The sequence below is a fragment of the Tauraco erythrolophus genome, chromosome 16, assembly GCF_009769465.1.
Source record: "Tauraco erythrolophus isolate bTauEry1 chromosome 16, bTauEry1.pri, whole genome shotgun sequence".
Classification (NCBI taxonomy): Eukaryota; Metazoa; Chordata; class Aves; order Musophagiformes; family Musophagidae; genus Tauraco; species Tauraco erythrolophus.
Window position 1 is genome coordinate 4,206,091 of NC_141480.1, and position 144,179 is coordinate 4,350,269.

The 144,179-nt window shown below is 42.0% G+C and overlaps 1 protein-coding gene across 2 annotated transcripts; it reads right to left on the reverse strand.

Moving 5' to 3' along the window:
- Positions 1-42,912: 42,912 nt before the first annotated feature.
- TRPC7 (transient receptor potential cation channel subfamily C member 7) lies at positions 42,913-114,044 on the reverse strand. 2 transcript variants are annotated; one of them, XM_086621379.1, is made up of 12 exons: positions 113,274-114,044; positions 90,535-90,717; positions 74,540-74,704; positions 68,902-69,118; positions 63,209-63,442; positions 61,030-61,294; positions 54,425-54,620; positions 51,421-51,642; positions 48,331-48,411; positions 45,153-45,206; positions 43,801-43,876; positions 42,913-43,055 (listed from the first exon to the last, which is right to left on the reverse strand). In XM_086621379.1, the coding sequence occupies exons 1-12, from the start codon at positions 114,024-114,026 to the stop codon at positions 42,913-42,915; spliced, it is 2,589 nt and encodes an 862-aa protein (XP_086477505.1). In that variant the 5' UTR covers positions 114,027-114,044. The 2 variants fall into 2 exon arrangements, with proteins under 2 accessions (XP_086477505.1, XP_086477506.1); XM_086621380.1 differs by lacking the exon at positions 45,153-45,206.
- Positions 114,045-144,179: the final 30,135 nt, after the last annotated feature.

Genomic DNA, 144,179 nt, shown 5'->3' on the forward strand with positions numbered 1-144,179 from the left:
TGTGCTGGTCTAACTGCTCCCATTGGAGTCAGGGGAAAATTTCTGATGCGTGTCAGAAGACAGAAGGGTAAGCTGTGGACTTTCAAAAATCCTCCCACTCTCAATGTGTGGTATTTCATGTCCAAATGAAGCAGGCGCTTATGCTTCCAGAGGGGTGAAGTCATCAAAGCAGAGCAAACCTACAGCAAGGAGATCTGTAAAGTTACTTACAGAATAGTGTTTTAGTAATGAAAAATTAGGACATTCTGTCCTACCAAGAATGGATGTTGAGTTGGACTACTACAATACAGTAAATGGAATGGGACAAATCTGCTGAAGACCCAACATGTAGTTGTCTCCATTGTCAAAATTTTGGTCAGAGTTTCTTTTCAAAAAACCACATACTCACATGCACATTCAAATTCTTGTCTTAGTTAAGCATCAAAACACTCACATGTGAAGACTTGAGTTTGCCCATCAGATTGTGCATTTGCAACTCACGGTGAAAGGTACTGATCATGGCATGTAGACATTATCACTCCCTGGGACAATGCTCAGGCTTATTTGGTGCGGATGATTAGATTTCAATGCCACAAAGGATCTTTGTAGTCAGAGCTACAGAAATGTTTTGTAAGCTGGAAAAATGTCTCAGAGCTGGATCTGGTTCATTTAGCAAAAAGAAGTTTGGGAGGTGATTTCGTACAACCTATATACACCTTCATGGGAGAGGAAGGGCCATCTGAAAGGCTTCTCCATCTAACAGAAAAACAACCAATGGATAAGTTGTCCATGTTGCTAGCTTCATGCAAAGCTTTAAACGCTGGGGAATTAACAACTGGAAGAAACTACTAAGAAAACAGTTGATTCCTTAGGTCTTGCTTTCTTTTAGTTAGAAGTGGGTGCCTTTCAGGATGATACACTTGCATCGAACATGTCTTGTGTTGTATGTAAGGCTGGATGTAGTCGCTTGCAATACTCAGAAGATTGGATCACAAATAGTTCCCTTTATATTTCTATAGGGAAAATCTGTGATGAATTCCCATCTCATCTCGTGCCTAGCATTTGCTATTATCGTGTAATTGGGTATTTACTCTATCCACTTCATGTGTCTGACTGAATTCATTATCTATGCTGTCTCTCTCATTCACAAGGAAAGTGGGTCCCCTCAAGAGCACATCTCATCCGAGCTGTGAGGAACCTCTTCCCTGGTTAGATGAGGAGTCTCAGCACCCGCTTCAATGACAGGGGAAATGCCTGAACCTGGTGTAAAGACTATCCCCTCCTACAGGGAGCTGTTTTCCCTGAATGACTTGACGATGTTGAACCTAGTAATGCATTGGAAAACCAGCCGTGTTTAACAATACAGCCCTAAAGATCAGTCCTGGAGTATTCTGTTACAGTAAGGTATAGCCTTCCATGTTTTAGATGATCAGAAGTAACCCTTTGCAATAATTGTCAGACTCTTCACTTAGGAATTCATTTTGTGTTATGCTTTGCCTGCTTATGCTATCGCTTGACTTGGATTTACAGAACTCATCCTTGTATACAGAAAGAAGCTGTCTGCACTCTATCTTCTAGGAACAAAAGGCTCTAATCTGCTCTACTTGAGTTAATAAATATTTTATTATTCACGGTTTCAAATATTCTCCTGGTGAATCTCAGCAGCTGTACTTTCTGAAAATAACACTTGATTCAAGACTGAAAATTGTGTTCCGAGTTATGAGAAAGAAACACAACCCAGCACTGCCCTTCCTCAAGAAACCCCCAAACAATATCCAAAGTGCCAGGTGTTGCTGCATTTCTCCTCTCCCTGCAGTGCACTTCTACCCATTGCCACGTTGCATTGAGAGAACTTTATTTATGAGTGACACGTAATAAATAACTCTTCTCTGAGCTTGAAGGAGCCTCAGCATCTTCCATGGCAGCAGACCCAAATGGTGATGCCCTGTGCTCTTCTCACCAAGGAGTAACATGGAGCTCCTCTGCCAGAAGGTAAGACTGCAGCACTGTGATGGAGGGACCATAACCAGTTTCCTCCTGGTCTGGCTGCTCTGGGCTTCCCAGGGTCGGCTGTAAGGGATGAGAGTGGGTGGAAGAGGAGGAAGGTATAGGGTAGGTGAGGAACTTCTTCCTAGCACCATCCTGGGCCATCCTGCCCTCAAGAAAAGTAGTTGATCCAGCACCCAGTTGGCTGGGTTTAAAGTCTGGTGTGATACGCAAAAGAAAAAAAAAAGGGAGGAGGGCACTGGGTTATAGCTCAAACTACAGTCTGTCACTGGAGTTCGTTTATCAGTAGCTGGTCAGACACTGCTTGCCTTCTTCATTTCGAGTTGTTCATTGATTTCATCAGGGCTACTCATGCTCTCAAGTACAAACTCTTGTAAGGGTGAGAGAACCGTATCCTAATCCCCAAACTGTGTTTCAGACCTCTTTGTCCATCCCCTAAAATTTTGATGCCCTCTAATCTGAGTGAAAAAGTGAATTTTGTCAAACATCTTGGGCTTAGCTAAAAGACTTGAGGTGTTTTTTTTTAAAAAATAAATTTAAAACTACCATTCAAAATGCTGCAAATTCACTTTTCGGATATGCAATTTTCATTTTATTGAATTTTTTGACATATGGTTATGTAAAGCATCTAATAGCAAACTCTATCCATTTACACCTTCCAGAAGGCAGTAACTTCAGGAGTTAATGCAGAGTTATTTTTAGTATATATTCAAGTTTATTCATGCTGAAAGGTGGTACTTATCTTTTGTAATTTTAGAGTAGTTATTTGAATAAAAACATGAGTATAGTTCCATTTTAACTGCCATGTGACATTTGGGAGCTGGTTAAAACCTCTCCCAAGATGTGAAAATCTCAGTATTTTTTCTCTGCAACATCTCGGCGGTACACACAATACCTGTGTATGTGTTTGGACCTATGTCTGTAAACACATAAACCATGAGTAATCTGCTATACTCTGGGAGAATATTATACCATAAACAATGAAAGTATCCATCGGGCAGAAGAAAATGCAATTTTCAGTGTTCTTTGTAGGAAAAGCTTGTTGAAGTTCAATTACCCTTTCGAGTCCAAATTCCGTATTAAACTGTCACCAGAGAAGTTGTTAGATAAAAATCTGTGGCTGAGTATTTTCCCTGGAGCTTGGTAAATATTTCTGTTAGCCAAGTAACTGAGCCCTTTCTCAGTTCATAGACTATCTGGGCAGAGGTTGCAAGTTTCTCATGTTTTGGGCTCGCTGTTTAGATAAGCCTTATGCTGTTGTTTCTACTCTCTAATGGAACAGTGAAAAACAAGGGATCTGCAAAATTAGCGTGTAATTTTGGTGGAAGGAGTTCAGCTGCTTGTCGAAGAGGACACGCAGGGATCTGGCTGGGACAGACTAACACAAAGGCGTCAGCAAAATGTATTTTGAGAAAATCTCTTTGTTCTGAGTTTGATTTACAAGAAGGGGGATGTAAACCTCTTATTTAGAGATAACTGTGGGTCTGACACTGGAAAAAGCTACGCAGTGAAAATAATGAGTGAGTCATGATGATAATGAGGCTATAGTTATGCAATACCAAGTTATCCTTATTTCCTTTGCAGGCAATGCACAATTGTACGTTCTGATATTCACGATAATCTGGGTTGCTCCTACTTTGGGGCCTGTATTGATACCTTTGCGCAGTACCATCTTGCAGAAGAAAATATGCCAATATTCACAGATTAACAACTTTCACAAGCAATGAAAGTTTCACACACCATAAAGGTGTTTGTACTACCGGGTTCGTTGACAGTAATGTTCAAAGAGGCGTTTTACGATTTATTTCTTCTTCTAATCTATATTTCTATTCAGTGGGTTTTGAAAGCATTTCCCAGCTCTTGAGTCCTGATGAACCAGCCCTGTATGTGCCTGTTCCCTCGACGACAAACTCTTCCCAACTCCCAGGCAGCGTTGGGCAGTTGATATCGTGTAGCTGCTGTAGAGCAGCGGGAAGCAGCTTCACAGCAACTCCTCGTGACGTGACCCGTTCACAGGAACAGCAAAGTGTATCCGACTTTCCCCTCCCAGCAGCTGAGAGGTACAACAGACCCATCACTGTGAGCAAATACTATTTTCTTAGACCCTTAACAGTGTGTGGGTCAGGGCAGGCATGGCACAACTGGCCGCTCCGGTGGAGGAGGTCGGACCTCAGGTCTGCCCAGCTCCTTGCCAAGGGCTGTACCCGCCTCTCCGGTGGTATCCCAGCCCCTACGCCTGCCTTCGGGTCTTCCCTACAGCTGGTCTGGCTCCCAGCAGATGATGGGCAAAGGGAATGTCGCCTGAAAGATGAAGCAGCCCAGGCAGCTGAGCTGCTGAATGCAGCCTTTGGTGTCAGGGTGGAGGGAGGGGACCTCATAAATCCGTTTGGATGTGCTACTATTCTCCACGTCAAGACTGTGTGTTTTTTCCTAATTCTTTGCCTGAATGGAATATTTCCATGGCTTGTTAATGGTGCTAATTCCAGCAGACTGTGAAGAGGTCCCATATGGAGTGAGCTACCATAATTCACTCAGATGAGACTCAGTGACATACATGGATGCAAAGAAAACTGATTTAAATCCTCTTTCTCTCAGTTACAGGTATTTTCTGTTGAGTTTGGAATTTTCTTACCAAGAAGAAGCTGCAAAAGATGCTTCCTCCCTCTTAGCATTGCTGCTGAGTAAGAAATAAACTCTGGTGAAACTGTTATTTAAATGAAGGAACCATTTTATGCATGGAGCTCCCAGAGGTCGTGTGGGAGCTGTCGTGCTCTTCTTACCTTCATTTCAGTGTTGTTATTTGGATTGTAGCTAATGAATTTAACTCCATGCAGGTTACTGAGTTCTGTTTACTGTATGTTCTTGCTAATTCCTTATCTTCAACTTCTTTTTGAGAAACTGAGGGCTTCCTCACTGAAAAGCTGTTCTCAAAGACACTCCTGAGGAGTTGGTTCAAGTAGCACACTCTTTATTTGCTTTGGTTTGGTGTTTTTACAGGCAAATACTTTCCCCTGCACTTCTACTGGCACAAGAGCCCATGTGAGCTCTCTCTGACTGGCATCAAAGGTGGACCCTCCAGGATCTCCCATCATTCCTGTCCCCTCCCAGCTCCTGCTTCAGGTAAACTATGTGCAGTGTTGAACAGAGCCTCTGTCTTACCCCTTTTAGAAACATTTATCCTAAGGCTCATGAGATGCCAGCCTGGATCCCACCAGCTTTGCTACCCTCTCTAGCATCGCCCTGACCTCAGGTTGGTTTGGAGCGTGGCCGCTTGGGCAGGTTGTAGCTGGAGGTGCCATCGTGCAGCCCTTCAGCTATGGCAGAGATGTCATTTATCAAGGACACTTGGACAAACAGAAAAATCAACTCCATTCACGTCTGTTTCATCCCTGCTGCGAAGTCAGGACAAGTAATCCCCTGGCTACAGAGTGAAATTGGGCCAGATTTATTCAGCTCCTTTGGAAATACCCACAGGTACGATAGGGTTCTGGAGTTTGATAATCCTCTGCCTCTCTGTATGTGATAAAACAGTTGCTGTATTGTGCTTTTCTTCCTTGGGAAGGCATTGGTGCCATCCCTCCTGTCCCTTTGCTGTTCAAAGATGCCTTTTTATCTTCAGGCAGAAAACTTGTTAAATATAAAAGTCCATACGCTGCAGTCTCTATCACTGGTCCACCCTCACCACACCAGCTGGTGTACACCAAGAGCCAGAGAAACATCCCTGTTATCCGAATAGCTGCACTTTGGATTCCTCCTCCAGGGCATCTCTTCTCCTCTTCAGCCACCTCGTCCTACGTACCCACCTGTGCCCCTTGCTGAACATCCTGCTGTGCCTGCAGCTTGGCTCCTCCAGCACAAACAGCAGAGCTAAGCATCAGCCAAAGCATTATTTATTTACGCCTAAGCCCCGGCGTTTTGCTAATTTGTTCATTGAATTAGTAATTGATAAATTGAGGCCATCTCCTTCCTTCCCTTTCCACCTGCATCCTTCCTTTCCCTCAGGGGCTGCGTGGCTGTTCCTGCATCAGTAGTCGCAGGAATTGCTCTGCTCCTGCTGCTGGGCTCTGCCTTCAGTTCTTCTGCATTTCTGAAGCGGAGTTTTGAGAGGAATTACCTAAATCTGGAGAAACACCACCATGAGTCAGACCCATTAGCTCCCTGACGTTTTAGTCTTTTGTTCAGCTTCTCTTTAAATATATTTGGTGGGAAGCCACATGGTGAGACAAATCCAAAAAGCCAATGTTGAAACTTCCCCAGCTAAAGCCCTGGTGCCGCACGTGAATTACACACACCCCAGGAAACAGGCTCCCACCTGCCCCACTGCTCCTTACTGCTGGCAATTTTAAGCCTGCCAGGAGTGAAAGCAAGGCAGGAGCTTGTCCCTGGCCCCGTTACAAAAGTCTCAATACCAAAATCCAAGATTTTGTCCTGGGTGGGCTCCAAGCACACGGCAATTAGCAGGAGCTGCTGGCAGCAGGTGGATGGCAGCTCCTGGGCTTTGGAGAGCTACATTACACAGTGCTTTGCTTTTGAGCTTCAAGAAAGCAAAAGAACAGCCCAACTTCTGCTTTTGCAGTGAAAATGATAGGAAGCTCCTGGCAGCAGTGCCAGGATGTTTCTAAATTGACTCTTCCTCCCTTTACCTTTTAAGTCTCGTGAGAAATAAATTGATATAATTTGCCTGCGAATTAATGTCAGATGGCTATAGAGCTATGAAAGGTCTTTGCTGGGCTTAGTCCATTTACAACTTTTGAGCAAATAATTTAATTAGTGGGAAACATTTATACTAAGTGCGTGTGAAGACTGTTAGCTGGGATCTTATTCCAGGCTTGATGGCAGCCCCAGGGAGGTGATATGGGATGAAGGGCCATGGTGGGCAATGGGTCAGATCCTTCCTTGGATATGTTCCCTCCTGCTCCCTAGTCTGGTATGTCTGACCTCGCGCCAGATTTCAAAGGTCAAGGTGAAAAGTGATTTTTATCAGTCTTTATGGAAGCGTCTGCACTGCTCTACAGGAATGTCCTGCAAGGCTGGGCTGGTGGCCAAATTGCATGTTTTGACTCGTCCAAGGATGGCCACTCTCGGTCGTGGGGTGACCCTGGCTGGAGGGGAGGAGAGGTCTGTGGTTTGGGCTGGTCTTCTTGGCCCCATCCAGCCCGCCTGGTTTCGCAAGAGCCACTTGTGCGTGACTCATCCAGGTGCCCCAGGAGCTTGGGTGATGTTGGAGCTGCCAGGGAGCCATGGGCTCTTGGGGCCCTGGGACCCCCCCCAGCTCCCAGCCTCATTCAAGGCAGGATGCAGAGGGGATGTCACAGGAAGGACCTGAAATCAGCAAAGCTACTCTTCTGTAATCCCTTTCAGGCAGTAATTTTTCTTTACTCTATAAAAGATCCAAACGTCTTAGACGTTTTAGGGAAAATAGTGCTGATTGCATTATTCGAATGCTTCTCTGATAAATTCAGAAAAAGGAGAAAAAACCTTCAGCTCTTGTTTTCTGTTTGTTTGTTTGTTTTTTAATCTCTGTATCTGGTTTTATTCAGACAATCCATCAAGAGGTATCTCACCAGCAACATTATTTAAGCTGAAACAAGAGACTCACTATTAGTCTTGAAAATTCATAAGATAAACAGATTTTGACATTTAATTTGTTGTAGCCAGTGGAAGAATAAATTACTGAGCAAACATTGTGCAGAGAATATTTAAGCAAATGAGAAATCAGTTTTCTTTGTATAGGATCTTATACCAGGACCATATATTTTGCATGTTCTGCCTATTTTTGCATTGGGTAAGATGAAGTGTGAGATTTGTATTGTTTGCTTAGGGGATAATTTAAACATAGCTGAAGATGGAGCATCTGTCGAGCAGCTCTTCAGTCAGTAAACAGTATAAGATATATTTTTATTAAACATACCCCACCTCTCTCCCTTTGCATCCCCGCTGCTGAGAACAGTAGGCACATGAATTATCTCCAGCAGAAGGCACCAGGCTGAGCCGTGCAGGGAGAGATGGCTGCTTCGTTTCAGAGCTACACATCTAAATGATTTGTGCTGCGAAGGAAGGAAATGAGAGGGAGAGCTAAAGCAGGTGGGCTCCAGAAAAAATAGGGAATGTCCAATAAGTGAATACCTGAGGTACCATCCTCCAAAAGAAAGCAGGAGTGGAGTTTGGCTGGTGGTTTTCCATTAGTGTCCCCAGGCCCATGGTTTCACTGAGCTGATGTTGGCAGACCAGTGGTGTTGGTACAAAAAGGGCTTCAAACTGAAAGAGGTGAGATTTTGATTAGGTATAAGGAAGAAATTCTTCCCTCTGAGGATGCTGAGGCACTGGAACAGGTTGCCCAGAGAAGTTGTGGCTCCTGCATCCCTGGAAGTGTTCAAGGACAGGTTGGATGAGGCTTTGAGCAACCTGGTGTAGTGGAAGGTGTTCCTGCCCATGGCAGGGGGGTCAGAACTGGATGATCTTTAAGGTCCCTTCCAACTCAAGCCATTCTATGATTCTATGATTCACATATCTCCTGCTGAAATCTATGAATGGCAAATGCAAGCAGACACCATGCAGGACAAGGTATTCCCCAAGGAGGGACACATGGAGGAAACTCAGGAAACACAGCTGGCTCTGGTATAAAAGGGCAGGTTTGGGCTGTTGGGGCTTCACCCCCTGTATGTGACAGGGCTCAGAGCTGCCTGGCTCTGCTGTCACCTGCCTTGACCTCCAGCACTGGTTGGTATTGTGCCAGAAAACACCCTGGCCCCAGCATCTATGATTAAAACAGACATTGTGGTTATGATTTTAAAAATCTCTTCTTTGAAGTCTACTACCATTTGAGACATTCTGTTGGAAAAAAAAACAGTAAGCCTAGTGGAGCTGAAGATACTGTTTGTGATTTATTTTTTTTAATTTTAATAGCTTCTGCTAGAAAACCACACCCATGAGGAGTTTTATTGAAATGAACCATGGTGTAGATGATGAAGAAGTTTTACTTATCTTTCCCTGTTTTGCTCTCCCTTCCCTCCATTTCTGCAGCTCTCACCTACTTCTGACCCTAGCAATGAGATCCTTGGGTGAGCTGGGGCTTCTAGCTACTGCTACCGTGCAAATAATAAATGCAAGGAGAAGACATAGCAGAAAGATGTTTACACATACAGCAGAGCTATTTTGATGATTTCTAATGATGCATATGGAACTCTCAAGTTTGGGTACCAATTAATTAATTACACTCTTCATTTGGTCTAATGGGACGTGTGGTACAAACAAGGGAGATGAGGCTGGGACTGAGCAGCCCTTGCTGGGAACCAGATATGGAACAGCAGATGCCAGAGATTCTGCTGAGAGATTGGATTCAATTAACTCCTCTGCTACGAATTTGGGAGCTGGGTGGGCCAGACTGAAAAAGAAGAGGTGGCAGATGGGACGAGAGGAAGATGATTAATAGAAATATAAGCAAGCAGCCTCGTATTAGCTCCTGCTGCTTGTTTTGAAATGTGCGCACTGAAGATGGAAGTAGCAGGAGGTGCTGCAGATGGGAAGAGGATTGAAAGGGATGGAAGCTGAAATTGAGATGGCAGTCTCGGGATGTGAAAGTCCTCAGCCCCTTCGCTGTCGGGTCTGGTGGGAGGCAGGTCTGTGCCGGAGGCATTAGCTGGAGGGTGCAGGTCAGAGCAAAGCTGCCTTTTCTCATTTCGTGTGTTTTGTCTTGAAGGTGTGTTGCACATGGAGCCTCAGCAGATGCTAATGAGACTCGAGGAAGAGTTGGCAGCGATGTGCCCTGAAAAGTGTTCGGTTTTAGTTTCTTGAACAGTGGAGGAAGCAGAAGGGGTGTTGCGAGGATGGTCTCTGGTTTTGGGGCCAATCTGCCTCTCTGTGGTTGCGTATCGTGTTGGCCTTCAGCAGCACTTGGCTGTCTGCAGTGCTTACAAAGCTGGGAAGTGAAGCAGTAAAGGAAATTAAAAAAAAACAGGACAAAAAATAAAAAAGAAGATAAACAGGAATGTATTTCCCAACTGGAGCAGACAGAAAGAGGGACAGGAAAAGAGGAGCTGCAGCAGTTTTCTGCATTAAACAGCCACCCAAACAGGGATAATGACAGAGACAAGCTTTTAGATCAGTAAGAAACTGTGAAGACAAGCCTGTTCAATAAAATACTGATGGTAGAGAACCACAGGGATAGTGTGCACTAAATGACATCATTTACCACTCTGCTTGTTATCACTCATCATACTGCTTTATGCTGTAGATCCTATTATATGCTTCTTAATGTAAATCTAGCCCCTGCTGCGTGAGGCACAACACACAAAAAGAGAAAAAAATTATTCCTTGCCCCAAAGAGTTCATGATGGAGAGTAAGGAGTATTTCTAGACAAAAATGTATTATCAGTTTTGTGTCAGGGACTGCAGAAGATAGTGACAGGTGGACAGCGTGTTTCTCAGAGTTCACAGTTTTGTAACAAAAGCAAATTATATATATAAAGTAGAAATGAGCGTTGGCTGAGTGGATTACAAAAAGAACCTTGGGATGTATAGTGGTTTCAGTTTGTCGAGGGGGAACGATTCATTTTACTTGTATGGAGAGGCTGGAGATTTGATTTGATCTTAGATTGGCGTAGGCTACAAATCTTGACCTAACTCAGAGGCAAATCCTACGTGGCTTGGTGTTATTCATGGCTTTCATTTGAAATTTGACAAGCCTTGACAACTACTTTCTTTGGTATGGCAGCTTCTTCCAGTGAAGGTCTGAAAAATTCAGAAGGTCATAAACGAAGAGAAGGATTCAGGCAAAGGCTCGTGATCCAAAATAATCTCTTTTTATACAGCTCTGGGAAGTCTGTATAACACAATGACAACATGAGATTAAGGGAGGAGCAGAAGTCAGCAAGAAGTGATGGCCAGGAGGAGGCTGCAGTCAGCCCGTCCCATCCCAGGATACCTGCCAGTGCCTCTTGTGGGTTTCTCTAAATAGAGAACCAAGAAGGATCCATTTAATATAAGAGGGTCAGCAGCCAGTGTTCCTGGTCTCAACAAAGAATTTTAGCAAAGAATGGAGAATGTGCAAGCAACTAGCCACAGAGGGGTTACCTGAATTTAGGATAAATAAGAGGCTTTTATTTGCAGCCTTTGGTAGGAGGAAGCTTGAAGCCATGTAGTTGGGTTTTAAGCAAAAGGTGTTCAGTTTGGCTGGCAGGGAGCACCAGTCACTAGTTGTTAACAGGCATGTATTTGATCATAGCAGGAAAGTGAATTCTTCATGAAGGAGTGATTGCTACCAGGAGCTGGCTTGTAGCTACAGAAGGATGCATCCCAAGCCTGAGGTGCCCTCAACTACTCCAAACAACTCTGTAAAGCACAAAATTATCCTGAGACCCAACAGAGAGGAAGTTTATTCTAAATTCATCTGCTGTGGTAAGTGGGGTTTGGGTACTCTATGCAAGAATGGCAGGGTAAGAGATGAAACTCAACAAGTTTCAGGGTAGAAATTAAACAGCACAAAGCCTTGTCACACTTCTCCGTACATAAATGTATATTTAATTCATGCATTTAAGTTAGCAAATTCAGGAATGCACAGCAGTGCAGGACTGTGCTGCCTTGGCCTCTGCAGGAACTCCCTGATACAGCCTCCTGGAAGAACATCGAAGCCTTAGGCTCTGCCATTTCTATGCTACAACATTTGTTGGAGTCAACCACCGAATCGGTGTGAAAACCATGTAAACATTTTAGAGTAAAGAACTTTGATAGGAAATTCATGCCAGCCCTGTAGGGCCTGGTGCCAAGAAAATACCCACTCAGGAGACAGGCTGAGGCCAGCCTAAAACTCAGCACTTGATTCAGTCACGAGGAAGTTGCTCTGACTCAGTTTCCTCAACTTAGTTGGGGTTAATTGGTTTTATTGTGAAGAATGGGCCTTATTCTATAGAACTTTAGAACTTATTTTATAGGCTGCCCAGGGAGGTGGTTGAGTCCCCATCCCTGGATGTGTTTAAGAATAGGGTGGATGATCTACTTGAGGATATGTTTTAATGGGGATTAGGGATGGTTGGGCTCGATGATCTCTAAGGTCTTTTCCAACCTAGAAATCTATGAATCTATGAACTTGCCATATTCCATTTATTTCCACAAAGTTCTCATCAACTGGAGAAGTTTCCTCCTTTGTTTCATTGAATTTGACAATGGAGCAGAATTTTCCTCTCTCAACTGGCAGATTAACCATTATAGTTAGTGAAAAATACCGTCCAGCCGGGTTAAGTCATTCCACTCAGGTGGCTTTGACTTTGCTATGCCAGTTATTAATTTTCATGTATTTCAAAATATGTTTTGTGCTGATAAAGCTTCTTAAAGCATTTCCTCTAAAGCTGTATTAAAGAAAGCGGCGCTTCCGTAAGTCCTTTGGAATACCTAATATGCCACGGCTTTTGCTATAAATATTCACCAGTTCAGTGTTTTCACTAAATTCACAAGTGGGTAGGTATTGATGATTTTACCAGTTACAAGAAAAAAGTCTTGGATACTCACATATGATCTGAATAAGCTCTCAAAGCAATCTGCTGCTTTCACTCTGGCCGAATGGGCAATTATTTTCCTAGATTTCCTACCTTCTGTTTCCTCTTGAGTTTTCCTATTTTTCTGCTTTTATGTCGGAAATTAATTTGCTGCCTGTAAAAGGCCTTTGACCGAAAGGATTGACCCAGAAAACTCTCTCCCCCCAAGCCCAGAAAGGTTTTCCACACTAAGGAAGAAATTTAAAAAAAAAGTGAGATTTGAGGGGGTAACGTGGCTGGGTGAGGGTCAAGCTGCCCCACAACGAACCCCTCCTCTGCGGGATAGACCAGATTTAATGGTTCCAAACACTACTGAGCGACTTCTTGCAAAATTTGCCCAAATCATCCTTGTTTATCCTTGTCTGCTCCCTTAAAATGCCTGGAGCCTCGGGGTGACAGAACCCTGGTGGAGCATCTACAGCGGGCTGAGGGTCGCTTTGGGGTGTTTGTCCACACAATTACACACAACTTCAATATTCTGACTGCTAATTGATTCCTTGCTACTGTCTCTAACAGGTCCAATAAAGCAACCCAAGAGCTGTCAGTCTGGTGTGTTTTAGGCACCTTGGAGCAAATGTAGGGTGTTGGGCTGCTAATGACACTGTTGTCAGCTGAAGGGCATCGTGCCCGCTGTGCTGGTGACGTGTCATCAGCTCTGGGGCAGTTTTGTTTGCTGCTTTGCTTTTTCCCTGTCGTTTTTCACACAGAAATAATTTCCAGTGTCTCATCTAGAAGTATATAAAATCATCTTTCTCTGACAGAGAAAAAAAAAAAAAAAAAAGACCCAAGGCAATGCATGGTCTTCTCACTTCCTTTGTGGTTCAGGAGGTTCACAGACATCCTGGATGTGACCTCCAGTTAATCTTGAAATTTCGGAGTCAAAATTTCCCTTATTTCTGAATATCAGAAGCGAGTTTGCTAATTAGGAAAAATCAGAGGTCTCTCACTGTGGGGAATATTTTAAGAAATCAGAAAAGTGTCATTCTTCTATGGCAAATGACACTTTGCAATGATAAAATAATGTTTGATAACAGCAGAGGTTATTTGCTGCTGGTGTTGCAGAAGTCTGGGAATTTGAAGGGCTAGAAAAGCTTGATCTGCATTTTCAGCTTCATAAAGGAAAAAGTAAAACATGTGATTCGTTACTTAAAATAAGATGGTGGGTAGGAAGTGAGGGAAGATGACTCTCCTACCTTCAAATGTAAATATGTCCAAAGACCCATCTGGAATGTCTGCAAGAGCAAGCAGAGCCAATACTGCTGAATTGCAGCTTTTTGCACTATTTACCACCCCAACACCTTCACTCCTCCCTGAAATTACCTTCGTGTCGCTGAGCTCGGTTCATTTTGGGAACTGGGTTAGGCTGAACTGGGAGAGGTTCATTTTAGTGGGGAGCAGGAGGACTTCATGCGAACGCTTGTGGCACTGACAACTCACATCCTGGATGTTCTGCACTGATTTCTCAGTGGAGACAAGCCCTGGGGAGCTGAGGTTGATGATGGGAAGCAGGCAGCTCCAGAGAACCTTAACGTTGTGCTGACTGCGTCTGGGCCGCTGGCGCGGGCGTGATGCATTAACGGCGCAGCCGAGCGTGGCCGCGGGCAGCCGAGATCGGATCAGCTCCAGGTGCTCGGTGAAATCCTGGGAAATTGCCTGGTCTGGTACGAGGCTGCACCAGGGGAGACTGGAACAGCAGCGTTTGCTCGTGATGGATGAGCCCTGATTTGTTGCCGCTGTAAGAGGTTTTGGAGCCAAGGTTACGCTATAAATAATGTTTGACGTGTAATTTTGTTAAATACCATTCTCCTGTAGGAAAAAAACAAATTGCTGCCTTCTTTCATTATTCCAGGTAATCAGCAACACATCCTCAGGTCCAATACTGACATTTATTTTATACGATCTAACTGTATTTTTGTATAATGTGTGTACGTATATATGTGTATGTGTTAGTGTGTGTGTGCATGTGTTTATCAGGAGAAAGACAATTCATGGAGCAATGCCTGATCCAGCTAAGACCTTCACAGGTCCATCAGAGTCAAGGCCAACCATCACAGCTGTAGTCACTACAAGGTGACACATAGCACCAAGGTGATGCTGCGGGACAGTGCACGGCATCTTTGGGAATGTGTCATCACGGCATTTGCTTCTAAGGAGGTTTCCCTCTGGCTGGTAAGAAGTGAAGAGATGCTCTCTTCCTGATAAAAGGTGGCTGAAATCAGACATCAGAGGCACCAGGGTGGAGAGGGAAGGGGACAGCCCTGTGTGTGTGTCCCTGGTTCCACGGCGAGGCGGCAGCTCAGCCAGCGTGGTGCCAGTGTGGTGTGAGCAGCGTGCCAGGCTGCGCGCTCCGTGTCGGATGGGGCACACGAAGCAAGTGAATTCCAGTCTGAAGCCCTTCCTAGAGAGTCTGAAATATGGGTTTGGTCTGATATTCAGCAGAAGAAAAGTGGGCAGATGACTTGCCATCCTGACTCTCTGATTTATTCTGATTCTCTTCACAGGGGGCACAGGGCAAATTAAAAATAGGGGCCGTTGCTGACAGATATTGTGGCATGTGCAGCGCAGGGGCTGCTATTTCCCAGAACTGCCTGTCATTTGTATTCCCTTTGTGCCAGTGATGTATATGGCTTCATTACTAACTGGCTGACCTTTACCAGGCGGCTTGGCAGGAGCAGAGGTTCCAGCATGATGTTGGCTCCCAGAAGGTACCTGGTGAGCGGCTGGAGACAGGTGAGCTGCAAACGCAGCCCTTGGACATCCCCCTCCTTTTTCTGGGGGGGTGTAGCAGAGTGGCTACAAACTTTAATCTGTTGATGCTTCAGAGTGACAAACGGTGGCTGTTTCTTTTGGATGTGCAGTTATTGATGCACTGACTGGCTCTTAGGTTTCCCCAGCAAATGACTGGGACACTATTGGGTTTGTTTTAAAGGTTTCATTTTTAATAGAAATTTGGCATCGATGCCATAATACTGACTTTGAGAACAGCCCGTTGTGACAAACTTGCTTATGTTTTAAATTAATTATTCTACCAAAGACCCTTGCTCTCCTTCTGTAGCCTCATTACTCAGCCATAACTCATGAACAACAAACAAAACAATATCTGCTGTTGTGTGGCAGCAGGACTTTAGCAAGTGATCCTGTCTCAGTTCGCAGAGATGTGTCAGCCAGCAAAAGGTTGACATGTCTCAAATCCAGGCTGCTTCTCTTCAACGAGAAGAAATATTAACCTTGAACCTGTTTGTTTAAGTCTGCCTTCAACAATTTAGCGGACAGGTTAGAAACTTTCCTGCCCTTGAGCAGATCTGCTGGAGCGCGACGCGAGCCTGCAGCAGTTCCACCAAAGCAGCATCTCCTGGTTTACCAGTGGGTGTATCGCAAACACAGTCTGGAAGAGCTGTTCTGGGAGGTCTCCTCTGGAGGCATCTCAGCCAGGATGACAACCCGGGGCAACGCGGTGCGGGTTTAGCGATGGGCTGCAAAGCAACCCAGCTCGTTTGCTGGGTTTGTCGCAGAGGTGGCTGCAAGGAACAGATGAGCCCCACTGCCCGAGGTGGGTTGGCCCTTTACCAGCGCTCACTCCAGCACCTCCTCAGGTCTGGGCTGTGCCAGGCTTTAAGGTAAGTCTCCAGGGGTCATCTTCCCTGCAGCACATGGTGCCTTGCAGCGAAGCAAGTCTGTCTGCTTTCCCAGGCTCAGGGCTGTGTCTCCTCTTGGATCAGATGCAGTCAATAAATACTGTTTCCACCATCCCCTCAGAGATAGAGACATTGAAGGGCTGGATGGGTGTCTCCTGAGGAACAACAGGGACATGCTCAGCACCTCTCCTGGAAGCCTGCCCACTGCTAGGAGGACACAAAGGCACAGGTAACGTGACATGGCGAAGGTCAATAATGGGTGTGCTGTGTGGCGATGGTAAAAATCCCCTCTCACACAATCTGAAAACCTTCCTGGGAAACCAAGGAATTACTGGTACTAGGAGAAGATGATTGCAAAGACGAAACTCCCCTGCCCTAAGGAGTCAGAGAAACTTCAGGTTGGGTTGTATTTGATTTTTTCCGTTGAGGAAGTCTGAGATGGACCCTGCCATACAGATTGGGGCAGGACTTCCATAAGTCCCAGCAACATGCCAGCACACAGGGCTAGGGGGTGAAGCTTCCTGCTTCACTGCGGTTTTCTGATGGGAAGATTAACATGATGAGGAGGAAGTTACCTTAATTGCCTGTTCATTTGGCTCAAAAGTGCGTTCCTGCCTCTCTGGAGTGCTGCTTCGGATGAGAGAGACTCACTGAGGAGCAAAGTGCAGAAGTTTTGGTTCAGCAGGTCCTGTTATTGCCAGGTTAGAAGCCTGGAAAATGATGGGTTGCAGAATCAGACTGGCATAACCTTCACTACAGGTGTGCTGCCATCATTCCGGGTGCTGTTCATGCGCAGATCCAAGTCTGCCTTGTGACTTTTTTTCTCGGCTGGAATTAATGAAGGAATCCAGCGGCCCCCTTGACTGAGCAGATCAGCAGTCAGTTAAGTGCATCCTGTCAGCAGAAGGTGATTTTAATACCAGGCCAGTGGTCTCTTACTAATGAAAATAAACATACATTATTTGGTTTTGGGATTCTTTCCAAGCAGGAAAATACAGTTCAGAAAGGCTTTCAGAGTCGATTGCCTTCCACAGCCTGCTGGGCTGTGCTGGAGACCGACAAGAGGGGGATCTGGGAGGGGGAAAGGGAGAGAAGGATGAGGAAGAACAAAAGGTGTTGAAAAGCTGAGCTGAGTCTCAAAGCTGGAGGAGAAGCAAATCAATGTCAGGAATTAGAGAAAGAACAAGCAGCGAGAGAACAGAAAAAAGAGCTGAACAAAACTGAAGAAGCCAGACAAAACGTGATTGATTGGGAGGGAGGGTGGCAGAGACAGCTGAGTGACTGGTGGGGGTAACGGCATAGATATGAGCCTGGGGAAGGGGGTCTAGAGACTCTGTCACTGAGATCTCTAAGGGTGGGCTGGAGAAGCGTTTGCCAGGACTGACATTGCTGTGGTTGTTGCCTTTTGGGGTTGAGGTGGGGGACATGACCCCTGGAGGTCTCCTCCAGCTCTTGATTGTGGTCAAGTGTCCCACGGCCCCCATTCTCTGCCTGTGTCCCACTGCGACGTTCACTCCAGAAGGACCACAGGTAGAGATTTTACAGGTAAGATCTCCTCCTGGGTCTCTTGCCAGTCAACACAGGAGGTAGCCAGCTGAGGTACAGACTTGGAGACTTCTGCCTGGCCAGCAAACTGGCCGATAGCACATGCATACCAAGCACACACAGAGAGCCCAGGGCCAGCCGCAGCATGTCCTGCCGTGGTCGTCTGGCAAAGGTAAACACATCTTTCCTCTGGGAACTGGGAGGAACTCCTCAATCCCTCCACAGTGAGTACAGTGCACAGTAAAAGAGCTCTCCGTAAAACATCTGTGTGCGGGGGACACCAAGGGAGTGGTCTGACCCCAAACCCACAGACCTTCCCTTGCCAAGCAGATGAGCTTTTGCGGTGGCTGTTTGTCCTTCAGTGACATTCTGTCTTCTCCCATGGCTGCAGGAGAGAGAAGTTTGCATTTAGCCGTTGTTTCTGCTCCCTGTTTAATTCCCAGCAGGATAAAGAATGGCTGCTCTTTTATGGGAGGTGTCAGGCAGATTTGAGAGCAGAGGGAGGAAAATGTAATAGCTCTTCACACCATTTCTATAGAGAGAGGAAAAAAAAAACCCAACTCAGTAAAATTACAGTTTTTCTTATTGCTTGATGCTTTACCTGTAGAAATCAGAGGAGAATCTACCATTCGAACCAAAGTAAATGCTGATATCATCATTTTGGAGTTTATATTGTCCAATAACTTGTCAAGTGTCATCAAGACTAGACCACATTCAGGCAGTGCTAGGTCTGTAGACAGAGATAAAGTAATTTTTTTCAGATGATCTGGTATTACTGGAAAATTAGGAGAGCTTTTCAGCATCAAGTGCTTGTGAATAGAAACAGCTGCCTTCAAAACTAAATGGGAATCGAGGACAGCTGATAAGAGCTTAGCTGGATGTGTGCCCCTCAGACCATGAGAGGAGGAAAAGTGGCTAGTACTTGTGAGCAGTTAGAGAGACAACCTCTCTTTGTTGAAGGCTCCCTGTCTCACATGTTTTTCTGGATGTGTCTCAGGTTCCTGCAACCTGTGTGCCTGCTGTGGGTTGGGAGGGCCAGGCAAGGAGTGGGGCACGAGCCTTGATTTCCCCTGAACTTCAGCTGCCTCCGGACAGCTGGGCTAGTCCAGAGCAGGATATGGCCATTCATCGGACAGGCAGGGTTCGTGTATTGCATGACCCGGTGGGTGCGGGCTGTAGCTGGAGGTGGGCAGAAGATGTGCTGGGAAAGCGTGGGGCTTGGCACACTCAGGTGGTTGGATGGCTGGAGGTCCTGTAACCGGGTGCAGATTTGGGTTTGGGTCCCACAGTCCCAAAATGGCAGGATGTTTCGTGCCTTCCGACTTCCACCTGCTCATTCTTGTTCCTGGGACCCCTGGGACCTTTGGGTCCCAGAAATCCCATGTTGTGACTGCATCCGTGTCACAACGGAATGAGTTTCCATAATTTTCCACTGCTGCAGAAAAGCCTTCAGGGAACCCTGGGGATTCCCAGGTGAGTACGGATGCAGAGAGAGCCTGAGCTGTGTGCCCCATGTGCTATTTGATAAATATTTAGATAAATTCCATAATATTATTTAACTCCCATGGGGTTTCTACTCTTTGATGTTGACGCTGATGGCCAACAGCAGCAAAGAGTCACCATGATAGATTCAAATGTGAGATTAAAGGTGTGACGCTGCTCGTGTGCTGCAAACTTGTGACTATTTGCATATTAGAGCATTTGCTCAAATGTCCTGTTGATGAGGGAATGTTTTCCTCCCTCCTGTAACTATTTCATGCTATAGGGAAATCAAAATCCACTTTTGAAACAGCTACAGACACTGCCTATTTTGTATAGTTCATTTATGGAAAGATGCTCAGCACCTCCTACGTGGTTCTCTGCTCCCATTGAGCAGTCAGCACCGTGCAGGATGAGACCCTGTGTTGGCATCAGTTACTGAGGAAACTGCCTCTATAGAAATGGAGCATCTGTTTCTATTAGCAACAGCAGCTTCTGCATTTAAGTGTGTGTTAGTGCATTTAAGCTCCTCATTACTGAATTGTGTTTGTTTGTGGGCTTTTGCAAGTTTGGGGGCTGCGCAGTAAGAAGGGGGTTGCTGCAGGAGAGCAGGTTCCTATCCAAGGGACAGGCAGTGGAAAAGGCAGGAGAGGGGAGACTATGATTCCTGCGTTCACCCCATGTAAGAGCTGGGCGTCCCCTCTGAACTCGCATGCACACCTCCTACAAAACACGGTGGTTTGAAAGCCAGAGATGAGCCTGGTCATCTGTGAGGAGCAAAAGTAGAATCATAGAATGGTTTGGGTTAGAAGGGACCTTAAAGATCATCCAGTTCCAACCCCCCTGCCATGGGCAGGGACACCCTCCACTACACCAGGTTGCTCAAAGCCTCATCCAACCTGGCCTTGAACACTTCCAGGGATGGGGCAGCCACAACTTCTCAGGGCAACCTGTTCCAGTGCCTCAGCACTCTCAGAGGGAAGAATTTCTTCCTAATATCTAATCTAAATCTCCCTTCTTTCAGTTCAAAGGCATTGCCACTTGTCCTATCACTCCATGCCCTAGTCAAAAGTCTCTCTCCAGCTTTCTTGTAGCCCCTTCAGGTACTGGAGGTAAGTGTGCCTGAGCACTGTGCCCCGCTGCCTCCAGGGAAGCCCAGAGCTCCTCTCCATGTCCTGAAAGCTTCTGTCACCCAGCAAGGACAGACGGATGCTTTGGATAGCAAACAAGTGAGGTAGCATGGGAAAGCTCTTGCGGGGCAGTTCTCTTTCAGAAACAACAGGATGCTGCCAGCATGTTCCTGTAGCTATTCCCGGTAGGTACACGGAGACGGAAATGATTTCTGCCGGGATGACTAAGGCAGTGCGTGAAGAGCCGCTGTCTTTACCTTTTGCTGTCAAAAGCACTGGGCTCAAAGTCTGCAGGCGAGTTGGAGTGGAATTGGAGCCCAGCGGCTCGCTGGGCTGGGCTGGGGGATGAAGCTCAGCATCTGCTCTGCCATCCCAGCTATCCACCTGGCTGTTTTGTCCGCAATGCAAAGAGAGCAGCAGGAAGGACAGGCACAGTCACTGGAGAGCAGTCACAGAGCCACTATGAAAGTCTTTTCTTATTTACCTGGAGGGATTTTGTTGCCTGTCTCAAGGAGGCTTTTACATTTCCTTTGGAAAACAGGCTGCAGTCACCCGGAGAGATTGTGTGGGAAAAGATTAGGATGGTATTCATCAGCGAGATGAACATCCGAAGTGAGCCACAGAGTATATAAGCGTGTTTAATTAAAGATATGAACGTCTTGTTCTGCTGTGATAAAGCTTGTATCTATAACGTATCAGTGCTTTCTCATTAAAGAAAACAAACCCATGGAGCTCAGAGGGTGCATGAGGCAAAAACACACTGAGGTTCATCTCAGGTCCTGACCTTTCCTTGCTTACAAGCCTTGCTCCTGCAAAGCGGAACTATCATTTTCTGCAATAGAAAAACTACATTATTCCAATTCAAAAAGTTGTGCTGGAATGAGTAAAACTAATCAGGCAGGGTTGTTTGGTAGCTAATAACCAGTCTTAAAAGCTGAGCCAAGCTTATAGCAATTTAGCTAAGTAGCTTAACATGTATGAGTATTCCAAGCTGTCAATCCCTTGCAGAGAATTTGTATTGGGCACTTTCGGGTGTTGCTGGCGAGTCCTTCCCAGCTGATATTGTTTGCTCACCACCGGATCCGCTGAGCGTGCAAACTTTTTTTTCCTTGTGGTTTGGTATTTCGGTTTGTTTCCCTGAGAAGGGGGAAAGGAAGCACATTTGCGTATTGCCATGGTTACCAAAGCTGGCATTCAAAGGGCAAATCGGTTCCCTTTGTGTGTTATTGGGGCAGCTGAGATGAAACGAGGGGCAAAGAATGTGTCTGAGCCCTTCAGCTTTGGGATGTTCAATGAGACAAACATTTAAAGGGCAGAGCCAGGAGGTCTCCTGTGATCTTGCTGGAACAGCTGCAGAAATCATCTCCACTTGGTGCTTGCTACAACTCCGCAGCTGATAATAACCGCTGTCGTAGCCAAAGTCGACAAAAAATACATAAGGGCTCCTATTTCTGCACAAAATCAGCCAGCTTATTTTAACAGCTTTCATTGGTACAATTAGTGACTGATGGCTGGTGAGCTGAGCTAGCCCTGTCTGCAGCTCCAGGTGACTGCCAACAGCCCTAGGGCTGGGGTGGAAGGAGAAAATGCAAGTAAGTTCTTGAATTCCTCCAGGCAAGACTCCTGTGGAGACGGCTGATGAAATGTGGGCGATTTTAGGGTGTTTGAGCCATTCCTGCAATTGTAACTCCTGAAGAGAGTGGTACATGATGGTGTTTGGGAAGCAGCTACTTCCTGGGGGTATCCTGGTGCTGGTGAGGACCTCACCTGTGCTCAGCAGGCAGCTTCTGGTCGGGTTACTGAGATCTTACTTTTGCGCGATGTTACAAAACATTTGAGAAAAAATAGGAAGCACTGCTGAGACTGCTCATTGCACTTTTCACACTTTTCAAACCCTCTTGCCTTGCTGTTACTGTTCAAAATGGAATATTTGCTGGTTTTCTCTTCCAGTGCTAATACTACACCTTAGTGCTGCCATGTACATGATTTTTATCAACAGCCTCTCCAATGGATGCCGTTGATGTTCTGTCCAGTACAGCAGATGGTAGGAAGGAAAATACACTCCTGTGGGGCCCTGCTCCAGAAAATACATCAGGAGATTGTAAAGTCCCCATGGTCAGTAGTGAAGGGGCTGCCCTCTGTGCTGGCTGTCTTCAGTGTTCAACAAGGTTGGACAAAAATGAGCCAGGCTGGGAGTACAGCTGGGATCACTTGTCCCAGGTGTCCATCTCTAATCACCCTCATCTTCTGCACTGAGAAGGCACTATTGTTGAAACCTACCTGCCTGGAAACAAGCTTTTCCTGAGAGGCTTAGTGCTCTGCATCCTAGGTGAATTGCGATAAATGTGTTTATAATTGTTTAGCTAATTGCAAATGCCTTCACAAACGATTTTGGTAGCACTTAATGGGAATAAAGGAACATCTGAATCTATAGTAATGGATATATAATGCAACATGACAGCATGATATCAATGCCAACGAAACTGATCTGAGTGGGATTAGTGTCTCAAGATCCCAGGTGGAGGTGGGTAGTTAGGACAGACAAGGAGCTTACAGTGCAGGGAGCAGGGAACCACTCTAAAGAGTGGGAACAGGGAAAAGGAAGATCGTAGGGATACTGAAGAATGCAGGGCACCTGGAGATAAGGACCCTTTTTAGAAGTATGGTCAGTCTAGGGGCACTGTCAGAAAGAAACCACGAGTGGGTATTTTTATTGGACAATTACTTTTTGGTTTTTTGTTGTGGGTTTTTCTTTTTGTGGTTTTTTTTTTGTCTTTTTTTTTTTTTTTACAGTGACAGGTGCTCTGAATAAGACATCCTGGTTTTCTTTGTCTCTTTCTTCTGCGATGACGTGAGAATTGCAGAGTAGTTATTTCTGAATAAAGACAGTTTCAGTCTAGAATATTGAGTCCTTAGAGGGGAGTTATATGGTGAGGGTATAGAAGGAATAGCTCTTCAGCATCACTACTGCAAAGCAGAGCCCTTTGCAGATCCCATCCACAGCAGGTGAGGAAGGAGGCTTATCATCTGCGGGATGAATTCAGAGGGACGGTGGAAGGTGCAGAGGTGATGTTAAGCAGGCAATGAGGACTCCCGGCCTCTGGCTGAGAGTACTTTTGTTTATAAACTCAACATCCACTTCCCAGGAAAATATTTTTGATGTTGACTTCAGACATCCTCTCGTGGAGAACGGCCCAGCCTCCCGGCTTGCCCAAGAGACAATAGAAGGAAAACAAGCACAATAGGTGCATGTGCTAAACGCTTTAATGAGCACTTCCACACCATTCTCCTGTATTTCCCCACAGCCCCGGGAGTCAATAAGCACCTCATGCAGCTTTCTAGATAGCGTGTAATGAACTGATGCAGCTGCTGACCAGCCCAAACAGTAGCTCCCATTCACTGAATAACTGATAGAAATGCCAGCATGTTCTTTTCCATGTGTATTGTCTCGATATAATATTCCTAGTAATTTCTTTGCCTGTATAAGCTTTCTACAATGAGATCATCTTTGAAATATTTTAGGTACAGTTATAAAAGTTTGTGTGATAGGAGCTGTGACAAATTTTGCACATGCACAAACACACGGTTGATTTGTTTGCACCTGCAAACAGAAAAAGGCCCTTGGATTTGTTGCCCTGTGGCTCTGGAGGATGTGTATCTCTCGGTTGTCTCTTGTTCGTTTTGAACAGCAAGTTGATGACAGTACACAGAATCGCCAGTGATTATGTTTCGGTTTCCATTGTCACCCAACACAATGTCCTCCTCCAGTCGCACTTTGTGATGTTGCTCTGTGATGCACGGAGCATTCGATAAGAAGTGCTGTAAGTTCTGTATCAGAAATTCAGCATTTATAGTAGTTACTTGGGACAATTTTATCTCCTGGAGACAGAGCTTTTAAATTATGACTAATACTTTGCATTGTATCTCAGAGTCTTTCATCTCCAGCTTACTCTCAGATATTTAGTCCAGATAGACTTACATTACTTCCAAGTCACTCAGTCTTTCTCTTCCAATTCACACAAGAGAAATTTGTATGATTTATGTAAATGGAAAGTTATCAGGCTGCAGAAAACATATTTATTTTTTAATATTGTTTACACACAGTGAGTAAAAGCATCTGGAGCAAAGCATGTAGATCACAAAGCCTTGCAAAGAGAAAAGGGATGTGAGTAGAGAGGAGTTAAGTCTAATTCTTTCAGCCATTAATAAATAAGAAATGCGCTGTTTTGGGGTGAAATTCTGCCTCCATTTCCAATGATGTAAATTGATGGCAGCCAGCTAGTTCAATAAAAGTGGTCTGACACTGAGCTGTGTGTTAGTTGCACCAGCTCAGGAACTGTCCTGATCATTTCTGGCCCTCTCCTGACTCTCTCTGACAGTTTATCAACAGCTTTGCAATTATCCGAGCCTGGGAAAAGCTCATATAGGAATTGCATTGCACTTAGTGTTTTCCGTCATGCTTGAGGTTACGCTAAATGCTCATTATCTTTGCACATTCTGAAAGTGTGTGACTTCAAATATAATTTAGTGTGAGAATTCAGAATTAGGGATTGTTAGGAATTTTTAAACGGAATAGCTTTGCAGAAGAAAAATGCCAACATTTCTACTGGGAAAGGTGATCGCTCAGGGTGTGGGAGAACTGGATACCTTTTTCACGCTGCCTTTTCCTCCCTCCAGTGAACACCCTGACACCCCTTTTGCTAATCTGGGGTTAGTTTCTCATTCAGCTGGACCTGTTGGAACAATTTTCTTATTGGAATAGGGACTTGATCCTGAAAATCTCAGTCTACGTCCGTGCTAATAAAATCAGCAATGCTTCCTGGCTCTGGGCACCCACCTCAGCAATATCCCCGCTCTCCCCTCTGAGTATTGGTTTTCTTGCAAAGGCAACCCAAGACCGGGAGGCAAGAGCTGTGACAGCATTTTTCTGATCTCAGGGTGTGCTGTGATGTATCTGGCGTGCTTCCGAGCCATGTCCCACAGCCTGCTGGCCTGGCCCTCCTGCTCATAATGCAAGAGCCTTCCTTCTGTTTCTGTTTGGGAAAAAGGAAAAACAGTTTTAGCAAATTCTTCACTTCATCCCTCTGCCAAATTGGACTTTTCTGAGTGTTTTTGACAGCCGGAAGGCTTTGGCAGAATGGGACTGTTCCCCATTGCCATTTATAGCTTAAATCATAGTTTTCCCTGTTGTTTGTGTGATGAACTCCAAACTGTAGCTTGTTTGGCAGCTCAATATCTCTTTAAATCACTACTGGTTTCTCCTATGTCATTAATATTTTATTTATGTTGTATTACATTTTGCATCAGTCTCCATGCCAACAGTTCATGCCAGGAGCAATGTCTGATAGAATAATTTAAATCCTCAGAGATACGAGCACTTTCTGTTTGGATAGTGTCATTAAGTCAGATTTGTTTTGTCCTTTGTTTTGCAGTGTCAGAGAGCCAAGGCTGGACGTGTTCCTCCTCTGCCCCGTGCCTGCAGCTATGTCTAATGAGGACACCTCTTCATGTGGTAAGAGTTGAGGATTAACACTCACTTAAACCAGCATCAAGTGTCGTCCGTGATTGACACCAAATCCATAGGGAAAGATAGAGTCCTTCGCTAGAGCAGATGATAATTCTAGGAAAACACAAGGTTTTAAGCAGAAAGTCCCTTCCTCGGGACACTTACAAACTCTTGCTTGTGGAGTTTCACCGTCCTGATTACACTGCTGTTTCTACTCTTGTTCCCCTGTAAGTGCAATCATAGAATCAGGGAATCGTTTAGGTTGGAAAGGACCTTTAACATCATCAAGTTCAGCTGTTAACCTAACACTGCTAAGTCCACCACTAAACTACATCCTTAAGCACCACAGTCGCACGTCTTTTAAATACCTCCAGGGATGGTGGCTCCTCTACCTCCCTGGGCAGCCTGTTCCAATGCTGACAACCCTTTCGGTGAAGAAATTTTTCCAAATATCCAATCTAAACCTCCCCTGGAGCAACCTGAGGCCATTTCTTCTCATCCTCTCGCTTATTAAGTGGGAGAAGAGACTGACTCCCACCTTGCCACAACCTCCTTTCAGGTAGCTGTAGAGAGCTATCAGGTCTCCCCTCAGTCTCCTTTTCTCCAGGCTAAACAACCCAGTTCCCTCAGCTGCTCCTGTTAAGACTTGTGCTCCAGACCCTTCACCAGCTTTGTTGCCCTTCTTTAGACACACTCCAACACCTCAATGTTTATCTTGTGAGGGACCCAAAACTGAACACAGTATTCGAGGTGTGGCCTCACCAGTGCCGAGTAAAAGGGGACAATCACCTCCCTAGTCCTGCTGGCCATGCTATTTCTGATACAAGCCAGGATGCTATTGGCCACCTTGGCCACCTGGGCACACTACACTCCAATCTATGTAATGATTTTGTCGTTTCCCTATATTGTCTATCTGAACTGTAGGTTCCTATCTCCTTTTGCTACTGTCAAGAAAATCCCTCTGACGCTCAACTGGAGAAAAAGCCACTGGGAGGGAAGACAGAGGTCAGCTTATCTCCCTCTTAACCACATACAGGATGGTCACAATTCTGGTTTATGCTGCAGATTTGCTGAGATCCATGTAAAGTGCCTTCTAGGAGATTTATTTTATTCCAGAGAAAGGCGTGATACTGGCTGCTGTAGAGCACATGGCTGGGACAGGGTGAGTTGGTGGGTGTCTGGCCCTTGGTTGAGCTGAGCTGGAACTTGCTGACTTGGCTTTTCTCTGCCCACATCTACCAGCCTTACTCCTCCAGGTATTTTTTGAATGTGTGTGTTAAACAATAGGATATTTGAGGGTCACGTTTGTTATTTCAGCCTTAGCAGATGTCCAACAAAGAGCAAGGAATGGTATTCTACCCCTCAGGTTGAATCCCTCAGGTCTTGCAAGAGGAGACCACTCGGCTGGGACTGCATGACTTCTGTCCTGCCCTCTTGAGGATGCTCTCACTAGCACCAGAGAATTGCAAAGATCAGAAAGAAATGAGTGGAAAAGTGAGTAAAAACCAAAAAGAAAAGTCAACTGTTCATGTTTAAATAAGAGAAGAATAACCAGCAGGGTACAACCAAAAAAGGATGGAGTGTCAAGGGAAAGAGCAGCAAAAAGGTGTGAGTGTGTTTATCCATGTTTAACAAAAAATAGATACAAGGGACACCTAGAGGATTGTTATTTGAAATGCAAAGTCTGGATAAAATTATGTGTCAATGAGGATAATCTAATGCCACACAGGAAAGATGTGGGACTGAATGGACTTTAGACTCCTGGGGCCTGACAAATTCAGTTTTCTCTCACGATGTTCTTAAAATCCTGAGTCTGTAAGACTTGGAGAATGGTATTAATCACAGGTGTAGCCAAAGGCAGAGATCCAGGAATCACAACTGCCTTCATAAGCCTCTCCACCAGAGGGGATTAAAGAAAAACGAGTTTACAGGAGGGACTGTGGAGTTAGCACGTGTTGTCCCGAGCAGCAATTTGTCAGTATCCAACACCTCTGTGCAAGAGAAGGGGAAGGAAAAGAAAGACCCAGGCAACGACCTCGGCTTATACACATGGCTGCGTTGATTTTCCATGCCAATTAATGCCAGCTAAGAATGCATCCCTGGAGACCACACAGCGAGAACTATAGGCAAAAATGCCTCTCTTGACATTACAGATGCCTTTGCAGACTCATGGTACCAGCCCTCCTCGTTTCCTTCTGTTTCTTTTATTAAAAATCCACAGTGGGAAACAAACTGATGTGTCTTCCTGATGCTCGCAGTGTAGTTGAGGGAATATCCATCAGTTTCAGCAAGCCAAATCTAGCCTCTGTCTTGTTATTTTTTGGTTTTGTTTTGTTCTTGGTGAAATATAACTGGTGGCCTTGCTTGTTATTCCCAACTAGCAATTCCTTTACAGATCAAATTGCAAGCAGCCCTATAACTTTCTGACATGGCAAGATTATGAAAGACCTGCAGAAGTGTCGCGCAGCTTCCGCTGTGAAATCTGACAATTTAAGAGGTTCCATCCTGGTCCTGACAGTGATGGCTTCTGATACCCTTTTAAAATGCACTTCTTTTTTCTGCTCTGATGGGTATTGGAGAAATAAATGAAATCTGCAGTCCTTTGTGCAGATGGGAGGGCATTAGGTGATTCACTGGCTTTGAGGGTGCTAACAGCCATCCTTTGCACGTCTTGTGTTGGTTTAATGGGTAGTTTGCAGCTGTGGGATCATTGCTATATTTTGCAGTTTTGTTCTATTATTAGCTATTAAAAGAATATGAGACCACAGACAGGGTTGTATTAAACTACCAGTTCCTGTATTTATTGGCACCGCCTGGGGATTAAAACAGATGCTGTCACTCTGCAGAGTTATCTTCAAAGCAGGGGAGATGTAATGACTGCGTGGTGGAGGCACCCTCGCTTCGTCCCATTGTGCAGTAATTACAGATGGAAGCGGTTTCTAAACAGGCAGCGTTGGCTCGGGGGAAACGAGGAGCACGGAGGCTTTGCCCCATGCTATAGGAGCCAACGTGGGAAAGCAAAGTCAGTCCCTGAAGCCTTCAGTGGTTCAGAGATGGGAAACGCTCCGCAGTCACGATGGCCACAGCTGCTTGCTCGCAGTGAGCAGAACCTGTCTATAATTAAAACTCTTTCAGTGACCTTTTGTGATCGTTTCAGCTCATTCTACCACGGCTGCTGGGCATGTTCCTGCCTCTCCAGAGGTTGATTGGGACCTTTTCACCCAAGGGGACCTCTTCACCTGAAGGACAACATATTTGCCTTGAAAGTAGCATCTGTCCTTTGGAGGAAAATTGGAAGAAACCGTTGGATCTAGGATAAGGTAGGAGATCTGTGGCAGAGCCACTAGCTCATGTTCCTTGCATGTGTAGGCAAAAGGGATGCAATAAATAATGCAGCAAATGCACAACAAATAATTTAGGTACTGTGGAACTTGGCTGAGATACATAAGAACCTCTTCTAATTTGGCAGTGCCTCTCTCTTTTTGCATTGCGGGAGGTCTGTGACCTCTCAGACCTCTGTGGGTGGCATCCTGAGCCTGACCCCCTTTCCTGACCAGGGTAAGGCAGCCACACAAGACCAGCAGAACCCTTCTCAGTGCTCCACCTAACATCCTTTGAGCTCAGCTGAATTGGGGCTGGCTTTTGCTGAAATATCTGAGGTGCATCTATCAGCAGCAACATTTTCAATGTCAAGCGATGTCTTCCAGCCACCCTCGGTGCCGGGTCTCAGAGGCTGCCCTCAAATGCTAACCAACACTGTCCCCTTTCTCCTCCTGCCATTGCTGGGCCCGACTCCAGCTGCAGCAGGTGGTACACCTAAAGGCAACGCTCCCAGAGAAGGTCCAAGTCAGTCATGCGAGCATTAATTGACATTAACGTTAAGTGTAGTTCTGTTATCTGGCTGCAGCCCAGCGCAGGTTGACACGTGCTGGTGGTGTGTCAGCGGTGACTCTCCACCAGTGGGTTTATGGTGAGTCATCTCTGGAGCCAGGTGGCCTTTACAGTGTTGCTGTTCAAAGTTTGATGATAAGAGCATGTTCTGGTTAATGATAAATGTTATCTTCCTCCTTCAAAAAACGTGGGAACGGCTAAGGTGCACCTGAAGCTGGAGGTTGGCGAGAGAAAGGTAAGACACACCAAGGAGCTGGATCTCTGCAGCCCTCGTGTTCTCACCGAGCCCTCCTAATAATTCTGAATAAAAGACCATTCTTCCAAATCACTTTTTAAAATAAACCATCCAGATGGCTGTAAGCGAAGACCTAGTCATCAAGCTGAGTAACGCTTATTTTGAGTACGTTAACCAGGAAATAAGTTCAATTGTGCTGAATTACGCACAATGCGACTCAAACAGATGTGCAGCAGAAGCAGGAATATCACAAGTGTCAGACAGGGGTGGTTCCCACTGTCCTTCTGGCCCTGGTCTACAGGACAGTCCTGTGAGCTATTTAAGGGTGTCTAACATGTATAGAGAGGAAGAAAGTTTTTTCTCTCCAACAGCTTTAAAGGTAGGGGAATCACTCAGAAATATATAATAGGAGATACTCAGTGCTAAGTAAAGACAAAAGTTGTCTCTTTTCTTTTTGAGAGGAGGAGGAGGAGAGGACAGAAAGATTTTCTTATATTCTGTGAGAATGAGGTCATTTGGCTTTTCAGCCAACACTTTTCCCCCAGGACATCCAGTTCAAACTTGGAAAAAATTAAATTTGTAAATCAACAATATCAGAGGAAGGCAAAACCCAGGTGCTGTTCTAGGGCTGCCTATGTTCATAGTGTAATAGAGTAAAATATAAATCATAGAATCATAGAATGGTTTGGGTGGGAAGGGACCTTAAAGATCATCCAGTTCTGACCCCCCTGCCATGGGCAGGGACACCCTCCACTACACCAGGTTGCTCAAAACCTCATCCAACCTGGCCTTGAACACTTCCAGGGATGGGGCAGCTGCAACTTCTCTGGGCAACCTGTGCCAGTGCCTCAGCACCCTCAGAGGGAAGAATTTCTTCTTTAAATCTAATCAAAAATCTCCTCTCTTTCAGTTTAAAGCCATTGCCCCGTGTCCCATCACTACACAGCCTTGCAAAAAGTCCCTCTCCAGCTTTCTTGGAGCCCCTTTAGATACTGGAAGGCTGCTGTTCACAGAGATGTTTTCCAGCCCTTTCTGCCCAGACTAACGCACTTGTTCATTACTCGTAAAGCGCCTGGTAAGCGCAGAGAGCTGTCCTTGATTGCTTTTAATGGGCACACTCAGTGGGACGGCTGTCAGCAGCATTGCTGCCTGAGCAGGGCTGCATCTCACAAGGTCTGTCCAGCTGAGGAATGCTGGAAGGGTCTTGTTGGCTGCTGCCTCTGCGTTACGTTTCCTGACTTCACTTCTCAAACCTCGAGCGAAAAACTTTTGGCAGGGAACACCCCCCTGTAGTGTGCAGCGTTATGGGGGCAGCTGCAAAGATCCCCCCTCCATCGCCAGGACAGACAGGAGGGCTGTGCACCCCCGCTGCCCTCCTGTGTGCCTTGCACCTGGCCCACCCGCAGTCGCAGAAGCTTCAGCTGAGAAAAATACTGCCTGAAACTCAGTTTGTCCCCTACATGCCAATTTACACAACTAAACTTTGAGCTAAAACACCACCTGAGTAATAGCGATTACTTTATTTATTTTCCTGAATGCAATTTGTATTAGCTGTGACATCAAGCCCTTTCCCTGGTTGGAAGTATGTGACCAACCTTCGGGTGTAGGAAGGTTGCGGCGGTATAGCAGAAAAATAAAACTATTAGAAGCTCTCGAGGAATAAATTCAAACCCTCATTAATCTCTGTGGGCTGCATCTCAATCCTGAATTGTTAGGGAACGTGGGTGGTATTTTCAAAGCAAGTTGCTGGAATTGGTTGGCTTAGAGGGTTGACTTCAAAGGCAACAGTAGGTTTCTGCACCACAGCCTTCTGCCTGCACAAGATGCAGGCTGTGGTTTACGCTGTGCACCCACCAAAACTGTTCGTTTTTCTGATATTCACTAATTTCAGTTGCTGTGTGCTTTCTATGTGTCTTTGCTTTATTCTTTTTTTTTTTTTTTTCCCCAAAAAAGAGTTGAACTTCCTCATCTGGGTCAACTCAACTCTTTTCCTGTGAAACCCCAATTAAAACGGAAGAGTGTGGAGCATATGTCATCCCAATAAGTCTGCGTTGCTCCTGTCTTTCATCCAGCCCTCGGAGGAGTCCCTCATTACTGACAGTGCATCTTGGTATCACTGGAGACCTAAATGTCAGGAATGAGGTTACACTGGCTTCGGCACTGGAGAGGTGCACTTGACTCTTGAGCTTCTGCCTGTCTCTTAATTGCACCTGGGAGCATCAAGTTCGTTGGTTTAAGCTGTCGTAGCGCAAAGGTTTCTGACTTGCAGCTGCAAGAAGAATACCAAGAAATAAACTACTGTATTTACAGAAGTTTAGGTTAGGACTGAAGTGTTGTCTTTAATCTAGAACAGTCTTTGTGCCTAGAAAGAGTGAAGGCTAAAGGGTAAATTCCAGCTCCAAGCAGGATGCATGCTGGAGGGATTCCCTATTAGAATTTGAAAAGACCTGTCACTTTGCTATCTTGAGCATCTCAATACCTGAGATCTAGGTATTTTCCACATTTTATTAGTAAAACTACTAAAATCTGAATGATGGATAAAGAAAAACCCTTCTTATTATGTGACGTGACAGCAGAAATATGATTTTGTTTTCAAGTTTAAAGCAGTGTGGTTTTGGCTTAGGTAGGTATGGATTGGAGGAGAACCTAACCTTCATATTTTTTAAATAAGTATAAATAAGTGAATCTCCACTTTGGGGAAGCAGCAGGTGGTGATTTGGCCACAGCAGGTCCTCAACACAAAACTCAGTTGAAAGGAAAATTTTGCTTATGGGGCTTTTTTTTTAATCTTTATTTTGTGCAGGTGTGAATGAGTGTGAGATGCTGACAGATGTGGTCCCCTGGGAGCAAGGTACGCATTTACCAAAAAAAAAAAAGTAAGACAGTACAAAGAAGAAAACTAATCTGAGTGCATCAAAGTCAGCTGAAGAAATATTGTCTTTCCTTCTAACAAGAAAGCAGCAGTTCAACAGTTCTTTGCTTTAATAATACAGATTAAGAAGAACCAGATTCTTGTGGCTTTACGCATTGTCGAAGCATGTAGGCAGGTTGCTATAATGAGCTGAAGAAAAACCCTGCAGAAAGACGATTTTTTTTTTTTTTTTTCTCCTGTAGCTTTGGTTTTACTTCAGAGCATCGCAGACACAGAGCTGGGGATTCCTTGTTCATGAGCACAGCCTGCCGGCTCCGACCGCAGCCAGCACCGACAGGCACGAGTCCTCCTCCGTCACCCACACCCGTTGGTGTTTGAGTTTGGGAATGCTTTGGTTTGTAGTTTCCCCTTGGGAATGGCCACGGCCACTGAAATCCCCATGAGATACCCCGCGGTCTTTCCTCCATGGTGTGAAGAATAGATCGGGAAACACCTCGCAGCTCTCTGCAGGTAAAAAAGAGGTTTAAACTTTTAAAAAAGATAAAAGATAAAAATCAGAAAACAACCTCTGGAAACAAGGGAAAATAAATAGTTTTCCCCCTCTCAGACCACCAGGCTACTTGGGGGCCTTAGAGATCATGAGGCTACTGTAGGCAGTGGCATCAATTGACATTACCAGGCACAAAAGTAGCCCAAGGAGGGAGGTCTATAAGGACATGAAAACTCTCAGCATTCACTATGGTCCTGCTCCTTGGCTGTCCTCTTCAGCCTATCTGAAAATGGAGCAGGGGGGTCTGGTAGTCTTTGGGTCAATGCAGAGTCACTGTGCAGTCAAAATAAGCAACTGAACCCAGAAATGGTATTCCCAATCCTTCAGGTTAGACATAGCCTACAGAAAAGAATATCGATATCCTGAATTATCAGTCTCTCCACCCTGAAATACTTCCTACAATTGCTTGCTGGTGAAACTGCTTCACTCTTACAAATTGCAGGTAATTACTCCTCTGCTGTGATTAGCAGGATTATGGTCTTAGCTACAGTAATGTTATGAGATACTTAGCTTGCATAAGATGTTTGATAAAGATCTATTATTTTAATATTATAATCTATAATGATAATGTATTCTTTCAATATTATATGCTGGCTCTACAAACAGAGAAAAGAATGGCCACAAACTTAGGAGAGGTATGGGAGGATGACAGAATCACCATTCTGTGAGCCTTCCCCTCAAAAGAAGAAGAAAAAGAAAAGAAAAACTCACTCTCTCCTGGAACCCAATCTAGAACCACCGTGATACCCAGAACCCGCTGGGTTCTGAAGCATCTTGAACCTGCTCTAGAACACGATATAGAACCATAAACCAATCAGGAACACGATCTAGAACCAAGTAGTAAGCTAGACCACAATCCAAAACAAAACAACTTTCTTGACTCAACAAGTGAGCTAGAAGTTCAAGACCAGTTTCCTGAACATGAGATTGAGTGCATAACGATCAGGAAACAGTAAGCAAATTGAATCCCAAACTAGTCACATAACAATCAGAAACAAAACTGAACCCAATCTAGAACCATAAAGTGATCTAGGACCTGCTCTAGAACCACAAAAGGATATAGAACCTGCTCTAAAACCATAAAGTGATCTAGAACGTGCTCTAGAACCATGAATTGAGCTAGAACCCTGTCTAGAGCCCTCTCACTACCAAGCTACCAACTCCACAATTCATCCCTGATCTTGGGAACAACTGCATAATTTTCTGATGAAAATCAGACTCAGACACATTTGGACTCAAACTCTAGGGCCCCAGGTTAACAGCAAGCACATTTCTTCTTTTCAGGGAAAGGGATTGGGAAGTAGGCAGATGAACGCTGATATTGCCTGCCAGAAAAGTAAGCAGCGCCACCCCAGCATTGATGGTAACTATTGATGCTCTCATGAGGCGCCCTCTGCAGTACTGCCTTCAGCTCTGGAGCCCTCAACATAAGAACGACACGGAGCTGCTGGAGCAAGTCCAGAGGAGGGCCACGAAGTTGATCTGAGGGCTGGAGCACCTCTCCTATGAAGACAGGCTGAGAGAGCTGGGATTGTTCAGCCTTGAGAAGAGAAGGCTCCGGGAAGACCTAAAGGGGCTACAAGAAAGCTGGAGAGGGGCTTTTTACAAGGGCACGTAGTGACAGGGCAAGGGGCAATGGCTTTAAACTGAAAGAGGGGAGATTTAGATTAGAGATAAGGAAGAAATTCTTCCTTCTGAGGGTGGTGAGGCACTGGAACAGGTTGCCCAGAGAAGTTGTGGCTGCTCCATCCCTGGAAGTGTTCAAGGCCAGGTTGGATGAGGCTTTGAGCAACCTGGTGTAGTGGAGGGTGTCCCTGCCCATGGCAGGGGGGTCAGAACTGGATGATCTTTAAGGTCCCTTCCAACCCAAACCATTCTATGATTATATGATTATTCCTATTACCCTACGATGCTCTCTCTGAGCTACACCCAGCATATAGGTGCAGGGCTGGTTTTTAGAAGACCTTATAGATATGCCTATGGCACATTTGAACCCCTGAGTTAGCTCTGAGCCAGCTGATGCATCTGCACAGCTTGGGGAAAGGTGTCCAGAGGCAGCAGTTCCTGCTGTGTGGCTGTAATCCAGCCAAGGAAGGGCTATTATTTTAACTTGCATCTGCTGGCACCCATCCATAACACTTTTCCCTCTCATTTCATTATGCTTTTAGTTGCACCTTTCCCTCCTCCTCCTCCTCATTTTCGCCTTAGGAAGGCGGCGGAACATGAACCCCACAAATCTTTTCCTAAAGGTTTAAAAACCCCCAAAAAGTGAACTCCAGAGTGCACGGGCTATAATTTATGCAAAAAGGTGATGAGGCACAGCCAGGTGATGTCCAGCTCAGTCTCCATGCCACAACTCAGCTGCTGCAGGGGCTGATCTCCCACCCTCATTCCATGGCTTTGCTGCCTGCCAACAGCTTCTCCCACTCTGTTCTGCTCTGAAGGCAAAATCTGCTGGAGGTTTGGGCTTCAGGGCTGTAACATCATCTCCTCCACCGTCCCCTTTAGGAAAGGGGTAGCTGGTTTTCTCCAGGTTCCCATTCCTCTTTGCAGCTTATGTGCCTGTGATGGGCTACCTCTGCCATCACGCTCCCGCACCGGATTTCCCATGACGATACTTGTCGCAGAGGAAATAGTGACTATGGAGCATCATGAAAAATATGTTCTGGCGTAACTGCTTGATGGTAGCAGGGACCGAGTTAGGTGTTACTGGGTACACAACACAGGGTTAAGAGTGTTTAATAAGTACAAAAGTCTCCCTCAAGTTTTGTCTCTTTATAGTGAATATTGCGTTGGATGAGGTATTTTTTTGATCACTGCTGTGCTTTAATTTCAATAACATGGGTTTGTTATTAAGAAATCAGATACTGCCAGAAAGCCAAGAGCTGGAGTACTGCGCTTAGATGTGCTTCGTGTCTGCCCCTCGAATGAAATTGGTGGCCTCTCTTTAGCTAAGAGCTTCTCTAAGTGTTACTTCAACAGGGTTCAGGTTTGATGGCACTAAGAGCTGTGACATGGAGATGGTGTCACTGTGGACTTTGGGGAAAAAAAGGCAAAAATAAAAGTCACTAAGCTGTGAGCTCACTCACTTGGCTGGCTGCAAATGCAGAGCTGGGAAGATGAGTGTGGTTTTCTGAGTAGCTTGCTGAAGGATTGTCCATCTGTCTGTCCTGGCTGGCTGCAGGAATGATGGATAAAATCAGTCAGTGTTGTTTCTAAATGCATGTGCCCATCTTTATAGGATGAATGCACCTCTGTAACCTGTGTTTGGCAATCGTTCTGCAAATTTGGCCCAAAGTACATTTTCGTACAGAAAACACTTTTGCATAAAATCAACTTTTTAATTAGGTAGAAGCTCTTGTTTTCAAATGAAAACCTTGGAGCGAGTTATCACAATCTCTGTTCCACAGCTGTTAAAATCAGAAGTGATGCTGGGTACCAGTATAATGAAATTGGGAGATTTGCTCTGGGGGCAGAGCACAGCTGCAGCGCCCGATGCTGTCAGCTGCTGGGGTACAGGTACAGGTTTCCTTTCGGGATTTGTTTGCTTGTTTTCAAAAGCCAATTGCTATGGGGTCCGCGTGCCACCCATTTGGATGTACAAGAGAATAACCTTCATCCTAAGGAAGATCTCAGCCGTCAGTGTCCTGCTTCCTTGATACCCACCCACGATATGACACCCAAACTGGTGCCCGCTGCAGGGGTAGCTGCCAGAGCAGAGCCCGGAGTCAGGGCCAGCAACTGCAGCATGGAAATTCATCTCAGCCCCAGATCCCCCCGTGCTCCTGCTGTGTAAGCCCTAATTAAAACCCTTGCAGCAGAAAAATTAATCATTAGTAAGGGAATTAAATATTAGTCTGTATTATAGTAAACATTAGTCATATATTAACAAGCTCGTTAGCTATTCATTAACCTTTTAAGCCCTTCCAAATCCCCTTTATCACACTGCAGGTTTGTGTTAAATATCTCTCTCAGATGACCTTAAGTGAGTGCCTTTTTTCTTGATACTAAAGGCATTACAAATTCCAAAACCAGTTTAGTTATTTTTCCCCTTTGGTTATTATCTCCCTCTTTGTTTGACTTTATTTAAATTCAACTATAGCAAAGTCTTATCTCACTATTGATATGGAGCCACTAAAACCTCCCAGAGACTGAGGGAGTCACTTCCCAAAATGATCTATGATAACCGAGGCAATGATTTCTTCCTGTTGTTGCTCTTGTGCTGTTTGCATCAGGCATTGGCAGATCTTATCCCTCTCGCCGAGCCCCAGCCTGAGCCCAACAAAGATGCAGAACAGGGACCAGGAGATGGTGAAGCTAAGGGTTATGTATAGCCCCAAATCAGATTCAGAGCCACAGCCCCATTTTTGGCCCCTGACTTCCAGCTCATTAAGGCAAATCCCTGAATTTCTCTGCACCTCCCCTCCCTCCATGGGAGCTCAGGCTAGTTCTCCTGTGCCCTCTCCATCCTTTTTTACTAAAAATCTAAGTTCCTTAAGGCCATAGCTTGTGCAGGCTGGTGTCCAGCGTCGGGTCTCCCACCCATAGGGTGTACAGGTAAAACGATGGGCCTGAACCAAGTGAGCGAAGAAGGGAATGGGACCAGCTGACCGTAGCGTCTAACTCTGTAGTGGTGAGAGATTTATGGCCAAAGGACAGAGCTGCTTTTTAGGGGTCAGGCTGGGTCACAGAGAAACTATTTAGATTTAAATTAGATTTAAGGAAGAAATTTTTTACAATGAGGGTGGTGAAACAGTGGAACAGGTTGCCCAGAGAAGTTGTAGATGCCCCATCCCTGGAAGTGTTCAAGGCCAGGTTGGATGAGGCTTTGAGCAACCTGATGTAGTGGAAGGTGTCCCTGCCCATGGCAGGGGGGTTGGAACTGTGTGATATTTAAGGTCCCTTCCAACCCAAACCATTCTATGATTCTATGATTTATAATGTCTGGATAGAGGAAACATCTATCCTTTCCACCTGAAAGCCATTTGGCAGGATGGTCATGGTAGCCTTGGCTATGAAGTCATGGCTTTAATTTCCTACCTCTTAGTTAGTCAGGGATGCAAATGAAAACCAGATTAGGAATGAAGCGACTTGTTTGCTGGACTCCTGTTCAGGGCATGAGAGGCAGCAGAGGTGCTCAGTGCTGCCCAGAGTGCAGGATGGGTACTGCTCAGGGTGCAGGATGGGTGCTGCCCAGGGTGAAGGATGGGTGCTGCCTCCTCCCTCCCCACCTGCAGCCCAGCTCCAGCCATGGTGCAGGCAGAGGTCCACTGCCAGCTGGTGATGTGTTTGAAACGCTGTCCATGCGGCTCGGGTCTTCTGCAGCTGTGGTGATGGACTGTGTTCCTGGCTCGTCCTTGCTGCGTGATCCTTAATCTCTTACATCTTTTAATTAAGGCAATTTCTTTTGACCTGCTGGAAATGCTGTTCACATGTAGATTAATTCAAAGTAAAGCCTAGCTCTGACAATTTAATGTGCTGTGAGCTCTGGTCAGGATGCAGGCAGTCGTCTGAGCCATTATTCATGACACTGTTCTTGCTTCTTATTTACTTTTATAAAGCATTTTGTGGGAACTGGGGACAACAGTCGTTCTCTGTAAAGTTACCGGCAGAATTAGTGCAGCTGTGAGGACGAAGCTGTTTATGAAACATCACCCCCACCTTGTGGGCTGCAAAGCCCATCCCATGCTGCTGAAAGCTGTGCCAAGATGCCAGATGCCCTCAGGCAGCTTCTTTGTTTCAGGATTTGCAGCCCTGGTCAGCAGGGGTTCCTGGCTTAAAACCTTGCAGTTCAGCTATTTGAAAGCACGTTAATGGTTTCTGCTGTTTGCTCCCCTCTGTTAGCAGCAGCTGACTGGTTGGGTCTTTGCAAGGCCTGAAACAATAGTCCGAAGGATTGGGCAGTCAACAAATCTGTACTGGCTAGTTAATGGCTTTGTTCTGGTCTTCCTCAGGGTGTCTATTTAAATTCTATTTAAATTCTGCAGGATGTGCAGAATAGGACAATCTCTTGGAGAATATTCACCCTTGAGTGGATGACTTTAGGTTTCATCTTTCATCTGACCTCTTTCTAAAATATTTCCCATAAAAAGTCATAATTCTGTATCTATGAAGAGTTTGGGCAAAGTTCCATTTCTTTGCACAATGAATTTGCCCGAGGAATATTAAATCTTATATTTCAAAGGCAAAAGTTAAAGCTGTTACAGACTGGATCAAATCTAACCCAGCAAGTGGGTTGATGTGACACTGGCCTGCCATGGGGTCCCACCAGTGATGGGACATGGGACAGAGGACCTGCACATCTCAGGTCTAATCCTATCTGGGACCCATCTACTTTGGTTTGTCCTCTTCAAACTCTCCAAGTTCTCTCAGGGATCTTTTAGTAAGACTTCTTAATTTTTATTTCTTATAAACAGAGCTTGGAGAATAGGCTGTGAATTTAACATCGTTCCTTCTGATAGCACATTAATACATAGTGTGCAGCTTCCTCGTCTGTGTTCCTGGGACCAGATGAGAGAAGCGCTCTGATGAAGTGGGATTTTGCTTATCATGAATATTTATAGAAGAAGCCTCAGTGCCTTGATAGTTCCTGGAATGTAAATGCAAAAGGGGAAGAAGCAGATTTTTTTTTTTTTAACAGTGTTTTTAATATATTTTTAGTCTCCTTTCAAAGTCCTAGAAAACATTATGCTCTTTCATAGCAAATTCCTAAATGCAGACTGCGCTGCTTCACCTGCTCACGCAGATGCTGTAAGGGCAGCAGGCAGCAGCTGCTGGGGCACTGCCATACCTCTGCCTGGGCCCATGGAATTCGGTAAAGCTGTTCCCAGTATGGCCTGATTTGTGCTGACCAGAACACGTATTGACCACAATATTCGGCAGTATTCTTGTTAGTATTGCTGGACTTTAGGAGTTGTGTTTAAATGTACAAAATGTAAGTGCATCATAGAGCTTCCACTTAACTTTCTGGTGCGACTTGGCATGTAATAGCATGAGAAATGGAAATTATGGTGGTTATTATATGTTCTACCTAGAATAATTCTGCTTAAATTCCTAGAGGATACTAAAACATTGCATGGGAAGGGTGAAGCAATGCTTTGATCAGGAGCCAGGTGTAGAGTGATAAAGAATCATATTTAAAGACGATGCTCTGGCAACAGAGCTGGTTTTCCAAATTTAAAAAAGTTTTACAGAGTGGCTGGAAAGGGGGTGTGGTTGCAAAAAAAAGCAGTATTGCTATGAAAGGTATTCTTTCTTATGGGGAAAACTGAATATTTTACATCAGCAACATTTTCTTGCTGAAGTAGTGGAAGTCAGCCCAAATTGACGAGTTATTCTTGCAAATATTGTTACCTGCAGTGTCTGTCTCCTTACACTGGTGGTACTCTTTGTTGAATGTTGTCATTCGAGTGTTTCATCACCACTGCATTGCAAGAACTGTGATGCAAAAACCACATTTATTTGCGAATAACAGCTGTGGGAAACACTGCCCTGTGCTGGAGCACTGTAAAGTACCTCTTATCCAGGGGTAAAAAGCCGGGACAGAGGCCGTTTCAGATGTCTCACCAGCCAAAGCCTCTGAACTTCCATGTTACTCACTGAACTTTGGAGTGCACGCTCAGTGCCAGCACTGCGCTCGTCTGAAGCCAGCTGAGCTGAGTTTCTGTTCTTAGAAGGTAATTTTGCAAACACATTGGTAAGGATACAATAATTTCGAATTAAGCACCACAAATTAGGAGTCATTTTTGTATACTACAGTTGGTCACGGCACCTTTAACTTCTTGGTTTTATTCCTTTCAGATGTATTTTAGTTGAAGTTTTGCTTTTTGGCTCTTTCAGGGTTTAGAATTCCTATGGCATATTTGTTTCATATGATATTATTGTTCACACACTGCAGAAAAGCAAAAAAATGTGGGATTTTTTTTTGCATTGGATAGTCAAAAGATCAGGCAAATATTTCACTCAATGTACAACAAAATATTATGAGGTAATTTTATTTTTTGTCCCATTTTTAGGTAAAAATAATACAGTATACAAGATAATCTTAATAAAGGTAAAAATACAGTATTTTACTTTTTCTCTAAACAGATCTACGTACAGTACACTTTTTTTTTTCTGTTTCTTTTTTTTTATACAAATATAACTATTATTCTATTAGGCTATCTGTGTTCTCATCTGGCACTTAAGAACTGATCACAGGTCACCTTCTGGTTCTGCTTGTTTTTCTTAGCTGATACCTAAATGTAATGTTCATCTTATAGGTGTCTCTTGTAAACAAACAGTACAGTTCAGTGGTTCCCAAGTAGTAAGGTGTGCTTTAAGTAGTTGAAATCATGTAGCTAAATGGAAAACCCAAGCAATCCAAGCTCACTGTTGTATTACACAGATTCATCACTTTCCAGTAATAAAAGTGCAATCTGAGTACTTATATTACCGCAGCCTTTAAAACAGTTTTAATCCCTTCCTCATCCTCTGTAAGAGCCAAACACATAAAGCAATAATTTCTACAGTGATTTTCCCTTTTTTTGACAGGGTTGTTCTCAGTGGGATTGAAGCCTTTTCGTATTGTTTTAAAGGTTTGAAACTACTGGGCTGTGTTCTTCGTGGTTTGTCTCTACCCTATGGCTTGCTGTTTGACCGCTGGAACCCAAAAGCTGAGCTCAGTTGCATCACTGCCTCTAGATTAATGTTGTTCCTTGAACCGAACACATTAGCACAATATATGTTATTTCTGGGTATTCCTGGGAAGTGAGGTTCACACTATTATGAATATTTCAGTACACTGTTGAAGCTGGGATCATCTGAGGATAAAAGAGAGACTAGGTGTGTACAGAAAGACCACATCTAGTAGTGGACTAGCTAATATAGCTGGAAAAGTTGGAGAGGAGTTTTTGGCTGGGAATCCCTTTATCAAGTTCTAGCAGAGAGGTGAAAGGATGCTTTACCCAACATGCTGGATTCATTTTTTCCAATGCTGTCATCCAGTCTCAAAAGTAGATGAGCTCTACCTACCCTACTTTACCTTGGTGATTTCAGTAGAAGGTTTCTCATTTGCTTTCATTAACCACAGTGCTGTTCAAAGTTATCTTCATGGATGCCTGTGTAAACATAAAAGGAGAGTACACACCCAAGGATAGGAGTTTTAAAAAAATTTCAAGGAATATGCTTGGCACATTTTTTCTTCAGGCTTCACCCAATTCTGATCAGCACAGTCTCAGTTCATATAAATGAGCACAGTTGCATTGTCTTCACTGGAGTCAGACGGGTGAAGATCTGGCTTTTTTGCCTTTAACTAGAGGTGCCTTCCCTATGGTGCATCTATTTCTGATGTCAAAGGGCGTATATTTTTACCAGTAAGTCACTTTTGTATCATAAAAGGTTTAACTGGTAACTCACCGAGCACAAGGGTAATGCAGAGTGCTTCTACCAATACTTTCTAGTTAGCAAAAGCTGAGTGCTCAGTACCCAACTTTTGCACAGTTTTTGCCCTCCTAAGATGCTGGTTGAGACTGAATAACGTTTAGAAAACCAGTTGCCTTTCTCAGTGTTCACCATCAAATGTCCTTATTTAAGTTCTTCCCAAATTTGTCACTCAGCTGCTGTATTAGTCTTGCCAGCTCGCCAGTAGCTTGTGACTTTTCCTCTAAGAGTTCATAGCGGAGACTAGAAATATCTTGCTTAATCTCTTTAAGTTCACCTAAAAGAAGGAAAATGTCTTTGTTAGCAATATGGAACTAAATAAGTAGTCCCTATGGTTTTAAAACCTGAGAAAGCATTCATTTCAGTGTCCTTGTCATGAATGTGTGTGGAGCTCCATATGATGTTCCTGCATTTATGCACTTAATATTTGAGACTTAAAAGAAATAACCTGTGCTTGCAGTAGTGGTACTGACAGCAATAGCAAGTTTGTATGGAAAGTTTATCTTTTTTCTGAAGTCTACTCTCTGTTCACATACAGATCTCCACCTACACAGGGTATGTGCAGGAGGGCAGCAGTTAAAAGGTTTAGAAGGAGGTTCTTTTCCATCTGCATACAAATCCTACATCACACTATGGCCGTAGGAATCCTTATCCAGTTCAAAAAAAGCCCTTAAGGCAGGTATGGGCAGTACAGTCAGAAATTGCTTTACTTAGACCCAAGACAAAGTCAGGTGTTGGCAAAACTGTGTGTTTTGTAGAGCAAGGAGAGATAGAACTGTAGAGCAGAGCAGGATTATGTAAAGACACATCTTATGATATATGTGTTCTGCTAAGGAAAATTAAGGATGCAGAATTTCAGGTGCATAAAGGTGGCTCAGAGTCACCACTGCTCACCTTAGTGTGAGCGTGAGCATGCACTATCTCTACACAGGATGTTATCTAAGCTCAACCCTCTTACTGGCCACATCAATAGCAATGACATTACATGCTCTAGTCTGTGTCAGTTATGAAAATCCACTTGCCTTCATTGACCTCATCATTTTCTCGGTCAACCTGAGCCTTCAGTACATATCGCTTAATCAGGCGTTTCATTATTTTCTGAAAAGAGAACAGAAACACTTATCTTAAAGTGAACTTATTCACATTGCCTTAATTCTAGACTTCTTATGAGTAATTCAAATGCTTAATTTCACTATGGATAAAACCTGGCTTCAGAGGATATGAAGTGAATTTTTTATTGACTTCCCACGTATTTTATACTTAATATTATGAATTTTGTACTACAATAGTTGATTGACAGCCATTCCATAATGAGCCCACATAAAAGGCACTTTGGCATATTTGGTGGGATGCAAAAGAATGTAGAGTATGTTCCACAGACAGAAAGAAAACACAGATGATCCAATAGCAAGCTATGAAATGGGATCCAGAGCCTTCCTTTAGCATGTTGCTGCTTAATGTATCAATAAAAATACTTCACAGGAAGAAATAAGTGGTTAATTAGTGATGTCAGCAAACTCAGTCATGATGAAGTAAACATCTGACCCAAAGTTAATAGAAAGACTGTTCATCTTGCCATTGGAGTTTTAGGAAAGAAAATAAATTTAGTGAAGGACAGAGAGAGTTTGAACAGAAGTGGAGAACTTGGTTCAGTTTCTTAGGGAAATGGCAGATTTTAAGGGACATGCACTGAGCAAAAAATAGAGACATGTAGACTTATAAAATGGGAGACTATTGTTAGTAAAGGAACAACATGTGAAAATAGTAGGAGATGATTATGGATATGAACTTGCAATGTGATAGTGTTCCAAAAATGCATAAGTTACATTCATCTAGAAGCAACGTAACGTTTGGCAGTCTTGGGTTACAGCTGAAGTTCTTCACTACAGAAAAGACGCTCATTGATGGGGAAAAATCTGAACTATGATAAACATAAAAAGGATTGCTCTATCAGAGACAATGATTTAGGTGCATCCTCTGCAAACAGAGGAGACCTCAGCGAGCATCCAAGAACAGATATGCAAATGTCTTTCATTGACCAGATGGCCACTGTGAAGGGTAAAGCTTCTCCCAGCATGGGCTCACCTATTCACAGAGCAATCACACATCTCTGCTTTGAACATCACCGAAAAATGCCACAAAGAGTGTGAAACATGAATTAAGAAATCAGTACACCTGCTCTTTTTCCTTAGTAGCCAGATATGAATCATAGTAGTGCAAAAGGCATGTGAACATCAAAGAAGGATCCAGTCATTTCTATATAGGTCATACAGTCATGGAATATGGGATGTCTAAGACTGCCCTTGTATCAAACAGGCATCTGGCTAACCAGGTGAGTCATTAAGGCAACAGAGATGAGGCACAGTGCACGTACGGTGTGTTGAAGATGGCCAAGGTAGTAGAATCCAGAGGGAGGTAGGGTTTTCACCTGAGAAAACATAAATGGAGTAATGTTTGGGGAAAGTAGGGAAATCCTGGATCCAAAAAGAAACTATGTTTTCAGAACAGACGACAGAGGAAATTGAGACTAAAACAAGGAATCAGCACACAGTGAATGCTCTTATTACCTGGAAAAAAAATATGCTAACATAGCATCTACCTGCTCCAGTTTCCATACAGCTTGTGTTTTTGATGGACACTACTCAAATGCCATCCTATATTAATCACTACGTGTGACAGAAGTCACAAGCTCAAGGCTGCCAAGTCTATCAAATACATGTTGTAGTCAGAATTGTCTACAGCAACTAAACGTTACAAGTGTGAACACTTTTTAACTAGAGTCTACTTAGCCACTTAGTAGGTATTTCTGTCAATAGCTTTCAGAAAGTAATTCGTTTTTTTGCCTCAATATTGCACTGTGGCTTCTAAGTCTGGCTTCTCCCCTTCTTCCCAGTACTGGTCCTTTTAGCCACAATGAGTGAAAGAGCCTCTTGGGGAAATAATCCTGGTTACTGCAGGGAAACGCTGAACAAAACTTCCAGACAGCCTCTTGATAATGAATGCTAAACGAAACGATTCTGATAAATCTGATTTCTATAAAATACTGTTCCTCTGTTTGATAAAAGTTAATTGAAATTCTTCGGGTCTTAGACATCTTTTATACTATGCAACTCTCAACTACTGAGTGGTGATGATCTTAAGATGTTTTTAAGAGAACAGGTTCTAGGAACAGGTCAGGCATTTGTAAACTATAACTCTGCACTGAATTCATTCTTTTTAGTGTGTTTATTGGCACAACCTTCAAGCTCTGCATTTGCCACCTGAACACCTTCTATACCTTCTAGCACAGGTGGAAACAAGAAGAAAAGGACAGATTTGTGGCCAAGGCACTGAAGTTGGACTCATGAGATTTGGGGCTCAATTGCTGGTTCAACCATAGGCTTTTTGGGTCTGGTAAGTCCTATCGGACCTCAGTTCCTTGCCTTTAATGTGGAGGCCATGATGTCTTCCTGCTTCACTGTTTATAATGTTTTATTCTGGGCTTCACTGATCTTCACATTGAAGATCACATTATTAGAGACATTAATACTGCTACTTAATTCACAGGTTTCTTCTTGATACTGTGCTTGTGGACACTGCAGATGTCATTTGGCACGTGTGGGAGGTCCCAAGGCAGCATGAATGGGAGGAAATGCTTTGCACTTTCATGTCTCTGGTAAAAATCAGATGCAAGTCAGCAGTGATCAGAGGGGACAACTACTCACTGGGGCATCAGATCTCAGACCTGGTGATCTCAAACGCAAGTTATCAGTTAGGCAGTAGAAGCACTTGGGAGTGAAATGAGCAAAGGAATTTGCTCATTTCTCACCTCTTCGCTATTTTGTCTCTCCAAACACCAAAGAAATATACTTCTGAGCCTTTAAAAGTACAACCTATTCCTTCTATTTTTTTCCTGACAAACTCTTTCCTGAGTTCTGTAGATGAAGACCTTGTTAACAGTGTGACAGGCTGCAGCGCTGAAAGTGGGAAAAACTTGTGAGCTTAGCACAGTATTTTAGCAATGGTCCATCTTAAAGTCTCAGCTCAAGAGGGTTTGATAAAGGCATCATTTTGCCTAGGTTAGTTTATTTCCAGACCACGGCAGCTATGTGTTGACTTGTTCTTCCTACTTTTTGAATTATTACATGTTTAGGTTCTGTATATTTTTGTTATCCCTCAAGAGCACTGTCTGTATGTACATGCACTCCAAGTACACAGACTACAAATAGGTCACATGATAAATACCACTAAAGAAAACAGTTCAGCAAGAAGCTACTGCTTCAAAGGTTTTCCCAGTTGTGGAAGAAAGCTTGCTGGCCAGATTATCAAACTGTTTGTTCTTCTTTATATAGAGATAATCAAGACTATTACACTTTCCTTATATTATCTGAGCAATTTCTTCCTGCAGCAACTGAAACTTTCCATGATCATTCGAAGATAAGCCTAGTAGGAGCACTATTAAAGCAAAATAACAGGTAGTTATCTTTTTCTATCTGGTTTTCACAGCTGCCTTTGGCAATAAGGGTCTAATTTACCACAAGCATTAGGTGGTCTCATTTAGAAATAATAGCTACAGGAAAAGAACGAGTCCAGTAGGGGCTGACACATCTTTCCGTTACCTGTGGATCTGAATGGACAGGAAAATGTCAGAAAAGCTGAAATGCCATTTTGAATGGGACCCAATCATCTCTTCCCTTTGCCTTTGATTGTATCAAGCCAACTAACTCCAGGTGCCAGAGGGAATGTATCCCATTTCTAACTTGGATCTCTAGCTATTCCTCCTATTCTGGCACAAAAGCCTGGACAACTTTTAAAACCAGTAGAAATTTATTACTAGTCTGCTGTACAGCCGAGGATCCCGTTGTGCTGGATGCTGTACCAACACAAGACAAACCAATTCTAGAATTACCATTGCACATGTTATTCAACTTAACTATTACTTTCCTCAACTCTCTTTAATGTCAGTTCCTGCAGACATACCACTTGCCATCATATTCCTTTTCACTTTATGTTAAAAAATAAGGAAAAAATTATGTGGGGCACATTTTTCTTCTTGTGTTACCCTACTACGCATGTTTGCACAAGAAATAATACATCTACTGGCAAGAACACTCAGCCAAGACAGGCAGTTGTGTTAGTATTTAGGTATTTTTGAACCGTACCACATTGCAGGTTAAGTTTGGTAGGACAAGTCACTGCCAGAGAAAGCACATGCAAATGTTAGTGCAAAGACTGGAGACGATGCTGTGTCATGACAAATGAAATGCTGTCAACGCTAGACTGGAGGATTAAAGCTTGAATGATATTTCTCGTATTAAATTAAATAACCTTGAGTGGAATTAATTAGCATGACAAACGCTAATGCCTTGTGTATTTCCATGGGTGACAGGCTGCGTTTGTCTCGGAGGACTGTGAAGGCGAAGTGCCCCAGCCCAGTCCTGTGACTGTGCTAAGCCACAGCCTGGCACATCACAGGGTGGCACCCACTGGAAAGAAGCAAATGTGACCCTCGAAGGTAAGAGCTGCTCACTGACAGATCTCTCCCCTGGCTCTTACTTTCATGCTGTGATTACCTGATATCTTGTGGGCTTGTTATAAGCATTCTTCCCAGAATAATTTTCTGTATTTCGAGAGCTAGAGTGAAAACGAACTTTCTGAAATTATAAAACATCATGATATAATTAAATCAATGATCGTTTCTCATACCCAGACAGCCCCAAACTAAACAGAGCTTTATAAAAACAGTAGGACATGGTTCAATGTATGAGTACAATAAAAGCCAGTACATACAGGTTTAAAAAAGTAAACTTTGAAAGACAGAAAAGGGTCAAAACCCACAAATTACTGAAAAAAATGGATTCTAAGTTGTCTAGACAAAAATGGTATCCTCACACGAGTTTCAGACAAGAAGCTGTTAAGAGACACAAAACATGTTGCTCTTAAATAGATCAGTGATTATCAATTTAGAATACAATTTAAAAAAGGAAGAAAAATAAATACTTATGTTTAAAGAGAACCAATCAGTGTGGTATGAAACCCAATTCTGAAATAGAATTGATTTTCATCAGTCCTTTTAAAACAGCAATATCTTTTGCTATGTTTTTAGCTCAACAAAAATATGTTGGTGGGTTTTTTTTTTAGATAGAGCAATATTTTTTATCAGAGGACATCACAACTACTACTTTTGTACTCCAAAAGCATCCAAGGAGACTTTTCTGAAGACTACACACAATATTTGTAAGAGGTTTCTTTGACTCTTATCCACCTCTGAACATTTTGGCTCAAGTGCTAATAAAAAAAGAAATCACTTATTCAAATGAATTAATTCCTATCATCGACCCAAAGGAGCCAATACATATCATAGACCTCTGCACCTATATGCAATTGTATGTACAGGGAAAGCCCTGGTTAAGGATTTTTCTTCCCTGACTGGACCAGAGTTGCTGGAAATTAGTGATTTTTTTTTTTTTTTTTAAATTAGGATGCTGATAATGATTGGACTAAAAATCTGAAGTAGTCATGTAATTTATTTTTTTATTATTTCTCACTCGTTTGGTGTGCCATGGTCTTACAGAGACTGTTTTGAAGATGATCTGTGAACAAAATCAACAGGCAAGCAAGAAATGACTGATACTCTTAATTGTTTATGTCAAAATCATGGAAACTATGAATTTTGCATGAGTTCCATGAAAAAGGGCAAGCCAGACACTTTCATGCATGTGGCTTGGAGAAGGAGGGGCTTAGAGAATATTTTATTACTTTGATTTATGCTTAGAAGCAGAAATTATATTTCAAACGAAGCAAGTTTTGCATGGTTAGGTTCAAATGACATTTAAAAAATATTATCTTTTTAAATCATTGTTTGAAATTGTTAAAGGACAAACATTTATTTTATTTCAAGACTCCACAGTTCTAGTGGGTCTTTCAGTAATCAATAGTAGTGTTAAATGAATTTATATATAGAAGAAAATGTCCCCAAACGCATGTTTATCTTGGCAATGCTCACCGCATTGGGTAGTTAAATTAATTGATAACATGGAGTAGACCCCATGGATGCACTTCTCCCTCCAATTTAGGCTCTGGCAGAGACTGAAAGAACATCAGACCTGCAGTTCTTTCAAATTCGTGGGAGCATGATCTCCTCCAAGGCCATGGGCCATGGACTTTGCCTGGAGCTGGATGGTTCACCATTAGATGTATTGCTCATCTGTTTGTTCCTTCAAGGAGAGCCAAGAGATCCAGACAAAGCCCAAAAGCAGGCTGCACGTTACAAAAGCAAACTCTGCAAAGCCTCCTCCAACCTTCCTTTCCTTCTCCTCAGTCTCTCTTATTACACCTCGTCCCTTTTGCAAGCTTAAAACTGGGGGTTGGTTGCCCACATCTCAGTTGGAGAGTGCCAGTGCCACCCACTTCTTCCCTCTCCTGTGCAGTGCCACACAGCTGGGGTCTTAAAGCCTGGATGGGTGGGTCTGGGAGTGGGATGAGGGAATAGCAACATGCCCTAGAAAGGCTGGCCAGCCTACCACGGAGCTGCACCAGCCTCTCACATGCAGTGACTGTAAAAAATAAGAGACAACACATTTCAGAGGGCTTTGCTTTTCCCCTAGGAACGGGCTCCCACTGTTGTTCTCTTGATTCAAACCCAGCTTGAGCTGAGAAAATTCAGTAAATGCCAGGACACTTGTAAGCAAAGCTGCCTTCTCGCCTCTTTGAATCCACCGAATTTGATGACAGCAACTGGGCAGCTGTGGCTGAGCTCCTGAGAATGTTTTGGGTGTTTTCTCCTCCAAGGTAAAGCAGGTGGGCTTGCCCTGTGAGTGGGGCTGTGTTATAAACTTAACGCAATAGAAACACTTCACCCTGGTGATGTTCTGCTCCATGTTGCAAATAATAATTTCCATGGGCAACATAATTTTCCTTAATTTTTCTGGCATTTTCCCATGGGGGAGCAAAGCTAATTCTGTTGGGAAGTGTCTGGATGCTAACCATACTCTTGCATCTCTCTTGCTTTGTCACCTGGATGCTCACCAGTGCTGAGGAAAGCGTGCCACTGTGTAGCCAGTATTTCCAAAGCAAATTCCTACTTCACATGACCAAACGGGCAGTGGCTGAGGCAGGATCTACCCATTGGTGGCTACACATCACTAGGCAGATGTAAGTAGAGAGGTTGCTAATTATGGCTCTAGGTATTTAGGAGGTGTTATGAAGCCCTGCTTGGAAACTTCTTCCCAAACCTGGAATGGCAATAAATGTCGCAATGACTGAAATTCGTTTAGAAATCACTTAAAGGAAGGTGGATGTTTTGAAGAGGCATAAAGACCTGCTGGGTAGAGGAGGAGCCAGACAAGCTGAAATCCTGCTTGTGCCTCTGCTTCTGCCTTGGTCTCTGATCTTGCTTATTTAGCCTTGGGAAATGCCCTTATGAAAGTGCCTGCTTATAAAAAAAGTTGCTCCTTTCCTGGTGTCCAGATAGTGTCTAATATAATGAGGCCACAAGTACGGGAGGACCATCTAGGTGCAATGTAAGACAACTAATATGCAATGTGAGGTTAATTAAGAGGCTGTGCTGTGCCTGATCTACCTGTGCACCATGCAACCCCTCCAGAAGGTCCCTAGCATGAATCCTTTCTGCAAAGAAGGTGGTAAGTGAAAATAAAACATACCCGTTGTTTGGAATTCAGCATCCCCATCTCAAGATCATTTTCACAGTTTTTGGCCTTAGATTTGCAGAGTTTTATGAGGCACATTTTTATTCTCAGCATGAGATAGTAAAATGATTTAGGGCTTGGCACTAGATTAAAAGGAGCAGGTAAAGTCCTTCCTTCGTCAAAGTAGGATAGCCAGAGCTTGGCACGTGCAAACTTCCACTCCACATCCGCATCCTCCTTGGGAAGGGAAGAGAGAAAAAAACACAACACCCAAATGCATAATTAGTAAACAGGAAGGAATTTAGTTACAACAAGGACAAACTTACAGGTAGGATCTAACTAGAATCAGATCTCTGTTTGCCAAACCAAGACCCCTGCACACAACACATCTTTGCAAGCTTCTCCGTGGTGATCTCAAAATGAGGAAAATTTGAACAAAGCAATGGATAAACAGAGAGTAGAAGTCCTCCAAATACTCGACTATTTCCTACTTCCTTGTATATCAAAGGGGTTGTCTTTCAGTTACAATCTGGTGCTTGTGCTATGGTGTTAAATGAATGTGTCAGAACAGGTACAGTCACGGAAAGCAGAAGAAATCGTTATGTGTACAACAAGAACAAAGACAGTCTCTGATTAACTGCAATGCTATCTAACTGCCAGCTAACTGTTACCACCACACTGGCCAGGAGTCACCTGTAGAAGAGGCTAGGTCACTGATTTCTTCTATCATTATCTGCTTTCCTCGTGAATCCTCTTTGTATTCATCATCACGTATCTCTAGATCAATACAACTTAATTCTCTTACTATCCACCTCCTGCCACTGATGAAGGTGGAGGCAAAGTGCATCACTCAGTGCCTGTGAATCTCCTTTATGAGCTATCAAGGTGGGCCAGGAGCACTTCCAAGTACAAGTGCAAGGTTAGCACATGCTTTATGGATCTGCTTGACGTTTATATAGGAGGATTGTCAGGGCCATGTATTAGGAACATTTATCAGGCAACAGACAGGATGAGATACAGCTGCTCTACAGCTGTTTTCATTGTGGTTTATACAGAGGCCAGCAGCATCAACAGAAGCATGGGTCTGCCAACACCACACACTCATGTACATCTGTGTTCTGCTGAAATTAATAACCTCTGATTACTCCATACCTCTGAAACCCAGTCAAAAACTGGCATTAATTCTGTCACAGTTACAGCAATATGCCTTTGCCAATGGATCAGCGTTCACTTCTGCCGTTTGGTCTTCTCATTGTTTGGTGTTGCACCTCACAGAAGCCTTAATTACAGCTGAATAACCGTAGAAATCAGTTGTGAATGGTTTTAGTGCTTGTCCGTTAAGCAGTTAAGACTAATGATAGAAATAGTTCTGGTTTCTGGCTGGCAAAAGCCTTTTTTTCTTTCCATAAACGCAAAGTTGGCAGGAAGCACTAATACTTGAGGCATAAACAGAAGGCAAACAGAAGTAGCCGAGGAGAGATGTTCAATGGAAAGCATGAGAATATGGTCTTGTCACTCCAGCTAACAGCAAAGCATGTCCACACTGACCATAATGGAACTTAATTCCTAAGTAATGACCATCCTCTGCTGTTACTGACTTTGTTGTCATCACAAAAATGCACTGGCAAAGGGGACTTGCTCTGCAGTCAGCAGTATGTCTTGGTCTTTAATCTTTCTGCTGCAGAGGATTGAAAGGATTAGTATGAGATTTACCAGTTTTTCCCAGTCCTCAAGTAGGAGGATGTGGGCCAAATTGCTCACACTTGTTTTGCTTGCTGATAGTTAGAAGCAATCTTTAACAAAGTTTTGAAAATTTCCACACATTCAAGAACGATGAAAAAGCATTTTCCAGGGCAATGGTAATCACAAATTTTACACTAGAAAGTTAACATAGGCCACCTATTCAGGCATTTTTAGAGATTTTTCTTCAGAAACTCTCAAGAGCATCTCCACCTACTACAATAAACTAGAAAATGCAGTAAGAGGCTGACACCCCTTCACAAGGGAATCTTGTTTCAGTAGAAGAGGATTCAGGAAGATGTTGATCTTAAGTGATAAGAAACCTTTGGGGAAATGACTCTGCCTTTTGCAGGCAGGAAAGCTTCTGGGGCAGAGAGCACATGTAAGGTCTCTCTGACATTTAGACTTAGTTACAGCACGCACAAGATAGAGTTATATTTGCACTACAGTACACGGATGAATCAGACATTACAGTGAGAAAATATTTTCAGTTCTGGCCTTTTGCAGTGTCAGGTTCTGAGGGGAGATTAGAACAAATAATTAATACAAACCCAACTACAGAAACTTGACATTTAACAAATCAGAAGAAAAAGGTGACTCAGCATTAACATTATCCAAATATTTGTTTTTTCTGCTTTCATTTATGTTAGCAGGGAGTTGTTTATATTTAAAACATTTAGCAAATCCAGTCTGTTAATAACCATACTACTGAACAAGGTTGGGTAAACCTTGCTTTTTGTGAATGTTCATGCAGCTATGTTTTGCAGACCTAGACACCCTCAAAATTCTATAGCAACGTTGTACACCTGGGAGTTGGAAAATAATGAATTTTTAAATATGCATGCATGAGTTTCAGACCTAGATGGGCTTGGGTGTTTAACCAGTAGAGAACAAGGCAAAAAGCCAGATGAAATATTACTCGATCCGTCGTAAGCAAACAACACAGCTGAGTTTCACACAGAGATAAATTATCATAACCAACACAAGGAGTAAAAATATCACAAACTGCTGTCATTAAATACATGTAAAGGAAATTGAGTTTACTCACAGACAGTCATTAAAAACAAGGAAGTTAAAGTTGCTCTAGAAATGATTCATTTTAATTATTAATTTAATCATAATGTAGGGACAGACACAGCCTTAACTCTTAACTCAGTGTAAGATCTGTGTTTCGACAGCACTAATCTTGCATACAGAATAAGCTATAGCTTCCTTGTTTTTTTAACATTATCAGTGATAATTAGGTACATTGAACGTGCAATCTAATTTCTTATCTTACCTCAATTTCCTGATAGGAGTTGTTGATCATGGCTATTAGCATATTGAGCAGCACCACCACCATAGTCACGTTATATACTCCATAGAGTACATATCCAATATTCTCAATGAATTTATGATCGTACTTCAGCACCACAGATATCACTTCAGATAAGCCAAATATTGACCAGAATAAGGTTTTAAAACTTTCTTCTACCCTAAAAATAAAGCAAACCATCACTTTATATAGTTGACAGTAGTTTATACAGGTCAAATGCTGATAATAAAAGTGGCAATCCACCAATATAAATATGATGTTTTGGCACAGGCTTTGTAAGCCATTATCTATCACCCAGGGATATGCCAAATTATGTTTCCTGATTTGATAAAGAAATATGATTTCTGATTAATACTATAAAGTTACAGTATCCCCTTGTTTGCTCAATCTGTTCTTCTCAGGTGTATTATTTGTCACTGTGTGTCCATATTAAGGACTTTTCCATGGGCAATTTGCAGTGTGAAACTTTTTCTGTAGGGCTTTTTAATTCTACCCACTCACCCTTTTCTCATCCAGAGAGGACAGGCAGAGATTATCTGGGAAAGGAAAGAAGGATCTTAGTTTGACCTTCTTACATGTGGTTTCCAGGGCAGAAGAGAAGCATTACTTTTTACCCAGGAGAAGCATCTGAAAAGTTCTGATTTGTGGCATTAATATAAACAGCACACGGTGCAAATACTGTCAGCCCATGGTCTGATTTTCTTCCTGTTCTGCTTTGGGACTACAAACAAGTCAGACACCCAAGCACTTGCAGCAGAAATTTGAAATTAAAGAGTGGTAGAAGATGTTGCAGAGAGACATTTTAACTTGATTATTACCCTTGCTTGAAAGTAGAAAGGAACCAGGGGAAAATAAAAAGGTTGAAAGATAGGGAAAAAAGAGGAGAATAAGCCAACAGAGAGAAATGGGGCTGGAAAGGATGCGGCTAGACTGGCAGGTCAAAGGGAGAGTCTGATGCAGAGAAGTCAAAGCCATAAGAGGCAGCCACAGCTGAAAAGGAAGGAAGGAAGGAGGAGGAGGGTATGTTTTGGAAGCAGTTTGCTGAATTTTTAATTTAAAAGCAATTTTGCCTTCACTGAACAATCCTTAGCATGCTAACAGTTAATTACCTCCCCTCTCTCCCTGCCTGTCAGGGGGTAAACACCTTCTAAGAAAACAATGCCATTTACAAATTATTTTGATGAAATGTTTTTTACCAGGGTGGCAGGCTAATCCTGATAAATCTGTTTACAAAAACAGATTATAGACACAAAGCGCAACATATCCTAAGGGAACAATAAGTTTTGTATCAACTCCAGTATCTATTACACCATGCATAAAGGCAAGAGAAATACATTTCAACCCTTTGAAAGGCTAGTGCAGAGCATTGGGCAATTCTTTCCTGCCACAGCAAACTGGCATTTATCTCCCATCATAATTTACGGTATTCCATATTCCATTTGCAAGCAGTAGTAAGACTGCAGTAAATATTTAGGCTTCATTCTCAGCCAGTATAACTGCATTGACTTGTGGAGAGTAACCCTGGCTGGTGTTTCAAACAGATGTTGCACAACTTCATTTAAAATGTGGCTTCCTATTGAGTCTCCATGATACTCAGAGTCACTGATACCACCTTCACTCCCCCTTGCTGCTTTGCATGAGGCTGGGACACCATTCAAAGATATACTTGTGGGATGAGCTGTAACTGGATTACCTGGAAGTGTTCAGGGCCAGGTTGGATGAGGCTTTGAGCAACCTGGTCTACTGGGAGGTGTCCCTTGCCCATGGCAGGGGGGTTGGAACTAGATGATCCTTAAGCTCACTTCCAACCCAAAGCACTCCATGATTCTATGACTGTGCTGCAGACAAGTGCCACCACTTTTTCACTTGGTTGACATTTCCTCTCCTGTAGCACTCTGCTTCTCCTGCCTTCACCTGCAGCAAAGGGTAGCTGACATTAATGTGTCAGGTACCCTTCACTTTTATGGTAGCAATCTGGCCAGTGCTTATTCTATAAACGTTGTCCTTTCCATTTAAAGAACACATATAACACCAAAAATCCCTGGCTTTGAAACCCACCACCTAAGTCACTTATCAAACTAATAAAAACATAACCCTCAGCCTTGATCCCAGCTGCAACCTGCTGTTAACCTTCCTTTTTTAATTTGGAAAGGTTCCCTTAGTTTTCCACCCTGCCGGCATATTTTAATACAACGCATCAACTCTGCTCCTTTTCTGCAGCTTAAGCATTAACGTTTGTTCTGGAGCAGTGCCAGATTCTCCTTGAAAAGTTAATTAAGGACTGCCCTGACCTCCCTGAGCACTGCAGAGGAGGAAGGCAAGGGGCAGGGCACTAGGCTCCAGCAGTTCTTATTCCCAATAACAGGTAAGGGACCAGTGCCAATGGTCGTAGAACTGGGAAGGTGGTGTGAGAGGTGGACCTGACCCGTAGCACCCCGAAATTGTGCTTAGCAATGCCTCCAGGAAGACACAGGTCTCTCTCTTGTAGAGGAAATACTTCAAAGGAGACCTTGTACTAGTCCATCCCTCCCCTCCAAAAGGCTGGATGGCTCTTTCTCTCTCCCTTTTTGATTACTGTCAAATTGCACAAAATTTGGCATAGGTCACAGAGAACATCAGTTGTTTCCTTTTATTTTTGAGAACATCTCACTAAAACACCAGATGAGGATGTTCAGAGCCAAGTTCTCGAAGATTCCAAGATGCCATCATTGCCAGCTAAGCAATTTACCCCCTTCCTGCAAGGTCAGCAGGTGTTTTATTCTTCTCAAAGGCAGACAAATGAAGGAACGGAGGAAGTCAGGAGTCCTGCCCAGACTGACAGCTCCTGGCAGCGGGAGGATCTGGCAGTGGCAGATTGACTGATGCTCCTTGTGGAGATGGGTACCTGCAATCTCTCTCTACTGTGGTAGAGCCAACTGTTGCAGTGGGGAGAAAGCAGAGAGATTTTTTATTTCTATACGCGTAGTCTCATGAAAGTTAAACAAAGATTTTACATCAAGGAAGAAAACAGACCATAGGCAATCATCTAGTTGCTGATTTTCCTCGCTTTTGTAAACAACAGCGTGCCGTTCATCAAAAAAGATCATGGCAAGGCTATGACTTAATGTCAGTCTTGTGTCCTCCTCTTTTAAGAAAGCTTAAGGCATCCTTTCAGACTGAGTTATTGCCTTAAATTGATTGGTTGAGACGTAGCACTGCCAAAAAAGCAATGCAGTCAATATAATCTACAAAAATATCACATCTTGACAAAGTAAAATGAGAAGAAAATAGCCTCTGAGCCTCGAAGTGACACTGGCACTGAACAGTGAGTCACATTTCCCTTTGGGGAGAGGGAGACAGAAAACCTCACGTTGCAGCCTTCATCCTGATTTGCGATGCGGAAAGCAAGATGAACGCAATCAGTCTTGCCTGCATTTCGATCTTGTTTGCATAGCATGTTCTTAATTACAGGCTGTTTCGGGAGCTGTGTTCTGTACACAGCATACAATAAACAGACAAACATAGCTGGGGTCGGTTGCAACCGTCGTGAAAACGGTCTACTTATCAGCATTGAAGAACTTCAGAAAAATTTTGAAAGTATTCCATGGTTGGCTAAATAATCTCTGCATTTAGCAGTGTGTCGTAAAGTCCACTGCATTTTTATTTCCTCTGCATCAAGAACATTAAAATGGAAGAAAGGACAGAAACTTTGCATGGTGACTTGGTTCAGAGGCCATCGGGGTGCTACGTACTGGCTCTGTAGATGGCAACACAAGCTAAATGAAGCACACGATTTCCAAAGTGCAACAGCAAGGGAAGCTAAAAGCTGAGTTACACTAAACATTCACCAATTATTGTCATCAGAACTAAGCAAGCAATTCCCTCTGAGTGCTATCTGGGGAAATGTACACTCCTTTTTTTCTGCCCACAGAGTGTCCTGGGAAGCTGTGGTTTTCTTAAATGTGTAACTCAAAGTTATTTCGGTGAGTAGCGCTTTCTCTGTGAGGTTTCTCACGGAGACTATCCAGTGAGCTGTCAATTCAATGCCCTTTGCCACTGGCCACAATCAATGGGCACATAAATCCCATGGGTCTTTTTCTGTCATGATCAGGCAAGTGATTTCTGAGAATCAGGTTCCGTAGTCAAATAGCCACATTTCTGAGTATAAAACTTGCTTTCTGCAAAATTTCACCCATCCTTATTAGTCACCCACCAGGAAATACATTCAGTGAAGTCACTAAAGTCACGGAACGATTCTGAGGACACCAAAATTAATGTTATTTTTCTTTGGCCCAGTGAGTTTTTCAAGACAGCTGAGTTATTTATTAAGCTCTAACATTTAAATTTTCCTTCTTTCATGAGTTAGTTAATGGCAGCATGAGCCTGCCACCTTCAGCGAGGCCCACAGGCAGCTCACAAAAAATAGAGGAGGAAACATTGCTAGAGCTGGTAGCTGCCCATCTGCCAATATAACCTTCTCATTAGCTTATTAAAATTGTTTAAGGCTGTATACCTCAGGGTTTCTAGCTTGTTGAATGAGATGTCTGAGGAGGATTTTCAGAATGAATGTTAATCTATCCTCTTTGTTTCATACGATGAAAGGGCTCATTTTTGCTGATCATCATTTGACACTCCTGTGTGTTTAAATAATCAGAAGAAAGTAAGTCTATTTTAAATCACTTCCAAATTCTTAAAAGGAAAACTGATACTCATGGAAAATTTGCTTCCTAACAACATGAAGTCCCTCCAGGACAAGTAGTCACTAGGTTGAAGTTAAGGAGGAAGAGCACTGCGTGTCAACAAGACTTTCCCCAACCCAGACATCCCTTGGGCATTTGAGCAGTCATCATTTTAGTCAACGTTTGCTCATCATTTCCATCAAAAGATAGCAACTACTGGAAGATCCACTTAGATAATGAGGGCTAATGAGAGAGTTACCACACGGCATTGCATCAGAGACTGGAATTTGTCAGTGACGTGCTCTAGTGATGTGCCTGGGGGATACCATAACTGAGGGTTACTGTGCCACCAGGCAATCAAGGACGGTATCGACTCAACTTCTCATTAAGTCTTGTGCTTCAAGGGCATCCCCTTCTCTTCAAATAAGCAGCAAGTCACATCCCACACACTCAATTTTCTTTTGCCTTACTATCGAGCACAGATAAATGTAATTGCATCTGGCCTCATAAATCCTTCTATTAAAATGTATCCTGAGGTTACAGGAGAGGTCTAGAAGGCATATTTGGCTCAATTAGAGAAGGTAAACATTATGTTACAAGATACACGTCCCACTAGAGAGTGGTGTGGTGAAACTGGCTCCCGTGCATTTGGAAGGAAACAGCCACTCTCAGGACAGAAACGATGCGGAAAAGGTCATTTCTCCTTGAGGAGCTATGAGCTGAGCCCCCAGCTCGCCGTGTGACACATTAGAGAAATGACACTTCAAACACCAGCTGTCTGCTCTGCATCTGGCAAACGTCATGGGCTCAGGCATTACAAGCGTGGTGTGTTTGCCTGGATGTCAGGCCACTGCAAGGTGGAAACATTTTGCCAAGCTCTCCTCCTCCCTCACAGACAGATGTGTGGGAAGGAAAGTCCCCACCATGACCCTAAGGTAAGTCATGGTGGTTTTGCGAGACACAAAGCTGACTGCCACGGTGCTGTGCTGGTGCCACATGGCAGTGCGAGGGAGGAGGCATTCCTGTGGATGCGTGGGACACATCCCTCAGACACAGCAGGGCAGCAGGATGTACTCTCCTTTTAAAGCTCCTTCAAGACCTCAGCTGTTCCCTCTAGGGTTGAGGCTTGGGTTCCCGGGGTCCCAGAGAACCACGGTTGCATTTTGTGCCACCTCCGAAGGGTTGTAGGCTTTCCTTTTTCAAAAGCAGCCTCGATCTGAACCTCATTCCAGAAGCATTTGCCAACCTCTTTCTCTTCCAACATCCCTGACAAGGTGGAGGCAGGGCATCCAGTGTGGCCACCTCCACGGGGCTGTGAATCCACCCAGTGAGGGCTGGTGGGTGAGCATGACCCAGGCAGATCCCCTGCAGCTGGCACGGTGCTCTGTGCAGCTTTCAGATGGTCTCTGCTGAAAAGTTCCCAGCCAGGATTTAAAAAAAACAGCCTAGGCATCCTGGTTGGCTTTGCTTTTTTGAGCATCACAGCTAGCAGCTGACTCTACAGCTGTGCAGCAGACAATCACAGCTGCACTCAGGTGGTGTTCCAAACCAGACCTCACATAAGCAAAATCCTCCCTTATTTTGCATACATTTTGACTTGCAGTTTTTAAAACAATAATCTTAGACCTAACTTCTTCTCCACTGCTTCTCTTGCCTTATTAAACTGAACACCTCACTAAATGTTCTCCTGATCTATCATTTTGACCTCCAAAAATAACCATTTCTGAACTACACGTCTCCCTGCGCTCATGCCTTGAGCTGGCTGCCAGGGCTGGAGGCTGTGTACAAGTTTCCCAGGCAAAATCTGGATGTGACTTCCCCACGCAGCTGGAGTAGAAACTATCTGAGCACACCTTACAGCAGCAACGGACCAAGCCCTGCAAGAACAGCCACTTTTCCAAAGGTACTCACGTTGTAAATGCGGGGTTGTATTTTGCACCAAGGTAGTAAGAGTAAAGGTTGAACATTCCAATCATGAAGGCCAGGAACACCATGATGAAGATGACCATGAACTTGAAGATATCCTTCACAGTCCTCCCCAAAGAGATCTGCAGGGGGCCGAAGCTTTCGTTGGCTGGAAGAATGTAAGCAATGCGGGAGAAGCTGAGTACCACAGCTATTGCATACAGTCCTTCTGAAATGATCTGAGGATCCGAGGGAAGCCACTTGTTCCTGGCTAAAACAATACACGTACATTAGGTATTAGTAACAAAAAGTGTTAGATGGAAACTATGATGATAAATGACCCCTTTTCAAGACTGAACCTTGGTTTCAGCCAGGAGTTAAAGAAAAAAATAAAAGTTTGGAACAACTGGTCAATGAAGTCCTCAGTATGCTGTACACGTATGGGTAAGAAGGTTTAGTTGTATCATTCACATGATGAAGATGAGAAATAGGCAAGTCACTGGGATTTACCAAAGTCACACAGCAAATAAATAGCATGACTTTAAACAAATTTGATATTTTCTGTTTCCTAGATGAACATCAACTGTGCTGTGCCTTTTTCATCTGAAGCTCTTGAGATGGAGAACCAAAACCACAACGCAGTGCAGTTTGGCTATAGATTTGGCACTGTGTCAATATCTGGAAAGGAAGCAGCAGGGAGGCTGAGATCTCTATCTCTCCCATTCGATAAGAAAGTTAGGATTTGTTCCCATAGAGCAGATATAACCATCAAGTGTATCATCATCTTTATATTAACTTTAAATTAAAACCAATTCTTGCAATCTAGTCACTCTAATGTTTAAACTTTAAAAATATTTTTGTTGATACCAGACAGGTATAATTTATTTAATCTACTGAAAATTTATATTAATATAGCTTCTAAGTGTCCTTGCATCAGCTGAGCTTCTGAATGATGAAAAGATTTTTACTCAGAGCTAGAACATACGACATTTTTAAGGACACAGCAGTAAACTTAGGCACTATTTGCAGTAATCTGAACCAAAGGAAAGCAGCAGATGGAGGAATTCACAGGATCTGGTTATGACATCCTGTTCCAGACCCTTTGCACCTTTTTACCATGAACTCACTTTAAATGGGTCAGCAGCAAACCAGAGAGAGGAAAACCACAGCGTGATCTCAGAAGCCCCTTGCTTGCCTGGGCAGGGAGAGGGAAGCTTGCCTTCAGAGGGGACAGACCAAGCAGGAGACTGAGCTGGTGTGACCAGCTCATGGAACCACCAGCGAGCCTGTGGCTGTGCACCCAGGTGTGGGGTCAGGGCACATCTCTCTGGTGCTGCACAGTGCACATCTACAGTGGATGAAGTCTGCTGCCCTGGATCTTCCTCTCCATCCCAAGCACATCGCAAGAACAACTACCTTACAACCCTAGGGAGCAAACAGCACTCCGTTGTGCCCAGCTCTCCAGGCTCCTGCTGTCCCTCCACAAGCAAAAATCCCCCCTGCTTTAGCTCAGGGTCACATCAAAAGCTTGCAGAGGCATGTAATGAACCCAGTCCCCACACTGGGGTGCAAAGCTCTATTCATTTGTCAGTATGGCAGAAAGACCATTTCAGCCATCAAAAATAAGGTTGTCAAGGCTGTGCTACTGCTTGCGTTTCCAAATGTCAGCACTTATAGATGATGTAGGCTCTCCAAAATAAAGGTTTTCCTCTTGGAGGAGCAGCAGTTTATGGGTGCAATTTATATTTATATGTCCATTATACAGGCGTTGGATGTAACAGAGGTGCAGACCACCCCACCAGTTAGAAATGCAGCTCCAGATCCCGCATGTGTTCACATATCTCCCTCCTCTCACATTTGGAAAAACAAGCAGGTTCATCCATCCGTAATTTAAATTATATTCTGCTCACCCTCAGTTCCTGATTATTTGTTGCTTAAGATATTTTGTCAGAATGTGATTGACCTAAATGTAGCCTTAGCACAAGATCAGAGACTGAATGAGGCTCAGATCTCAGTTTTGTTCTGACTGTGTAGGCAAATGACTGGAATGGGTAGATCTGAGAAGAATAATTTGATTTACTAAGAAAAAAAACTACATAAATGTCACAAAAAGAAAGCTCTTTTCAGCACTGCTACATGTTAGCCTAAAAGAACAAGAAGCATTAGATAGCAAAAAGCATCTTACCGTAAGTAAAGTAAGCAACTTCAGGGGGAAGGGTGACATTATTGAGGTCATCATCTTGAACGTACTGATCTACGTACTGTTGTGCTTCAGTCGCTTTGAGAAAAGCCATGAACCTGGCGGTGAATGATGCCACGAAGATGGACAGCATCCCAAAGTCCAGCAGGTTCCAGAGGTGCACCACGTATTCGCGTGGACCCTCTTCCCAGATCTCCTTGCACTCTGACCATATCATGCCTGTGGAAAGGCCAGAGCACGTTTAACCGACAAACACAGAAGCTGTTTTTAGTATTCAGACAGATCCATTTCCTGGCTAACAGTGGTTTCTAAGACTGAAGCAAATAACTTATCAATTAAACTGAATTTCTTGAGAGTGGTTCATGTCTTCTTTTCTTAAAAAATATTAAAAACTTTAAGCTCGTATGTCCTTTTGCGCATACACGGTAGAAATCTCAAAATTTCACTATATAAGTCAATGATAAAGGAGATTTCTGGTAATGTCAGAGAAAGCATGGCTCAGAAATACTGAAGACATTGGAAAATCCTACTGCTGATCTATTGGGAAAAAAAATTAGATTTCCTCTCTTGTCCTCAAAATCTCCTTGATAAACTGTGCCACTGAAGGTGGTATTGCTCACTCTGCTGATGTTTTCTGTCTTCCCTAAAATAGTGGAGGAGTCTGTTTTGAGAATGGAAACAGATCTTTGTGAGACCAAATCTGATCCAGGAGTAAATGCAGTGTGATTAGAGAAAAGATAAGACAGAAGCTCTGCCCTTGCAGTACTTTTCATAAAGTTTTAGATATTAAATAATAATGAATTTCTGTACATTACAGTCTGATCTATCACTTTGAAAACAGAGTTTAGCCTGAATTTAGGATCTTTCTGACAATAGACTTGCAGATAAACCTAAATGCCAAACCCACAAAACTCAAACATTTTGACATCCATGTTCTACTGGGGAGTGCTGGGGAGGACAGGTGAATGGGCAAACTGGAGCCAAGAGCTCAGGTCAAATTCACCAACTTGTCTAACTTTCAATCCCAGCAGGGCTCCAGGGCCAAAATCTTCTGAATAACTAAAATATTGGAATATTTAACTTACTGATAAATATTTCCTGCACTCTACCCAATCCTGTTTCCATAGCAGCAGCAAAATTCACATTTAATCAAGCAGGAGCAGCGCCTGCCAATTTCCACGTGGCCTCCTGCAACCTTGTCCTTTTTGTGAACTCTTCATCATCGTCTGCACTAGAAGCTCTCGTGGTGTGGCATCTCAATGCATTTGCTCAGCTACGTCAGAGACTCCTGGAAGCACGTGGTGTCCCAAGAGGTGCAGTTGAAGGTTGGGTTATAGGGAAGGAAACAAGTCCATGCGAATCTAGCTGGCGGCTGGAGGAATGAAGAACTGCCACTCTCAGTCCTTGTGCACGGGAAGGATTTGAGAGAAAAAGGAAAGCTAAGCTATCAAACCCAAGACCAGCATCGCTAGCCTGTGACCACCATAGTCCTGGAATCTCCATGCAGATCCTTAAATACTCTGATATAGGTTATGCCCTGCGTACATCTGTCTTGGGAGAGAGCCTGAGGTCTGCTGAGGGCTAAGCAGAGCTAGAGGGAGAGCAGGAGAGGAGCCTCCCACCTCTTCTTCTCTAGTCTGCAGGTACTTGGCTGAGTAAAAGCAGGAACTTCGTCCCAAGCCGTCATCCACCATGAGTAAGATTTAATAATAAATAGCCTAAGGCTAAAGGTGGAAGAACTGGTTTCTCAGGAACTTTCCTGGGATGAGGATGAAATATTAAAGAAATGTTTCTAGCTAAAAAAAAAAAAAGAAGTATCCCAGAAGTGATAGATGAGGGACGTTAGCCCTACGCATTACGCGTGTGTGTCGTATAAAGGTACGAAAGCACTTCAGGAAGTATCACACACATGGTGACATTGGCAACAAGAGTACTTGTTCACTGACACCCATAAATGTCTTTTCTAGTTTAAATATTAACTCTCCCATCCAAATTTATTTCTAATCTTGGTCACTTAATATACCTGAATTGCAGATTAATGAAGTAAGGAATGTCTGAAACTGAGTAGACTGACTAAAATTAGAATCACTCGATGAAAGTATCACACTATTGGCCTATAATTTACATTATTCTTTTTGTCAACTGTGTGGCAATCATTTTTTATCCATACATATGGAATAATGTCTATTCAGGACGAGTAGAAAAGTTACAGTAATTATTGGGTCAGTACTGCTGGGTAATTATATATATATTGTGAGAGAGTAATTCAAAGCTTCTTCTGAAGTAAAAATACTGAGAAACAGCTAAAATTCAGGGGATGGGACGTAAGATGGGATGTAAGAACAGAAATAAGGGAAGGCAACTAGGCAAAGCAGATTTGCCAGGATGTGGTTGCCTTTCAAGATGGTGTTTCTGAGGCCCCCCACAGCTCTGGGAGAGGTTGTTTCCCTGAGTTTGACACACAGAGAGGTGGGATATGAGCATCTTCTGCTCTCCAGCTTCTGCAGGTCTCTTGTGCCTGTTCTCCCACAGCAGGGATAATCAGAAATGTCACCTTGATGAGCATTTCTGGTTTCAGCAGGCGAAGGAGAGTCAAGTCAAGCTACAGGGACAGCTCGTCTGGAAGAAAAATGGAAGTGTGCAAGAAGAGCTGTTCACCACCTGTGCACAAAAAGGAATAGGCTGTCAGATTTTTATATTCACTGGCCTGGTACATAAAACACAAGCAGCTGATGTTGGAGAGCCACCTTTGAGCCTTTCTGGATCTGCCAAAGGCTCTTGGATTAAGAAAGGGAGTTGTGCTCAGATTGTGTCTACCCAGAGCTTAACCACTACCTTGGCTGCTTTTGCAGTGAGGATTTTGTCTCTCTAAATGAAACCTCTCTGCTTCCAGTGCATGCTTTTGTTCATACTGCTCATGAGGAAAATTCCAGCTTTCCTCACTTCAAGGCAAGAGATGAGAAGCCCCGGCTGCAGGAGAAGTAGCCAAGGCAGACAATGAGCCACAGATGCATGAGCTGAAATTGCTGTGCCCCAGGTACCAAGAGGAAAGTTCTCCTCTCAGAGCATCGCAGTATTTCTCTGTGCTGATGGGTTTATCATCTGCAGCCCTTGGGTGCTCGTTTGGAGCAAGGAGGAGTGAGACCAAAAAGATGTTCTCCTACCTAAAATGCTCTTGATTATCTGATTGTTCATGGGGATGTTAAATGGGCTACCAACACTACCTAGCTGATCCAGCAATGGTCTACAGCCATTTCAGAGCTGCAGGTCGATGGAAAATGAAGCCTCTGGTATGGGTGTTGGAGCAGGATGAAGCGCTTGCCTGGCTGAAAGTCATTGCCTCTGCTTGGTTTACTGCATTACCTACATACATTACAAATAGTTGAGCAGGAGATGGCAATGGCATCTTTTTGCCTAACTCTGATCTGAAATGCTCCTGCTGGTAGTTTTCTCCTAAAATACATACACGTGGGTCAATTTTCATAGTTCCAGCAAGATCAATTGCAGGGAGTGCTGTTACAGGTTGTGCTCACTCGTGGCCGCACTATGCTATGCTAATATAGCACATTATCCTTGAATAATGCAATTCTGAACATGCGTCATAATTTTATGGTTGACAGCCAGATAACTCAGAGAGCCAATTTTCTCCCCAAAAAAAGAACCAAGATCAGGGACCTGTAAACTAATTTCTCAAAAATGGTCTGCTATGGTTGGAACAGGCAATATGTCATCAGCATTCATCATTGCTGCCACAGTGTGAAGGAGAAAAGAGAAGGTGCAGAAGCAGAAGGAAGGAGAATAAATAAAATTACACTTTTTGATTGTAGAATGAGTTGAAATGTAGGTAGCACACCTACACTGTTGAGTCTGAAGACAGCAACTGCAGGTGTTGCCAAGCAGGATTAAACGTAGCTACGTGCATTTAGTACACAAGAGTTAGATTTACTCTACTTCAACATACATTTACTATCTATTGACATTTGCCTCTTTGGGAAAGCATGTCTTGGCAACTTTACCTGTGATGTTTATCTGTAGTATTCACTTTTATTTAATTATATTTCCACTTACATATACATTTTTATAATACCTGTAAGATTTTTGTTCCAAAAGGCTGGGCAGTCTGCCATCCTTAGTGCTTTTACAATCCTCAAAGTTCAGGGTCAAATATGGGGCTCAGCAAGTGCCCAAGCCGCCATGCCAGCTGTCTGCAGGCCACGAGCACCAAACTTTCACCTTTGTATTGCTGAAACATTATTTGAAGCTTTATGTAGGCAGACAGGTAACATGGCCAGAGAAGATTGTCAGTGCTGATGTAGGCAGTCATTAGAAAATCTCATTATATTCAGAAGTCTGTACAGTGAATCACCTTTCTTCTCCCAGAAAAGTGAAAACCTTCACTTTAAATGAAATGTTTTCTTCTTCATCTCTCAGGAACTCACTAGGCAGACAGATACCTACTGCCTATAAGAAAAGAATACCTAGTCTAAAATCTAATCATCTTGTCCAACTGCTTTAATATCATTTTAAAAATATATCTTAGAGACGTACTCGTATCCAGTCTGGCATCTATTCAGTATTTTCCAGCCTGATATCCTGTATAGGATTCTGATTATTGTGGGGACAGCGAACAAAGAAATGGTGGCCAGGAAGTCATCAGATAGAGCAGCCCTATCCTATTTTTCAGGGGGTTTAATGCCATCAGTACTTATGGAACAGTGGAATTATTCACTGCAAGAAAAGAACCGAAATCATGGTGGTGAATAAAAATAGATACAGAAGAGGTAGACAAAGATTCTGCAGAGTTGATAAGCTCAATTTCCCAATAAACCCTTCTGAGCTTGTTTAGTTTAGTGGTTGAAGGTAGCTGACCTGCCAGGAGTAAATTGTGCCTATAGGAAAAGTAATACATCTGAATTTGCCTAAAACTCTCTGAAAGTTTAACTTGTGTATGTGACATACTTTTGCACTTGAAGAGTTTATCCACACGAATCCCTACTTTGTAATTGTTGGATAACTTCATTTCTTTTGAAAGATTTGAGTGCTGTGCTGTCCTCTCACCAGTAACAACTTCATACTATGAATTTAATAAAATCCAACTCATATTTACCTAGCAGTTTTCATCACTAGATCTCAGAGTGCATTAACAAAAAAGGTAAATAATGATATATCAGTTTTGCAGATGAATAAACTGAGGATCAATGAATTATAATAGGATCTCATGGCAGGGTAGTAAAACAGGCTGGCGATCACCCACGCCCCAATGAACACACACTTCTTTCTGCTCACTTTAGACAGAGCAATGTCCTATAATGAAGCTGTAAGTTTCTGTGACTATATTACACTTTTTAAGATGCAATGATTAAATCAACAGAGGCAAAAAGACAACATCTATAGCATTCACCATGGGAAGTGGAAAATCAGGGAAGTGAGAATTTGCTAAGCATCATTCAATATTTTCAAAAGCAGTGACCAAGATCAAAGTCGTCTTTGGTCTTGTTTTAATCAAAATACTTGCCATCACCTTCTAATCTAGCCTCATGGTGCTGCTTTTGTTTTATTGGTTTGGTTTTTTGGTTTGGTTTGGGTGGTTTTTCCTTTGTCTTGTCACTGTCTATCACGCTGTTGCTAGTCACGTTGAATTTCCCCGGAGGACTTGTAGACATTTTGGTTTTACTTACCCAATACCCACTTCATGATCAGCAATTCTGTCCATGAGAACTGGGTTGTTTTGACTCTAAATATTTGTTTCGGATGATCCGTGATGGTCTCATTGGGGAGATTTTTTACTCCTTCAAATCGATCTGAAGCATTCACCACTAACAGTCCAAGGAAGATTGTGAAAGAAACTGCATGTGCCACAAACTTCATGAAAGGACTTCGGAGGGTCCGTCCCAACTGCAATCAAACATACACAAGATGTAAATTTTTTTTTTTTCCCTTATCCAACTCCTGGAAGTTTTTTTTTCCTGTAAAAGTTTGAACCATTTGCCTAAAGTGAAAAGGACTGAATTTTAACAAAAAATCAGAAATTAATTCTAGGTCATGAACTAAATGGAGTTTAGATTTGTTCAAGTTGTTCTTTGCTATTACTAGACATTATGAATCTCAGTTGAAATTATGCCCTTTGGATAATTTTCTGTGCATGGCAGTATCTTATATTGCTCCTCTATACTGACACATTAGATCTAATTGTCCCAGCCATATGGTAAGCAGAAAACAAATAGACAGGACATCTATATGAGGGACATATTTGTGTGTGTGTCTTATATGAATGTATTCATGTGTATCAATATAAATACTAATGATGGGCCCACTTCTCATCCTCATATCATTGTTATGTATTAAAATATTTTATTAATGCTGAATTCTTGGTTCTTTAATGATGCGTAGGAAATAGCATTCTGTTTAAAGATTCTTTACTAATGTTTTTAATATGCTTTGGTATGATAGTCTTCTCTCATGATTACTATAAAAGCTGGAGATTCACTCCCCAGAACACAAGGATTTATTTCAATACATTAAGCCAAGAATCGGAGCAGTAGGTCTTTTCACTCTAACTAATATTTGTTCCATTCTTCTTGGAAAAGCTTTGCTAATTAATTTAAATAACACTCTTCATTTTATATTTTTTGTGATCTAAGAAAACATTACTCCAGAAGGACATCAGAGCCGAAGCATTTTTAGGAGTACGAGGACTGATGCCTGTGGCACTGGACAAATAGCAATGCAAGTGCCATCCTGTATGTGCCCTCCAAAACCCCCTCAAAGCAAATGGGATTTTTTTTTTTCCAGTGTATTACTCATTGAATAATTTCCCTTGATGACAAGGTATCCTCAAAATTTTCTTAATATGTATTGACTTCATCATAAAACTTCATAGGAAATATGAAAAAGGACTAGAAAAGGAAATTCTCTGTTTTCTTATTTGTCTCCAATAATAGCTTTGTTCAAAGGAGCCCAGGTGTCTGGTTATTGCAGAGCAAGAAACATTTTAAAGAAAAGCTCTTTAGGTCTAGCAGAAATTTAAAGGAAGCCTTATGATTCTGGTTCTTGTTTCTTCTCTGAATTTTTAAAATGTCAAATAAATCTTTTATGAAGATGATAGAATAGTAAATCCTACCAGGAAATTTGCATGTTTCTAAATACCAGAAAGATTTTCTAATAAAGAAAATGAAAAAAATCTGCTTTATCTCCCAGCCCTCATTAGCATGATTCCTTCTTTCTGAGGTCAATATGATGTGTTTAAGCAGGTAGATATTGCGCTGAATGAAACTCCAAGTTTCCTTAATCTTGTCCAGGAATATTGTGGCAGATGCAGGAGTAGATAAAGTGTGTTAAAAGTGGGTAATTTCACTTAGTTCTCTACTGATTTAACAAAAGTCTGCATTTAGTCAGTGTTACATCAGCATTTTATCCCTTTTATTACTGTGGAAAGCTTACAGGTTTTTTTTCTTGAGCTGATGCTTTTCATATCTTCTCAGAAATCTGATTTTCAGCTAAAAGGTGCAGGAGGTGCAAGTGTTGACTAGAATACTCTGTGAAAAATTAATGAAGTGCCAATTCCTCCGGTCAGCCTAATGATTTATGACAACACGATATATCTTTCAAGAAACATGACAGAGTTAAACTCAAGGTGTGTAACTACTTAGATGCATCAATTTCTCAATTACTTTTTAAAATCAAAATATCCTTTTTCATCAAACCAGGATTGCAGGGAAGTGCCTGACTGTCACTGTTAAGACAGAAACGCTGACAGTGTGCAAACACAGAGGTTCATTCTTAAGAGAGCAGCTCATTTCATGACAGTGTTATGTCTGCGTTACAGGAACATAACAAAGCGTACAGACACGTCAAAAAGAAAATATGTAAAGTGTGATAGTAAAAAAACGTTTCCAAACACAAATTAATCTCAAATCCAAGAGGCAGGAGCAAATAAAGATATGAGCATCACAAAGAAAAAAGCCATTGCTATTTTCAGTACTGTGCTTATAGTAGAACCATGAAAAATGTTATTGTAGAAATTGTGTGCAGCTCAAGTGGGGAGGAAAATATCCAAGAGTAGAAAGGTACAGGTACAGCTTTAGGTGGAGCGAACCATTAAAGTTCCAGCACTTAAACGATGCTGGCTCTGTCCCAGTGGGAGCTACGGTCCATAAATCCCCAGCAAGGCTGCATGAAAGCCAGTGAACACCCCAGCTGTGTATAAATGATCTCTGTTAGTGTTGTAATATTTGAATATGCACTTCAACCACCCAGAGAAGAAAGAAAATACTTCTTGAAGTTCTGCAGACAGTCCAAACAGTCCTGCTTGCTCCTGTCATTACATTTTTGGGCAGCAGACTGTGCAATTTTTACATTCTATCTCTTATCTTCTATTTTGATCACCAGTGAAACAAGTTTTGGACATCAACTTATAAAGCAACAGTTCATTTGAGAGTCCCAGCCTCCATGAGATGGATGAGTCAACACAGCTATTTCGGGGTAAGGTAGGCTGACACTCTATGGGTCTCGCCAAAAGTCTGTGCATCCGGAGGCGGATGAAAGACCAACACTAAAATTGCTTTTAATAAAGACAGCTCTGTGCAATTGAACACAAAAGAAAATTTAAGAGTTTCAGTTGCAAACTCCAGTTAACATTATTTACTAAATTTTCAAGGGTGGTGTTTGGAGTGGTATATTCTAACCTCACAGAGTTTTATTAAAGAAAGTTTTCAGTTAGGGACTAAAGGCTTGAAAACACATTCCTTGCTAAGATATATCGGTGATGGAATTATTTTGAGATATAAATTACTCCATTATCCTGTGTGAATCTGCAGAATTTGACCAATACATCTTCAGAATGTGATACGCAATAGCATTGGCCAGGACAGCTCCTATCAGCAGTATTCCACACTATGAGATTTCCTGCATTTTTCTCTCTGTCTTAGCCCAGAAATGAGTCCCTTATTCATGCCTGGGCATCCATGTGTTTTTTAAGTTGGGTCTGATTTGATTTAAGTTAAATATCTTAGCTGATTGTTACTATGGAAAAATTATTTAATTACCCAGTTGTGTAACATCAAGATTGTTTCCATAACTTAAAATCAAACCAAACACTTGTAAAATTGACCAGGACAAAATTGGGCTGCTCAGAGCATCACACGCGAATCTTCTGTTAAGCTCATCATCCTTTCAGTGGATGTGCTGCCTGTGTAGAATTGTCTGCAATAACACTATGGGAGGATCCAAGGCTCATGCATCAACACTCAGCCCTTGAACCTAATGACGATTTTGGGTAAGATACCAATTCATGGGGGAAAAATGCATTCATTATTCAGTTATTTCTATCACGGGTCTCAATCAAAAATCAAGACTACATTGTTCTGATCAATGCAAACCCATGCATTAAAAGGAAATTCCTGCCCAAAAGAAGTTTCAATTTAAGTTTACGATAGAAGGTTATGTATGGTTTTCCACAGTCTAAAGTGGGGTGAAAAGAAAGGGACATTGAAAAATGAGAATGCACAAAAGGTTTAGTGTAATGAAATCACAGTCAGTGAAGAGTTAAGTCTCTCTCCATTTTTTTTAATACACCTACCTCAAGAAACTAAAACCAAATAACTTTCTTAATCGTTTATTTCTGCTGTAAAATGGATTTATTTTGAATTTTTTGCCTCAGTTTTTTTCGTCTTAGTTTTAATGATTTTCATTTAAATTCACCACTTATTTCTAGTCTAATAATTTTCCCCACCTATCACTATATTCGAATGCAATCTCTGTAATTTTGAGGATATGCCACAAATATTGCTGTTGGCTGGTTTGCCAATTCCCAACACATTCAACAGAGGTGAAGGAAATTAAACAGCTTCATAAATCCCTGCCTGCCTGAGGTCTGACACGACAGAGTCAACGTGGTAACTGTACACATGGATTCCCACCACGACCTAACCAAAACCACCCGTGGCACAGCACAGCTTTCACATACACTTCTCTGTGTGAAACTCCAGAGTACTGTCCAGTATTCAAAAAAGCTGTGGGTTTTTGGGCTGATGCAAACCTTGAGAAAATGAAGTTACATTCTCAATTACTCTAAGAGAAAGTACTTTTTTTTGGAGATACTTTGGGGGACACCAAGCCTTAAACAAGTTTTATTATCTCAAATGTTCTGGAAGACTGTTTTCAAAAGGTTTGTCTGATTACACCAACATAAATCTTTTCAAATTATCCTTAATATCCATGCATGGATCTATAATTTCTTGGGCTTGACAAATTTAAAAAGGATTCCTCACTGGCTTTTAAAGGAAAAGGGAGAAGACGCTTTCAAGACTGAATACATTATCAGTGCCAGGGGTCATTCTGATCAAATTTAAGTACCTCTGATAAGCCTCCTGCTGAAGACCTCTACCTTGTAATGGATGATGCTGCTGGCTATTGCTGAATGTGAAATGATCTTCTTCCCTGCCATCTTTTTCTTCTGTGGCAAGAGTAGTGAAAAAGCTATTTATCACTCAGCTGCACACCTATTTATCACCACTTGTTTGAACAGACTCTTTCAGGATGGAAACCTCACTAACAGATCTCATACCACAGACAACTCAGGCTTTTCCCTAAGCTAATGGTTGGCTCTGCTCCTTTGACCTCTAGATCTCAGCAAAGCTCTCCTGTTCCATCTCATGCTGTGAGACATAGCACAGCTGTATTTAGGTACATGGAAGTTTTCCAAGTTTCATCACCTTTTCCCTCAAAACCATAAAGATTGTATGATTAAGTCTAATCTTCTCTGGAGCACTAAGCAGGCCCCTGGGGCTTGCCAGAGTTTCGGGCACGTGTGCCATAATAATGCTCCACTAACTAAAAATATAAGGTCAGAGAGAAGGAAAGGGAAGAAAGAAGGCCTGAAGAAGGGAGAAACCTGCAACAAAAAGTATGTAAAAGGAACGAGAGTTTAGATATTAGAGTTAAATAAAAGGGCAACAAAGGTCTTCTCCTTTAGTTATTCTCCATTTTAGTGGTTCTTCTACTCTTTCTTCACTCCACTCCCATGTTGTTATCTCCTGCCCCTTTCTTCTTCCTATTCTTTTCTTGTCACCCACTGTCTCACTCTCTTCCCACATCACCTCACCTTTTTCACCTGTAAAGATGAACCTCAAACCATGCCAGATAGCTCCATTTGTGTATATCAAGCAATATCTCAAGCTTGCTTTCCTCTTGGGCAATCTTAGGGGATAGCATGAATCACTTCCCAACGGCGTTACAGAAAAATACATGACATACAGAAAAATTCCAGGACTTGGATAGAAACAACCATAAAAACCATGCACCTTAATGAGTTTGTACCTTGCTGCAGGGAGCGATCCAGTAGGCTATGGCGAGGAAGGGCAGGCCAATGGAGACCCCAAAGACAGCCAAGAACTTCACAGCTATAGATTGCTGCCGTAAGCCTGAGAGGTTTTCATACCACATGGTGAGCAATTGCTGCTGGCAGTTGGGGTGAGCAACAAACTGTAAGAGAAACAGAAATAGAAATATTAGTAGTGTTGTCTGAAGAGGATGAGATTTCAGTGTATAACCTGCTGAACTTGCCAGTGGAACAAGGCAGGGCAAGTCTTTGCTGTCCAACATAGCTTATGGTGTCACAAACAGAAAACTGGAAACTAGGCACGCAAAATCTCCAGGTACTGGGAAAACACGTTTCATTTCTGCTTCTTGTCTTCTCTAGATGAAAGTTTTGTTAGACAGCAGACCATCTGGGCCAAAACCCAACATCCATCAGCGACCAGCAACTGACAAAGTGCCTCTGTGGGGCATTTACATCTGAGACAGTCTACATCGAGATTCAGAAAAGACACAGAGAGGCACTTTGATCTCAAGCTGAAAACCACCTCTGATAACTTGCTAAAGACACCGGCCGTTGAAATAGTGGCTCAACACAGCACTAACATTGTATTGTTCTATTCACTGCGTTCGGACCCAAAGTGAACCATTCTGCATGGTTCTCCTCTTGTAAAATGTAAGAGGTCTGGCTGGTGTTTTGCTGCTTTGAACACTTTGTCTCAGAGTATCTTTCCAAAAATGACAGCTCGTTCTTTACCGATTGGACAAAAAGGCAAATTTAAAAGCAGAAGGAAAAGCTGTGGTGCTCTGGTACAGAAAGTACATGTTTTGTATCCTGCAACTGAGACTCTTCTTCAGTTTATTGTTCCGAGGAAAAAGAAAAGGTGAGCAGCAGACAACTGAAAAGGGCAATTTCTTAATGGTGAAATCACAGCACTGCTGGATCCCACAGAAGAGTTTTATAACAGAAGATTAAACTTCTTTATCTCATTTTGTTCTTCAGGGTGATTGAATTTGGAATGTGACTATCTTTAATCACGAAGGAAGGTAATTAAAAGGCAAAATAACTGAAAGAAAACATGACAAATAAATACGTTGATGATTGCATTAGCAGAACTGAGTGTTTCATTTATAACTTCTGTGGGTGAATAAACGTTGAAGGAAATGTAAAGCCCTCCACTAACTCAAAAAGCAGAACTTTCTGGAGGTGAGGGGGAGGATGAAGGGGTAGAGAGAGAAAGAGAGGAGGAAAGCAGAGGCTACGGGGGGATTTTGTGGCCGCCGTTGCCCCTCCCTGACTGGGTGGACATGGACCACGTCTGGCAGCTGCCCCATTGCCCTGCATCCAGCTGGGGGGATTCCAGCTGTAATCCCTAGTTTTACTGGGCCTGAAAAGTTGAGAAAACTCTGACTGTGCTTTCGTCTTCATTATCGATGAAAGGATGAACAAACTGGGAAGTTAATGGACTCTTTTCTAGATGTTTGCATAATAACAGAACTGTGAGTTTCAATGATCAGTTTGTCACTAGTGCAGAATGAAATACAGTTGCACAGTAATTAAGATTGCTGTGGAATACTGTGTTTCCTTCTTTAACAGCCCATTAGCAGCTTTTTGAAATGTGCTTCTTCAGATGAATTAGGCTTTGGGGCCTGCCTTTCTCAAAAAGAAAAAAATAAGAAATGAGATTTTACCCCTTCCACTGGATAAATCAATCAGAGTGAAGAAATTTGATCAGCCCTTTTAATCTCTTTTAGAATTTTTTCCCTGGAAATATTAACATTTTAATATACTTTCTTTAAGCTGCCTTCAAAAATAAAAAGCTGTCAAACAAGATAATCTATAAATCATCAGCCCTAGTCCTTCTGAGCATTTCAAGTTTAAGGTTAAGGTGATGACAGCAGTATCACAAGGAGGCATTTCCAAATGCCCAGTGTTTATGTTTGTGCTAATGCTGCTTGGGCTAATTATCTTTCTGGCAAATGGACAGAAAGATGAAGTGGAAGGAAGCTAGACAGAGAATTGATTTCCTTTGTAAATTTTATTTTCAGATATGATGAATTCAACAGCAATTGTAGCAGCTCATGGGAAGGAAAATTAAGCTGGTAGATGTGCAGACTTCTGAGACGAAGGGCCAAAGCAACAGCCAGGCTTCCTCCTGCTCTTGTAATTGTTCACTGCATTATGAGAATTGATTCAGACAAAGAAATTCGGTTGTCCTTGGCAATGAGACAGTCAAAGACTTTTGCTGGTTGGCATTTCAGAGAATTCATCAGACATTTTAATCTGTTCATTTTTTCACTCTGTCTGGGAACAGCTACAACGAAAATACAAAGATAGGAAAATTGAGAAGGAATTGCCATAAAACTCAGTTCACTGGAAAAATTTATTTTGCACAAGGCAATAAAGATTGACAGCATGGCATAAAGCCTTGATGGTGTTCATCTTACACTGATTATTACAAAAATGAGGGAAAAATAAGACCAGGATAAGAAAGATAAAAGCATGAACGAATTTTGATCTGTTATTTGCTTACAGCAAGCAGTACAGTTTTTCATTATGTTTGCTCCATCAGATATTAATGAAATACGCAGTGACCCTTGGACAATAACAACCCTCACTCTATCAAAATTTCAGAAATTGATCTTAGATCTCATCAGAGACGTTGCAGAGCCAGCTAACTTTCTTCACTGGCAATGGGTACTGACACCGAGTTAAAGATTACACTAATGCTTTGCTTAGTGTCATAGGCCCAGAAAAGAACAGAGTTTGAGACAAAAGCTTCAAGGCAGAATGCTTTGAAGTGTAATGAAAAATGGTGATATAGTATATTAAATTTCAGAGGCCTAAATGCTGCAATGCTTTTTCAAAGTTCCCATTAAATGCTATTTTTCTTTTGTCAGTACTGGAAAATGAGGCCAGGAGGCTTTTAGGGGCAAACTGGCTGCTCCTGTGCTGCGTCCCAGAAGAAAAGAAAGGCAGAAAGTGATGCAACAAGACCAGTGTGGCTGGGGCTGTGCAGAAGGACAAGATATCCCTGATTGAAATGGAAGCACTGGCAGCAGAGAGGATTGCATGGGTCCGAAAAGAGCCATTTAAAAGCAGAGAGTGCTTTATCTCATGGGCACTGAGTCCCCTCCAAGTTGATAAAGGTAACGCATCAGGATCTGGGAGCTCAAGCAAAATGCTTTGCAGTGCTCCTGCATTCAGAAACTGCAGTGGCATCTTTCCTGGTCCCATGGCAAAGGGACCCCAGTAGATGGTGGCGGGTTTTCCTTATACTGCGCGTGCCTCTGTGATTTAGGAAAAAAATTGTACTTCCCTCCAGCCTATCAGTTACATATTTTTTTAAGTTAAAAAAAGGCTAAAAAAGGATAATAAAAATATCACATTTTTGAGAGGCACTGAAAGACACAGGAAAGTACTGACACCTCTAAAAGCCACTGCTCTGTGCTACAGGGGATTGCAGGAGTGAGATGAATATTTGACTAGGATATGGAAAAAATCCCTCAAAGACTTCAGTGGGAGCCGAACGGGCCCAAAGGAACAGTTTTACACACAGAAATAAACAGAATGTTTTAGAGACCACTGCGGATACCACATTGAACAATAACTTCTCCACATTGCTATCTAATTTGATGTACGACAGCTCTCTCTGGTAGCTTATCATGTATATGCATTGTGGGAAAGCACTTTACAGCTCTCATGGCAGAGAGTGAGATTTTCTCCTCAGTATACTTGTTCAAAAATGCATGAGTTTCACTACACAGACAATAAACTACCTTTATAGCTCTACAACTGTATAGGAAGTTACTTCTGATAGAAAACTCTGCAATAGAAAGACTTCCATTTTTTTATTTTCTATTATATCGGACAGAGAAGTCTGTGATGAGGATCCCAGTTACTGGTGCTGTTCAGTATCAGCACTGCTGTTGCCCAAGCTGTCAGTGAATAGGTACTGTTTAAACCCCCTATACAAAACATCCCATGGCCCCTACCTGAAGGGCATCTCTTTTATCCTGTGGCTCGTAAAAGATAAGCTACAGCCAGGTAAAAAAAAACAACCCAGGAAATTCTTGAGAGTGTCAGACAATGCTCACACATCAAATGGGAAAGAAAAAAAAAAAAAAGGAAAAAAAAAAAAGATAAGCTATCTTGGACAGAAAAATGCTGTCAGCAAAATTAAGGAAACTTATGGCAAGACAGGTAAAAGGCAGAGGTCAGCCTCAGATGATTGGAATTAGTCATGCAGAAAAACTTCAGTATCTCTTTTATTACTGAAATAATTCTAATTCCCTTATGAGTGCAGAAATCTGCCACGGAGGCAAAAGAATCAACCACCCAGCCAGGCTCGTCTTGCTCTGCCAACGCACCCTGTGCTAAATAGCCAGGGGCTGAGCAGGAAGGAAAAACTCACCAGTGAAACGGTGAAAACACTTTAAAAACCTGCACAGCAGAACTATCAACGCAAACTCGTGGTTTTGACCTCCTGCTTCCACAGAGATGCTCCTGTCGTGTCCTCTCCAGCTCATCCCTTCCCTGTAAGCCTTAAAACAAACCCTGGCAAACCTCAGCAAACAGCAGCTGCAATTCAGGTGAGCAGCAGCGTGTTTAATCAGTGAGCAGAGAAAAGAAAAGAAGCTGCATAAATAGGATTTCAGGAGAACTTTGGTAATGTCAAGAGACACTGCAGGGGCAGGGACGAGCCACTTTTCTTTCCATTATGTTCATGCCCTTGAACAACCTTTTGGGGTTCATTATCAAACATTTGTCTTTTGATGTAGCTCATTGTTTCTGCAAGCCTACAGTGATTAACACGTTTTAAGCCGCAGCACCTGCTCACAGGAGCCCCTGGTTGGGTGCCTAATGCTTCAAATCCCTGAGATCCTCGTGAAAATACAAAAAAATGCTTTAATGACTCATTGGAGTCAATCGTCACCATGTGCTTGAGCAAAATCAGAGGCAGGGAGGGATGGAGAGCTGGGCTTGCCCCTCTCCGCTTCTGTGTAGGCAATGTCATATTACTCCCAGCAAAACCCCCATCAAAGGGGATAAGAAATCATCTTTTTTTTCAACAGGTTGCTGAGGATGCTCTGGGAATATCAGCAAACGACAGCAGGGGTGGAAAAAACTCAGGGAAAGGTGGAAGCTGTTCCCCGAAGGGTAAAAACTACTCTGCCATTTCATCAAAGAGGATCAGATGTATTAAAAGGTAAACACGTGCCCACATGCACATGACAGAAGAAAAAGGCAATGAAAATATTAAACCAAAACATATTTACCTTGCTTTTAAATCACTTCCCATTCTTGAAGATTCTTTTTAAAAGAAGTTTTAATTTCCAAAGCCTGAACAAAGAATCTGAATTTATACTGAATAAAGTAATTCACTTGAACTGGACCAACCTTTTTTTTTTAAAAAAAAAACAAACCAAAAACCAAACAAAACCAACCAACAAACAAAACAAAACCTTAAAAAAAAATTAAAAATATGTCAGAACAGTTTTTCGATCCCGTAAAAGACCCACCTACTTGCAGAGTCCTTTCACCTGACGCAGAGCAGGAGATGACAAAGCTCAGTGGAAATTACTGAAGCTTGCTAGGAAGCACACAGCACAGGAAAAGGCCAACATATTCATATGCCTTTTCTTATCTTCACCTTGTACTCTGTTCTGTGAACCTCCAAGTGAACAAAGAACCTTTTGTTTCGAAGAAACTATTCAGAGACACCTTAACAGAAGCCGATGGGATATAATTCATTTATTTCATGATTCAGAGTGAGGAAAAAAATCTGCCTTTAGCAAGTGCTTGTGCTACTAAACTGTGACAAATGAGGTTGTCAGAGGGTAAATATGGCTGGAACTTGGCTCACCGTTTGCTGTTGTGCCTGATAAGGGGTGCAAGTAAAACTGTAGGAACAAATAGAAAACTACTTGCCCTATTATTTATGAATTAAAAACAAGTTCCAATCCAAATATCCATGCTGTGAGACTGTGACCTTTCCACAAAAGAGACCTGCTTTGATTATAGTTAAATTCTATCCATGGCCACAGGCCCAGTTTTTAAAATGCTTTACACCAGAAAAACCTTGCAAGGGAGAGTCAATCAGCAGTTCCGAATTCCTTTGTCCAGATGCCAAAAAGAATTTCATGGAATGCTGTTGACTTGGATGAAAGAAAATTCAACAGATCAAGACCCTTTTCAACGGGATCTCACCATAGCATAAAAATAAACGCTACATGAAGACAAGTCCACTGAGATATTGCAGTTGCTGCAGACACACACCGAAAACACGAAGCAAGGAAATGTTCCTGCCCTGAGGATTTCTGCAGCTTTCCCTCCGTCCCTGGGGCTCATTTGACTGTCTAATGGCATCACACACATATTCATGAGGTTCTTGCTCATCCTGCAGATGATCTTTCTGACAGTTTTGGTGAATATTCAGACCTGATATCTGGAGTCTAACATCAGCCTTTATAAACCTGGCAGCAAAGGGAAAAGGTTTATGTTTGTAGGCAGAGCCCTGAGGAGCTGGAATTGTCAGGACAAAATAAAAACAAATTGGGCGTCCTTAGTCTCTGAGTTACTTTTAAGGCACAAACCTACAAGTATTTATTACGGTTTTAGTAATAAATTACGCCTTTGTAAAACCTTTCACATGCACCTCTCTTAACCAGAAAAATCTTTCTTATTAGAGCCGCTCTGCAGTGGGAAAACGCTTACCTCAAATCCCAAGATACCCACATATTCCCCAGTTTTATAGAAATCCAATGTCTGGATCCACCTGCTGCTTGAACTGAGCTATCTAATCCATAATTCTGATTTTGAACACTTAAAACCTTAGCATAGCTACAGCCTACAACCACATCTCTTTCCTGTGACTCAGTCTGCTCTGTAAAAGTGTGTCGTTTGGGATAGATCTGCTCGCTGCTAAATCAGCGAGTGCATTAACAAAATCGGGATGTCACTTTGCAAAGGCAACAAGAAGACAGAACCAAGGCTGTGAAGGTCATCCCAGCATCCCAAAGCCTGTGTAATTGCCCCAAACCACCTGAGCGGTGCGGCTCCATGAAGGAGATGATGTGGTCCCGTTAGGATGAGCAACGTGGATGGCAACAGGATTTGACCAGGCATCAGAGCAGTGAACAGGCACCAAATAAAACCCAATAAAACCAAATTAGTCTAATAGAAAACAAAAGTAATGGGGTAAATAAAACGGCCAGGACCGCTTCAAATACAATTCGCCTATTGGCAGAAACGCTCTCCAGTGCTGAGTGAAAATTAATAATCCCCTTAGTAGTGGAGGGAATGGAGGGGGGGGGGTTTGTTGTTCTGTTACATTTTCAATTCATGTTATATAAAATTAACTCTGATTTGCTGGAGGTGTATAACTAGAATACGTAGAGTTTACACAATTTTTTTAATTGGTTCAGTTTAAACCTCATTCTGCTTGAAGTTTCTTTATAATTGCACTTCCCTGGGACAAGGATAGAGGCTCTATTTTGTGCTAAGCACTATTCTACAGCGTAGTGAATAAGGTGGTTGACTCTTGAGCAAACTTCAGTGCCCTATTCTAGTGGGCTGCATGGTTTCTGAAGAGTTTGTTGCTTATGTCTTGTTTCTCTTCTTTTTACATGTATGAATAAATCTTATCGCTGAATTATTGATCTGAAAACAAGCACGCAAATTGGAAGTCCCAGCCTCTAACATCCCAGGGTTTTCATATCTGTGCAGAATCAAAACCGCTTGGAAATCCTTGTTATTTAATTATTCATCTGAAAACACGCCACAATAGAAAGCTACCAAACAACAAGCTCCCTTTGGTATCTATAAAAAAACCCAATCACAGTGGGCACAGAAGGAGAAATTTAAAATGCTATAGCCTCTTCCTCCCCCAGCAGAGTCAGTAAAGTGTTTTCCCTTGGCTCTGTGATGAGGGAAGGCTGGGCTGGTGCTCAAGCTCAGATGCCACTGGTATAGATAACTTCAATCCAGCAGAGCTGATGGAGAGAAATACTCCCTCATAGGATGACACTCTCACCATGAGGTGTAGACTCCCAAAAACATACTCAAATATAGACATCTACAGGTGTCTTACAAGAACCCCAGGTAGGAGAGCTGCACCCTTCATCAATACACCCAAATTCGAACATCGCTTAGGAAAATTCCCTCAGTAATTTGAAATACTGAATCTTATTATTTTTGGAAGGCTTGTACTCATCTGACTTTCCGTCCAAAATGCACACTAGCAGGTCTACTGCCTATGGGGAAATAGATGAATCCAAAATTGGGGGCAACTAAGGTCAGGTTTATAGCGGGCCACATTAATTGCTCTTTTCTGAGAGAATTTTATTATTAATAAAGGCAATTTTAAGTCCTTTCATCTGTGATGGGCATCCATGCAAAGTATTTGATGTGCTCCCATGCTCTCTTGTCAATGTCTTGGTGGACTTCTAAGACCCTGTGGCACTTTGCAAATGAAAATAATTAAGTCTGCATATTACAGTAAATTGGGAATATTACAAACACTACTCAGGATGAAGAAATGATTCATTCAAGCCTTGCGAGGATGGATGTATGGGCAGGAAATAACAAAATGAGATTCATCTTGGAAAAGAAAAGAAATTAAAACATCTGGGCAAAAGGAAATCATCAGAACCACAGATTTTAGTGGGAGGAAGAAACCTTCCTAATGAAATACTCAGAGACGTAGAGACACTTTCCGCGAGGAAGGGAAGTAACTCCTTCCCTTTCCAATCTCTGACAAAGTATCTGCAATATGCAATTTAAAATATAAAAATTACATGGATAAACTTAAGAGTCCAGAATGACCACGATGTCTCTCCTGCTCACATAGAAATTAAATTATATTTATACATTATCGACTGGTTCTCCAGTGATGGAGACAAGTGACACTTTTCTTCCCACCACCACAGTCCAAGCTACCAATGACTCCCCAAGACCTCAGTTAGATTTGCCTGAAGCTAAAGACTAGAAAAAAGTCAACCAGTGATTGCAGAAACAAAATTTAAAAGCCAACTTCCTGAAAGCCTTTTTTCTCGAGGAGTTCTCCTCCTTGAGGCTTCATATTTAGATGGGAGAACACGACCCTGACCTGCTTCAAGCCACGTCTGTGCACGTTACTACCACTGAGGTACACAAAGATCAGTGTTTGTCCTGTAGGAACTTCCTAAATTTCGTTTTGTTCCGAAGCGGGACAAACAGCTGCAAGAGAGATTTTCTGTGACCTAGACAGCTCTGAAAGCTGCAGAGCTGAAACATTTCATTTGGGTTCCTGAAATGTAGTTTTCCTTTTGTGTTAAGGCTCATGCACAGGCTGTGTGTGAGGTGGTGGGTGGTGTGCCCCGGCGTGCCCTCACCACTTTTCCCCTGCTGCGATCCCTCCCCAGGGCATGGCATTGCCAGAATTTACAAGATAACTGGAAATTGGGAGCACACAGAGCTCTCAGGGCCATAGCTACCCACCATGGCAGGTGGCACAGATATACTCCTTGCTCTCCAGAGGAGTTTCAGAATTTCTCGTTGTCCTTGGGCTTCTCCTGCCCTCTGTTGTCCAGCTTATTTTCTTGTGCCTCTCTTGCAAACACCAAGTTTTTCCAGTTAACCTGCTGAAGGATGTGCCAGCTGGGCTCTGCCTCAGCCGGTGTGTTTGGGCAGTGTCTGTTACGGCACATTTTGAGGGCAGAGCTGTGTCCTCAGCAGCAGCAGGGCTGGCTCTCTTCCCATTCAGGGACTAACCTCTCCAGCTCCCATCAAGGGTGGAAATGCTGCATCTGGATTCCCATTCAGTGTTGAGAAGCACCCTGGAAGGCATATCATGCACAAGATATCATACAAGGTAAAACTGCATCCTCTGAGCAAATGAACAGGGAGCACTGGTTGTTGCAGCAGTTGATGAGAGCTGGGACTTCTCATGCCCTTGAGTAGATAAGTCGCGTGACCGATGCAGTGAAAAATTATAATCTAATGTAGCCATGAGTATTCTGTTCAGAGCATCCTCCATATGTTAATTATTAATAATACAGTTATGAGAAAAGTTCCTGTTCCAGCTCTCTATTAAATAGGATTTACACAGCCATCTGGTGTTCTGTTTAATTCTTCTTATTTTTTTTTTTCAAACCCAATTTGTGTTTCTTACTGTTAATTAAATGAAAACTCGTGAAAGGGAAAGGTGCTCTGACTTTGTGATGGCTATGGACTGAGCTGCTGAGAAAACAGAGGTGGGCATTCAACATGTGCAATTAAAAGAATACAGCAATGACAATTCTGACATTGGGAAAGGAGGAGAATGAATGTCACCTCCTACAGAGAAGCAACAGCTTCAGACTTAAAGGTAAATGTTGACATATAAGCCCCTGCCAACATTAAAGGATGACAAGAAAGGAGAATTGCAGAACAGACAAAAATGAGAACAGAAAATATGGAGAGTTCTGCAGAGCTGATCTACACCAGTAAAATGGTTTTATTGTGGTACATCATAAACTGCATTTTCTCACTATTGGCTGTCCAAGGGAAGAGTCCAAGAGTTATCCCAGTCTCTGTACCTATACCTCTCACAGAGAGAAATCACACTCCAGCTCGATTAAACATGAGTTCACACGCAGGGAAAACCTCTGCTACTCTTGTATTTCCAGTATCTGACTGAAAATGAAATTGTTTAAGGGTTTCAAGAAAAGAAAAAACATTATTCTGCCATTTTCAGTCAAGAACATGAAGTAAACCCTCACTGAGACGTTGCAAGCCTGCATGAAGAACAGCTGAGAGCATCCTTGGCTCAAGAAGCTCAAGATCAGTTTTATTTTCTTTCCTTGGGACCAGAACTCCAATTTAACAACTCAAACCGCTTTTGGCTGCAATCCACCAGAAACACCCAACCTAAATAATTCCTGTTTCACCTTAATACTGCTTTTAATGTTGCCATTTCACTGACCAGCTGCTGGATCCCTCCACGGTGTTTGCTCTCACACCACGACGGTTCTCCAGCCCTCTCCTACAACGTCCAAAGAAACCACCCAAACATCTTTGCTACAGCATCACAGGGTGCTGGGTGCTCTGTCGCTCTTCCTGCACCCAACCTTTCTCCTCCCTTTGCCCAAGGCCCTGCACAGCAGGAGGAGGAAGAAAACAGTTCTTCACCGGAGTCTACAAGCGTGAAGCACAGCTAAATAATATCAGAGGAGACAATAGTAAATTTGCAACAATCCTGTAACATGGGCTAAAAGTCCATTTCTTGAAAAGCATCCAGGACTTAGTAAATGTTCAAATGTTTGCAAATTGTTTGTTTTGCTCTTGACAAACTGTTCCCATTATAACAATTTTTGAGGAATCATGAATCATTAAGACAGTTAATTTAAAGGGAGAAATTACTCTGGAAAACTTGAACGGAGAACATTTGAGCACAGTTTTCCAAGAATCCTGGGGTACAGAGTGATTATTTAGTTCTTTCAGGAAGGGTAAAGAATTAGAGTAATACAGGGTTTTTAAAGACCACTTTGTAAACCACTGTAATTTTAGCTTTCTCCTTGCTGCAAAATATGTACAAGCAGTTTCTTAATTCTTCAATGACCTTTTGTATGAAGTCCTTCAATTATTTATATTAAAGCCTTAAACTTGCTTTTTTACCAGCATCTCGTATCTGCTGGTAGCATGCTTTGCAGAAAAAAAAAAAAAGGGAAAAAAAAGAGACAAAACTAGTGAAGTCTGGAATGTTTACTGCTTTCTTGAACGACTTCCCAAGATTCATCTCAAATTTTGTAAATTAGGAAGAAAAGATGACAATCAAAAAAACCATGACCTTTCAGTTGGACTGTTTTCTTTTGAGAAGCAAAGGGCTGAGATAACAGGGAATCCTAATGTGAAACACAAAGGAAAAAGTGCAAAGAAAGATCATTTAGGTCCTGGACAAGGTACCAATCGCAGGTTTACTGCATAGAGAAGGTATTGAGGGTTTTCAAGCAGGAATTTGCCCTTCAAAAACAGAGCCACGAGGTGTTTTGGGCTAAAAGCTATCACAGAATTGATGGCTGAGCTCCCTGCTATGCAGACACCTCGTGCACTGTACACACTAGGGAGATGCAGCATTTAACTCCGACCAGGGTGACCTTTGGGGAACACAATTGCTGAATTCAAGACCAAGAATATACTGTGTTGGAACCAAAATTAGGACTTCATATTTAAACTGTATATGTAGCATCAATTGCATCCCTAAAATTTTCAGATGGCCACACAGAAAGAAAAAGACAAAAGATGGCAGAGTCAATTTAAATCCCTAAAATGCAATGTGATGGTTCTCAGTTTCAAAATTCTGCTCTCTCTGCCTCCTCCTGGCCTCTGTGGCCATTGGCATTTGAGGGGGAGGACAACTCCATGAGGGCTGTGAGTTGGGCAGGTGATGGGAGAAGCTGGTAGACCAGCTGCTACTAGTGAAAAAAGATACAACTCTTAAGACACTGTGGCTGTGGAGACTGCACTGTGTGAGGATGATGAAGTAACAAAGAAAATTAAAAGAACAAGGAAGATTTAAAAAGTTTGTGCAAAGGCCTGATGAAGCTCTACAGATGCAATTGCTCTCCTGCCTGAGGATGGGACACCTTGACATCTTTCCCAGACTCTGAAATAAAAGTGTGATAAAATGCAGAATGTATCAGCAGCTGTAAAAGTATAATCATGAATATTAAATAATAATTTTCAATATAAATTGTTCTCTGCAAGTTTTCATTAAAGAAAGCCTACTGTAGGCACTTGGAGTACTAATATGGAAGCGTGAATTAAGAAGCTGATGATAGAAATAGATTTTTTTTAAAAAAAATCTAATATTTCTTAAAATTCAGATGCGAATGCAAATATTTAGTCTGGATACTAAATTAAAAAAAACCCAACATAACAAATAACATCTCTTTTATTTTCTGAGACCATTATGAAGTCCCTAAAGTTGTCATGTCCAAGATTCTTCTTGCTTCATTTGGGAAAGAGTGAATATAAAATGCTTCAGGAGCTCTAGACTCATTTAAGCAACCACATCTTGAATTCTTGAAAGGCTTTGCCGAGCTGGATAGTACAAAATTGACCATCTGAATATTGGTGTTAAAGATAAAGCTCTAGGTAGCAGGGGTGGCAGGCACAGCTGTTGTCCTTTTATTAGTCCTACCCTGCCAACTAAACTTCCAGGACAAAAAAAAAAAAGGCAAACACAACTATTTCTGTGTCGTTCCAGTTCTAGAGTGCAGTTAAAAAAATGGAAAGGTCTCCACGTCCCTGGGACTGTTTCTGGGTGAGCTACAGGTGCCCATATCTCAGCACCCAGACTTGGCCCGGTAGGTGGGAAGTCACTGGGTGTGCCTGCCTCTCCATCTGCCTTTCGCACTTGGAATGCCACATCCCATCTCCCTTACGCCTGTGGGTCATTGCGTTAGCTTTGAAAGAGTGACTTGAAATGTACAGAGTCTGCCCAAGAATTGATTTATTAAATATATGTAATAACTCACCCTCCATCTCACCCCTCTCTGTTATAGGTTTTTCTTGAAATGAAAATAGTTTTCAAAGCAAAGGGCTTTTATACATAAGCTTAAATATCTCTCAGCTGGATAAAAAACTTGTGCTTGAAATCTATTGTCTCTTAAAGAAATCATTACTGTGTTACCATAACACAATCTTTTGTTCAGCAAGTGTAATAAATGCCAGTCTAGAATCATAAGTCACTGCCAATAACCAAAGCCATTTATCTGAATGCGTCCCTGCCTCCCACAAATGAAACTATCTTACTTTCGAGTTAGCAGTTAAATGCTCATCTTACACATAAACATATACTGCCTGCTGGAAAGAATATTCTGAAAAGCACTAACCTGAGAGTCGATACGAGGTTGACAAATGCTCATGTTTATGTTCTGTAATTAATTTAACAGTTATTATCAGTGAGCAACAGGTTGCTGTGATCCAGAAAGGATGCTCAGCTTTTCCGGGCATAGGCAGATATTTAAAAGTAAAATGATCAACTGTATATGACCTACCACAGATGCTTTAGGTCAACTTTCATGCATTAGGAAATAATTCACATATATAAAATGTCAGAAATGGAGGAAATGTTCCTCTGAAACCGACTAAGCCAGGAGGGATGTGCTCAAAGCAGCACAATAACTAACAGCAATTCAGCTCCAGCTAATGGTCTTGGTATTTAAGGGATGGATGGTATCTTGGATCACAAATATCTAAATAGTTGTGTAAGTATTTACAAGACTAAGCAAGCAAAATAATGCAGAACACTTCATACATTGAAAAGGCTTGAATTTCTGACCTACTCCATGATAATTCTCAGACCATAGGTCACCGGGGGCTATTACATCATGAGGTGCTATCAGTGTCTTTTAGATGAGTTCATTTTCTGAAAGACCACCAGAGCAAGTTTGGCCTCCTGTTACCAAAGCAACAGCTTCAGTAACTAAACTTGACCCAGCTTGTTGAAAGACATCTAACTAAGAGTGAGCTGAGATGTTATGATGAGTTTTGGTGATGGAAGGATGCAGGGACACGACATCCTATGAGGAAATATTTGGCTCCATACTATGTGCTCCTGCATGAAAGCAATTAATTTCAAACAAGAGTTTTAAGATTCTCTTTAATTAACGGCTTTCATAACAGGAAAAGACCTTCTCTAGCCAGCACAGCAACACAGTCAAGAGGCAAACTGAAGCAGGTGGTGGGCTTGGGAGGGGAAAGAGAGAGCAGATGTTAGCTTGAAAATTTGGAATGCTCTTCAAGTCCCGTTAACAGCAGCCCAGTTTCCATCAATGCATATTGTAGGAGCAATTAATTGAGACCACCCACGCCTAGGATTTGCCAGAATCAAATTTTCCATTCACAGAACACACGTCCGTAAAGCTGAATGTTTGTTTAAAATACTACCACAAGTCAATCGGTCTTTATGTTTTTCCTTAAAATGTATATTTTCCTTCTGATTCATAGATTTGGTGGAAATCTGAAGTCTTAGAATATGAATCTGGAGCTTTATGAGAATGGAATCTGGGAATCTATCCCTTTTCAATCAATGTTTATCTACATTCACGTACTTTAAAAAAAAAAAAAAAAATTCCAAGTTAATCAGAAATTGATTTTTGAGGTTTTGAACCTCATTCTGAATAAAACCATAGAATCATAGAACTGTTTAGGTTGGAAAAGACCTTTAAGATGATCAAATCCAACCATTACATTTACAAATTACAAAACTACTTTTTTTTTTTTCATTTAAATTCCACTTCCCATCACACTGCAGTAGAGGGTCTTGACTATGACAAAATTGTTATTTTTGTGTATATTCTTTCTATAACATTACAGAAAAGGTAACATTTTTGATAGTTACAAGTGGCTTTGGAGACTAAAATGAGATGTGAATCAGAGCTAAGTGGTCAGGGAGCATCTGAGAGCAGACAGGTGAGACTAGGTCTGCTGACTTCAATCAGGTTGCAGAGCCTAGCTATTTCCTCAGTCTAAGCAGAAGATCTAGTTTGAAGGAAAGACAGATGGTTTGGAAACGGTGAGGCTCTAGACTAAACTCTCTGCTTTTATAACTTGTGGCCAAAGATGCCACAGCATCTGCTAGATTCATCCCTTATCTTCATGCAAATCACGGTGCAGGAAGGAAGACCCTCAGTTTGGTACAGTAACAACTTTTGGTCCCTGCTGAAGTCTCCAGAGACTCGTAGTCATGACCTGCACAAGAAGCACTGTGCACTGTGGGCAGTCCCTTGAGCCATCTATACATTAATGCCTATCACTTTAAAGTAAATGTCATACCTTCTGTAATGTATCCTTTGCAAATATCCTTCTCCACATTAAAGTATGTGAAAAACATGCAAATAAGACCATAAAACATTAAAATTCTAGGGATAGTCCTGGTCCCACTGAAATCTGCCTTTATTCCGGGTAACATCAAAGAAGCATAATTTAGATGTGAAGATGTATCCACCAGGGACCCCCAACAACAGCTTACCTTTTTGACCTCGTATTTAATAGCAAGTTTAATCCTGCTCAGACTCGGCCGGTGGTGCTCGGGGCACAGATGTATGTTCACGTCTCCGTTGAGAATTGCCTCTACTTCTTCGGTGTCTCTGCACAAGTCCAGCACCCCCACGACAAAGTCCTTGCATTGCATAGATAGCTTCCTATAGTCGTTCTAAGGACAAACAGAGAAACAGGAGATATTTAATGATGCACTTGAAAGCACACCCCAAGCAAACAGAGAAAAAAAGCAAGAGAAAGCAGTTGTGAGCAAGGTGACTTCTGCAAAACTACTGGTTGGAGTAGTAAGAAAGGACTTGATTTCACCCAAGATGTAGCTAACTTTTCATAAATATACAGGAACTCCTCCAAAACTGATTAGAAATGTTTATATCAGAAACATAGTTTCTATTACAATAAAACATGCTTTACAGAACAACAATCATTTATAGAGAAATTATGATTTTAAGCAATTTCTTGAACCTCTTCTCTCTCTCTGTGGCATATCTTCTACGAATGTGAAAAGATGGCCAAACAAAGGTCCTGTCAATGGTTTAGAATTCACAGCAGATTCTACAATTTAGATTCTTTGCTAGCAATTGTTTCTTTCATAACTTTCAAGGAGTTTCAGGCTGGTGTGACAAGCTGGAGCACCACACACAGATGTGTTCAAATTAATTACAGAGCGGTAACACCAATCTCAGTTTCAAATTTATTCCCTAACGATTTAGTTAAACAGTCCCAAAAGAGCATCCAGAGGATAACTTTTGTCATAACACTTCTCCAGGAAACAGGACTTCAGAAACTCAACATGGTTTCCTATGAAATAATTTCACCTTGCAAAGCCAAATCACACTTATGGGAAAAGAGACAGTATGCAGCTGACTTGATAGAGAGCTAGAAAAGCCATTTCACTGCCTTAAATTAAATTGTGATTGATTTTCACATGCTGCCACTTAAAAAAATGAGGAAAATGCCACTATCTGAGTAAATGCAGTAAATTAGAACACAATTAAGGCTACCATTAATATCCTAACAAAATGGTGATATTAAATACTCAATGCAACAAATAGAAATAACAAGCAGAAGACAAGCTCTTACTGACTTGAGAGATCTTTTCAAATTATGTTTGATGAGTTAATTAAATTCAGCAGCTTATATAATTAAGCCAGCAGCCAAAAAAAGAAGATGGTTAAACCTGGCTTTGATGAAATGATAAGAGTAACCTGGCTTTGTACTCCTATATTTTCTAAATTATTAATTCTAACGTTTACACATAGCAACATATTAGCCTTCCTTGTTAGGCAAAGATCTCAAAGCACTGTGCAAACACTCATTAATTAGGTAGAGCAGCACTGTATGAAACAGTGTTATTAGAGGTGGCTAAATTTCTCTGGACAGTTTTTCCCCTTCAGAACTGAGATGCCTTTGTTAATGATTATCTTTTAAATAAATTGGTTTAATGACTTTGTCATAGGTTTGAGGTTGCTTCTAACGTGTGTATGTGTGTGTCCCAGCTTTGCTCACTGTGCTGTCTGTACGCTGAAGGCTATGAAGAGCCATTTCACTCAGAACAGAGAAATTCAACAACTGTAGGGAACTAGAAAGTCCTTCAGGGCTGGGATTAGAGTGTTTTTGCAGCAACAGGAAGATGCCATTTCTGATGGGTGTTTAGGAGAAGGGGCTGAGGAGGAGAGCTGGGGAATAGCCTGTATTTTAGTGGTGACATCCCCTTATCTATCAAAAAGGTTGAAATTTGGGTTTCCCTTACCCTCCTCGAGTGCTGTCATCAAACCGCATGTTCTAGTTGGGGTGTTGTCGTGGTTTTTGGACTGAGGGTCGAGACACGAACCGAGAGGGAGCACCCACCAACCATGGTCCCGGGCAAAACATGACTCAGGCTTTCTTCTTAAAACAATTTATTAACAGTTACTTAACAAGAGACACAAGGGAACGAAAGCGGTTACTTGAGAGGAGAAAGAGAAAACAAGGCCAGATCTTAAAACAACACCTCCCCACCCCTATTTCCTTCCATTCCTGGCTCTGCCTTCCCCCCAGCGGCGCAGGGGGACAGGGAATGGGGGAGTGCAGGTCAGTTCATCCATGTTGTTCCTGCCGCTCCTTTAAGAAAGGAGGAGGAGTCTTTACACCATTTTCCCTTGCTTCAGGGGATCCCCTACTCATGAGGAAAAAAATCCCCAAACTTTTCCAGCGTAAGCCCTGCCCGTAGGATTGCAATCCTTCCCCATGGATCGCACCAGTTCGGGCTTTACCAGTCTCGGCCTCTCAGGGAGCTGCTGCCACTCGTGTCAGCAGGGGCCGTCCCACGGACCCCAGATGCCTCCACGACCTCGTCGTGCATTCCATGCCCATTATTAACAGCACCTCATCGTGCACGCCCTGCTCCACGGCCTCTCCTGGGCTCAGGCATCTCTTCCCCACGTGGGTTTCTCCACGGGCCACGAGTGGGTCTCTGCTCCACCGAGTACACCTTGGCTGCAGGGGGGCTGCCTGCCATCTCACACCGATTGCAAGGGAAGCCTCAGCTCCAGCACCCCTCCTCCTGCTCCATCTTGACTGACCTGGTCGCTGTGGTTGTTTTCTCTTAGCTCTTAATCCTCTCTGGGGGAGCTCGGCCCGGCGGGCACCCCGGGAGCGAGGCGATTCCCGAGCCCCCCCGACGGCTCCCCCGGCGCCATCTTGAGCACGTGGCGCCGGCCCGGGCCCGAGCGGCCGCTCGGCCGGGAGCCGGGAGCGAGGGCAGCGTCCTCCTGCTCTCTCCTCGCCCCTGGGCAAAAGCCCTTTTCCCGTCCCTTTGTCCCAACTTAAATAGGGCAATTCGCAGAGGCGCCAATTTGGCTCAGCCCCCCGGGGGGGATGGGACTCGGATCTGGTGGCACAGGGAGCAAATCCCCTCCCCTGCCGCCAGAACACCCCCCCCCATCAAACTATCACAGGTGTTCATAAATGGAGATCAGCAAGAACTTCGAGTCTTCATTAAACGAAGACATAATATAACCACAAGCACATGTTTATCTCTGGTGGAGCAGGTGCACGCCCTGTTGCAGAAACTGGGGCACTGAGACTTCTATAAACGTGCTGATTTAGTGCACTAAGATCTCAGATGTTCTCAAGGTTCAGGCAAAAAATGATTGTATGTTTGCATCTGAATCTAGTACCTAAGTATTTTTTGGAGATCGAGTTTGTAGTGTGAATGTTACTAACTATGAGGTGAAGTAAGGTCTGAAATGTAAATGAAAGACAGGTTGTACTTTATGGATTCAAAGCGCTTCTCTCTAATCAATTCCATGCTTTAACCCTCACCATTCCAAGATGAGTTGCAATAAATAGAAAGCTTGTCTGTTCACTGAGACAAAAGATGTCCAAACAAAAATATATCAGCCTAGAAGTAACTACAGGAATTGTGAAGGACAGCAAATACACATGGATCTGAAAATAAACATCGGCTGGGAATGCAATGCCTGACTGCCACAGGTAATGGAGACACTTAATTAGCCCAGCAGGTTTAAACAAAACAAGGGTGAGAACTCCGCTAAGATTTAAAACTGTTCACTAAGTACTGTTCGAAAAGTTTGCAAGCTTATCTCTTAGCCAGCACATTTTAGGCAATTCTCATCACCATTTGCACATCATTTGAACGATTAGTATGTATTAGCTCAGATTATTTTTCCTCTTCTCCTTTCTTTAAAGAAAGCAGTTTGGTTAGCAACTAGGAAAGTGCTTCTAAAGCAACTGTAAACGGCAGGCTCCCAGCTGGAGAACTCCGTCAAGAGCCAACTTTATTCACCTCTCCAAGCCTGTTTTTACTGGCTCTGTACATTTGAAGAGACTGTGAATGATTTTTCTGTTCAAAATTATTTACTCCAGTTTTTAAGTAGACACAAGCAGCAACGCAGTCTACCAAAGCCACCGACTGTATAAAGAATAAAATAAAATAAAATAAAATAAAATAAAATAAAATAAAATAAAATAAAATAAAATAAAATGAAGTGTCTTCTAGCCCATCTGCAGCCAGGCAGCTTAATTCTCTCAGGAGACATTGCTCATGTGTTAAGACAAGCCTCAATGATCACTGAACCTGCTGTGTCTTCTGATGATTCCTTTTACAAAAGCATTTGTCATCTTTGTTCTGACTTCCTTAAAGCTCACAGTCAGCATGGAAAACCCTGTTTGGTCTGATGGTGAGGACGAACACAGCCACTCAGTGACTCTCCTGTCAGCCTCTTTCTCTTTGCAAGAACAGGTTATTGAAGGTCTCTTTACTAAAAGCTGAAATTAGGAGACCAGCAGCCAGGCTTCTCCTGACCCCGGTTTGCACAGTGCAGCTTTGGTGACGCAAACAGAAATGACCTACCTGCATCTAAAATATTGAATTGCGAGTCATGACGCACGGTAAAAAAGGAAGCCAAGAAGATGTACAAACAGCGTGCGAGCTGGGTCGGTGCATGTGCCAATGCTGTATAAATCGCCTGTATTTCACACGTCTGGAAGCATTCTGAGATCCTGCATACCCTGCACAAAGGAGTGCTGTGAAGTGGTGAGGCTCAGTTTTGCATAGGACAGACGGCTGCAGCCCCAGGGCAAGGGTTAGTGATGGGTAGAAGAGCCAGGAGGAAAAGGTGAAGGAGCAGCAGAACACATTTCACTTTTTTTTTTTTTTTTTGTTACACTAAGGTTTTTGAAAATCAGAGCTCCGAGGACTCCTGGTGACTCTGCCAGGGGACAGAGACACAGATGGCTGCTGTGTGTTGGGGTGCAAAGAGCCAGTCCCCGCTCCACCACTGCCCCGGCCAGCTGGGTTCAACCCCCAGACCAGGCACTGCATGGTCCTGCTGGTCTGAACATATTTCTGGGTGGAACTACCTTGGTTGCAAGCCTGGCCAGGCGGTGGGCTGCAAGTGGGGGTCCTGTCTCCCACCACAACAAGAAACTCACGGCTGGAGACACAAAATCCAGCTCAGTCCTCTGAAGTGTTGCAAAACCAGACACGGGCAATGGCATTAACCCAAACCTTCCCGAGTGCTCCGACTAGCTACTGCATTATAGCAGTCTGAGAGGTATGAGTTTCATAAAACAGATGGATCTTTACAGTAATGAAAATCACAAATCACACGTGAGGGATGCCAGAGCCTCATCCTGACAAGCTGAGCGCCGTCAAGCCTCGGGGAGGAAGATGAAGGATACAGCTAAATACACAAGAGAGCCAGTCTGCTTCAAATAACACATGGAACAGTATTTTATTTCCCATAGAGACAGTGAGTGGAGAAGGATCAGGATAATGCTTGAGAATGTTACAATATCATTTTTTAAAAACTAGAACACAATAAAAGGATTCCAAATTAGTCATTTCCTGCTTCTTCTAACACTGTTGTGCATGTGGAGTTAAAAATGTCTAATTTTGCTGTTTTGAAAAGGCTGATGGTACTTGTCATTCACTGCAATTTCTCTGAGTACCCTATTATTATCTGTTGATTATGTTCTAAATGAACTCTGTCATGTCTCCACATCTGTTCAAAACCACCCAGATTTCTTCAGAAAAGAGCTGTTTCGGGTCAGAGAGATGCAGTCTGATTAAAAAGTTAAGTGAAATGAGAAAAACTAGGACCAGCAACCTATCTTGGCTAGTTAATGAAAAAAAACTATTTAAAAAGCAGTAACAGTCAAGGATTGAAAAGGAACTTCATCCACGGGAGCCTACCTCTGAAATTCCAGCACTACAGGTGCATTTCTGGTGGCACACAGAGAAGTCTGGCCTCAATGCTGCAACATTTAACGAGCAGGTCTGAGCTTTGCCGAACCCCTCGGTGCAGATGAGCTTCCACCAGAAAACGGAATGAGGCCAATGGTTCAGAAAGTAAAAGGATCAAACCACTTCATATGCAGTTACACACTACCTTCCCAGTCCCAGCTTCAGGAACACACTTGGATTTATGTTTAAGTCCTGCTGATGCTGATGAAATACTTGCAAGCATGTGTTTCAGTGAAGCACTGAAACAATCTTCCTTTGGGCTTCAGGAATTTCAAAGTGGGATGAGTTTGTCAATCAACCTGCATGTTTTTTGGTTGTAATTGTTGATTATTCACTGCACAGTTGTTACTGTAAACGAGGCCACAGACCCACAGAACGGTGCATGGCACATGAATACAGAACAATCTGTACACGTGTATTCATGAAAATGGCTCCATATGTCACCATTTAGGATATTTAATTAAACCCATCCTAATAATCACTTCCAAATAACATCCATAGAGAGCAGGGCAGGAACCACAGTCCGTCACCAGATATTCCAACCAGAGATAATTCCAAGAGTCACCGTTTTTACTGCTATCTTGCATACAACTAATTGTTCTGTTCTTCAAGCTCAGACTTCTGATCAGAAAAGCTAGTGCCACAGAGGAGTTTCCCTTTGAATATATAACCACAGATCTGATTCAGAATGATTTCATCTGCAGACCTTTTTCTAGAAAAAAAAACGGAGCCCGGTGCTGCTTATCAGTACACATATTTTTTTTTTCGCCAAATAAACGGAGGAAAAGGTGAGCAGACACAGGATGATTGAGCTGTGTATTAAAGCCACCATTTTTTCAAGGGGTCTGTCCATGGTATATTGTCTGTCTTATAGATCTGCTCCTCTGGAATTTGAGGGCTTCCACACAAACCTAAGACTTCTGGAACTAATGGACTTGAACGTCCAGCACCTGTGACTGGGGCTATCACAGCACCAGAAAGCCTCTGCGTGCCCTCCGGGCATTCACAGATTAACTGCATGGCACAATCCTGCAGAATCCAACCTCCTGTCTGTGAGCAGCGCAGGAGCTGTGTTCTTGGCAGTAAATCTGGCATTTCTGGGTAGCATTAAATTTGCTGTGCAAATGAAAGCTGCAGGCATGTTGCACAGAGCCTCTCTTTTTGTTTCCTTGAAGTTCTTGGCTCTTGCTATTTAATCTACATCACACGTACACATAGATCATGGAGAGAAATATTGCATTGCTTAGATTATCGTTTTTGAGGAGAAGCATCAGGAAAGAAAGACAACGGAGAAGTAATTCTGAAAAAATGAGCAGAAAACTCCCCCAAATGAAAATGCTTATAGAAAGAAAACGAAGGTGAGAGAAAGGAGAGGGGCAGAAAGCCAGTAATATTACATGCTGGATTTGAAAGGGAATTTTTAAATAAACCACCATGTCAAATATTCAAAGTGCTTATAAATATTTACCAATTAGATATCACATGAAATATGCACAAGCCAGTTTAGAAGCTGTTGGACAAATTTCCTTCTGGGTATTTACACTGTCGGTGACTGGCCATATGTTTAGGAAAGAAAAAAAAAAGCACAAGGCCTGCGGGAGCGAAGGCGATGAGAGCCGACGCTAAGAAAGGGCCCTGCACCGATCCTGCTCCTGTAGCCACGTTATCTTCTGGAGTGCACTGAACACCCCTTCCCAAGAGCTCTGCTGGCTGTGCACGCAACTGCTGACACGTCCGAATACAGCCGAGTGCATTTCTATTGTTTCCAGACTAAAAGCCTACACGCACAGACTGTGCCAAGCCTGTACAGTTAATTTTCCAGAAAGCACAACATCCAGTTGGTTTATGTTCTCTTGCTTCTTAAGTGGCAGCACATCAGTGATTTGTTTGGAGCTTTGGGTATACTGTGTCGTATTCAGTGGGCAGATCTCTGAAAAGAAAGCCAAGTGCTCATTAAAACATTTCACTACTCAGGTGCACGTTGCTAAGTATGTCTGGAGGTGGCAACAGATGCCGCTGGCTTGTTTTCCCAATGATCCAGACCTTGACTCCTTCACCTTCAGTGAGTATAATATAATAAGCAATCTGTGTGACATTTCAGAAGTGTGTCTCTGTTGCTTTCCAAGCAATTTGGACCTTTCTAAATGGAGCCAAGAGAAACATGGCAACTGTTTGCTCTCTGAAGAGTGCCAGGCTGCAGCATGGTGGAGCAGAGGGGAAGGGCCTCCGGGCAAAGGGTGTTTTTAAATCCTGTGAAGGGGTGTCAGGAGATACCAAGAGATGCGTCCAATGAAACACTGGAACAGGTTGCCTGGAGAAGTTATTGGATGCCCCAACCCTGGAAATGTTCAGGGCCAGGTTGGATGAGGCTTTGAGCAACCTGGTCTAGTGGAAGGTGTCCCTGCCCATGGCAGAGGGGTTGGAACTAGAGGAGCTTTAAAGTCCCTTCCAACCCAAACCATTCTATGATTCTATGAAAGGGCCCACAGACAGAGCAGATAGTGCTGTCTATGTTGACATTATTTTTGACCGAAGAAGTCCAGAAAACAACAGTATGCTTTGACTGATGACCAAAAATTGTGTGGCTTCCAATGAGCCGTGAAAATAACATCCCTTGCATCATTACAGGGATTTCAATGGCAGTTACATTGACTGATTTACCATAAGAATTTTTTTGTGTGCCTCTTTTTTTCCTCCATCAGTTAGGCTTTCTAGCTGCAGTTCACCTCTTTGAATGCACCGCAGAAGCTTATCTCTGAGACAGCATGTCCCTTCAACAAGGGGATAGAGCAGTAAGAAATCAATCAAATCACTGACTTTGGATTTCACCTTATACCTCTTGACTGGTAGATACATCAAATCCTTAAAGAAGCTAGCCAAGAAGGTGCTAATGATTTCTGTGGTGGAGCTAGAAAATGCCCTAAAATTAGTTACTGTGCTTTTACAGCATCCTTCACAGGTCCAGGCATATTCAACAATAACATTCCAAGAACTTTAAAGAGGGAACTGTCAAAAGCAGCAGAAAGGATAGATTTGCACCTCCCTGTTTTGTTTCTACTCTTTCGCACTCTAGCTGTTATGTATCTACCAACTCTACCAAGAATTGCTTCTGGAAAATTGTTAATTTTTGTGATAAACAGAGCTTCTGTGGGACCAAAACCAATGAATAAATTTTGCAAGCTCTTTCCATCAACAAAAATACTGGAAAATACAAAATACTTCACTTTAATATCTGCTTGAAACAATTCTTTAAAATGCAGGTTTGTTTGTTTGGTTTGGTTTGTTTGTTTGTTGTTTTTTTTTTGTTTTGTTTTGGTTTTTTTTGTTTGTTTTATTTTGTGGGGTTTTTTGTGTGTTTTTTTCTTTCTGTTTGTTTTTATCCATTCATTCGTTCATTTATTCAATTTTATTCATTCACATAAATCTAGGAGAAAGCCAAGGACTGACACTGAACTCTATTCCTGACTCTTTAGCCAAAATTTTAGACTCCCTATCCTAAGAAATTTCAGAATCAGTCCCCTCTCAACTTTTTTTATTACTTATATTGCATTTTTTTAATTCAAAATTTGAAATAAGTTTCCTGTACATGTGAACTCTCTAAACACTGAAATTAGTGGATCACTTATTTACTATTCTCACTCTGAACAGAGTAAAATCTTCTTTTTTAATGTTTAAGAAGTTGCCATAAGAACACCTCCATCTCCACTCCTTTCCCACAATGTCACCTTCATCCTGACAAGCACCATTACTGAGCATCTCCGTACCACACATGTGCAGAAACATCAGTGCTCTTCAGCATAGAACTAACACCCTGTTCCAAGTCTCTGAAGATACTTAAATATGCTTAGAACAGAAATTATGTTAGTTGACAATATCTTTTTTAAATGAGAGTATTTAAAATCTCAAGGTTGGCATAGCAGCTTTTCAGCATAAGATGGCATTTGGTGCTTGATGTGCTTCCCTTTTAAATATCTTCTCAGCTGGTTTTCAAAACCACGTCACAAATAAGCCACATGCTTTTGATTCCTCAACTAATTAAAAGGTGTTTTTTTACCTTCCTGCAGATTTTCCCAAGCTCACTTGAACGTTTATGCTGAAACACCTGTTTTCAGAAGATAAACTCTTGAGTCCCTGAATGTGACATGAACAGGACAGGCAATACAGAAGTATTAACTAACTGCTTTGGAATGCAATGTGCAGGGAATACACACGTTCAGAGAAGGAGAGGGTCTGTCTCCCAGTGGCCTGTCAACAGCTTCTCTTTATGAAATACAAACTACACATTGCAAAATAATACTTTGCTAATTCTCTTGGTGAAGAAGAGTTTAGGATCTGTTAATGTCAGCAGTAAAATCAAGCTCATGACGATGCAGTGCAACACTCCCAGTCCCCCTCCGTTATTTTCAAACACTTGCTCCTTGTGTGGGAGCACAACACTGAGAAATGGCCTTTCTTATTTCTAAAAATGCGAACGCCCCTTGCGTTAGAGGAGCCTTTATCTCAACCTCACTCTTATCGCCATGCAGAAGGAACTCCTCTTTTACCCCCAGATGCATTCCACAAGGACAAGATTCCAATGCAGTGGCACAGTCAACTTTCTCCATTTATCACCCGTTCTGTTTTCAACAGAGCCCTCACACCCAAGACGACGGGCAGCAAAGCTGCAGCTCTGATATGCCAGATGTGTCAAAGCACGAATGTTGCCTCTGAGCCAAGCTCCTCATTTCACGTGCCATCCATACTTTTTCCCCTCTGGCATTTTCCCACATTTATTACATTCCTGATCTGTCTGTCACAAGCTCCACTGGGGAAGATCCCCATTTCCTATATAATTTGAGACTGAATAGTTTCCTTGCACTAAATGCGTTAGCTGCTCTTCTTCATCTGTGTGGCTGTTTTCAGCTCAGCTGCTTGAAACCCCTATGTTTCCTGAAAATCAGATGGGAAAAACAGGGAGAAAATAATAGATTTAAATTTAAAGCAATTGTTTGCTTAACACAGCCATGTTTAACCCCTAAGCTGAGCTAAATTTGGCACTTTCAACTTGCTTAAGGAACACATTTATATGTTCAAAGGCACCATAAGGCCCATCTCTCATAGGAATTCTGGCTACAAACTGCACTTGTGTTTCAGGAGAAAGGCTCCCCTTAAATCCAGCCTGCAAGAGAATGCTGGCTTATCTCAGAGCCATGATACAACTACATCTATAACTAAAATAACCATATGTCTTCCAGATATCAAACAGCCAACTACCACAGTTCTCGATGTCCAGCAACAACAGCTCCTTGGGAAACTGTTCAGAATGGATGAAATTCTGGTCCCTGCAGCACCCAAGCAGCAATCAAGAACTTCGGAAAAATGTGATCCCAGCTGCAGAGTCCTGGCACTGAGCACTCTTGACCATATGGACATTATCCTCTCTCTAAGAAGAGCAGACTTAGAAGTGATGCTGCAGCACTTTCTTAAGCAGAAATATGAATATAAAAAGTGTATAATTACATTTCTCTGTTCTGAAGTGAGTCCAGATCCTGGGGCTTGGGTAGCAATGATGAAATGACACACTTGGCAATGAGCAACTTTCACACTGCACTGCCATAAAGTTCTCTGCAACATATTATATTCCAGGAAATTGCCTTTTTTGATTATGTAAATGCCAAAAAACATAGACACTAAAGTACCTAACACCATTTTGTGGCAATGTAAAATTGTTTGTATACCATTCCTGTTTATCCACAACCCGGTGGATAGTCTGCCTAGATGCAGTGAGGATGGATTCATTATAATTATCTACAATAACAACAATTAACAACACAATGAGGGATAAACTAAATCACTTCCCATTTGCATCCTCTTTAATGTTGATCTTGAGATCCTCAGCACATGTTACTTCGTTTACATTCATTATTACGATATTAATTCCCTACAGTGCCTTGGATAAATGTACCTGACTCCATTCTTCCATCTGCTGATCTAGTATTATTATTCTATTCAGAGCAATAGTCCTAATTATGCTCATTTATAGTTCCAGGAGATATCCTTGCCTAACACCAATAATGAGCAGCAGTCTTTGGAAACCAGTCATCTTGCTCATAATAAACTGCTTGGCTCCTAACTATTCCCTAAAACCAACGCTGTATTAGCTGAATGCTTGGGCGTTTGGTGTTACTAATGAAGCACAAAACTTACCAGTGCTGCATTGGACTGATATTGCGACAAGGATAGCATCATTTTCCGTCTGTTTTCCTCACCAGTCATTTGGTTCTGTCTTTCTGAAAAAAGGCTTTGTCTTTGGCACTCTGGAGGATCCCCCCTCTTGGCACCGTGTATCGCCGAGGAGAGGAGGAAGGGTAACTACATTACCATATAATTTTATATCAGTAAGTGCTCTAAGAAAACCCTAAGAAGAATGTTGAGTGTGCTGGTAAGGGCAAGCTCAAAGTCACGTAAGCCGTGTACTTGTAGGGGATCCAGTGACCAGGATGGAAAGGGCCAACATCTTTCCTTCCCAAACTGGCAGCTGCGGGTGGCAGGAGCCCTCTCCACGTTACCATCGAGGAGGTGCACCAGTTTGAACACCAGGACTCGTTTTGTCTTGCACGCTCAGCGGGTAGGAAAGGAAAACACTCTGTCAGTGTTAACTAAACACAGGCAACTGGCCAAATCTTCTCCCCTATTTATCCCAGTGCTACTGGCAGCTGGCAGCAAGCCTGGCAGAGACACGGCGCGGCAGCGGGAGCCGTGGCTGAGCCCGGCACCGGGCGGTTCGGCTCTGCCGCAGCAGCCTCCATCTGCCTGCACCAACAGAAAGCCCCTGGGCACCCGGGCTGGGCAGCTAGCAGAACAGCGAGAGGCAGCACGGAGGAGTTTGTCTCCCTTTTTTTTGCTTTGAGACTGGAGAGACAAAGGTAAATTTCTGTGCGACAGCCCAGATCGTTGGAAAAGGTTGTGGTAGAGCACAAATCCCACCTACTGATACAACTGTTGATTGATTAGTTTGCTGTGATGGATCTCTTAATCCAACACGTGATCCATTATTCCTCATGTGCATAAAGAGAGGAACCCATGAGCGGTGGTCAGCCTCGGACCAGGCCCACCGGTTAGTCCACTAGCTTCACCGTACATATTTCTTTCAATGAGTGGGGATAAAATCGTGGTTTCAACAAATCCAAAGATGATACAATGGTCAAATCAGCCATGATTTTGCCAACTACTGAGACTTTTCTCCCATGTTAAAGCTATTATAAAACGTAAGATGTGAAATTAATAACATTGTGATGAGCTGAAGCTTTTATGTTCAATTAAATTTTGAAAGTATTTCTAAACCATTTGTTGCCTGTCTGCTGGGTGTGTGACAGTCATTGTATCTGTTAGATTCATCCTTCTAAGCATCTGCACTCACAAAGCTAACAAAAGACTAACACAATGCAGGAAAAATCATCTTCATTCCTAAAATCAAAGTCATCTCTAAAACCAAACAATTTTCTTAACTCCTTGTCTCTGAGAAGAAGAAACAGGGTAAGGAACAGATCTCAAAACGCCACTTTGACTAAAAGAGCTCCCAAAAGCCAGTTAAATGCCACTTAAATCTTCACACCAGCTAACTACTGAGCTTTTCTCAGCCGTATGTGGTGTATATGACTCCACAACATGTGGGCACTATATTAATTTAATTTAGCCTTATTTCACTTGCTGTTATATCATAGTAACTTTAACTTAATACAAGCCTGTATTTAACCTTGCCTTCATACAAATCCCATCCACACACAACAAATTATCCCAAAATGTCAGGGTTTTTTTTCCCTTCTATTTAGTCAAAACGCTTTACATTCCTGATTAAAATGTTACAAGCTTTGTTGTGCTTTACCCTGACCACAAAATATTCAAATGTTGTCTGTATCAAAGGTATTTACTCTCCCTTTGTATTCACTATCAAAAGTTCAGGTTCAAGAAGGATGAAAAGGAGACCTCTCAACTCTAACCCCCTTTCTTCTAAATATGTTCCGTGTGCTCCAAGTTACTCTGAGTAAGATGTCACAAACACAAATATATTTCCTGAAAATTATGGCTCAGTAGTATTAGTTGCCACCAGGCCTTGGCAGTTCAGAAAGATTTATAAAAGTCACCTAACAGAAATTAATTTATAAATTCCTCCATTATACCCAGGGTTTAAGCACTTTATGGAAAATCTGGACTTAATATAGTCGCTACAGCAAGCCACAAGAGGAAGAAAAATAAAAGTCACCAGCCTTTGATGAAGAGAGAAAGGGCATCAACAGCCCTGGTGCAACCCGGTTACTGCAGGTGAAGATTCAGAAATTTAATATCAGACGTTTCTGGCAGGGGAGGAGCAAACACATTAATATTACTGGGTTTTCCCCTCTTTTGCTGCAGATTCCTCCCAGGATTATCTATGTGTAAAGGAGTTAACTCTGCTCACCACCCTCACCAACTCCTGCCCTTCAGGTCCCTTAAAAACATGTCTGTTAATAGGGATTTTGCAACTTGACAGAAATGCACTCTTGATGGAGGATGGGCTGCTTATTTGTAAGGAAAAACTGAAATCCCAGGAGCAAAATGACCGTAAAGCAACTGAAACATGCTCAGTTCCAACTGGTTCCAGATTTTGCCCTTCTCTCTACCTGGCTAGAGTGCTGCATTGTTTGGCTTAAAACTCTTCTACATGAAAATGCTTCTGAAATGCTTGACGGTGGCTGTGCTGCTTTGTCATGTGAACCATTTCCATCGCTCTCCCCTTCCCACCCAGCTTGCCAATCCACCTGTTTTCTCCCGTTAATGACTATAAAGGGGTTCCACAGTATTTTTGATTTTTATGGTCATGCCTGTTGCTCACCTAAACTGGAATCTTGCTCTAGTTTTAGGGCTGTTATGTGCAATTGAACTGGAAGCAGTGAGCTCTAAGTGCCACAGTTGCAATGCTGTTCATCCTTAACTGAGCAGGAGTAGAGACGACTTCCCAAGGAGCTGTAAAGAATCATAGAATCCTTGAATCATAGAATGGTTAGGGTTGGAAGGGACCTTAAAGGTCATCTAGTTCCAACGCCCCTGCCATGGTAAAGGGTGACAAACACTGCACTGATGGCGTGCAAACCAGCATTGCCAAAAGTCTCACTTGCAGTAGTATCAAGGGAAGCAAAAGTATCCCAGCTGTCCTCTTGGACATTCAAATATTTCCAGGGTTGCTTCTGTCTTGACATCTCCAAATTCCAAAAGTTTCCTCCAAATAATTTTTTGAAAGGAACAAAACCCTTTAGGCCCTAATTAAAATGTTTAATTTTCTTACACTGACACATTGGCTCTGATTTGATGTGTTGACAGAAACTTTTTTCCTCTCCACTCCTTCAAAAGAGAGACATGGGCTTGTTCCTCTGGGAAAGTGAAGAGAACATTTTCCTGCAGAAAGTATTTTATCACTTTTTAAAGAGGTTCTCTTTTTCTTTTTTGACCAAAGTTAGCTAGGAGATTTTAACAACAATGTCACTCAATCATCCATAAAGTGGGTTAAATGGCCTGGTAGGCAGTGGCCAGGATCCGATTTTATGTGACTGCTCTGTGGCTAGTGCTGTCGCTAGAGTTACAACTTTCATGAATAATGGTCTTATTTTTTCCAGGTGCAGATGTGGGCTGTAGCTGGCTGAGTTATACCCTTCACTATGAATCACAGCATCCACTACTCTGCTTTACTGTGAATAGACATAGACAGGTGTTAACATACCTTCACATTCACAGATACAATTTTTTTTTTTTTTTTTTTCCAAGACAGCTCCAGGCATCACAGCTTTGGCATCAGTTCTAAACCACTCTGAAAAGCTTTGGAGATTTTCTTCTCATGCAACATTTTAAAACCATTTTGCTTGGGCAATGTGCCAGGCAGAAAATGATTTAATCATAGAACAGACAAAGGAAGAGCACTTGCAATAACAGCTCTCAAAATATAGAGGATATTTCTTAATTTATAAATATATAGAGAGAACAATGCAAGAGTCACAAATTTGGGGGTTTTTTTAAGGTCAGGAGGGTTCTCTACATCCATTTTCCACAGTCTCTGCTACACACCCATGCAAAACAAATCTACAATTAATTAATTTAGCTCTCAAGACAAACCCAATGCAGCATCTATTATTAGTGAATTCATCTTTGAAAAAGAACAGCATGGAAAATGAGTTCCTCATGTACAGAGTGAGTCCCACTCAGTGAGCCAAACACGAATTTCACTACAAGGCTTAAATATATTCACCTTCTCCCAAGCTATTTCCATGATCATTTTTAATTTCCTCTCTTATTTTAATACCTAATTTGTTCCAACAATAAGTTAAAATTTTAATAATAAGAAATTTGTTTTCCTGCTTTACTGGAACTTGATTCTTTCCTGTATTATGAGTTGGGTAATTGGTTCTACCTGCTTAGGCATCTGCTTTGCATAAGTGAAAACTGAAAAAAAAGAACCGTAGCTTTTAAATGCATTTTTTTGAGGCAGTAGAGAAAATTTGGGTTTAGGAGGGTGTGTGAGGGAAAAACAAACAGTTCTTTTTTAAGGCTAAAAAACCACCAAACCACATCTCTGACCACATCCCTCAGAAAAAAAAAAAAATGTTCTCATTAAAGACTGACCTGGAAAAGTTCATATCCAAAAAACTTGGAAAAAAGATTATAGATTTCTACATATCTTTAGAAATAGCAGTTTTCATAATTTCTGCAGAAGTGTACAACTCTCTTTCCTGTGCACTAACAGTGTAAACACATTTAGTAACATATATATTTATGTCCTTTCTCAGGGTACATGCATATTTAACTAAAAAAAAGTCAAAAAGTGAGTCATCCTTTCGACTTTGAGTACCCAGATGGCTTCAAAGGCAGCGGGGATCTCCCTTAGAGAAGCCAAAGGTACTGAAGTAGCACAGAGCCAAGGGGAGGCACGGAGAACAAGCTAATTAGAACATAAATTGCAACACAAAAAGGGTCTGAAAGGGATGTTTTGGCCCAACCACATCAAAGTCCTGTGTCATCAGGTATTAATTTGGGATAAAGCCCACTAACCTGGTGGCCTGCTCTCTCAGTTAGAAATTTAGCACTGAGAGTCAGAAGCGATAACAGAGGAGAGGGATGCAATGGGAAGAGGTGGTTTTCACTCCCAAGCAGCTGCTTTTTGGAATGGTTGTCAGAAAACTCACAGGAGGAGAAACAGCAGTTGCTTCACAAGTGTGTACAGGATCTGGTGCGAGGGGCCATCACCTGGGAACAGTGACCTTGCTTATACTCAAAGTTATTTATAACAGCGATGTTTAATTATCAAAACAGGAGCTAGGTTAAGATTGATGATCCTCGTGCAGGAGAAAATAAAAACAGTAGTAAAAGGGAGTGGATATATTCTGCCTACCAGGACAGATTCCCAAGTTCCTTTCTGTCTTCTCTTCCTAAAACCCAGCAAAGTGAAACAGCAGGAAAAAAAAAAAAGGAAGTTGCACAAGTAAAAAGACATCTCTTTACAAAATGCAAGTCCTGCCTGGAAGGAAAAAATAAAAAACAGAAATTCTGGAAAATTAAATGAAAACCTAAAGAAAGGTCAGATAAAAACTCTAAAGCCTCAAAAGGCCTCTTGCTGAAATAATAAATGAGTCATAAAAGGTGTTTCCAACTACATCAGAAGCAAGATGTCTGCCAGAGAGTATGTTGAGGAGAGAGATTATGAAGGGATAAAAGGATCACTGAGGCAAGAGTGGGTGAGAGCAGAAAAATTAAGTGATTGATTTACAAGAGTGTTCATGCAGCTAATTAGGGAGGTTCCCACGACAATCTCTTTTTTTAATGGGAGAGGAGTTTCAGGGATCAGCTTCCATCAGCCAGTCCTGAGACAAACAAGTCTAAGACAGTTTGTTCAGTTTGGGTAGGGAGCAGAGTTTCTAAGTGCGACTTTCCTGGTTTACAGCCTGATGGTTTTCAAGAATTTTCTTCTTTCCGAGTCCATTGCTATTCTGCATTCTTACAAAATATTTCCCCTTCCTACTCTTTTTCTTCCCAATGTTTTCTACCTTTTCCTAATTTTTTATTACTCATTTCAAAAAGCAACAGCCTAACAATGATTTTTTAAACTCCATGCAGCATATATTTTTCATGCTAAAATTTTTCCCAGTTGGGACTGCAGAGTTCAACTTTTGCAGTCAGCTCTTCTTTCCAAGTTTTCCTTACATCTTCCTATAGTTTTTATATCTTATTTCTCTATATTTATTACCATCCCCTCTTATATAATTTCTGTATCTTATTTTCTCTATATTTATTACCATATCCTATTATTTTCCTACAAATTTTAGAATAAAATCCTCTATTTATTTTGTATTTGAAGAGTTAGACTTCTTTCATTAAGTCAAATTTCACCGAGTTTAGCAATCATATGGGGAAAGGAAGCAGTTTACAGTGTTACAATTACCTGATGTATTTATCCTCAGCAATGCCCACGATTTGCAGATGGCCTGAGAAATGAAGAAGTTGGGAGGTCTCCTCCAATGCTTCAGAGCCATAAACCCTAAAAAGCTGCAGCTTCTCATCAAGATATAACCAGATATGCCAGTGCTTATTGCTCTGCAATGGCAGTGAAGTGTCCTCGAAGGGCAGGATCTGATCCCAGTTCCTCATTTGCAGAGCTAAAGCCTGGAATACTGAGGGTCATTTCTCTTAAGAAGTTTAGGAGAAGCAAATCCTGTGAAGTTAACAATTTATATTTAGGTAGAAAAAAAAGGTGGGGCTGACTTACTGGAGCAAGAGCCGTGCTGCTGGAATGCCAGATCACCCCTGACAGATAGAACTCATTGAGTCTCCAGGGCTGTTTTCCCACTTTTTCAGCATCATGAGAATTTAGGGATTTGAGCCTCAGCTGTTTCACATTACTGCAGCCCCAGTGAAACAACAAGCAGCCCCTAGCAGGCACATCTCTGTAGGCACCTACACAGTTGACTTGCTGCCACACAAGCCATCGCTCCCTGTAATAGCCTGGCAGCCAGTCGCAGTCCATCAGTCAGCTGAGCCTGGGCATGGTGCTCACCTGCACACAAGAGCAGGCTCACAGCTAAGGTCCACTTTCAGATCCTGATCTTTTTTAGAGAAAGGACAACAGAAAAAAGAAAAAGTGCCAGCAAGAGGCATATAATTTAGAAACAAAACACGTTATGCTATAGTAAATGAACTGACAATGCTGGTAGGATTGATAAACAAAGACCACGCTCGGTATGTCTTCCAGGTGGTGGTTTTGATCATGACTTCAGTAACACTTTAATCAACAGGAGCTGCGATCTTATTTACCACTTATGGTTGGTGAGATCTTTTCATAGTCTCCTTTGCGATTCTATAATTTAACGTCTGGATTGCTAAATGGAATGAATTGGCTGATTGCCTTCATCACCAGGACGTTTCCTGACATGCACAAGCATGTAGTCTAATTTGAGACTGTAAAACAGACCTGGGTGCAGAGCGGGATCTCACCAGAAACAGGAATGAACAGTCACAGCTTCAAAAAAGAATAAACAGAACTGTTATTCTGCATTTTACTCGCTGTTTCTGGGACATGTATAGTAATACTAAGCCAAATGCTACTGCTAGTGACGATTGCAAGGGCATTTCCTGCAGACTGTTTGCTGGAAGTGTCATCTCCTAACGGCTTCGATGGACATATAAAAATGATTCTGTTGACTCTACTATTAATATTCCAGTCTTAGAAATGAGTCACCTGGCTGTGGACAGCTGGTACCTGGGAAGACATCTGCATATAGTTTCACACCAAGGTGACATGGGGAAGATGAATTTCTCTGGACCGAAGAGGAGAGTAATTCTCATCAGCCTGGCTCATGGGTGATGACTTGGTCATATGGACAAATCCTGGCTATGTTATTCATACTGGAAATGACATCGTTTATTTACATGAGCAAAGCAAACAGAATACACTGACAGATTAGAGAAGGATTATTTGCTTTGTGACTCAGGTCCAGGGTCTGCCAACTTTGAAAGAAATGGGAGTGTCCACAGATTTTTTTCAATTTGAGTAAAAGCACAGCATGGCCCGGTAGCTTCAGATGAGTAACATCTCCTTTTAAAGTCAGCTGTGTTTAACACTCAGCTCTACTTAGAAGCTGTAAAATACCTTAGCACAACCAGGACACCACTCCAGACATTGTCAGAGCATCTACTCTTGCTATTAAAGACTTATTGACCTGTCAACAGAAAGGCTGCTGAAGGCCAGCAGTGTGTTCTAGCACATGTCTAGACTCCCATTTTTACCTTAAGAACACTCCCATATTGCTTTGTGATGCGTAATGCTGGTGCAAAGGCATTTTGTAAGAACTGCAGTGTATGACTGAATCTTAACAATTTAGGGTGAGAACAATCCATTCAGCTTCTACTTCTGTAAAAAAGTATGGATAAAATGCTTCTCACCTAGAAATCTTCACTGGAGCATCTCTCAAACTGCTGCCAACCACAGCTAATGCAACTTTTCTCCTTTAAAGTCGTTCATGTCGCTGTTTTGTTTCACCTTTCCTATCTGTACAAAGATGCAACTCAACTAAAAGGTTTCATGTTCTCTAAAAACATGGTGCACGTACCGGCTCCTAAGAGTGATGCTGAACAGTGAGTGCTGCTGTAGAAGAGATTTAGTGCAGCAAGCAGCAGGTGAGAGGTACTGCGTTTGTATTTTAATTAGCTCATGCTAGGAGTTTCTTCAGAGGTAGGTTATCTAAACCTTAATTACTATTTGTCCGCCTACTTTATTAAAATATTACTCACATCCTTCCGTTTCAAGGACTTTCTGGACTTCCTGAAACTGTATTGCTAAGATTACATATAAATAACTATTCTGAAATAATCCCAAGTGATAATTTTATAAATCTGTTGAGGACCAATGGTAATTACAAAACTTTAACAATAAAAATAAAAAGTTGGGGAAAGTATTATTTTAAGGCACAAAAAAAAAAGTCTCTGTAGCTTGTGTGACTTCATAAATTTTCATTATTTGTGAACTCCTTAAATACATTTTCAGCATTTGCATTCTTTTTTAGAAATGGATTCTCAAAATGTCATGTTCTGTGAAAAACCTCTACTGTTTTATTAATACCCAACTCCATATCTCACTGATTATGTTAATAAGAACAAGTATTTTTGCATAAATACATACATCTGATTTTTTCCTACAGTGAGAAGACATTATTATCTTAGGAAGCTTCTTATTTCTGCAAGTATTGATCTATCAAAGGAATGGGACAACTTGGAAGTAAACTAATGGTATGTGTACTTCGGAGGTGCTTCATTAACATACATAGATGTGTCTCACAATCCTATAAGGCAATGAAATTGGAAAGAATTCCTGGAAATGCAGTAATTTGGCCAAGGGTTTTTAATGATTTTTCCAGTATCGATTTACTTGCATCCATTTGCCAATGCTGGGGAGATATAACCACCGTGAGACTATTTAACATTTGATTGCTTGTTTGCTCCTGGAGGATTCATGTACCTGCCAGTGCCAGTCTAGACCACGCTGGCAGCTCTGTGAACAAAAGGGGGGATTCTAGTAGAAATAGATTCACTTTCCTGCAGCAAGACATTTATCAGAAGTGACAGGCGTGGAATACTGAGGCGGCTCATGCTCCACTCAATATGTATTTTTCTACTGAAAAGAAGCTGGAACATTAATGAGATATTAATGCTAACTGTGGGTGTGAGCCCACAGCACTTTTGCACTGGAGTAACCCTCACTCAAGCAGCCAGATTCGCTGAATCCAATGAGGTTCCTTCACTATGACTGAATGCTATGCGAGTGAAAACTCCATTTTAAATGGTTGTGTTCTTCCAGTTCTCATTCACACGAGTAAAAAGACTTTGGAAGATTTTGCCCACATTTTATTGCCAAAAGTGCTCAGTAGTTTGGGTATTTTCTCCCATTAGAGACTTACTACAGAATTTCAAAGGCAACAGCTCGAGAACGTGCTTTCTTCTCACTTCTAAGTTGAAGAAAGTATACACATCCTGAAATGGATGCTTCAACACTTGAATAGTTTTCTACATTAAAAATAATGGATTCCTGGCAGGCATCCTACCCCAGTTTACTCACAACATAGATTTTGTTATCCCAGTGTCACTGATCGTGACTGTAACTGCACAATAGTCATAAGTCAGAAAGCAGTACTATGTTGATGACTTAGCCACTGAAAATTAGTTTTTTCATGACTAATTTATTTTAGAAAGGGAGACAATGCTATTTATGCCATTTAAATGACTTCGAGAAATAATGCAAATGACATTGGACATTTAAAAACTCATTATGATAATGGCAATCTTGAATAACTTGTAAGAGAGTTCTGCAAGTTCCACTGTTATATTCAGCATGATGATACACTTCATAACAATCTCTTGATTGTTTCTCTCCTCCTTTTTCACGAAATTCATCATACACAGATGCAGTACTAAACCATTAAGATGCAATGCAATTGAAATTATTTTACAGAGAACCAAAATTGCTGAATTTATACCTTTTATCATTGTAACAGAACTAGATGTACTGGATTCTTAATCCATTAAACCAGCCTCTAGAGGTCTGCCTCTAAAACATATTTCTCTTAAAAAGACTTACCTTTCTTACAAAAACATGAGTCTCCATTTTTCTAATAATATAATTTTTGTTCCTGTTGCAAACTAGAGTTTCTAAGCAATCACAGTGTGCAACATAAAAACTCCAAATAAGGATGGCTCGGCTGTAACATGCAATATTCAGTTCCAAATATTTATTAACTGGAGAATGCACAGTGATCTGGATCTATGCATAGGTAACATATCTGGCAGTTTCTATAGCTTCTGTTTCCTCTCCCACCCCCTTCAAATGGCAAACCAAGACTTGATCAAACATATAAAACATGCATTACCCTGAAAACATTCAGCCCAAGGAAAAAGGCGCAGCGGTAAATTACCTTAAATTCAGTTTCAATGTTGGCTAGTCTGGCCAACTCATTGCTTAGCTCCAAAGCAGTAAGGACAGGGTCTTCACTGGAAAGAGACAAATAAGCAGCACTGGCTAATCCTTTGTAGGCATTCATTCTCGATCGAGAGTGACTAAAGGAATCTTTCCTCTGCTTCTCAATACATTCATTGCACTTGCAAAAATAGTCATGCGGCCTTTCAATCCGTGCGCCTTTTAGAAGTAAGATATGAACAATTTCATATTCCTGGCAGTGGGCAGCAAGTATGATGGGAGTAATGTCATGGGAGAACCGAGTTCCATCTTCGTCGTAGGCATAAAAATCATCATCTCTCAGTTCCTGCTCAAGGGGGCTGAGTGTGAGACGTTGTCCTTGTGCAAAGGCTGGATGGTTCAATATTGCTTCTACGATGCGCACGTATCCTTTGCTGATCGCTAACAACAGTGCATCTCCAACACGAGCGAGGTTCTCCTTTTTGAGGAGGAGCTCCGTCACTTCCAGATGCTCATTCCCTACAGCTAACTGTAGGGCGTTTTGTCCCATATAATCGACGCAATTAAAGTTCAAGGTTTTGGATTCCTCCAGCATTTTTCGCACAACGGGAATGTTGCCATATTCTGCAGAATCGAGAAAGCGTTCCTCTTCTGCAGTCAGGCTGGTGCCTTTCTCATTGAACATGTAGGCTGGGCCGCGGATGGCCTGCCTCCGGCCCTTCTCCCGAAGGGTTGTGTGCCTGCGATGCATGTTTTTGTAATTACTGTTTCTCAACCTGCAGGAAACCGGAAAGGAAGGTTGGTTATATTCTCAGAGACTCATAATCTCACATAACCTGAAAAAACATTAAAAACGTCTCATTATGATCAGAGACTGCTAGCTTTTTATGATCTGGACCAATTGTTTAAAATCATTTAGGATACACATGGAATAAAGAATCAGTTTTCTGAGCAACAGACAAGTCCTCTTCTGATTTCTACGCCCTTCTGGCTTTCAACAAGGACACACAGCACATTCTTAACTTGAGAGAGAGCCAAAAAAATGCACGAACACATTCTTTTCCATTTTTATTGTTTAAAACCTCATTATACAGTATTTAGAACTTGTATCCACAACATAATGATTCTCCTAATTATTCTTCTTGAGTTTTATCCTTGAGGGCACAAGGCAAGCTGAAGAAAGCTAGCAGGACTCTCTATGTCAATAGACCTTGGATCAGGCCAGTAAACTATATTCCATAAAGTCAAAAAGCGTGCTTCTAATTCTAAACACACATTAACAAGGATAAATATATTGCATATTCTGGTAAGATTCAGCTGGTACAAGCAAACTACTTGTTCATTCACTGTTTTTTTCATGCTACATAATACCATTTTTTCTGTTTCCTGATCTAGAGCACTTTAATGAACGACTGTCTAATTTTCTCACTGAAATACAGTTGGCAGGTACTCTAAATACAAGAGCCCAAAGTCAGGGGCCAGTCTTGTAAAATACAGGGATAGCTCCTGATTTAGCGTCGCATCACTCCCCAGTAAGTGTTTTTCAGAGAGCTACTACAGAAAGACAAGAACAGGGGTATCTGACCATAAACAAAGGGCATATTCAAAAGGGTCGCTAGTTTCCTCAATGATCATGTGGTTGAAATGCCTTCACTTGGAGTTGGTGGGATGAATACAAACTAGGCTTCTTCTACCTTCTCTGGAACACTTAAAGAAAATTGTAATATGTGCAACCAGGCTCAAGGAGGAGTAAATACCTCATTGTGTGAAATGAACTGAAATCCTAAATCTATCTGTCTTTTTGAAACAGTCATACTGTGCATTCAGTGCCATCTCGTCATCCCTCTTTTCTTTTTTATTGCAGTAGGATCTCAACAAAATCACAGTCCTCCTTTTAGAGTCTAAGCACGTGGAGCTAACTGCCATCCTAAGCCCACAGAATGTGCAGCCTGAGCAAAAAGGTAAAAACGACGCCTCTTTCTCAAAAAGCATTTGCACTCAGTTCAGTAGTGAGTCCTAAATCACTTGGGTAAAATTTTCAGGAGCCTCTAAGCTGCAGTGGGCAGATGTAACAAATAAGCAGGTGTTAATGCTCAGTGGGTGGCGAAGGTTCATCTTTCCACTTTCCATCTGTTCTCCAAGTCAGTTTTGACCTTCAGTCAATGAAAAGTTCATGCATTGCTCTGAAAAATTACTACTGGAGTTTGAAAGTGCTGTCGTGAACTACAAGAGGGAAAGGTGCCAGGAGACAAAGTGGAGTAGATACATTACCTTCAATAATACGTTCTTTGGGAGAAGAAAAGAGTAAGGCAATCAAGAAAAAAAAGGGAAAACAGAGGGTAGCAGAAACACCCAAAATATCTGAAGTGCTAGGACAGAAATTCTCAAGGTAGCTGTTCTTATGGAACCAACATATACATGTGCATTTATCATTTTAATTCATTGCTTTTTTACTGATCCAGAACAGAAAGCTAGTGCTGAAAAGTTTCAAACAAATCATACAGCAAATTTTTAGCACCTACATTAAAATGTAAACAAATCCTAAGAAAGCAATTTTGTGACCACACAAAGTTGAAAGTGACGTTCATAATCACAAACCTCTGCCCCTCAGCTTTAATGGATGAGTACAACAACTTAAAAACTGGAAGAAACCAAACACATCACTCCATGCTCCACTGAGAGATGAAGTGCTGTACAACTCTCAACACTAATCTCTTCCAGCGTGGTTGAAAGTTGAAGAAGTACACAGAGATGAGGGACATAAGAATAATGAAGGAGGTGTGGTGAAGTGAATTAATTCCCAAGACTGCATGACTTCTTCTAGAAGAGAAAACAATAACAGCTAAAAAAATATACTGTTGACACATCTAACACTGACAGGGAGACAGAAGTCTCTAAGGCAGCAAAACGCCCAGGGTAAAATTGGGGCCTCTTTGAAGTCAACAGTACAAGTTCCATTGTTTCTGTGGAGTCCAAATTTTGCTAACACATATGGATGCACATGCACACACAGAGCAGTTATCTTTCATCTCAAGCAGTCCCAGTGAGGCCAAGAGGACTAACATGGGCTTAAAACGAGATATTTAACCACATGCAAAAGTGCTTATCTAAACTGCAGCCCATGTCTTTAGCTATTCAAGGCAGCATTTGAGTTTTAAACCTGCGCTGAAGTCTTGCTGAGTTCAAGTAAGGACTATACATGCAAATAAACACTTCTGAACTGTGACTTTGTTAAATGGGGACTTATAGTATCAGAAAGCACTTTACACATCTGCAGACTTGGGATTTCCTGGATGCTAAAATAAACCTCTTAAAATGTTAAGCAGCTCGGAAGAATGAGCTGGTGATGGCTTAAGCAACCGTTGTTGGGTTAAAGTGGAAACTGATCCACCTCCAGTAGTCGCTCGGTGATGACCCATGAGTGTAGTTTAGCACATGCCTAAATATTTTAGAGCAGATGACTGCAATAGCTGCTTCAAGCTGGAGGAATTCCACCAGGCATTTCTGATGTTCAGAAACTGTATATTTTTATGTTCTTAAAATGTTGTATGGTAAGATACTTGGTGAGATTATATTTGCTGGTGTATTTAATGGTCAGTATTGAAAGCAGCCCAGAAATATGAAACAGTTCCAGCAGTGAGGAATCTAGATATTTTCCTGATGTCCAAGTATAATTCTTGATAATTGTTCTTCTTTTCTTAGAAAGCTCTTCTCTCCTGATATGTTATCAGCTCTAAATGAGAATCCAGAGAGGTGGGACAGAAAACCTTACAATTATACCGAGAGTAAACATAAAACTACATAAAATATTACCATTGCCCCAGTTCTAAGATTTTTGCCCAAGAAAGGAGGTTAGAGTTTGGCCTAAAGCATATAAACTCTGGTTTGTTGTATACGTAATAACATGCCAAAAAAAAAAGGACCTTCATTTCACTTTCTTCAATGCAGGGAGAGCACTGGTGTCACACACTGTTTCTAGCAACAGAAATTGCATCAGAAAAAGAGGAAACAGAAAAGCTTACCTGGCTTCTGAAAAGATAATCACTGTACAGCATTTATCTGACAGTAACTGTTCTGCCGGAATGTCCCTACAGCACAGAGTTGATCTCCACTGCCTGCAGGTAAGGGTAAGAGCACCGTAATTCAGAGGGCTTCACCTCAGATGAGTTATGACCCCCAGTCTTGCTCATGAGCTGAGAAGATCAAAATCTCAGCTATTGCACTTTATCTTCTTCATAGACAACAGTAGACGAATCAAAAATTATACTTTTAACTTTGAATAATGTCATGAGAAATAGCTATGAGCTCCTGTTCTGAAAAGAAAGTTGCAATTAGGTTTGACCCGAGCACTGAATCGTGATAGAGAAGTGGTAGTGCAAAGAGTAATATATGCAGTAGCTGAAGATCTTGGAGATGAACCCTGCTGTAACGTCATGACTCTACTCGGTACATTTTTCTATTCTGCTTTTCAGTTCTGCGCAGGGAGTTTTAGAACTAATCATATTTACTGAGTGTGTGTAATGTGCCCTCTTAAAAAAAAAGTAATTGTAACTTGATTTCATTTATCTTACCATTTTTGTTTAAAGGTGCTTTGCATTGAAATGACTCTGGATTTGCATATTTTATTGAGGCAGCAAGTGATGAGACTCATCAGGCACTGCAATTAAATATTGTGTTTTTCTAGGAAAGAATGCCAATGTATGTAGTGGTGTTGGAGAGAAAATGTTCTGGGAAAAGAAAACCAAAAATTTCAGGTCCTAAGTGCTGCTTGTAGCAAAGTGCATCCAACTTTACACAGCTGAGGAAGCCATAAGATGTCTGGACTCCTGTGGTGAGTGGAGAAGAAGAGCAATTTCTGAAAGGTGATTTAGCTTTCAAGAAATCATCCTCTGGGAGCATCTCGGCTTCTAATTAAAGTGGCTTAGAGTAGGTCCTTGCAACTTGCACTGATGGTACTGAGACACTCAACATCTGAAACGGGAACATGGCATAACATGGAATTTGTTCTTAATGTGTTGTCACTGAAAACACTGTTGAAGCTGAAGCACCCTGATTTTGAAACCACACTCTCTGGTCCTAGTGCCAGACATGTAGGACAAGGTAGACATAGGAAGGAAACTGGCCTGCTTCATATTGAGCTTACCCCAGCAAAATTCCTGTCTCCTTGATCCTCCCTTCCACAGTGCTCCAGACTATGCCACGCAGGACCTTCTGCTGCCTCTCTAGTCCCAGAGAAGCACCTATGGAGAGGCAAGGCTCCCACCCAGAGCTAAGGCTTGGAGAAAATGTTCAAAGGCCTAAATGCCTTCAGAGGATAAATTGGAATTTTTACACATGGCTTTGAACCAGAACTTTAAAAGCATGTAGGACAGGCTGAATAGTATCTGCTTGAGCTTTTAAAACATCTGAAGTCTGAACAGGTATTGAAACCAATGGGTATTAGGTACTGTGAGAATTCTTGAATTCTCAGGTGATGTCAACCTTTACTTGTCTTAAAGCCTAAAAATTGAGCAGGGCATTTACAAAGGCAGGTTTAAGAACTTATGGTCCCCAACTACTGTTCGGGTTTGCTTTCACTCAGTGGAGAGAGGTTGGCAGGAGTCTTCCTGTGCCCTTTCAGTGGTCCCCTTTGCCCAGAAACTGCAGAAGAAAGTTAGGACAAGTAACCATTACTATGCCCCATGTTGGGTAAAGCAACCATCAGAGTGGGCTTTGATGAGACATTGACTTTGTCGTTTTGAAAAGGAAATGTAAGTTTCTGAAAGCCCTTTTGAAAGCACTATTCCTGGCTCCTGCAGAGCCTCAGAAACTGTCAGAGTGACACTTTACTTATTATTTTTCTTTCTACTTACACCAATATTTCTAAAAAGAATCAGGGCACACAAAGGCTGCAGACTCCCTGAGGCCTCTTTGGAATAGCCACAGCTTTTATACATCAAATGGATTATTTTCCTCTATTGACCCTTGTTTCCAACACAGAAAACCTGATCATCCAAGACATACAATAAACATGAATTAAAACAAAAGGAATTAAGTTCTACAAGCAGACACAAACTGATATAGAAATGAATTCTTTCAAAAGAGTAAGTTAAATTTTTCAGAGCAAAACCAGCAGGATGTTGCATCTTTTAGTTAAAAAAAAAATTGAAATATGTTTTGTAGCAGACTCCAGACTTCATGTCAGGAGCCCAGACTGAACACATACTGCACACATTTATTATCCTGCTCTGGGGTTCCAAATGTTGCATAGGCATGTATTACCAGAGCTCTCCAATACTCTCTTCTTTCTCCAATATCTTAAATAGCCTTCTAAACCTTACATTTAGTCAAGATTTTATCCTTTAAGACAAAAGTTTTAAGTATAATTTTTCACATATTACTGACTCACTATGCATACAGACTCGGTATGATTTCAGGTGGTTGCTTATGATCAACAACAGCTTATTCCAAAGCTTTCTATTCTTTGAAATGCTTAAGTAGCATTTTTTTAAATCTTGGGATGTCCAAAACACTAATTCAGTACTGTTAGCAACACAGTCCTTCTACATGAAAAGTTGCATATATATATAGGGACAAGTAATAGAATTGTTTAGCTCTGTTCAGGCAGATATTCATTCACTTGCAAACTAGTTCTACAAAGCAGTTGCAGGAAGTAATATCCCCTCCCCATCATTCCCACTGCTCATATGGATAAAATAAAATGATATTTCAAGGTCAAAGTTTGAAAACAGGCCTTTCTCCTTGTGGAAGTACAGGTGCAGCCAGCAAAACCACACCTTTTCAAATCCCTTAAAGGATCCCTTGAAATGGCAAGGTGGGATGCACTCAGGAAGACAAACTAGGCCTCCCATGTCATTGAAAGGATGCTGATGAATGATACACACTAACATTCCCATCATCTTCTTGCCACAAAGTACAGGGTCTGAGGCCCATAACCTAGAAACCTTTGAGGACCAAATCTTTACCAGCATCTAAACTTTCACGTCCTCCCTGATCTCTGTTAGCATCTCTGTCCTGTGGTTTGAAAAAAGGATATGGGATTTGGCTTTCTACCAGCTACCTTTCACAAAACCCATCCACTGCTTCTCTGTTGTCTCATCCTGCCCCTTCTTATAAACTAAGCATAAGCATTTTATTTCCTATTCCAAAGCAATGTCATGCACCAATACAGGACTTTTAGAACATGAGGGATTGTAAAATAATCACCTAGGTTCTTGTATTCAATTTTTTCGTGTTTTAGAATATATGTACCGGGGTTATTCTTCCCCCTTCCTTCCTTGCTTGCTTCCCCTTAATATATGGTTTTGAAGATGACTTATTATTACAGTGTTATCATAGTACACATGTGAGATATATATATATATATCAAAAGCAAGACTATTTTTACATTCTCTCCCATTACCCATTCTTTAACATGCTTGGCCACCAAATGAACTGCCATGGTAAGAATCAGTCCTCCTTCTTTTTCAATCTGGCTTTAGGGACTGGTAATAATTCACCCTCATTGTTGAAGCACTTCAAAACTCAGGCTCAGATCATACTAAGAACACAACAGAGGAATACCTGTTCATTCATAAATTTTTACTACCAATGAGAGCAACGAAAAGTATTTCTAATTGTGCAAGCAGAGGGCAGTGTAACGCTGATTTTCAACAAACAGTTCTATTAAAAAGAGAAAGAAAAAGCTCTGAAAAGAACTGGTGATCTTGGTTCTGGCTGTATTTCATTTTCCCCTACTGCTGCACCCTTTTCATTGTTCGCTTCATAGCCATTTCAAGATAAGCAAAAAGGTAGAGAGAAGGACTCCTGACAACTGTTAGATCCAACAAGCTGCAACAGGCATGATACAGTGTCCCGTATTTACACCTCCCATTTTTTCTCATTTCATCTTGGCCACACTTTTTGCAGGAAAAACAAGCACTTAAAAATTCACCCAGCTACTGGACAAGACAACGTGTCTCCAAACCATGTGGCCGGTACCAAACAACAAGCCCTTCAAGGTACACTGAGACATGTTTGCACAAATTCCGAGGGTAGAAAGCCAAACCAATTACACGCACAGCCACCCACCTCACTCACGCCAGCCCAGACGCAGGCTTGCAGGAGACCGAGTCGCACCGAGACACCTCTAACCCCAACAAAACTTCCCAGTGCAGAACTGGGGACCGGCATTAGAGCCAGGGCACTCCACAGAGGAGCTAGAAGAGGAGCCGGCGCTGGAAGAGGCAGAGCCCCGCGGCAGGACAGCAGCTTACATGTGCGCGCCGGGCCGGGTCCGCTTCACGTTAGATGCGCGGGGAGCGGCGCGGAGCTGCGCGGGCGCGGCCCGCCATGGCGCTGCCGCTGTCCGCGGTGCTGAAGTCTCGCTGTCCGCGGTGCTGAAACGCGGCTCAGCGCGGCCGGACGGGGCGGGCGCTGTCCGCCGTGCCGCAGCCGCCGCCGGCGCGGTCGAGGCGGCGTCTCATCCTTATCCCCTCGGCGCTGCTGGGGCAGAGCTCCCCGAGGATTCGCTTCCTGGAGGAAGAGCTTGCTGCGAGGTTGGCATGTGAGTTGCGTTGTCCTCCCCGTCTTCCCTCCCCCTCTTCCCACGCCGTTATCCTCCCGCAGGTCTGGATTTGATGGGGTTTTTTTCGGCGCTCCCCCTTCTCGGCCGGAGCTGGGCGAGTGCCCCTGCGCGCTCCCAAAAGGGCTACCCCAGAGCAGACGTGGCGAGAGAACCTTCCTGGAGAGGGCAGGGCTGCCTGCGGGCTGCCCAGCGGGGCGGGGGGCTTCGTCGGGGGCTCTGCCCCTCACACGCCGCACGGCTGCCTCATCCGGCTGTGCCGCCTCTCCGCTGGGAGGGGTTAGTGCCGCTTCTCCCCGTCTGCCGTGCCCAGGTTGAGATCGTTTTCTGCCTTCCCTAGGAGATCTTGTCTCTTAGGGAGTGGCCAAGGAGGGGTCTGTATGTGTGTGGAGGGAGTGGAAGGGGGGAAATGAAGCCAACACACAAAATAATCAACCAATGCAATCAATCCTCTCACTTGCTTGGCAGAGGACAGGAGCCAGAACAACTTCAAACTGCACCTGGGAGTGCCCGTGCACCCTTCTGCACTCTGTCCCGAGCAGTAAGAGCAGATGTTCTTCCCAGGATTCCCCCCAGGTTGCTCCCACCACCTCCCCCACAGCTCCAGCCACACAAGGCTCTCCAAGCACACGACCTTCCCTGTCCTTCCCCACCTATGCATCTCCCCTGCCCACCCACTCCTTCTTACCTGGGCGCGGGGGTCCTCACATCATCAGGCACCCCATTGCAATTCCCAGATAACACCAGCCCGACGTGTCTCCGGGAGTGTAAGGCTGGAGGAAACCCTCTGCTCGGAGAGGTGACGGTGGGAGGCAGTGCGGGGCTCTCTGAGCAGCACACGTGAGAGGATGGCAGGATGTTGATTTGGCCTCTCCCACCCCATCACAGCACTGGGTGAAGCGAGGGCACTGATCAAGAGGAGATTTATCACCAACTTTCAGTCTCTAATCTGTGTAATCAACTCGGCTGAAGACGTTATTTGATGGAAACACCTGAGGGAAACGGTGGGCACAGGCACTGACCATTTTAGCAGGGACCACTGAGAGCTTGGTGTAGCTTCTGTAGCAGCACTATAAGAGCATCTCAGACCATGCATTTTAAAAACTCTTAAAGACAGTTGGTGCAGGGCTTGCATCCCACATTCCCAGGCAGTTAAACTACCCTGACCAGCCTGAGCTGTACTCACAATTGAGGAGGGTGAGCCTTTTCCTCCTAGAAGGTTTTATGGCTTGAATGAAGAGGAGAGTGTATTAACCTCTACCTATTGTGGGAGACACATGCCTGCAGGATTCACTGCGCTCTGTTTTGACACTGTCTTCCTGCGCTGATCCCTCCTGCCTTCTAAAATGTACTGACTGGTTTGTTCTCGCCCCTCATTTATGGTTTCTTGGAGTCCACTGAGAAAGTCAGGAGGGCCCAGATGGATAAACATATGAGAAGGATGTGGATGTTACCAGGCTCAGGGGAGAACAGCATTCCGTGGGGAAAGACAGCCTGTGACAAGAAAAGAAAAAAGAGAAAAGAAAAAAAGAAAAAAAGAAAAAGAGAGACTCCACAGCTATATACTCACACTGTTGAAATAAATTTGAAATTATATATTTCTGTACAGACACAAATCTCTGCTTTAGGTAGCTAATATAGCTGTTGGGTAAGAGAAACCCCTCCCTTTTGGTTTTGGATAATTTTCTTGCTGATCAAAAAAAAAGTAGCCCTCCAAGTATCTTGGTATTTTCTGACCTTCTCCCTTCAGGGTTTTATTTTCTACTGTTCAATAAATTTAGAATCAAATATGTTTACATATTGTAAACATCTTGCATTAGAATTTATTTACATTTCCTTTTTAAGGTTTGGGAATACTTGCAACTTTTTTTTTTTTTTTAACTGGGTAGATAGGAAGTGAAGATTAGACAAAACCAGCATTTTGTAATTTGTTTTATTCATAGACAGTATTGCAGGGTTATCTGAAAAATATTCATTTTAGGGTTGAACATGTGATCGATTTGACTAAACATAAGTAATCTTTCTCCCATATATGTCCTGAAAAATAATCAGATATGGAATCAATGTACTGAATTACTGCCCCAGGTGTCTGTCCTGATCCTTCTTAGTTCTAACTCCACTGGAAAATATTCACCACTGATATATTCATGCACATCTTTCTTTCTTTCTAAAAAAACCCAACCACTCAAGCCCCAGCAATGTCTAGCACTTGGAGTTATCAGGAGGACCTTCTTAATAATCTTAATAATCAACAGCTTACCCACTCCATAAATCTGATAAAATACTGACAGTACTCCCAATTGCAATTAATCATGTCAGATTAACACATGTGAAGCAAAAAAGTCAGAGGGAGAAAGGGGACTGAGGAAGTCTATAGTCTGTTATTATCAAAGCACATTAAAAATAATCAAACTACTGTTGTAAGCTTCTGGTAAGGCTCATCTTGGAATTAGTGGAAACCCACAGCTACAGAATGAAGAAATCTTACAGCTGGCTCTCTTGAAAGGCATTTATCACAAGGTTCTGAACTTCTGCAAGTTGCCTTTCATCTTGATTAGCTTTGCATTTTGCTATTGCAACAGTTTCACATGAAGAGAGTGTGCTGAGAAATCTATTTCTAGTATACAAAACCCTTCTGACTAAAGTCTTATTGACTAAAGAATAACAGAAAACTTGTTGGGTTTTTTTCCTGCACATCATCAACTATTTGCTTTGTTGTACACTGTACTGAAAATGTCCTTACCTCACCGGGGGCAAGAAAAACTCTTGCATGAAGCAGTCGAGTTGTTATTTGCTTCATCTCACCTGTATCTTTAAAACTAAACAAAATTTACAGTAAATGTTGCATCCTGCCAAAAACAACCAAGCACACACCCCTCTGCAGGAACAAAAATGTGGAAACAATTAAGCAATTTTAGAAGTCATGGAATTGTATAGTTATGTCATGACATTGAATGATTGAAATACTGAGATTTCAAATTCCTCTCAAGGTTTGTAGTTTTGAAAGCTTTTGAGTTCTTATTCAGCTCAGTATTCTTCATCCTCAAATATTATTGTATTCTCAGACGTAATGCAGGAAGAGAATTGCATGAGAAGGCCTTAAAATGAATGTAAAGTTCTACTTTTGTTTGCTCAGATCTGATGTTTCAGACAGTTATCCATATGCCACCAAAAAAGACTGAAGAAAAATGTTTTTGGGGGAAAAGCTTAAATGAAATGGAACAAAAAGAAATCATGGTATTAAACTTCTGATTCATCTTCAGAGTAGTTGAATCTCCAGTTATTCAGCAGTGTCCTCTCTGCTCTCTCTTCATCATTTCCGCTGTTCAACTCCTTTACTGCTGTCCTAACCAGAAGAAACCAGAACACAAGTGGAAGTTCAGCAATGATCTGTCAGAAGAGTTTCTGCTTCCATTGATAAACATTTTTTCATTACAAAACTCTTTTGTCCAGACACTGTTGTTTCATTTAGTCACTGATAACCTTGACTCGATTCTTCCTTCAAACATATGCATGTGTTAAGCACCAACTTTTCAAACTAACCATCTCAGCTAAAATATAAGCAATAAAGAAGAAGCATTAACAGTACAAGCAAGCTTGGTAGGGTTCCATCTTTTTACCCTTTTTTGCACTGCTCCCAGTCCCCAGACCTGAAATGACAACCAAAGGATCAGGAAAAAAAGCAGCAGAGTTCTGCTGTGGTTTTGGAGAAGCTGATGCAAGAAAGGTGGGGAAGAAGGAAAGGCTGAAACCGGTCAGCGCTTACAATCAGTGAGAGACATGGGCAACCAAACCCATATATAATTTCCTACAAAGCCCACATAGAACTAACTGTACCCATGTCCTACTACTCACAACTAGCACATAGGCCTATCTCATAATATTTAAAAATTCAAGAAGATGATTACAACACATATGACACGTATTTCTAATTATTTCTGGAATGGTCCCCACCTGAACCAGCTTTGACCCAGGTGCAAAAGGCAAAATATTGCTTTATACCTTTATATTACTTTTACCCTCTCATGAATTTTCCATTCTCTAGAGCTGTTGGTGGTGATGACTGGCAGCTTACAAGGGTATCTATGAATAGTAACCCCGTTGGCTGTACAATCTCATCTAATATCCTTCCGTATGAAAAAAGTGAAATAAATGCCAAAGTATCCTCATATTAGAAAACATAAGTGGAATATATTTTGATTACTCGCTCTCTGTCTAGCTGTGAACCATTATATTTAAGATGGTTTTATTCACTTCAGTGACATTTTTTGCTATTTTAACTGCTTCTCTGACTGACCTGACTACTTCAGGATAACTTTACTAAGACTAGCAGCAATCTACCCCCAACAAAGATAAATTGGATCATAAGTCAGCGATATCCCTCAGGTAAGAGAAGCAGCAGGGAAACAAACGTGATGGGTTGATTTAAGATACTACTAGCAATAGGATTGGTATGACAAGTGCCTATTTCTTTTAACCCATTTTATTTCAAGAACAATTTATGTGATAATCAGATCTGGTGTAATTTTTTCCCATTAAAAGTAAATGATCCTTACATGTCAAAAAAGACATCTTCTGTTAATAGATTGGACAGTTAACGTTTGAATCAGAAGAAACTCAAATACAAATACATGTGTTTAATTTCTTATGGAGCCTCATTCTCATTACACATTAAAGTGATAAATATGGAGAAAAAATAATTATTTACAAGTTCTCAAAATTGAGAAATTTAAGCTGGGAAGATATAAATTCTATTACTTTCTTGTAGTAAACATAATTTATGTCCTTCCTTATATTACAGACTCATTTCCTTCTAAAAGTTATGATTAGGTTTTGTCAAGGTCGTATCATAGATAGTGATATTTCTATACGTGTTTGGTAGGTATGGCTGCAGAGAGCACTGTACCTACATTTTCTTGATGCTTGTTTTAACAGCAGTGACTGTTCTTTATTCTCTGTGTGAACCATTACCTGCTGTATATCCTTTGCTGCTTATGGCAGTGCATGTGCACATATTTGAGTTTTTGTTGCTGTTTCCCACCAAAGAGTACAATGCTGAACCTCTGCAAACCTCAGACATCACTTTACTGAAAAAAAAAACGTTTCAATTTCTCCATGTTTGCTTAGGCTCTTATTCAACACAACAACTGAATGGATAGTTAAGTGCCTGCTCAAACCCATACTCATCCACTGTACCACTTGGAGCTCATGTTCAAAGCTATACAGATGCACACGTGTGACTACCACAAGCATGAAGAACAGAGCCTTCCTCTGTGCTGACTCTAATTCTTTACACCCTGAATTCCTGGTGATTCTGCAGATCAGGATCACAATGGGGGCTGGAAACAACACTCTTCTTCATTTTCTTTCCATACAACAGCAGCTGGAGAGCTTGCCCTGCAGCTTTGTTAAAGATTTCTGGCCAGGTCTGTGAAAGGCTACATGCTTACAGACACCTCGTCAACCCTCACCCTCTTCAATAGCCTTTCTGGTCTCCTCCAGTTTCATTGCTTCTTCTTAAACTTTACCAAAACTTTCTATAAACTTTCTAATTTTCTTTATCCTACTTCTAGTTGTTAAGTGTTTGATTATTTTTGCTCATCTTTTCTGCATCTAAACCATTGCTTCCTCTCTCCTGAGGGTACAGGTTAGGGATGAGTTGCCAGATGGCCACTCTTACACTGGGGTATATATTAATTTAGCTTTGAACTCTTCCCATTTCCCTTCTGAATCCTTTCCCTCTGCTGTCTTTTTTTAATCAGATTTTATGCAACACTTCCCGCATGCTTCCCAAATCTGTTTGGTTACAAACCCCATGGCCATTTTTCCCCATGATACCTTCTCTTTCTGGATCTCCCTCTAGTTACATTTAAAAGCCAGAGCGTATGTCTTGCTCTCACAATGATGTCCCATCTTAACACTTCTACTGATGTGTCCTGAATTACTTATATCTCAATTAAATCTTACTCCTTCCAGAAGAACCATATAACAGGACAAATCTGGAAGGATTTTGTCAAGCAAAGCTCTACTTGAGGAAGGAAGATACAGAAAGTGAGGAACAATAGGAGAATATCTGTCTCCAGTACAAAAAATGAATATTTATTTTGTGTCCAGGTACAGTTAATTATCTATTTCATTAGCTGATTTCCCAGGTACAGTTAATTACCTATTTCATTAGTTGATTTCCCTCTCAGACCTTCCCATTTTTTTACAGCATTCTGTTCATCTTTTTGTTCCTTTGTTCACAGTATTATAAATTGGCCTCATTTCAAGGAAAAAGGATTTTATTCTAATTGCGTAGTCAAGAACTTTTACATCTGATAATGCCAGATCTTCCTCTGCTCTGTGAAATGAAATAACTACCTATGGGAAAAGAATTTCACAGGGTACAAAATTGCATACAACTGTGTGATTACTACAGAGAGAATTCACAGTAATCATGTGATTTTCCCATATTTTTTATCTCCTTACATGTATTCCCATGGACAAGATTATTGCTAAGACTCTTCCTTAAAACATTTTACATACAGAAAAAGGAACATAAGACTTATTGCTACTTCATTTTCATGAGAATTAATACACACAGTGAATAGCTGAAGTAAGAGCACTGAAAAAGAAGAATATTTATTGTTTGTAGTAAAAATATCTCTATATACTGAGTATTTGAGAGAGGAAAAATGACATGATATAAAACTAAATATTCTGTGAAAGAGTCAGAACATAATGGGAAATTCTCTTTTCAGAAATTGTTTTATTGCAAAACAAAAATAGAGAATTACAAAATCACAACTGATTTTTTACATGCCGTTGATTACAGGTCAAAAGAGACATTTATGTTTCTGTGATAGTAAGGTATTTTACACCTCTTTTCACTACCTGATTCTAGAGTGTTATCTATAAACATGGCATCATTTTAAGTGGAAAAATGCAAAAAATCAATGCTATAATGCTTTTTTTAAACAAATATTGAAACACATTTTAAAGAAATGGCCACTCCATGGAAAACATTATGTCAACACTAACTTTTCAGCCCTGCTTCAAATTTTGAGCATAAAAATATTCTTTGACTTTTCAAGCCGCCCCCCCCCCCCCCCCCAAAATAAGCACTGTTCCTAACCCTTTCAAAACACTGTATTTTTGTTGCCTCATAAGAGATGAACGTAAAATTTACCAATGACAGTCCAAACCCTCAGCTGTGCCAGGCTTATCCTGTAGATATCTGAAACAATCAGAGGCTACACAGGTGTGATAGCAAAGCTGTTTTTCTTCTCGCCCACTTTTCATCAGGGGTAATTCAGAGTAGCTCAGTGCTGTAGGGTAATTAAGAGTAGCTCTGAACTCCCACGGGGTCCATCACCAAAGCCAAAGAGCAAGAAGACACAAGTCCTCCTTAAGGCCAGTGTGGTCCAGATGAGCGTCTTGTGGAGAGACAAAGTCCTGAGAGCCCAGAGACAGCTACACTTCACAATTTCTCTCTTTCACAGAGGAAATCAGATAACACTTTGGGATAGCTTTGCAATTTCGTCAAGCATTTGAAGAAGTCAAGAAACAGAACCCAGATTAACTGTACTTGTCTAAAAGAAGATCTTCCAACTAAATGTCGGAACACTGGAAATACAGAAAGGTAGGACAGATGATGATCTGCTTCATTCAATCTTATCCTAATTCAGAAGAGTCTTAGGTAACACCTCAAGCTACAAAATGAAGATTAGCCTTTGAAATCAGGGTTTCCATTAAATTTTCTCTTCAGTACCTGCACACACAGAAGGTTCAGGCTGTACTGATGACAGCTAAGTTAGTACACTTTAGCACCAATGCTGTGAACTTTTGTAGTTAGCAGCCTGTCTGTCCTAAAGCATCCTGCTCTGTGTTCTGGGCTGAAAGACAACAATATTGTTCTAAATCTGACTTCATTTTGGCCCCTCTTCCTCTCTGGAACATTATTGTAAACAGTGTTATCACCAGACCGAGCTTGTCTAAAGCACATCTGCTTATGGATGCTGATGTGATGCCAGAGCTCTCGGAATTATCAGCTAAAGCAAGCCAGCTGAAGGTGATCTTTCCAGCAGTACTTAAGAAACTTTTAATCCCCACCCCAACCCCCCCCCCCCCCCAAAAAAAAAAAAAAAAGGCAGAAAGAGCTGTTTAAAATATTTCAGAAACAAAAATGTTGTTAGAAACTTTCCAGGACTGTCAGTAACCAGTCAAAGAAGTCACTCTTGGAAATAACAGTGTGATCAGCAGTATTTGAGAGCAAGGCCATACAATGGCCTTTTTTGGCTTCAGGACAGCGACAATGATGAAGGATCAGCTCATACACACATCAATCTCTCTCTGAAGGAAACAAGTCCCGAATCATAGAATTGTTTAGGTTGGAAGAGACCTTGAAGAAATAATTAATAATTTCGTATAGGAGACTGAAGTCCCCCTCAGCAGCATTTAGGGTGAACAAGAGGAGGTAAAAATATTCAGATCTTGGGTAGGCAGACCCACCACCAAAATCTGAAGATGGAAAGATTTATTAAGCCCATCAAATTTAGCCTGGAGAAATCCCATGCGTTTTTTGAAGTGTTAGAAAGAATATATTTATTCATTGATTGAACAGAAGAGAAAATTAGCAAAGATGCCGGCTCAGCTTACGAAACCACTAGTAAATCCCTTGTCCACAGTATGTTGAATGAAGTCAACAACTCCAGGCATTGTATTTATTTAATTCGTTCCTTCTGTCTTTGATCTTCCATCCCAAACGCTTTCATCTCTAATATTTTTTCTTTCCTCAAAATAAAATCCACAAAAGAAGGGCTATTCCATATAACGTTGTATCATGTTCAGCATGTAGCTTAGATTTGTGGATTGCTCATTCTGCATTTTCAACAAGAAGAAAAGATGGAAAAAGAAAGGAAATATGAAAAAACACAGCCCTGCTGGTGAGACTCTGCCAATGTCCTTCCACATTGGCTTTGTCAAGTTCACACATGAATGCTGGGAGAACAATAGACAAGAAAAGCATCACCAGCCCACAGTAGCTTCATTAGCTTCCCCCAGAAGTTATAACAGAGTTTCTCACTGGCATCCTTCTTGGCTTTTGGAGCTTAAAACTAAATGAATAAAAAAATATCTTTTTGTGTGTGTGATTTAGCTCCTTTCAGCAAAATCTGTGTTAATGTCATTATTGTTGTGCTATGAAATGTGACTGGTGTACTAGAACCTCAAAAAACCCCCAGCTATCAACAGTATTTTAAAGTGTCTCTCAATTTGATACTTGCATAAAATGAACATAATAGTAGTAAACAAATACTTCAAAGTGGAACCTGCCTGTGGCTGAAACCCAGAAAAGCTGGGAAATTTCCTGCTCCTGGTAAACAGAAAAGGAAAGTCTGGGAGACAGCTCAAAGTCTTCCAAGTATCCTCACTACAGTGATGGCAGTTCAGTTTCGTCTCCACACTACCAGCTTGCCCACACCTTGGTGCTAAGAAGGAATTAATAGTCTCTACGTGGTATTGAGGACAGAACCTGAAACAAATCCCAGGCCAAACTGAGTGAATAAAATATTTTCCAAAACGTGAGAAAATTCAGATTCATCTGTATTATTATGGAGTGAACAAAGAGTATTTTCTTCTGAAAACCTTCATTCATGAGTGTATCAAGGTGGTGGTGAGAGGGGGGCTGAGGATCTCACTCTTTTGTTGAAAAACAATTTCAAAACATCTGAAATACTTAAGTAAAGTGACAGATAGTGTGAGGAAACAGATATGTTGAAATGTATTTGGGATGACCCAAAGGCTGAGGATTTATTTCATGCAACGATTATCCTCTAAAGGGTAAGTGTTCAGGCTTCTTTTGTCAATGGTCAGAAATGGTTTGCAGAAAATAGACAGTTCCTAGGCCTTCTGAAATCTTTAATAGACAATATCCATGTCATGACAGCCAGACTGTGAGCTTCAGATGTACCTTACAAAGTCCTTTCTGTGTAAAAAGATCAGCCTGAGAGACACTTTACATCAATAGATATCTTTCTGGGTGTATATCCTAAGTCAGCAAAGTCTATTTTTCTTCCAAGGACAAGTTTATTTGCCCAGGAAGATAACCTCATATCTGACTGCAAAACACCCACACGATGAAGGTAGTACATAAACATTAATCTGGAGACTAATTTAAATAGTTCTCAGTATTAGATACACGATACCTGGCTTCCAACATTAAATTCTATTAGATGCTGTAAGTGAAGTACTACAGATAATAAATTCACATCAGATCTCTTTTTGAAGGCTAGCAGTCAATTACTTGCCTTTCTTAAGCACCTATTTCTAGATTGGCTACTGCCTTTGCTTCCTAGTTTTTGATAAGAGAAACTCAAGAGCTCTTCTTCTTCCTTCACTTCATCTTTTGACCATACAGCAATACTTAAATTATATAAGATCTCCCCTATCGCTCTCAATGCAGTTCCTGCTAAATGAAGTGGGCTCAGAGACAAGAGTTTGATGCTCACAATGAGTTTCAATATTTAGATTAAGAAGTTGCAAGCTTCGTCAGAGCATCTTTCCTGTATCTATTGCAAACCAGGACTGCACCCAGCAATGCCAAGCCCTGTAGTATCAATATTACCATCTCTATTTCTCTCTCATCATTCATGGATTCAGTACAAGCAATGTGCAGAATGAACTCGAAGCACAAATCCCAGTTTGCCACAGGACACTGCCAGAGATGGGAAGCATCAAATTTGGTACAGGGAATTATTTAACTCTACTAAAATGTAACAGTTAAAAAACTATGTTGCACATCTCTATTCAGGAATATTAAGGCAGAAATTTTACACTTTACAAAAAATCATGATCATTAGTAATCAGCCACACATTGGTATCACTGGGGTTCTTGCCTGGTACTCAAGCAAATCAAAGTGAAAACAGCCTCTTAGCATCTATTTAGCAACCTGGGGATTAAGAGGTTAAATGTTGTGCAAATTCCTTCAACATCAGTTCAACAGGGGACCAATGTAAACCAAGTAATGTTGCTAGGCCAGGGCATGCACTGCAATAAATCAGTGTGCATGCTGATTGCCTTCAAATAAGTTTCTATTCCATTGCATTAAACTACCCCTGATGTTCTTTGTTTTCTTCATGTGCCTGGGGCACCCATTTCTTGTTGTTTGTTAATCTGGAAAATGAGATTTTTGAATGATCTGCTCAGAGCATTTGAAATGCACTGTATTTTAAAGGCAGCAGCATTTGAGCATCCTTGAAACTGCATCCTTTGTTTCATGATAAAAACAAAATGTCAATATTGTCAGCTTTGAGAGCCAGGGAAAAGAGGTCTTTCATTCCACTATGTCAGGTACATCTGTAATTCACTTAAATGCTCCTATTTGGCCAGGAAAGGTGCAAGAAAATCAGATTTATGAACAATAGAGACAGACCATTCATGCTACATTATCACAAGAAAATGGTAAAAACATTACATATCTTTCAAATAGTGTTGAAAGACCTGGAAATCCCTCTGGCCTTTCACATTCCAGATTCCATGTCATATCTTTTGTGAACCTAACTGGTATGATAAATACTTCATGTTTATACTCTGATTTTTAATCTGTGTAATAATCAGATGTGATATTTAAGAATCCTACATGAAGTGACTGGGCTTCGAGTAACTTTGTCTCCATTGTTGATAGATAAAAAATACACAAATATTTTGAGCAAAAGAGGATTGATTATCAAACTAAAAAAAAATTTCAAACATCATTACTAAAGCGTATTGTGTGCTGAGTATAAGATTATACCTAATATTACACGCTGAGCCCAGAAGAGTAATTCTTTCCAGAACACATCTGTGGTTATTCAATACTTCTGCTACCTATGACCTTCCCTGCCCTTCCGAAAGGAATGGTATCCACTAAAAGTCATAGATAGCAGATCATGTTTTTCTTTTTTAACTAGGCATTTATTTGGGGGGAAAAATGTGATCATTGAAACAACAATGAAAAGCAGTTTCTCTATGTCTCTACTTATTTTCCTTTCTTATGCCATTCAGCTTGGACTCAGAGATCAGACATGCGATTCTTCAAACAGCGCCAGAACTGCACCAGTAGGTTAGTGGCCTGATGCATGTGTGCAAGAGCAGGAAAAAAATGGAAAGAAGATTCCTTTTACTCAAGCATAGGTCAGGCAGATGATAATCTGGCAATGTATGCATTGGTTTTCTGGTGCAAATGTTTGAAATGGCAATTTTTTAAACTTCAGCTTTTAGCCAATTTGGTTTATGCTCCTCTAACTTGCATTATTTTGGCTGTATATGAGCATTCTCATTAGACTCTAGGTTTTGATTTCTCCCCAAATGAAATAAATGAGTCCAAAGAGTGAAATTTATGGTGTCACATGTACTCCATACTCACATTCCTTTACCCAAACCTGTCTCAGTATTCTATCCTGGGAGCATCCTTACGTTATGTATTCTTTTCAAAAACTTTCAGATCATATCTTGAGCAGGTTTTGGCTCTTTCCTTTGTACTTACAAATAAATGCTCTCCTGACCAGCCCATTCCTATTCCTTGGGGAGAACAGCTGGGGTAAGAATCCCCCTTTCCTCTGCAGACATAATGTGACTAGGCCACTTACCTGTTAGAGTTTGTACTATTTGCCTCCCTCCTCTATTTACTGTTCAAGACAAGCAAGCAAGACAATCTATGAATGATGAGGTTTAATTAAGCTGCAAGTCTATTAACTGAAATCCTCCAGGCATTACCCAGCCATCATTCAGCAGGTCATTCTTCCTTCTGTCTTTTCCACCTAGTGAAAAGAGCTTCCATTGATCTCTCACAACTCAGTTCGAGCTTTGCATGAGAAGCTTGCTGCTAGAGCAAGTACCTACCTTCTTTCCACGTCTTTTAGGGGTGGGATTCGCGTTGCCTAACTAGGGTTTTACAGAGCAGAGGATGTAAAGTCAATCTTAGCTGGACATGCAGTCTGTCTTTGCTGTCAAAGAGAAGAAACAAGCACTCCTGAGGTAGATATCCTTTACTTAGATAACTCAAATTTGTTCTCAGCATACCTATTTTCCTCCTGACTAGAAATTAGTGTAGACGAGTATTTCAGGTATAGTTATAGACTATAACATCTGAGTCTGAAAGGACAAATCCCACTTTTAGAGACTCAAGCTACTACTTATAAATGATCTACACTCCTTATAGATGATGATCAGCCTGAACATCTGCCACAAGATGATTTTCTTTCATGCATCCCTGCAGCAAAATGTTCCTGAATTTGGCAAGTTAACAATTGCCTAATATTAATCAGAAACAAATTTATTCACCAGATGTAGACATGCCCTTCATCTTCCATAACTCCAGAGCCCAGCATTTAGGGGGTATGGATAATTTCCAAATTTCTTTCACAAAAAGCACAAGATAATTCACAGTCTACCCATCCTGCTGTCTTCTTGACCCAAATCAAGCCTGACAGCTCCTTTTTGCCTTAGCTTTTATTTGAGATCTTCAGATCAGTTTAGAAGCTTTTCCCTGAAATATACTAATCATAACCTTACTCCAAATCTTTCTTTGTCCTGATACTGAACTTTAATCCTCAAACTGCTTTCAGTCCTTCTTGTTAAATCCAACACTCAATGACCCATCACTTTTAATTCCTATTTCAAGCTGAGTCAGAAAAACTGCTGTCTCGGTTCTAGAAAAGTGACACCCAACTAACGGTATGAGCAGGAAAACTTTTTATTCTAACTCTCCTTTTAACCCAAACGGTGACAAGTCAGTATTTTGAAAAGCAGCTGCCTGAGTAGATCTCTGCTGTGCAAAAGTCTTTCCTGAAAAAACTACCCAAATCTAATTACTGTGGATTCAGCACTTGTGGTTAGCAACATACTGTGGGTTTGCATTGCTTAATAAATAACACATGGTTGCTGCTGTTTTATCTATTATTATAGTTTCATTATGGTGACTGGAATAAAGATTATTAAGTGGAAATCCTCTTTCCAATGATTGTTTAAACAAACAGGAAGGTCAGATTTTCCCAGTCTTTACAAGGTTTGTTTGCGCTTTGGTTGGAATCAGTAGAAGTTTTGTGACAAAGTCCCCAAGAATCAGTAAACTTTCAAATGAAACCAGATTAACTTTTTCTGGCATCTATCTTCTCACAAACACAAAACAGCTGAGCATTATGGGAGTGGCAAAGATTAACCTGATGGTATAACACAGCTTTCTGTTTGGCACACTCTAACACGGCCAGTGTGCAAACAGGAGTCAATGCTTTCCGGAGGAAATGAAACGCAACTGTCTTGCTCTTGGAGTCATCCTCATAGTCCTGGACTGAACCACCACTTGGAAAACAACGTCAACCACGTTAGCAACATCACTGTAAAAAAGCTGATTTCATCCATGGTGTAAATTGGATGAGACAGCTGGGACTCATCCCAGAATTCTGGAGGGGTTTCATGGTGTTAAGACAACGTGTGTGACTGAGACCAGTAAACTACAGCATGAAGTAAATCATCTCTCTTTGTTTGTTTGTATAAGTGCACCTTAAAGCAGTAGAGAAAGAATATACTGTAAATTTTTGCTATATGCATTCAGTCCACAACCGATTCTGAAATCTAGATAAAAAGATCTTATCTCCCCAACACATAGATAGGCAGTCCTGCCAATAAGAGGTGATTCAGGAAAGCCATTTGTCTTACACTGTTCTTCTGAGAAACTTGGAAGGGCAAGAAGGTGCATCTTAAAGAGATTTATCAAGGTGATAATGGGAGAGGAGAGAAATCTTTCTCTTTTCAAAGTTCTAATGGAAATCAGTTTTGGGCAACCTGGTGTAGTGGAGGGTTTCCCTGCCCATGGCAGGGGGGTTGGAACTAGATGATCTTTGAGGTCGCTTCCAACCCTAACCATTCTATGATTCTATGAAATCTAACATTATTTCCTCCAGTAGTTCAGAATTTTAGGAGAATACTCAAGGGATAATGTGTGGGTTTTTCCATCTGTTGCAGTACATTCAGTACATAGGAAACCCAGAGGACTTTTTAACTCTGGGTCAGTGATATGACCAAAGGTCAAAAATAAACCTAAACCCTGTAGGTAGAAAGACCATTGAGTTTACAGGGCTTCCCTTGAGGCTGATTATCCATGGCACCTCAAGACAGTGTGAATGATGTTTTCCTGTCTATCTTTTTCTCATAAATAAAGATGCTGAGTAGATAACTGGAGACAGATTTATATATTTTGATTCACATTTCTCACCAATGCTTTTTAAAATGCTTTTTTCTTGCTAATGTTGAAAGAGACTAACCACAGTTGAGGAGTCTAATGCTTCCCCAGCTAACGGGCTCCCATGGAAGGCTGCAGAAGGTAGAAGTGAGGGTTCTGCTCAGGCTCACATCAAGGACCCATACCACGTCTCCAAACTGGTTTTCTTTCAAGTAGAGAGAGCGTTTCTGCCTAAACCAAACCTCAGTAATTTGTACAGACAGGGGTCACTGTGGAAACTTCACAGTTTCACAGTTCTTTCGATATTCAGAAAGTGAGCCTGCTATCTGCTTCTGCTTCTCTGGTCTGCTGTTTTAACCATGAGAAGGGTGAGAATCTTTTGCCCCTGCTCACCTTGAATACTGATTTAAACAAGGAACATTTCACAGTTTTGTTCAAAGTAAGTCTTTGTCTGCAAAGTAAGTCTGTTTAAGCTGCAGAAATAAATAACAAAAGAGTAATTTTTCCTTATAAAAATGCAGAGATTATAAGATTGCTTCAGTATCTCAAAACCATAAATAAATGGGATTTGAAGGGAAATGTTTTTGCAGCATCGGCAAAATCCTTGTTGCATCGAATTCGAGTCTGTTAGTGTAAAGGTAGCTGCAAGGCCAGTTGCTGGCAGGAATCCTGAGTGAACATGCAACTGCCCTAGCAGCTTGTCTGCGTGCTTTGTCTTGTTACGCAGCAAAGGGAATCCAAAACATCACTACTACAACCCTGCTGCTTCCTGAGGCCAAAATCAAAGTGCTTCAGTACCTGCTGTGCTGGGTGTAGAACCAGCTCTTCAACTATGGTACGTAAAAAAGAGTCTGTGCCTATAGACTAACCACCCCTGTGTGGGTAGATAAACAGAGGGATGCTCTTGCCAGATGTGGCAACTGGCTGATTTTTTTGCTTTAAATCGGTTTGCTAAAATGGCCAGAAAGCAAATCCAACACTGGAGTATTTTTGGGAGATTGAAGGGAAAGATACAGCTGCAGCCCCTTGTAAGCTTAATGGGAAAAACAAATTTCATATGAAACGAGGAGTGGATAATTATGTGTTGCCTAAGAAAAAGAAAACTGTTCCCTCCTAGAGCTTATTTTGCTTTGAACTTAAGTGCTGCTGGTGAATTTCTGTCTACTCAAAATGATTGGAACACAGCAAACTGGTCAGGAGCAGCTACACAAGAAGTCTGTACGCAGGAGGAAGCAAATGCTCCAAATGAATTTGGCTTTTTCATACTGAAACATGGGTATTTTGGAGAAGGTGAAGTAGTAGTAGTAAAAAAGAAAGCAGCATGCCTATGAAAAGAGGGGTTTAGAGTGTTACATGTGAGCGAATGGATTTCTTAAGGGAAAAAATTAAGTGCTCTAAAGAAAAAAATACGTCCTGTGATTTCCTAAACATGTTTTAAAAGATAGATTCATCGATCATAGAAGGACATAATGATTCCTATAAACCAACAGCAGTATCTACACAGGGAAATTAGGCAAAACTGCAGGAGGCTTCTTAATAGTGCTTGAAACTAAAAGAAAAAACAAAACAAAACAAAACAACAAAATGTCCGGTTTAAAATAGCCCTTTGAAAGAATGCAGAGATTGGAAAGAATATGACATTCAGATTCCTCTTGAACTGTGATTACAGCGACAAGAGGATTTTTTTCTAGGACATGCTATGCCATGGTCTGCTCTGGAGGCAGCCAGAAGTGTCTGAGTAAGGCAGGGTCACAGTGAGGACAGAAACAAACTGGTTCCAGGTATGAAAACCCTGAGATAGCTCAGGGCAAAACACTCACATAAATAGTTCAGCATCAGCCTGCTTGGAAAGCAAAGGAATTTCTTGGCTGAACAAAAAAATGAGGCAAGACACAAAACAAGAGAGGTTAGTCACAACAACTCTGCAATTAATGAAAGAAACTTTTACATGGATTGCTACGCTCATTTTAGGTCACACGTTTTGAGCTCACAGAATAAAAGACCAGCTGAGGTTGGAAGGCACCTCTGAAGGTCATATGGTCCAACCCTCCTACTCAAGCAAGACCACCTAGAACCAGCTGCCCAGGACCATGTCCAGATGGCATCTCAATATCTCCAGGGAGGGACACTCCACAACCTCTCTGGGCAATTCCTGCCAGTGCTCAGTCACCTTCACAGCAAAAAAGCATTTCCTCCTGCGTTACCAGCCACTCGTGGATGAAGGTTTGGCATTGGACATGTCTTCACTTCCAACGGTGTGAAATACTACCTCCAGTCACCTCAACAAGCATTTTTCTTCCAGAATTTAGTCTTCAAATCTCAACAGTGAGTTCCACACACATCCTTAAAATTGAGCAGTGAGTAGGACCTGTTGCTTTTAATTCTCTTTTAACCTTTGCTGAGCTGCTATTCTTTAAACTGCTGCCACAGCCACTTAATTTCCCTTCCCAGTATTACTGGTTGGTGGGATTTTCTTTTATTTGTATGTTTTGGGTTTGTTTTTTTTTTTAGGACGTTTTTTTTTTTTTCCAGTTTTTCTTGTTATTTAATTGTTTATTTAATCGAATAGTGGAAAATAACAGCCATATCACAGTGACGCAGCGCTAACGATGGGCACCAGGCCTGGTGATGTCATGGCTGTGTCACACCAGGCAGCAAGTTGGCAGTGGCTGTGTCACTGTGGGGCTGGTAACACAGGTGGCCCAGGGCAGATATAAAAAGGGCTGCTGGCACTGCTAATGCCACAGGAGCAGCTGGACAACTCTGCTCCAGCAAAATGAACTTTCTTACAAGACAGACAAATGAAGTACACTATTGAGTGTGAGGACTTGTGCTTTTATGGACAAGGAGCATCCTCCATGGCAGCCAGTTGACCTGCATTTACAGCTGACCCAGAGGGAGTTGCATCTCACCTGCCAACACAGAAGGAGTGCTGGCCAAACGGCCTGTGCCTTTAAAAATGAGAGACTGAGCAGGAGCAGCAGCACGGGGACAGTGTTTTTTCCTGCTGCTGTACATGAGAAGCAAACGAGATCAATACTTAATTACCAAGGATTACCTATAATCCACAGTACTCACTATGTAAGATGAAGTTAGACAAGTCCGTGACAGTTTCCAGTGCAATACATGCTCCTCAGTGACTAACGAAGTTTTTTCTCTCCCAATCTCATTTAAGCAGTGCCTGCCCCACCACTCTCCTGGTTCCCAGCTGATCTTGGATCAGCTGCTCCAAGATACAATTGCTATTCAAAACTAGAAGAGTTTTGCTCTATTTACAATTTTAAGGCAAGTTTATTTTCATAAATCCTTGACTTGCCCGTTTAGAGGTTTGACATTTTATTGACAGCCATGCAAGTTAGGTTATGCAGATGGAACAGATGCTGCCATTTTTAGGTACAATTAGCATTTAATTTCCTTTCAAACAATTTCCCCATCACGTTGAGCACCACCAGGGCAATGGGAACGTTCAAATGAACACTCCACTGCAGTTTTATGCTATTTCAAAAAAAAGGCCACAGCAATTTCTGAACTAAGGCTTTTGGTGAGGTTTTTTTGGGGTTTTGGGGTCTTTTTTTGTACAGTGATGTTTTACCTAGTTAATACCAGGTAGCATATCTAAAGCTTTAGGAGAGGTTGAATTCTATATCTTTTCCAGTGTTATTTAATTTCTCTCACAGCCTTAAAAAGTTACCTTATTAAAACTTTTCTTGCAGAAGGGAAGTTTTTAGTGAATAACATGATAGAAAGGAGACCGAGAATCTTGCTGACTTTTGCACAAACGACTGGGGATGATTTCCCATCATGCCTGGCTCCTTGCTGCATACGTACAGCAGCCCCAATCACAGTCCCAGCGAGCTTCTGAGGAGCCTGAAAGGGGAGATGAATCTCCTGTTAGACCTTGATATTTGGGTGGGCTGCTGAGGAAAGGGATGAGGACCAGCAGTCCATCAGGTCACTAATCCAACCCCAAGCGTTTGAATCTCTCACATCGTAAGTGGACTATTGCAGGCAAATTTTAGCCACATCTTCTTGCTTTGAGAAACTTTCCAAGGGGAGTCATGTCAAAACTGATGCATCTCCATAAGAAGTTTGAGGCTTAGTAAGAGATTTTCTCACAGCTTCCCCATTGACCCCTCCTCTGTGATCCTCCAGGCTCTGGCTGGGTAGCAGACAGAAGATGACACCTTCATGTCACGAGGCTACATGATCATTACCGTGCTTTCCTGATTACTGGAGGGCTCTCTGAGGATATCAGAAATGAAGCAGCCTGATTCCTGCTGAATCCTAGCCCAAAATTCGTGATCCACAGGACTTCTCAACATGGCAAGAGAGACCAACATCTGACATAGTAATTTACAAAGCTTCTTCCTGACAAGAGTTAACTACAGTTTGCCACCAACGTCAGCCTCTGCTTTAATAGACCTGATGTGTCATTTGTGCTGTTCTTGCCTCCCACATGTTTCCTGCAAAGCATCAGGAATATTCATTCCGTTGTTCAGTGACAGCAGGAGAATGCCCCAACCACAGCGTCTGGCGTGTGTCAGTCTAGTCGTGGAGATGAATACACCAAGAAAAGCAGCCTGTAGCTTTTGAGTCTGTAATAGTGGCATTTAATGCTTGCCAGAGGTACGTGGCCATGCAGGGGAGCTACAGGATCCTCACGCTGTCACAATAACTGAAATAAATTACAATGCAAAAACCAGTGCTATTTCCTGCACCAAAACAAAGTTTCTAGAAAGTCATTGAGTAACCTTGGCTATCCTTTGCAGAGCAGCTACAGAATAAAAAGAACGTTTATGGCCACTAAGCACATTAGTTTTTCCTTTTAAATGCGTGAACCACTTTGCAATTTAGATTTTCTGGTCATGCTTTCATTAGAGCAGGGCTGAGTGGCAGTCGTCCCCTCGCAAATAGAAATGTCCACATCTAATACAGCAGGACACTTTTTAATTCCCTGTACGTAGTGGGTGAGATTCTGCAAGACATGCTCTATAATCACTGTCACTTAGCAGGAAGTTTAAAAGGTTTGTTTGCAGAGCGATCAGTTACTTTCTACTTCAGTAATATTGTTTACTGATCATTTGCTTTGATTTATGTGTGACTTATCCTGGCCATCAGTGGAAAGAAGTTTTAAAGAGACAATGTAATATAATACTTCATACTTCAGGAGCAAGAATTCATACACCCCAAGAGTATTATTTTAAGGTGAAAAATGAACTGTGAAAGATTCTAACAGCAAGGTTTTGATTTTCATGGTAATTTTATGCACACAAAGGATTTTACCAGTGTAAGAAATCATCTGTAGGATCATGGGTTTTGTGCCAGATACTTGCCTGATACTCAGGTAGTTGTCCTTCAGCTAAAGAACAAAAAACCAAAGGGCTTTCATGCTTACCTGTCACCTTGAGATAAATAGCAAAAGTCAACTAATTTCAAAGGGAGCCTGACTGAGCCTGAAGATAAAGTGAGAAGTATTGGGCAACTGTTCATATTTATTGAAAGTGTAAAAAAAGATTAATTTTCTGTGTAATCAAAGCCACACGTAAGCATCCCTTTCTACTATTGTAGTCCAAGAAAACTAAATTAAACAGTGTCAGAATTGATGGTGTTTCCTTGTCAGACAGATAAGAACCACAAACAGTTCATGTTGTTTACAGAGAGCAGGAAAAACCAGCAGCCACGTGGGAACAGACTATGCAACAGTATTTGTAAAAATAGCAAACTTCGCTTCATCCCTCTGATGCTAAATAAAGCTTTCATTTTCTTCTTTAGTTTTTACTAAGTCTTAAAAGATTAGGAATGATAATATAAGCCAGTGGCAGCCAAGGAGAAGAGAAAAAATGTCTCTCGTGATGGGAAAGTTTCAAACATTGACAAGTCTCTGCCAGCTCCTTACACGAAAGAGGTTTTAATCCAGGCTGTTTCTTTGTGCTGCACCGCCAGATGAGTCACTGATGGATGGAGGAGTTTGTAGTGCTGCAGACACGAAAACTGTTCCTTATTATACACCAATATAGGAAATTGCATACAGAAAAACTATATTTAAAGCCAGACACACAAAAGAGTTTAATGAAGCTGTTTCTGCAAGCTCACTTCAGCCTCCCCAGGCACAGACGTTTCCTCCCTCCTCTCAGCACCACAGAGACGTGCTGACACAGCCAGCGACAGAAACACCCTTTGGGGACTCCACTCCCAATCACTGAACCTTGAGAGAAGACTATTTTTTGTGTGTTTTTAAACTTTCTGCCTTAATTGCAATGCAACCCGTACATGAAAAGAGACACGGATCTTGTTCAAAGGTCCCTGTCCAATACCGGGCTGGATTATAGGGTTTGCACAGAATATGGCACTGCCTTAAGGCATTTACTAAGCATATTGCTTGACTTGGCAACCCAGTGCTCTCAAATTGGAAGTTCACCATTCTTGTACTAGTTTTTTTCCAAAGAGAAAAAGACTTAAACTTGAGTCAGCTATTCATGGACTCTAAAAAGAAATTGAGTCCAAGTTCTAATCAAGTCAGCAACAGATTCCTCTTGACTTAATAAAGTCAGGCTTCACTTTGGCCTTCAGTTTGAGGTCCATCACTGCGAGAAAGTTGAAGAAGCATGTGGCAGCAAGGATTTGTGTTTCCCATAAGCACTATCTGCTGCCCAGGGAAGCAGCAGCACACAAGCAGCCAGCAGCTCCTACAGCTCTTGCTAGAGAATAGAGGAGTCTGGAGCCCCGTTCCTGTTTGGGACAAGGGCGGTGATGATGCCCTGCAGAGGTGGCACCACACACCTGCCCAAGTCCTTGTAACATGGGAAGAGGGGCACCTGTTTGGGAGCAGGAGCCTGAGGACTTTGGCCAAAGCAAAGATGTGGTTAAGCCAGTGGAAAATGCAGGACTTGTGACTCCAGACCTCGGTACTCTAGGCGATCCTGTTCCAAGTATCTGTCCTCTGTTGGGACTCCAGGCAGGAAGAGAAAGGAATAAAATCACTTAGACATCCACTTGTTTTAAGATCGTAGAATATGATAAACAATAACAATATTATTGCTCTCATTTTCAGAAGGACTTGGCCCCCGTGCAAAATTAGTTGACCTAATGTAAAGCACAGAGCTATGTCTCGTTTTCTGCTCCCCTGCTACAGTGCTGGGAA

What these genes read in the sequence shown, in the direction of transcription:
- TRPC7 (XM_086621379.1), bottom strand. Translation starts at nt 114,026, where the DNA reads ATGCATCGCAGGCACACAACCCTTCGGGAGAAGGGCCGGAGGCAGGCC. An exon ending in ACTCCTATCAGGAAATTGAG is followed by an intron (nt 51,643 to 54,424) that starts GTAAGATAAGAA and finishes TCCCTTCCCAAG; the next exon opens with GAGGATGCGGATGTGGAGTG. An exon ending in TGCTGAATTCCAAACAACGG is followed by an intron (nt 48,412 to 51,420) that starts GTATGTTTTATT and finishes TTATAATTTCAG; the next exon opens with AAAGTTCGTTTTCACTCTAG.